Source organism: Onychostoma macrolepis, chromosome 15, assembly GCF_012432095.1.
Source record: "Onychostoma macrolepis isolate SWU-2019 chromosome 15, ASM1243209v1, whole genome shotgun sequence".
Lineage (NCBI taxonomy): Eukaryota > Metazoa > Chordata > Actinopteri > Cypriniformes > Cyprinidae > Onychostoma > Onychostoma macrolepis.
Window position 1 is genome coordinate 21,941,337 of NC_081169.1, and position 123,708 is coordinate 22,065,044.

The 123,708-nt window shown below is 36.2% G+C and overlaps 1 protein-coding gene, 1 long non-coding RNA gene and 1 pseudogene across 2 annotated transcripts; 2 read left to right on the forward strand and 1 right to left on the reverse strand.

Moving 5' to 3' along the window:
• The first annotated feature begins 16,755 nt into the window (after positions 1–16,755).
• Positions 16,756–18,963, forward strand: LOC131554181 (NXPE family member 3-like; annotated as a pseudogene).
• Positions 18,964–41,741: 22,778 nt separating this feature from the next.
• Positions 41,742–115,467, reverse strand: frem2b (FRAS1 related extracellular matrix 2b). The gene is made up of 24 exons (XM_058799377.1): positions 110,328–115,467; positions 106,887–106,976; positions 79,452–79,598; positions 70,322–70,552; positions 67,426–67,551; positions 66,967–67,218; positions 56,380–56,529; positions 55,091–55,300; positions 54,747–54,944; positions 54,431–54,595; positions 52,993–53,175; positions 51,892–52,022; positions 51,596–51,751; positions 51,125–51,428; positions 49,814–49,945; positions 49,330–49,661; positions 47,162–47,354; positions 46,800–46,904; positions 46,175–46,302; positions 45,963–46,097; positions 44,531–44,657; positions 44,258–44,445; positions 43,234–43,380; positions 41,742–43,156 (listed from the first exon to the last, which is right to left on the reverse strand). The coding sequence occupies exons 1-24, from the start codon at positions 115,342–115,344 to the stop codon at positions 42,665–42,667; spliced, it is 9,339 nt and encodes a 3,112-aa protein (XP_058655360.1). The 5' UTR covers positions 115,345–115,467; the 3' UTR covers positions 41,742–42,664.
• LOC131554182 (uncharacterized) lies at positions 47,221–52,222 on the forward strand. Its single transcript, XR_009274354.1, has 3 exons — positions 47,221–47,371; positions 51,587–51,802; positions 51,921–52,222. It is a non-coding gene; the product is annotated as an uncharacterized LOC131554182 (long non-coding RNA).
• Positions 115,468–123,708: the final 8,241 nt, after the last annotated feature.

Sequence of the window (123,708 nt, forward strand, 5' to 3'; positions counted from 1 at the left end):
AAACGTCGTGTCTCGCAGGACTACGGTGCTACATACAAGTTAAACACAAAATATGAACATACAACAATAGAAGTATAAGAAAAACAATTATAGACCTATAGTGTTAATCATCTGACTATACATATACATTAAACAGTTGACTATACATCAGGGGCGCCGCTATGGTTTCCGGGCTCTCTGAACATCATTGACTCGGCCATACACCCCCCACTCCCCCGCAATCGTAAAAAATGCGTCCCGGGCCCTTGGAATCGTAATGCGCAAACTAAACAAACCGCTTCACTGTTTGGAGATAAATGGTTTCTGTATCCTTCTGAAGCCAGGCTGAGGTCCTACTTTGCGGCATTGACTCCCATAAGTGCCCATCAAACTTTGAGACTATAGGATCTATCGGAGCCCCCGATCTGTCCCTCAGCAGACTGATTCAAAGCTGAATCCTTATGTTATGGTTCAGAAAGTTTCAGACAAGAATAGTCAGTGTCCCTCAGGAGAGGGGCAGCCTGATCTTCTGGCCACACCTGTTTGGCAAATAGGGATCTCTATTCAGGTGGTCACAGATTATCAGAAAATCAGGTGTCATCTCCATCTGAAGAGGAGGGGGAAGTGTCGGCATCATTACCAAAGAGACCTAAAGATTTTCCTTTTGTCTTTTTCTAATGAAGTCCAGTATTGTGAAATTATTCTGTATTCATATTCATTCATGGTAGGGGTTCAATATAGACTTAAACATATACAGACCAGGTGATCTGAGAGATTAAGTTTATGAATTTAAATAGCAGCATACTAGTGAATACTTTTAGAGTTTTGAACAAATATATGAATTCCATTGGGCATGAATGATGTAATTAAAGTAACAGATGCTTTAGAATTAACCCTCCTGTTCTGGTGAGATTGACTTTATTCTTTTATTTAGGGAAATATTTACCCCATAGTATTGGGGCTTTTATTTTTCTTACTTAACTTTTGCGAAGGCATTTGGAGGCTGAAATTCTTACACAATCTTTGAAATAATTAGATCTTAAATATTTTTCTTTAACAATAAGAAGCAGGGAGACAATTTTATTATGATCTTTGATACTTCTCTCCTAAATTAAAGTCCGAGTAGTGTAAACAACATGCAAGAAACCATTTTACTGACTCAAATGCATGATTTTTGTAAAATCTTTGACCTTGAAAAATATGAAAAAAGTCAAACATTTAAAAAAAGAACATGTATGAAACCAACATACAATCCTATGAACTTTGTCTAAGCACATTTCTTTTTGTTGTTTTTTTTTTGTCATCAACCCTTATATTAAACAGAAACTATATTGAACTCACAACTAGATCTAAAGCAAAATAATATAATAATAATAATATATAAAATTAGATAACATAAAGGAGGCATTCACTACAGGGCATTTACCACAGAATCTTATATTGTGACAATACGTTACATTTATTAGTGTCTTATGCCTTGGGTTTCTGTCTCACCAAACATTATTGAGGGTGTTTTGATTCACGTTCAAGTGGGCATTTTGTCATTTGACACACGTTGTTTATTTTTTCCTTTTCATTCGAAAAAATCCCACACGTGTTAACTAAATCTTGATTCTCTATCTCGATTCTCAAATATGTGTAAATAGATGCATTTTCCACCTTTATAGATTATGTTGATCTATAATGGGCGATGGTCAAAGTAGCCTAATAATGTAGTCTATTAACTATGTATAAAAACCTGTCTATTTACTTAAAGCTGCAGTCCATAACCTTTTCTGGTTAGAAATGATCCGAAATTAATATCTGAGCAAGTACATAACCAGCCAGTGTTCAAAACTATCGCCCTTCTTTAGCCCTACTCACAACGGTAAGTTTATAATAATGTTTTCTAATTCGAGTGGTACGGGTAGGTTTTCACAGGAAATTCAAGCATGCTGCTTCATTACGTCACGTCTGTAAACACAAAGATTGAGTCCCGGCTAATAAGCTATATCGCATGTGAGGATCCTGCAGGTGGTGGATCGTTAGCCTTTTCTCACAGCAGCTGGAATAATTACATTTATCATTTTGATGGGGATTGTAATCCAGAAAGGAATGTTTATGAAACGCATGTGACTGAAATTAAATTATTCCATTTTTAAATGTGCATCTGATTACAGATAGCCTGGGATTACAGGATTTGTATTTTAAAGAGAACCAGTTCGAAGTAAGAATAATTTGCTTTTTGGGTTAAAAGAATTTCTTAATATGAAATTCGAATGGTATGACAATTAGAGATTAGACTGTACTGAGATTAGCTTTACTTAAAGGTATACTCCACCCCAAAATGAAACTTTTGTCATTAATCACTTACCCTCATGTCGTTCCAAACCCATAAAAACTTCGTTCTTCTTCGGAACACAATTTAAGATATTTTAGATGAAAACCGGAAGGCTTATTGTGACTGTCCCATTGACTACCAAGTAAATTACACTGTCAATGTCCAGAAAAGTATGAAAGACATCGTCAGAATAGTCCAACCGTAACGTTATGAAGCGACAAGAATACATTTTGTATGGAACTAAAACAAAAATAGACTAATGACTTTATTCAACAATTAGGCACTGTCACCGTAGCAGGTAGCGCCATTTTTTTTTTAGTACGACTGACTTTGTATTTAATGTTTATTTATTAAAAAACATTGTAAGTTAGGCTAAAATCATAACACTTTCATTTTACAGAAAGAGAGCAAAGAACATTAACATTATCAAATAAACATTTTCACTGACTTCAGTCTAGAGTTCAAGCACTCTCAAAAACTCCCATTAAAATCACTCAAGCTGTTTACACTGTGAAAGGAGTATCTTACTTACAAATTCGTATCTGCACTTCGTTGTCTATGACCAGAGAATTCGCCAGAAAGAGGTATTCAGTCAGCAAGCCAGTAAAGAAAACATTTTAGCGATGACTCGTCTGAACGCCTCTGATTGGTAATTGCATTCATAAGCTCAACAGAATCGTGTGTGATTGGTTATAATGCAGCGCTGTACAAACGTGTCTGTCTCTGGCTCAGCGCCAGCCAGCGAACGCAGATTTGAATTTAGCAGCTGGTGATGTGATCAGCAGTGTTGGGCTAGTTACTCAAAGAATGTAATATATTACTCATTACTAGTTACTCCTTTCAAAAGTAATATTGTTACTTTAATTACTGTTGCCATAAAGTAATAAGTAGTTACACTGCTAGTTACCTTACTTTTTCTTCACGGCCCACAGAAGTTGTATGTGTATCTTCCACATAAAATTCTTATTAATTGTCATGTGTAGCTTGAAGTAATTTTTCCATTACCCATATGCAATTAAATTTCGTTTTATCAAATCACATGAGTTTAAGAAACTCTTTAATTTTCCTAAAATATTTTTAATTATATTAATATAATGTACCACATGCTGATCAGAGGAACGTAATGCCAGAGTAAAGTAAAACCACAACTTGCACAACAGATCTTTTTTCCTGACAAAATCAATATAATGCAATATTTCTATCTGCCGAATGTAAGCTTTTCCATATTCCAAGCTTGCCTGCTGCACTGGGGACATCACATGCATGTGCGATGAAAATAAATCTAGGAATTATTTGATAGTTAATTCTGATGCCTCAAACCCGCCGATTTAAAATCTAACAAAGTAACTAAGCTGTTTCATGGAAAGTAACTCTAATATTTTTGCTGAAATCTTATTAGTAATTAGTTACACTACTAGTTACTGCAAAAAATAATATTACTAGTAACTAGTTACTGCTCAACTCTGTGGGGGGCGTGTTTCCAATATAAAAAATAAAAAATCAAGACAAAGCTATGCAGTTTCTGTTTGAATGTTTGAAAACACTGATAATTGGTCGAGTGTTTCATTATAGTTGTCACATTCTAGCAAATATATAAGCTAAATACAAATGTACACTTGACACCAGCCAGAAAAAACGGTTAAGCACGCCAGGTTGGAATCTGAACACTGTGCCCAGTGTTGATTTATAAATTCAGCAAAAAAGCAACTACCTCTCACATTTAGGTCTTTTTATTTCCAGCAAATTTCACAGGCATTTGATAAACAGAAATGGAAAAATGAGTCTCTGAACAAAGCTTAATCACTGCACTTTATTGACCCCTCTATCTTATGTGTCCACCAGCTGCTTTACAGTAGCTACAGTTCATCTCATCTTCATGGACTGCACCGGATATGCAGGTTCTTGCTGTGAGATGTTTGATGTGAGTGTAGACTACATTAATTCATTATCTGCTTGTCTATATGATAACATTATACTTTTTCAGTTGATATTGCGTAGCCTATTTCCTATAGCTATTGTAAACGATATGCAGGTGGCACAGTTGTCTATACTTTAAGGCATTTACCCATACAATTAGAGGAAAGCCAGAGCTTCATGATATGAACATCGAATAAGCGTTGTTTGATGTCTGAGGGAAATTTAAGTGAAGGGAATGTGGTCTTTCACCTTGTTTAACGAGTTCGTTTGCCCATATAATTAGAAGAAAGCCAGAGCTTCATGAGCATTATAGGATGAACCATTCTCTTTCAGCAAATCACAGAAGTCATGCAACTAATTAATATTCATAAGCCAAGGCTTCATATATGAAGAGTAAAATCTTAGATCAGGACAGTGGTTAACCAGATAAACACGGACAGACTAAAACACGCAGACTTCATTAGAAACATTTAATGAAAAGGCTCTTGGAATATTACTTTTACAATTAGGTGTCTTCAAAAGTATGCCTTCAAAAAATAAAACGGAGCTTGAAACTCGGGAACAACACTGTAAGTTATTTATGAATACTTCATAAGTCATTTTGTTACGGACATAACATAATCTAATTATATAGAATAATAGTTTATATAAATATAATTTAGCCTAATACATTTGGCCTGCCACAATATTTATAAAATTATTTATAAAATGAAAACTGTCAATTTCAAACGACAGAACGCACATCTAATTATCAAATATCTACGAACAGTCTAGGTAATACACAACTATCACAGTGTAGGCTACCACGAAATATAAGGATATAAGGACACGATCGTAACACATTGCTGCTTTAACCTGTAATTGCCTCACAAAAAAAGAAGAAAAAAAGAAAAAAGGGGGGAAAAAGAAAATTATAAATGTAAATATAAATCTTTCTGTTTTGTTGTTCCTTTTGGCAACATTTTTCCCCAATCAGACTATTTTTTTTTTATTTTTTTTTTATGAAATACAGAAGTCTCCGTTTTGAGATTTAATGAGGTGATAACGTGTTTTTGTTTTGTGTTTTTCCAGTTCACAAGGAAAGATTGTGTTTACGGAAGTTTTTTAATGGGCTGTGTCTACTGGTAATCATTTGTTTTCTGGTAAGTTCTTTAAAATAGGTGTTCGTCACAGTTATCTTTTAATATGGCAGTACCCTATTTTATTTATTTATGTATGTAGGCTAAGTCTCCTTAACTCTACAAAATATCGGGTACCTGTTATTGTAAAACTGTCAATTATTTTTTTGTCAACAATAATATTCTCCATGATATAGCCTAGCGTCTGTTAAGTACATGCACTGACAGGTGTGTTATCATTGTACTCAGTGGCGTAGCAAGTCAGCCCCAAGCGCACATGCAAAAAATTAGTATGAGCCCCCCCCCCCAATGAAATGGGCTCCAACTCGGTTAACCTGTTGATTTTTCTGATGTAAATAACGTTACGTGACTATTCACAAGCTGTTTTAATAACGGTATAAATGCTTGGAAATGATATGTTTTCAAGTCCATTAATTTCACGCAAGCCACCCAATAATCGCAATAAGCTTTATGCGTCTCATCCTTCTGTAAATTTTAAGATCAGATACAAACAATGAATGTGTTTTGTTTTGGTGATGAGTGCACAAATAAAACGATTTGCAGCTTCGAATGATGTATACTCTTACCTTTATGAGGAAAAATTACGGCGTATTTAAATTTTCCACTTTTATTAAGAAAAAAAAAAAAATGCAAGTGTTCTCGCTATAGCTCCAACATGTCCTTCAAAGCGCGCTTCAGTTTCCACTTTTAGCACAAACGATTTGATATGCATCACACATTTATCTTAATTTTTGTAATTTATGTTGTGAAATGCATGAAATTTTATGTTTCTAAGCTGATCAAACATATGCTCAACTCACTGTCTGCGTGGCCTTGTTACAGTGATGGTGACTTGGTCTTGACACAGACAGTGTGAAAAGGAATCTGTTCTCTATAGTTAGGTGGAATGCTAGTCCACTACGGAACTCCCGTAAGAAGTGTGACTGGAGACAGATGATTATTTGTCCGTTTAATCTCTTCAGGCTGGGTCACTTTACCTCCTCCAGCATTGTACAGTCATTAAATTAACAGTAGTAGTAAATGTGGTTTAATCTGGAAGAAACAAATAAAATATCAGAATCCGTCTATATACAGTTACATAAACATGTGCCTTAATACAACTTCTCTACATATTAATATTAAGTACAACCCGATAAATGGCGCTAAACATATGCACGTAAATCACACGAGCATCACTACTGCATATTCTGCATAAACTTAACTACAGTATGAACCGGTGACCACAATCAGACATGCAGCGGTAACATCATCGCAATATGACCGGTAAAGAAAGATATTAACTTACATTCATGCACGCACATTTACCACTCAATGAGAATAGCGGCAGAGAACGAAACTGAACGTAAACTGGAACCGCGCCGGCGGAACTGCCGTCAGCGCTCTGTACGCTCACGTCACACGCACTTTGGTAAATGAATAAGGAATTTAGTACACAGTGAGTTGACCATATGTTTGATCAGCTTAGAAATATACATTTCATGCATTTCACAACATAAATTTAAAAAAATTAAGATAAATGTGTGATATTTAAAAATGCTTGGTAGCCTATTTAATAATAAAAATAAAAACTTGAATTTAACAAACATAAACTGTTCCAATCGTGTTTCTAAATTAACTTAATAAAGAAACAAAATGAAATATAACCACTTTTCCATTAAAAATCAAAACTGAACTTTTTTAATGGCTGCAACAGCAGCTGTGTAAAGGGGAAGAGAGAGAGAGAGAGAGAGAGAGAGAGAGAAGACACGGGAGTGCAGAGTTCTATATTCGTTCCCTTGTTTCAATGAAAAGTTCTCCCTCGGCTCGGCGGACCCCCAATCTGCCCGGGCCCATATGCACCGGCATACCCTGCATACCCAGACGATATGCCCCTGATTGTACTGTAGCTCATTCCGAACTTCTCAGTGTTGTCTATGATGTTTTTAGTTGCAGATATTAGAAAGGTCTGAGATCCTTCACAATATGCTTTTTTTAAAATCTCGTTACGCATGCAGTATTCTGCAGATTGTTTTTGTTTACATTTATTCTCCTGGCAGATAGCCTATTGTCAAAGTTTTTTTAATTTTTTTTTTTTATTATAATATAGACTAAAAGTAGGCTGTGTTAAAATAATTAGAAATTAATAACTTATAACAACTGTAAGCTATAGCAAATATAATTCAAATGCAGTATCGCGAGTAAAAACACACAAGTGCCTGTCTGTCAGTGTCATAGAATATGCTCTATAGTTGACTACATTCGAAACGAAATAGGCTAAGTCCTTTTTTTCCCATTTGTAAGGAAAACTAGAAATGTATGCAATGGGGCTAAAGGCACACCCTAAGAAAAAATGTGCTTTTCACTACGCCCAAAGTGTATGATTGCAGAAAAAAAACAAAAAAAACAAAAAAAAACCTTTGTATTGAACATTTATGGAGCAACAGATTTTGTGTGAAAACAAATCATAAAAGTCGTTTATTTTGTTTAAAAATCTCATAAATGTATGAAGTGGCAAAGCAATCACTTAATCAAAGTTTGTACTATTTTCTGCTTATTTTGATAAATAAAATATTTTTTGTTCAATGAATACTGTCATTAAAATATGTTAATATAAAACATATATTTTAAAATACAGAAACCGAATCATTTTAAAAAGTAAAGATTCTGAAAGCATTAAAGGAGATCCTATAATAATTTAATATAGATTTACAGTAGTAACAAGAAATTATATTTTATCATATGATAAGATTAATATCATGTTTTTAAATATGATGGTTTCATTCTAAACATGGTGATTATCTCTAAGATGGACAGATGTAAAGATTCTGAAAGCATTGAAGGAGATCCTACCCTGTAAAAAATCAAATTAACAATGTTAGAAGGGCAAAAATATTTAAGTTGAACTAATTTTATTGCTTGGGCTTAGCTGAGAACACATATTATATTAAGTCTGCACAAATATATTTTAAAAACATTAAAGGTTATTTTTCAAATCCAGTCAACATTCAGAATGCTAAATGTCGACTAAACTAATAAAAACAAATCCAGCCAATACTGAGATCATTCCGCACGTGCACGCGCCTGAGTGACTTCGCGGGAGAAACAGCGCCGCCATCTTGTCAAGTTCACGCATCAGGTAAGTTGCACTAAATAAATGTTATTTTTTTTTAGACTATATTTAACGAGAAAATCATGCAACATATTTGATTTGTTTTTAGTGGACATTTAGAAAGTGTTTTAATGAGTTGTATATCCGAAGAAAAGTGCATATAAAAGTGTATGTCAAGTTCAGGCATCAGGTAAAGTTAAGTCAAGTGGCACTGAAAAATGTTTTGTACTTAACGTTAGACTGAATTTATCAACGTTTATTTAAAACGTATATATTTATACACAAACGTACAACATATATAAAAACATCGAATAAGCGTTGTATGATGTCTGAGGTAAATTTAAGTGAAGGTAATGTGGTCTTTCACATTGTTTAATCCATAAAACACTTAATATCAAAAGCTGTGTTACTTTATGCCATGGTCTGTTTGAATACGATTCTGATTGGCTGGCAGATTTGAATGATTTGAATGCACTTCTGATTTGATCAGAGGAATGTAATGCCAGAGTAAAGTAAAACCACAACTTGCACAACAGATCTTTTTTTCCTGACAAAATCAATATAATGCAATATTTCTATCTGCTGAATGTAAGCTTTTCCATATTCCAAGCTTGCCTGCTGCACTGGGGACATCACATGCATGTGCGATGAAAATAAATCTAGGAATTATTTGATAGTTAATTTTGATGCCTCAAACCCGCCGATTTAAAATCTAACAAAGTAACTAAGCTGTTTCATGGAAAGTAACTCTAATATTATTACTGAAATCTTATTAGTAATTAGTTACACTACTAGTTACTGCAAAAAGTAATATTACAGTAACTAAATTACTAGTAACTAGTTACTGCTCAACTCTGTGGGGGGCGTGTTTCCAATATAAAAAATAAAAAATCAAGACAAAGCTATGCAGTTTCTGTTTGAAAACACTGATTGTTGGCGGAATTGGTGGAGTGTTTCATTATAGTTGTCACATTCTAGCAAATATATAAGCGAAATACAAATGTACACTTGACACCAGCCAGAAAAACCGGTTAAGCACGCCAGGTTGGAATCTGAACACTGTGCCCAGTGTTGATTTATAAACTCAGCAAAAAAGCAACTACCTCTCACATTTAGGTCTTTATTTCCAACTATTTTTTTAACATAGTGTGCAAAAAGATCAATAGCTGAGACATAAACTGAACAAATTTCACAGGCATTTGATAAACAGAAATGGAAAAATGAGTCTCTGAACAAAGCTTAATCACTGCACTTTATTGACCCCTCTATCTTATGTGTCCACCAGCTGCTTTACAGTAGCTACAGTTCATCTCATCTTCATGGACTGCACCGGATATGCAGGTTCTTGCTGTGAGATGTTTGATGTGAGTGTAGACTACATTAATTAATTATCTGCTTGTCTATATGATAACATACTTTTTCAGTTGATATTGTGTAGCCTATTTCCTATAGCTATTGTAAACGACATGCAGGTGGCACTGTTGTCTATACTTTAAGGCATTTACCCATACAATTAGAGGAAAGCCAGAGCTTCATGATATGAACATCGAATAAGCGTTGTTTGATGTCTGAGGGAAATTTAAGTGAAGGGAATGTGGTCTTTCACCTTGTTTAATGAGTTCGTTTGCCCATATAATCATTAGGAAATAGAGTAAACTTATTTGGCTTGTTGTCCACTGAGAGTGGCTCGATGAAGCAGCTTCAACTTGAGCTCTGATAAAACCCCCAGGGACATGATATGAGGTGATTACAAAGGGCAAGGTACCTAAGAAGAAGGTGGAGATTGGGGAGGTGGAGGGATGCTAGAGCAGCTGAGACCGGAGAGAGGTAACCAGCTGCTTATATACTCTGGCTGTTGATTGAAAGATTAGATGGGCTCGCTCCTCCCTAACTTACGTTTAGGAACTTCATTTAATCCATAAAACACTTAATATCAAAAGCTGTGTTACTTTATGCCATGGTCTGTCTGAACTCGATTCTGATTGGCTGGCAGGTGTTGATTAAATTAGCTTATGCCATGGTCTGTTTGAATACTCGATTCTGATTGACTGGCAGATTTGAATGATTTGAATGCGCTTCTGATTTGATCAGAGGAATGTAATGCCAGAGTAAAGTAAAACCACAACTTGCACAACAGATCTTTTTTCCTGACAAAATCAATATAATGCAATATTTCTATCTGCTGAATGTAAGCTTTTCCATATTCCAAGCTTGCCTGCTGCACTGGGGACATCACATGCATGTGCGATGAAAATAAATCTAGGAATTATTTGATAGTTAGATTTTAAATCAGCGGGTTTGAGGCATCAAAATTAACTAAGTAACTAAGCTGTTTTATGGAAAGTAACTGTAATATTATTACTGAAATCTTATTAGTAATTAGTTACACTACTAGTTACTGCAAAAAATAATATTACTAGTAACTAGTTACTGCTCAACTCTGTGGGGGGCGTGTTTCCAATATAAAAAATAAAAAATCAAGACAAAGCTATGCAGTTTCTGTTTGAAAACACTGATTATTGGTGGAGTGTTTCATTATAGTTGTCACATTCTAGCAAATATGTAAGCTAAATACAAATGTACACTTGACACCAGCCAGAAAAACCGGTTAAGCACGCCAGGTTGGAATCTGAACACTGTGCCCAGTGTTGATTTATAAATTCAGCAAAAAAGCAACTACCTCTCACATTTAGGTCTTTTTATTTCCAGCTAATTTTTTAACATAGTGTGCAAAAAGATCAATAGCTGAGACATAAACTGAACAATTTTCACAGGCATTTGATTAACAGAAATGGAAAAATTAGTCTCTGAACAAAGAGGGGTCAATAAAGTGCAGTGATTAAGCTATCTTATGTGTCCACCAGCTGCTTTACAGTAGCTACAGTTCATCTCATCTTCATGGACTGCACCGGATATGCAGGTTCTTGCTGTGAGATGTTTGATGTGAGTGTAGACTACATTAATTCATTATCTGCTTGTCTATATGATAACATTATACTTTTTCAGTTGATATTGCGTAGCCTATTTCCTATAGCTATTGTAAACGATATGCAGGTGGCACTGTTGTCTATACTTTAAGGCATTTACCCATACAATTAGAGGAAAGCCAGAGCTTCATGATATGAACATCGAATAAGCGTTGTATGGTGTCTGAGGGAAATTTAAGTGAAGGGAATGTGGTCTTTCACCTTGTTTAACGAGTTCGTTTGCCCATATAATCATTAGGAACTGAGATCCACTGAGTGGCTCGATGCGCGTAGGGTGGTTCTTCGCCTCCACGTCGTGCATTCAAATCGTTTAATGCACAGTTAGCCGTTGATTATACCTTACTTAACTGCACAGGTAGGTCAGTTTAATCACATTCTATATTAATGCGCTTCCTTATAAACATCGGTAACCATAGTAACATAGTTACAGTTGAATAGTAATACCAAAGACTATAGAATACCCTTTGATTTGAATGCACGACGTGGAGGCGATGAACCACCCGACACGCAGCAGAGGATTATCCCTTACATAATGAATTGTAGCTAATTTTGGCGTGTTGAATTTTTTTTTTTTTTTTTGTGCTTCCGTGACGTGAAAAGATAATGAAGAGATCGAGCAGTCTCCATTATGCTTAATACAACTAACGTTAACCGAAATCTATGAAACGTGTAACTTAATGTAAACCACAGTAATGCGCTCATTTGAAGTTAACATGGGCGTGTTGAATGATTTTTTATTTTATTTTTTATTTTTATTTTTTCCCCGTGTTTAAACTTTTGCAATTGTCCCGTGAAGTAAAAAGACGACAAACGTGACTAACAACAAGCCATGGGAAATGTCGCTCTTTTCAAACGGGGGGATTAACGTTACACGGCGTTTCTGGTCTCCTGAATGGCGCTTTGGAAGAGAAGTTCGTCATTCCGAACGAAAATGAACAACTGAATTGACCATATGCACAGAGCTCTATTTAGAACTTCCGGATAAAGATAAGCCAGCTCGTAATCTTCCGGTGAAGCTCATTTTATATGTGCTATATATATATATATATATGTAGAGACTCTCACAGAAACATCTCCTGCCTCATTCTTATCAGAAACTGAGAAACAAAATAATTGCAACATTGTAAATAATGATTGTGGAATTAACATACAGACAAATAAACACTATCATATCTGTTTAGGTAGTTAGGTTAATCTCTTAAACGACGTAATGGTATTCTCGATTAATCAAAGCCATGAACACATTTTTAAAATCTTATAAAATTTTAAGCCATTTATTGTTTCTCAACTCTGTGTGGTAAAATTCCCATTATTAAAGGTTCCGTTTTCATTCATGAAGACAACATGAAGAAATATGCTAAAAACAAGTCTCGGCGAATAGATTTTTTAAGATGAAAATGAAATTACCGTTATAACCAAGAGATGGCAGTATAGGATCACTCATTGGCTGCAGCTGCCATTTCAACTTAGTTTTTCACGTCTTTTGATTTATTATAAAATAAATATTATAACAAATGTAGTACTTTGTCGCACTGAAGTATAAAGTAGGCTATAGCAAGTGCAGGAAGTCACAAATTCACAGTCAAATACAAATGAAATAAGTTGGTATAACAAATAAATAATGCATTCGGTATTTTGAAATGTTTAGATTTAATTTAAATAACTAGGCTACATCGTTTAAGTTTTATCCAACACAGACCTGTAGTTTTGTTAGTCTGAATTTAGTCTGAATCACTTAATGCTCAGCTTTATTTTGACATCGGCTCGTCAGGTGATTCATTCCGTTGCCGCTGTCAAACATAACAATTACTCGCGGCATGATTTAACGGATTCCCTCGCGTAAGTTTAACATTCGCATTTTGTCATTCCTGAAACGGAATATGTGGAGTTTGGTCATCTTAGACAAACAAAACGTTTCTCCTAAATGTGAATGGATTATGTAGAGAAACCGAGTAAAGGACGCTGTTCTTACGGCACAGTACACTTGACCGGAAATGACTGAGCTGGCTTATCTACAACCAGGAAGTAACTGTGCATAAGGTCAATTGTTTCACAAGGCCGTTCAAAGCGTCTCAGTCAGTTCCCCAGTGAATCACTAGATCGTGCACACGAGTTCCTGCGCAGGGAAAGACCGTGGCTCAGTAAACACTGGGACAACTGATCAATCAATTTGTAAAACGCCACCACTGGTATCAACGACAGGCAGGGCCATTATATTTTGATATTATTTTTATGCTATTTGAGGTAACTTAGCCCTATAATATGAAATGTACATGTTCTGTTACAAATCCAGTCAGCATCAGTGCTCCCTGTTGTGCTATGGATTGCTGAATGGATTTGTGCCAAAAAAAAAGGGGTTGCAACTTCTGGTTCATCACAAATTTAATTAACTGATATTGATACATTGTAAATTATTTAAAAGGCATCATTTCATTTTTTTTTTTTACTTAAAATGTACTTTTCTTTCTCCATCAGGGTGTGGCCAAAGGTTTCATTGGTGCTTTGTCATCATTGCAAGATTTCAGATGCAACCCAGTCAGTTCTTCCAAGGCACCAAACACTCATGTGACCAGACCGCAGAGACCATGTCAGCTAGATGAGCCCCAGAGACAGATCCCCTCCGAAGACAACGTTGGTCATTTGGAGAAGACCACGAGAACCAGACAAGTCCTCTGCTCAGTCTGACCTGTTGCAGCCTAGAATTAAACCACACCATGGCTGGTTTCGTCTGTCCAGAGGAGAACTGCCCCCAGACTGTGCCTGGTTGCACCCAAGGTTCTGTCACCAATGGAGTTTTGGGTCCTTGCCGCTGTCACTTTTGACTTGCTTATTTGGGGACACTTGGCTGATTGCACAGATATTATTGGAAGAGAGCTGAACTGGATGATGTCAACACTGAATCACCAATTAACTGACTTTAACTGGAAAAATTACTGTCCTCTTGCATTATTGACAAACTATTTTCCTGTTTGACTCTGTAAAGCTGCTTTGACCCAATCAGTATTGTATAAAGCACTATGTAAATAAAGGTGAATTGATTTGATCTTATATACTGTAACACCTGGTTAATTTTTTTTTTCTTTTTACTTCTGCTTCATTTTAAAGATGTACTTGTGAACAGTAGTAATATTTGTAAATGTTTGTTTGCTAACATTTTGTTTAGCTTGTTTAGTTTTTCTTAGTTCATTAAACAAAGTTTAAACTGAATTTTGCAGTTGTATTACAGATGTAATGTTTGTCAAATGGAGCTTTAACCTCTTAACTGTCACCGTCCACCCTGTGGGACGCCTAATTTACTTCACTATTTTACAATTAAATCCTAATCTAATCATTGCAAATACAAACTATATATCGTTGGAAAGGTCTAAGACTCCTAAATAGGTATTTTACCACTTTTTTTGTTAAAAAATTATGTAGGAAAAGTAATAGATTAATTTATGACAAGAGTGCACCTGAAAAATCTACATCATAACAGGAGTTCTGACCTTTGTCACAGAAAGTCGTCTTAGTTGCCTTTTTCTCTATCACGCTTTAGAAATCATAAGAAATTATATATCAGTTGAAAACATAAAATCTCAAAATTCATCCTTTGAAACCCATTTTAAAATCAGACATTGCATTACCATGGAAATGGTACATCAAAATCACATTGGAAAATGTTTTCATTCATGAATTATAAAAAAAATAAGTTTGGATAGTGCACTATCATGTCTGTGTTCAAAACTGTCAGTGACAGTTAAGGGGTTAAAGGGGTAGTTCACCCACAAATAAAAATTTGCTAATAATTTACTGACCCTCAGGCCATCCAAGATGTAGGTGACTGTTTTCTTCATTCCCTAGTGATTGATAGACAGCAGTTAATCATTTTTAATAATTCTGTTAAACTATAAAAATGTTTATGTAGTTCCCCAGCAATTTCTTATGATGCCCAAATAATAAATCTTAGTTGAGGTAACATATAAAACACAGAGTAAACGGTTAAATTAAATCACATAACTTGCTGTAGTCTTCTAAATGTTTGACCAATTAAAACATTTTAGTTGAATGGACTATAAAACTAGCTCACTAAAGGTTGAGCCAACTAAAAAATAGCAATTCAGATAACACTTTGAAGTCAGAAATTGACTGAACGTAAAATATCTGTGGAACTAGTTACTAAATAATTAGTTGAAACCGCTTGAATTTTTTTACAGTGTGTAATAATTTAATATAGATTTAGTAAATTATATTTTATTATATGATATGATTAATATCATGTTTTTAAATATGATGGTTTCATTCTAAACATGGTGATTATCTCTTAAAGGAAAACACCACCGTTTTTCAATATTCCAATATTTTCTTCCCTCAACTTAGACGAGTTGATGCATACCTCTCCTGTCTCAGTGCATGCACTTTCCCATATTCAATTTGTATAAGATAACATAAAAATGTAATGTACTTTTTAAGTTGCAATAAAATTGTAAGGAGTAAAAAGTACTGTTTTTTTCTTCAGAAATGTAAAAAGTAAAAGTACAAGTAGTCAGTGTAAATTGTACTTGAATAAAGTAAAAATCCCCCAAAATAATACTTGAGTAATTGTACTTGATTACTGTACTTAAGTATTTTACACCTCTGCAACTGCTAGTAATTCACTTCAGCCTTTCCCAACTAGATCCTAGGTCTTTAACCCTGCTCATGAGGACAAACTGTCCTTTAGATACAACCCTAATCAAACACATCTGAATCAGCTAATGAAGCTCTTCAGGATCAGAACAGTGGTAGAAGACCTACAAAGGGTTTGTTTACATGACAGTGATTTTTACGAAAAATTGAAAAGTTTTTCCTACATTCAAATCTCCTCATATTTCAACTTAAAACTGAAGTTCAGTTCCTGCTTTCAATTTTTAAGTATAAATCAACTTGTTACAATTTCAACTCAAATTACATTAAACCGATTAAAAAAAAAAAGTTGAATTTAATGTAACTAAAAAAAAGTTGAATTGAATGTAACTCATGAAAAGTTGAAATTTTTTCAACTTATTTTGATGAAGTAATATAACATAAGTCGGCATGACTTACTGATCATATAATTGTTTTTTTCTTTTTTTACTGTGTATAGACTGAACATGTAATATGCATGCACATGACATCAAATTTGCGTTTCCATAGTTTACATGGAGACAATAATGGTATCATTTTCAAAAAGTTGCACTTTGAACCTGTTTTCAAAAGTTTGCAATTTCAGGCCTCCAAATACCGCTACCACTAGAATACCACTCCCATGGAGAACAGTTTGAACCAAGGGGGAACAAAGACAGAACTTTTGATTAATAACCATGTATTATGTATTTGTAGGTTGTATGGTCTTCTATGGGTAATGAAAGGAAGAACCATCCTCTACCAAGCTTTTTGTCTCAGCACTTTGCACGACTCTCTTACTCTCCAAACTCCACTTCTCCTTCAGGATTCAGTTCAGAAGAGTCACTTGTAAGCTCATTTTACTCTGAATTTAGAATCAGTTTAGATGCCTACTCCAGGTTACAGCAGGCTGTTTACTGGGCAGAGCCTGACGGATCAATCACAAGTGTGTCCATGAGTACTAGTCCAGCTCACACCACATTCATCATAGAGAACCTGAAAGAGAGCTACCAAATTGGAGAGGAGCTTTTTGTTACGGTGCATGCAAAGAATTTTGATAAAAAATCTAAGAGTTATGGAGGTGACTTTTTTCAAGCCAAGCTGTTCTGGTCTAAAACTAAGGTCAGTGATTGCACACATTGTTTTAATAGGATTGTTGAATTTAAACTCTGCACCTGGGTCAGAGAGAGAGAGTTATACTGAGAATGTTCTTCTGTCACAGGCCAGTGTGTTTGGGGAGGTGGTGGACCTGCTCAATGGCTCCTATTCTGTGCGTTTCCTTCTGCCGTGGGTCGGTGAGGCTCAGGTGGCTGTGCGTCTAATTCACTCCAGTGAAGCTGTGCAGGTCCTGAAGCGTCACAGAGATACTGACTCTGACAGAGTGTACTTTAATGGATATTATGAGGGACCAGGACCAAATATGACCAGGTTGAGTGAAACAGTGAAGTGTAATGTGAAGTGGGACAAGAATGGACTACAGCATATGGGAACTGGAGACTGTTGCTGTGACTACAACGATCCCCGTACCGGAGAAACATGGCGCTGCCAGAAACCCAAATCGCTGCCATGCAGTGCCCTTGTGTACCACTCTATGGGCGGTTATAGAAACCGCCTGACTAATAAAGAGAAGATGCTTATGTGAGATTAAAAGATTCTTGACTTTATACTTGATTGATTTAATGCAGTGATGGAAGGCAGTATGACAGACAAACATGTTCTCTTTGGCAGGAAACAAAGTAACAAAGGTATCAATGGAGATAAGAGCATCATCAAAATTCTTCGTTTCCATGGAAATGAAACTATTGGTATGTTGGTCAAGAGTTTAACCCAGAAGAATAGTACAGTACAGAGATACAGAAATGAAATGACGATGAATAAATAATTTCAAAATAAAAATAGTTTAGGCAAACTCATACCTTTCTTAAAGACCTTACAGTTTACTCATCTTTTACACTTTTACATCATTTACTCATCTTCCAGATGTAACAGAGAAGTGTCGTCCTGGTTTACACACTCCAGTTCCAGCCGGCTTTTACCTGAATGATATGTGGACGTCTTTTGTCTGTAACACCCGACATTTTACAACCCAAACGACAACAATGTGCATGAAAGACAAACACATCTACATGATGGGAGACTCTACTATGAGACAGTGGTTTGAGTTCTTTGTGAAAGAAGTACCAAGTGAGATAAATAGCTGCTTATTAGTTAATTATATGTTATATATACAGTGTATGCAGTAATTGTGGGATCAAATTTATTGGTGTCACTCACTGTTTTTCAGCCATGAAGCAGATGAACCTGCATGTCCAATATCAGTCAGGGCCGCTCATAGCAGTGGATGTTAAGAACAACATTGACTTACACTGGAGGTCTCATGGCGCTCCTCTGCGCAGTCGAAAATCAGCAGTTGCTGATCTGCACTACATCAGTAATGAGATCGATGACCTTGCTGGAGGACCCCACACGGTCATTATGTTCAATCTGGGGCCACATTTCACCACGTACCCTTTGGATTTCTTCACCCAGAGAGTGTTGAGGATCCGCAAAGCTGTTCTAGCATTGTTACAACGGGCGCCTGACACTACCGTTGTAATCAAGACTGTCAACACTGGATATAAGGTAAGCTTATATCATGTGTTCACATACAATGAGGCCACACTGTGATGGCGAGTTTAGGGTTGATGTTGGGTTTCTGTGTCTTTCTAACAGGATATTTTCGGCAGTGACTGGTATTCTCTACAGTTGGACAGAATTCTGCGTTGGGCTTTTCAGGATGTTGGTGTTTATATTCTGGATGTGTGGCAAATGACGGCCTGTCACTACAGCAAAGAGAACATTCATCCAGGCCCTGTCATCATCAAAAATGAGATTGACATTTTACTTTCTTTTATTTGTCCTGAATTAATTTAATTGATCTTGCCAAGTGAACATTCAGGTTATTATAAATATTAAATTATAATATTGGTCATAGTTGATTTACCAATGTTCACAGTAAAATCTCCAGTGTTGAAATCCCGGTGTTAAGGACTTTTAGAGTAAAGTGTTAAAGTTGCAGTGTTGAATTTTAGGGTGATTCTTAGACTATGGGCGCTTTTATGTTCTTTTATGGTCATATTTTTAAAAATACATATAATTTTGGACAAATTCCTCTTTCTTTGTCAAGTTAACAATAAAACCACCTTAAAAACTTTTTACTACCTTTCTATTATAATTTTTCAATACTTTTCAACCTCCTTATACTGTAGGTGTCAAAATCACTGTTTTCTCCTTGTCGCACACCCAGACTTTTAAACTTCAACAATGAAAATACAGTTTAAAAATATGACTTATCTGGTAATTATTAATGTACCTGAATTAAGCACTAGTAAAATAATTAAAATACATTATAGTATTTAATGTGAGACCACTATCAATGTTACTTTTTATACAAAATATAGCTGTTGCACAGTGGTGTCATTTCCACCACAACACTGTAATGTCCTTTTAAAAAGCTTGTGTGAAAAGATTGTTTAGGTGGTTTCTATGGAAATGTTCAGTGATATCAGAGCACATGTTGGACATGGAGGGAATTAAAATTTTCATCAACAACAAATGAAGAAAAATCAAGGTAAATATTGCTTGATCAGTTAATATATTTATTCTACTTAATTTCCAAACATGCCGTACCTTCAAGGGTGTTTTTAAAAACCTAAACAATTTAAGTTAAATAAGAGTATTTTGCATACATGTAATGCTTAGTATTAATTCAAAGCTAATCAGTGAAGCTATCTTCCATTTTTTTCACAAAAAACTACAGAAATGTCATTTCCACCACACTGCCCTCTGTGGTGGAAATGACAGCATGTGGTGGAAATGGCATTTATTACAAAGTACAATTGATATGGATTGCGAGAGTAGATTTGTGTAATACTTTTTATGTTATAATACATTATAAACATCGCGAGAGTTTTTTGGCACACGTCAGCATGACATCAGAGCAAGGCGGACGTAACTCGGACACTTTTCTAACCGGCATGCATCTCGCGGTGATCGGTTCTGCGCAGATTTAGCTCATCTCAAACAAGCCTATTGCTAACAAAATGGAGGCAGATCTGAATGCCTGTTTGCAGTTTGTTGTGGGGGGATTTCTCTCAATTGGATTCACTGCCAACACCCTAGCATGAAGAATTTTTTTATTATTATTAAGGATGACGGCGACGAGGATGTCACAAAACATGCCTCAAGGCTGATTCATACTCGACGCGTCCGCATGTTCGCTTAGGTGCGCGCGCCAAATATGACGTCATCGCGGTGTTGGCGGAAGTTCGCTTTGAGTGCGCGCGACGTCGTTTCACTTGGCGGTGTGCACAACATTTTTTGTAACTTTCCGCGCAGCTCCGCTTGCGAAGATGCACGAGTTCAAAGCGACTCTAGCCGAACAGGCACGTTTGTGCCGGCGTTTGTGTTAAACAGGAGCAATTTGATGTTAAGTTCAAACTCCACCAAGTGCAACTTTTAACGCTTTGAGGGAAATCAATGCAGAGTTTTTTTTTTGTTTTTTTTTTTGCATAGTTTGTCCAAGGCTTTTTAATTCAAGAACGTAAATAAAAAATCAAGACAAAGCTATGCAGCTTCTGTTACAAATGTACACTTGACACCAGCCAGAAAAACCGGTTAAGCACGCCAGGTTGGAATCTGCACACTGTGCCCAGTGTTGATTTATAAACTCAGCAAAAAAGCAACTACCTCTCACATTTAGGTCTTTTTATTTCCAGCAAATTTCTTAACATAGTGTGCAAAAAGATCAATAGCTGAGACATAAACTGAACAAATTTCACAGGTATTTGATAAACAGAAATCATCCACTGTTGCATACAAATAAGGAGACCAATATCCTTGCTTTTTAATTTTTCTTACCACTTCCCCCCTTGCGCAATGGTCAAAACCATGCGCATCTGCGATAAGAATATTTAAAAGTGAAATTGGCGCCACCATGTGTCCTTCATGTGTAGGCCAAATCTCTTGTGAGTCTTTTTTGGCCCCCCTCTGGTGCCACATTGACTCCTTTCACATGTTCGTAAGGGCCTGCTTGTTGCTGAATTCGAATTATGTCATCCAATTGAGGTTGAGGTTCTATAAGTACTACAGGTGTTAATACTGCTATTTGACATCCAGCAGCCTTTTTAGCCTGTAGATCTGCTGCATTGTTTCCCTTAATGACATAATCATTTCCTTTTTTATGTGCTTGACATTTGATTATTGCTAATCTTTTCGGTAGCATCATAGCAGAAATTAATTGCCCTATTTGATCACCGTGTTGGATGGGAGTCCCATCACTCTTTTTGAAACCTCTTTGTTTCCACACGGCACCAAATAGGTGACATACGCCGTGAGCATATGCTGAATCTGTGAAAATGTTAGCAGTTTGTCCCTCTGCTAACTGACATGCAGCTGTAAGAGCTTTCAATTCAGCTAATTGAGCAGAACAAGGTTGTACACATTGCTGTGATATTACTGGTACAAATTCTTTCTTGTCCTTCTTCATCACTGAATATCCTGTATGATTTCCTTCATGATCTCTAAAGCTAGAACCATCTACAAAGTAAGTGACTTCTGCTTCAAAAATGGGTGTCGACTCAAGATCTGGTCGTAATCTGGTAAATGCCAATGACTCATTCACACAATCATGAGGTTTTCCTTCAAAAGACAAAGGGATCAAGTCTGCTGGATTGACTGTATGACATCGCTTAATAGTTACGTCTGGATGCGTAAGTAATGAGGAATATGCCAAAATTCGAGCTTGTGTTAGAACAAATTTTGCCTGATCTAATAATTCCACAGTTTTGTGATGAGTGTAAATAGATACTGGGTACCCCTTAGTTATTGTGGATGCTTTTTCATAAGCATAATATACTGCCGCTAGGCCCTGTTGGTAGCATGGAGGGTATCCCTGTGCAACATTATCCAGCTTTGTGCTGTAATAAGCTATAGGCTGTTTTTTCCTCCCACTGCAAGTTTCCTGCATTAGTATAGCTGATGCATACCCATCAGCTCTGTTAGACACATAGAGGTGAAACATTTTATTATAATTGGTTGTTCCTAGGGCAGGTGCCTGTTGTAATTCTTTTTTTATTGTTTCAAATGCCAGTATTGCATCTGTGTTCCATATTAATGGATTACTTAGATGCTGAATCCCTGCCTGTTTCATAATTTCTCTCAATGGTCCTGTTTTTATTGCACAGTCTTCTATCCAGTCTGAACTAAAGCCAGTCATTCCTAAAAAAGTCATAATTTGTCCTACTGTTTGAGGCATCGGCGTTTTACTTATACCTTCTAATTGAGAGGGTGCTATAGCACGTGTGCCATAGGCAATCAATCTTCCTAAGTATTCAACTTGAGGTTGACAATACTGTATTTTATCTTTGGACACTTTGTGTCCTCCCTTAGCCAACTTTGTTAAGACTTTAATTGAGTCTCTGTGACATTGTTCTAACGAAGAACTACAAACGAGTAAATCATCTATGTACTGTATTAGCGTTCCATCTATTTCAAGATCTTCTAGATCGGCTTTTAGCACTTGATTGAATATATGTGCCAAATGCTTAAATTATTGAGGAATTATTGCATAACTATACTTTTTTCCTGCATAGGTAAATGCAAACAGGTATCTACTCTCCTCTGCTAATGGCACGCTGAAGTAGGCGGAGCAGAGATCAATTACGGTAAAGTATTTAGCATCAGGAGGGACGTTCGTTAGTAACGTGTGTGGGTTTGGCACATCAGCTGGCAAATCTTCAACTATTTCATTGATTGCTCGTAAATCATGAACAAGACGCCATCGGTTTTTGTCTGCTTTTAGTATAGGTATAATTGGAGTGTTACAGTAACTAGATGTTTCTGTTAAAACTCCTGCCTTCACTAAACCTTCAATATTGTCTTTTATGCCTGCCTCAGCCTCTGGTTTCAAAGGATATTGTGCTTTTCTGGGTAGACGTGCATTTGGTTTGAGTTGGACTCTTACTGGATTAGCTGATTTTATTAATCCTACATCAGTATCATGTTGTGACCACAATTCAGTTGGTACCTGTCTCTCCATTTCCCTAAACAATTCAGTCTTAGTTTTGTTTAGTAATTCAGATGTTGTGGTCATCTGTGTTAAATTCTTTTGACTGATCACTACTTCCTGTGGAATACCCAGCAAACTGGTTGCACACAAAATTTTGATGTAATTTTTGTCAGCTGAATGAAAAATCAACGGATGTTCTGTTGATTCCCATTTGCTCTTTCCTGCTTCTCTCATCATTGGTCCTAAATCTTTTGTTTCCCAGTTTTTTCCTACATATATCGCAATATGTGGGACAGAATCAGTTACATTGAACCATTTTTCTACAAATTCGCTGTTTGGAATATTTAAAGCTGCTCCTTGTTTACCTATTATGATATACTCAGAGACTGTTTCGACTTTTTGACCTTTAGTTTCTTCCTGCCATTTCTGTTCTATTTTTTCATCTCTGTCCTGATCATAGATCATTGTACAATGAAATTCTGATTTTGTTAACCGTGCTTCAGGAATCTGTGCTTCAATAAACTTTCCCCATTTGTTTACTGTCTGTCTCACATCTTGTTCTATCTGTGCTATCCAATAGACATTTGCTTTTGGCTCCGTAACTACCATTTGCATTTCTGTTCCTATTGCATCGATAAATATTCCTTCTGGAGAACACCAAATTTGTAACCCCAATCTGCATAATGCGTCTCTTCCTAACAAGTTGATAGGGGTTTGATTTGATACAAGAATGGGCATGGTTATACTTTTATTTTTTGTTTGTAGACACACTGGAGCTGTCATCGGAATTAATTGCATTTGTCCCGAGAATCCTACTGTCTTTGTGAATTTTCCAGACAAGGGGAGATGTGAAGCATATTTTGAATTTAAGCAAGTAAAAATTGCTCCTGTGTCTAACATCATGGGTGTGTCTTTACCCTCTATCTTAATTTGCATAATAGGCTCTTGATCTGCTTTAGTTGTTAACATTGGTAACTGGTTCTCCCCTGTAGGATTCTCTGGGCACCCCTAGTATCCCTGATTTGGTCCCCTCCATGGATTAACAGGGCCCTCTCCTGTACCTCGATTGGACTGCTGCCAGCCTTCTTCTCTGCCCCCTTGCGGGTATTGCTGGTATGACAAAGTGGGACAATTATATCGGATATGTCCTGGCTGATTGCAGATCCAGCATAAATCTGGAAGGCCAGTATAAGGTCTGCCTCTTCCTCTCTGGCCTCTCTGCATTGGTCTTTTTCTCCACCCCACTGGAGCTGGCTGTTGAGGGTAAACATTAATAATAGGTACAGGAAGCTGGTGTGTGTTTGGAGGGCCTGCAGTAGAAGGGCTTGGCTGAATAGTTGGTTGCGGAGCACTTACAGGAGACATAACTGTCGTTTGTTCCTCTCCTTTTATCATCGGTGCTTGAATCTTTCGTTTATTTTTCTTTGTCAGCTCTTCAAGCTGTAGTTGAGTTAGCTTGCGCTGTAGCTCTTTCTCTTGGGTCTTGAGTTTTAGTTCATTCTTTCTGTGTTGCTCCACTGCATGTGTCACATGATCACAAAATTCTTTATGAGTTTTTGAGTTCAAGCCAACAACATCTTCTAGCCTGCTCTTCACGGCTAGAGGCATGGCATCAATTACCGCTTGTCTGAATAACGTAGCCATCAGAGGATCCCCCTCGGGATTTATTTCAGTCTCTTGTTTCCAGTTTTTCAACTGTCTCTGGATATACACGGCTGGATTTTCAGTATCTCCCAGTGGAGTTCCTATAAGTGTCTTAGGATCCAGCCTATTCGGGTACTCCAGTCGCAATGCTTGCCATATTGCTGGACGAAATGCATCAAAAACAATTCCATCCATATTGTGAGAGTTCACTGCTCTATCTAGAGCGGCTGTTTGCAATATTTCATCCAGCTTTGCCCCTCCTATTATTTCTGCCAGCAATGCTTTAATGTCTTCCACAGCCAAAAGTTTGCCCATAGTTTCCTCCTCAAAAACTTTGATCCATCTGCCAGCCCCGTCGTTTATTTCCGGAAGGCGCGTCACCAGTCCCTCGAGGTCCTGAGAGGCCCAAGGGATGTATTGTCCCTGCGCACCTTTAATTAAAATCGGAAGTTGTGCAGCCAGTGGTCTAAGTGTTCCTTTTTCTCTGCCTTGCTCCCATTTTCTTGTATCAAATATTTCTCCTTCAACATTTATTTCCTCATTGCTGTCAAACAGCTTACTTCTCTGTCTCTCCAACTCATTTTCCTTTTGAATTTTTTTGCCTGATTCTCTGATTTTTTGACCCAACTCCTGTTCAATCATTTCTACTTGTGCTTTAATTTCACGATCTTTTCTCCTTAATCTTTCTAACACTTCCTCATATCTTGTTTTATCTTCCTGGTCTGATTTCATCTGGTTTAAAGCTAAACGTGCTTGCTCATAACAGTCCATGAGTAAATACCCCTCCTTCTCCTTTTTCTGTTCTCTGCTCCCTGCTTTTACATCTGGTTCAAATTCAACTTGACCTTCGACCTCTATTTCCCCCTTCACATCTACCTTCCCCTTGAGAAGCGGTAGTAGCCTTTCTCCTGACATATAAGGAGGAGGTTGAGAAAATAGCATCTCTTTTTTGCATGTTTCTTTATCTGCCTCCTTTAAAATTTTCCTGGCCTGCTTTATATTTTTTAAGGTGTTCTCACCTTCCTTTTTAAACATAGCCAACACTTCTTGTTCTTTCTCTCTCTTCCTCTCTCTTTTTTCACGCTTCTTATTGACACATTTTGGTTTGTAATTTTTTACCAGAGTTTCCATTTCCTCACACAACGCTACATCAAACGTCCCTTCCTTTGGCCATTTTGTCATTATATTTTTTGTTCTCTTTTGCCATTTGTCTGAAATTTTATTTATCATATCTTTACACAAAGGATATTTTAATCCTAATATCTCTACCGGAGTAGCGGCCATATTTTCTCTTTCAATCTATTTAGTTTTATTCGTTTTATTCTTTTTATTTTATATAAAAATTAGTGCTGGGCAACGATTAATCGCGATTAATCGCATCCAAAATAAAAGTTTTTGTTTATATAATATATCTGTGTGTACTGTGTATATTTATTATGTGTATATAAAGATACACACATACAGTATATATTTTGAAAAGATTTACATGTATTTACATGTATATATTTATTAATATAATTTATATGATATATAAATATATTTAATATATAATCATAACACATTTTTCTTAAATATATACATACATGGGTGTGTATTCATATATACATAATAAATACACACAATACACACACATATATTATGTACACAAAAACCTTTATTTTGGATGTGATTAATCGCGATTAATCGTTGCCCAGCACTAATAAAAATGTTGTCACTATTTTTCAATTAATCTTATCCTTTATTCAATGACTTGCTCTTTTTACTTCAGTCTTTTATTCTATCAGATGTATATACTCCTTCTTTATATTTTTCTTTTCATCTTTATTTTATGATCACACAGTATTCATAAAATTTTCAATAATTTTTTATTTATTTATTTTTTCCTATTATCTATTGCCTCTTCTGTTTACGATAGTGCGCACTTATTATTTTTAATGTTCTTTATTCAATATCCTATCTTAATATCTCTTCTCCACCAGCACTGTTCTCAGAAATTTCTCTCTCTCTCTCTCTTTACACAGACACCCACCATAAGATCTTATAACACATCTGGATCCAATCTTTATTGACCCTATTCCTATAAACACTCATACCACTAAGTCCCTTTATTTCTGTTAATTTATTTATTTATTAAGGGCTCATACTTTCACACTTTATCCCTTTATCTAAGGGCTTATCAATCATACTTTACCCCTTTAATTTTTTTAAAGGGTTTATTCTTTTAATCAAACCTCTTGGGCAGGACAAGAGCTGCGGCCCCCCTCCACTTGGGAAAAAGGCACACTTCTCTTCTCAAACCCAATCGGAATTTATTCGTTTTTCATTCACTCTCAGTTTTTCACACTCACACGCATTCGGACACGGACACAGTTTCAAACATTCTCCAAAACAAAACAACAAAACAAAGCTTTTTTCTCTCGAGTCTCCACCTGCTCCAAAATACTGGTTCTCTCACCGTAATCTCTTATTAATCTCTCTTCACAGTAAAAGAACAAGATCTTGTCAGGAATTTTACCTACCCAAGCTGTCCCCTGTGACCTTACAATTTTTTGTCTTTTTTAATTCAATCAGGGCGGTATCGTAGGTCTTGCGCGCTCTCTTCCTCAAATCTGTTTCGAATTTATTTCTGTCCCTTCAGGCCCAGACTAAATTAACACAGATCATTGCTAGCAATGTAAAATCTGCCTGCACATCCTAATTTCAGTTTAAGTTCTTTATCAAGGCCTCAAACAATAAACCAGATAATGCATGCAGTTATTTCCTCTGGAATAAAACTCCTTTTTACTCTTTTACACTTTTTTAAATTTGGTCATTTTTGGAAGAGCAAAATTTAAGTGACCTTACCACTAAGAACAGATTTTGCAAACAACACATAACTATATAAGCAAAAACGCTTACCTGATTAATTAGTGGCCACTTTTTATGTGTTGTTCGTCAGAATCTGCTCAGAGTGGCTGTCCTCTCCGTTGCTCTTTTCCAAGTCCCATCTGGGGTGCCAATTGAAGTGTCATCCGCCGCGGTTCAAAGAACAAGACACAGTGCCAGAGTTTGATTCCAGAGTAGGTTTTATTTTTTAATGGGATAAAACCGAAAACTCGTTTGCAAAGGAGTTCTCTCGAATGCTCTTTGTCTCTCGTATATATACTCAAAAATTACAAAGGGAGGGGGTTTCTATACATTGAACCCCACGTGTACCATCCTATATTTTACTAGTGTACGTAATTCTATCTGTCCCATAGGAGAGAAGACCATCCTGACTTTGTTATGTTAAAGGGGGAAAAAGCCCCCTCCTCATTTCTTCCAGATGTGCTTTGCCACGTACACATTTTGACACAAAGGCCTTCAGAATATATTGGCAGATTCAACAGATACATTTTTGGCAAAATTCACCTTGATTACGTCTAAGTAATTCTGATTAATATCAATAAAAATCTTCTACAATATTTCTAAGGCAAGTGCTCTTAATATTGCCCTTGTCTTATTAAAGTTGGAAAACATTTTGCATGTCCCAGCCACCGCGGTTGATGAATTACTTCAGGAACTACATTATTCGTTAACTTCAAATAAAAAAAATCAAATCAAGTGACTTGTAGCATCATTTCTGACATTCTTAGAAATCACAACTTAGAAATTGATGAGTCTGTCATTCAAGAGCTTTCTGAAGCAGTGGGCAGGTCAAATCCCTTGGTTGAAGCCATAGAAAAAGGTGGTCCCCTTGCCACAGCTTTCAAGCGGAAGCAATTCTACAAGGAACATGTAAGTGTTGTAGAGCCAATTGAGTATATCCTTGATCAAAAGAGTCGAAAGACCTATCAGTATATACTAATTGTGCCTTCTCTTCAGCTGTTGTTTAGTTGCAGTGATATTTTAAAGTGTGTTACTGGTGACCATGAGAGACAGGGGTAGAGAAAGAACAGCAGTATAGGTCTATCAGAGATGGTCTTTATTGCAAGGAAAACTCTTTTTTTTTGTGGAGAGGAATTGAAAATATCTTTGTCATTGTACATTGACGATTTTGAGCTCTGTAACCCCTTAGGCACCTCACGTAAAAAGCACAAACTTTGTGGGGTCTATTGGATTTTGAATAACTTGCCACCTGGGTGCAGTTCCACACTTTCATCTATCTGGCAGTTTTATGTAAGACTTACCTTATGAAAGGTACAGTCCAGTCTGTCATTGCAGATAATTTAGGGGCCCACAGTTTAGCAGGCTTCATAGAAAGCTTCTATGGTGAGTACTTTTGCAGGTTTTGCGTAGGGAAGAGATTGGAGATCCAGGCTGAATCTGTTCAGACCGGGGACTTTGCCCTTAGAACAAAGGCAATTCATGATGAACATGTCACATCTGCAAATGAAAACTCTGCTATATTTTGTGGAGTAAAAAGAGGTTGTGTGTTAACAAAGAATTTATCTCACTTTCATGTTACTAGAGGCTACCCACCTGATATTGTACACGACTTGTTTGAGGGCATTGTCCCATTTAAAGTTGCACTTTGCTTGAAAGAATTTGTTTCCAAAAAGTATCTGTCTCTTGATACTCTAAACACCTTGATCTTGAACTTCCCCTATAAGTGGGGTGACAAAACCAATAAACCTCACATTATTCCATGTACACATGCCTCCAAGAAGACCATTGGAAGTAATGCACATGAAAATTGGAATTTACTGAGATTGCTTCCATTCATCATTGGAGACTTGATACCAGAGACTGAGCCTTCCTGGCTTGTACTTCTTGATTTGAAAGAAATAGTTGAACTTGCTGTCGTCCCTATTCATAACGAAGAAACAATAGCCTACTTAAACTGCAAAATTGTAGAGCACAGACACAGATTTATTGAACTTTTTCCAGCACAACTGTTACCAAAACATCATTATGTGGAGCACTATCCACAAATGATTCAATGTTTTGGACCTCTAGTAGGGCAGTGGACTATGAGGTTGGAGGCGAAACATAGTTTCTTTAAGAAAGTTGCTTGCCACACAAATTGTTTTAAAAACATAATGCTCACACTGGCTGCCAAACACTAGCAAATGATTGCTTATCAGATCCATTCCTGTAGCCTTAAGAAGTCCACACTAGAAGTTACAAGTGTCTCCACACTTCCTGTAGATGTTTTAAACAAGGAACTGGTAGCAGGTTTAAGACAGAAATATCCAGGAATTAATGAAGTTCATCTTGCAAAAAATGTGACAAACAATGGGATAAATTATAGAACTGGTATGCTAATTTCATTTGGGTCAGCTGGTGGGCTCCCAGAATTTGCTGAAATTCTTCAAATCTGTATTGTCAAAAGCAGTTTGAATTTTGTTGTGAAGGTACTGTGTGCATGGTATCAAGAACATTTTAGAGCTTTTCAGTTGACTGTCTCTCCTGATAGAGAGGTTGCCCTGGTTGATCTAGATCAGCTAACTGATGCTTATCCACTGTATGATTATATGGTAGGAGGAAGACGAATGGTGACCCTCAAGAGGCACATCCTCATTTAAGGTAATATATTTATGAAGTGTTTTTATTTAAACTAAGTTACAGCGCAAAAATTGTATTACTGATTTATGTCATTTTCTGCTTCATTCCCTCTTTTAGAAAAGAAAAGAAAAATGTCGAGTCCGGTCATTCTGAGGATTGTTTTTGGTGGGATGACGATGCAAGAAATCTTACACTTAAGACAGGAATCCCAAAGTCTGTGGATGACCTTTTCCTTGAAATAATGACTGTTTTTGGGGTGAAGCAAAAGTTCAGGCTCCAGTACAAAGATAAGGACTTTGGAAATGAATACATGAATCTCATGTCAACCAGTCAAATTGAAGACAGGGATACCCTGAAAGTGATTTTTCTATCAACTGATGACTGTAACCCCTGCATGCAAGAGACTGCACCTGATGCACCTTCCTGCTCCAGCATTCTTGTTCCTTCACCCAGCTCAACTTGTAGCTCTGACACTCTCGACACAAGGGATGTTAGCCCTTGTGCCATTGACTCAGTCCAGGAAGTCAACTTGTCTGATTAATCGTTTTCCAGCAGCGCTGAAACTGTCTTAGTTACGTCTCCAGAGTCTAGAACGAGTTCTTGGCCTCAGGTTTTTGTAGTTCCTCGTTTTTCATGTTCTGCTGAAATTCAGCTTCAGAGAGCTGACACAGAGTTCAACAAAAGTGGAATGCTACTGATTCCACCACCCAAACTAAGATCTGACATTCTTGAAGGCATAGCTGAGGAGATCTTTAGGTATGCAGCATACCCCACTGATAGTAAACTTGATCAGGCAGCTGAAGCCTTGATAAATGCCCACCCTTGCTTGAGGGAAAAAGGAACTCGCACTGGCCATGAAGGATGGAAACACTACCTAAAGATTAAGATGGCTAATTTTCGCTCTAAACTCAGCAAGATTGGATACCCCGAAATCGCTGTGAACTCTCTTAGGAACAAGCGCAAAGGTCAGGGTAAAGCAGCATCAAACATCAAAAAGCCCAAAAAAAAGCTGAGGTGAATTTTCTTCCTTGCCTTCCAAAAGGAGAAACAGCAGAAAGCATGGAGAAGGAAAGAATAGCTCTCTAAACTGAAGTGAAAAAATAACGAGGCAGTCGTTAAGGAAAAAATGCACTTGACCTTCTCCTATAGGCGGCAAGAGTTGGTTGAGGACTTGCCAATGGTTTCTGATTTACAAAGCAGGTGGCCTGCGCTGTTTACAGTAAATTAAGTAAGTGTTATTGATATTTACACAAGAAATATTTTGTAAATTTCAATGAATTCCTCCACAATACGCCTATATTTCATTATCTTCATTTCCCTTTTTCCTCTCAGATAAATGCAGAATTCATGCGGATAACGACTGTGCCACTTCTGGACAGAAGATATTACGCATTATGGCAGCTGCAGACAAGGTGTGGTAAATTGCATTTCATTTCTTTAGACGTAATAACAAATATCAAACTATAATCAGTTTTTATTATTGTGCCATTTCTGATATTGTTTAATTTTGTGTCAAATTTTCAGTGTGGCGACATACACATTAAACGAGATTGTGTCATTCAGAGTCTGTGTGTGTACCTCAATGAGGACATGACAACAGTCATCAAAGAATTCCAGGTTTGTATACGTATGCCCTTTTTTTAAGGACCTAACGTATAATGCCAGCCTGTATGTTGCCAATATTTTAGTATTTTTATTTATTTATTATTAAATTATTTAATATTTATTTACTTATTTTGACCTTAGGACTGCAACCCAGAAGAAGCAGAAACAGGAATATCTGAGACCACTCTGGGGCTTTTTGTGATTCGCAAAGAAGGTGCTGGTGCTGAGGATGAGCCGGTTGATGTTGGAGTTGTGATAGAGGGTGTAAAGCTGCTACAACACTTAAAGAGTATTTCCTTTGGATTAGTAATGCTCTTCGGACTGATCTACGCTCTCAACTTAAGCTACCTTCAAAGTCTCAAGTTCACATTTGAATTCTTCCAGAAGGTACTGATGAATTTAGATGGCAGCAAGCTTTCCCCAAAGGTTCAAGCGCTTAAAATTAAAATGTGTCAGTGAATAGGACATTCACTGTTTGCCTACATGTTTCCAACAACTGGAGGGACATTGAAAACTTTTAAACTTTTAGACAAGAATGCTCTGAAAGATATATTTTTACAAACTGATGACACTAACTCCAGCATGCAAGAGACTGCACTTTCCTGCTTCCTGTAACTCTGAAACTTTTGATACAGGAGATGTTACCAATATTGCTATTGAGTCCAGGAAGTCAACTTATCTGATCACTCATTTTCCAGTAGCATTGAGACGGTCTTGGGTTACGTCACCAGTTCTTTACCTTGTTATAGTAGTTTCTCGTTTTTCATGTTCTGCTGAAATTCAGCTTCAGAGAGCTGACACAGAGTTCAACAAATGTGTAATACTACTTATTCCACCACCCAAACAAAGGTCTGACATTCTTGAAGGCATAGCTGAGGAGATCTTTAGGTATGCAGCATACCCCCTCTGCAGTGAGTAGGACATGTTTTGCTGGCCTAAATGCTGAAATGTGAACTGTTACATGTATTAAAAAAGTGTTGAAAACTTGATATATGTGAAGTAAAATAATTGCTTTTCTTATTTCACTTTTCTTTTTATTTATTTATTTTATTGTATTGTATTTTTCTCTAAGGGTCCTGGTTGTTTAATTGATTTAACAAATATTTAGGAAGAGAAGGGACCGTTTACATTTGTGTTATAGATCAGGAGAAAGCACATTGTTTATCATACTATGCAATGATATGACAGTGTTACCTTGAAAATGTGAAATTCATGTTTGATGTTGAAGTATGGTTCCTTGTTGATCCCTGTTACTTGTTGGTACACAAAACTAAAGTCAAACATGAGTCATATCCACTGGAAGGTTCAGTTTAGAAGGATTCATGGAACTGCAGAAAACAGTTGCCTTTATTTGTTAAGTACTGCATTACAGTATGTCTTGCTTTCATGCTGTTTTTTTTTTTTGGATTGGATGTTACTTTTGACTCATGGAGTAATTACAACACAATAAATGTTTGAAAATGTAACGTTTTGACTATTTATTTAATAGAATTAAGAAAATGTAAGGTGACTATATAAATCAAGTAACAATAAGTTATTGGAAATGAGTAAAGTTTATGTATTATACAAGCATAAATCACAGTTCATCAGTTATAATAAGATTTATTTAATTCATTCACTTTAACTGAACATGAAGGGGTGAAGCTTAAAAAAATGTTAACTTTTGCATTGGATCTATGTGATTAAATTGGATGGAAAATTGACATCTAATTGAATTACATAAGTTTTAACTTTTGGGGTTAAATATTTTTTTGAGTGATGCTGACGCGATAGTGGGAATTTTATCGTCATAATTAAATTATATGTTGGGTAACAACATTGCCATTATTGCGTATATGTTGGGGTGTGATTTTTCAATGTAAACAGCCACAACAGTTTTATTTATATTACATTACACATTTATGAGCACATAACCCAACCCCTGCCCCTAAACCTACCATTTGTCAATAAAACAAGATATAACAGACAGACACAACTACCATCATAATTTATTCAAAAAGTATTCATGTTCCAAGTCTTCCGAGGCAAAAGGATTGATTTGTGAGAGGAATAGACGCGATTGCCATCTCCATCCGCCGTAAAGCTCTTCCTATGTGCTGCAGTCTCTGTGCGTAAATTCAAAAAATGCCACCAGAAGCCTTACGTCAGCTTTGGTTGTGAAATGCCATTGGCTCTTGCGTGTCACGTGATCGATTGTGTCATGCTACGGGACGGGATTATCTTTTTGAATGAGATGAGAGCGCGTTAACACAGCGGGATCATTTTCAGCAATTAAAACCTTGTGTTTTACTCTCTTCTTCGCATAAAGACTTCGTATGGCTTCAGAAGACTTGGAATGCAACATGACTTGTTTGTAATGCTTTTATACTGCTTGTTTATGGTCAGTTTTTGCAATAAATACCTGTGACTGCACCTATATTTGCCTGAGTGTGTTTTATATTGTTCAGAAGTGGGTAGGTTTAGGGTAGGGGTGGGTTAGGTGCTCCAGTGAAAGTATAAATTTATATACAAATATAACTGCATCGGAGTCATTCTTTTTACGTGGTCCACACACGTCAATTCAGGAAGCGCTGGTGTTGAACCAGTGGATCCGTGCGTGGACCACGGCTGATGCCCGTCACTGACTTACATTTGTATCACTTCTGTGAGCCCATCACGGAATTTTCGGCGATTCCGTGATGCCACCACAGATTCGGAGTTAAGGGTCCGTGGTCATTACACGGAATTCTGTGAGACCAGATTGCCGAGAACATAGGTCTGATTGAGCAACAAAAAATGGTGATGATACGTGACCAGTCCACCTCAACGCAAGACATGTCCCCAAAAGGCCCACATAGACAAAAATTATTGTAATTAAACCTAATCTCCATTAGACCCCTCCAAAAAAAGGGTGTTAGTCTTACCAGTAAAGAGACAGCTGTGCTATATAGGATAAATAGGAACAATATCTCAGGAGGAGAGAGAGAGAGAGAGAGAGAGAAAGAAAAGAGAGAAAAAAAAAAAGAGATTTAACAAGTGTCCATGTCCACTTTGTTATTATCCTTTCATGGGCAGATGGAATCGCCTCCATCCTGGTCATTAAGTTCTTCTTAATTAACATCATCTGCTCACCTTTGTGCCGTAGTTTAATTACCGCCGGATAGGTGAGAAAGGGCTGGAGACCAAGTGCTGTCATCTTCTTCAAGACTGGATTAAATCTCTTTCTCTTGGTAGTTGTGGCTGGACTAAAGTCGGGAAAAATAGTAGCGTGACATTGTCCTGTGTGTATTTCACCGGATATGCCTGCCGAGCACCCTTCAGGATCACCAATCTGTCATGCCATCTTAGTACACGGAAGATGAGAGTACGCGGCTGATCGTTTTTCCTTCCGTCATACATGCGATGGGCCCGGTCAATCTTGATGTCAAGGCCTTTCAGGGAAGGGATCCACTTGGAAATATTAGCTCTGAGGAAGCCAACTGCATCGGAGCCCTCCTCCCCCTCCGGAAACCCCACCAGTCGTACGTTATTTCTCCTGCTCCTATCCTCAATGTCCGTCATCTTCTCAGTGAGTTGCTCTAGCTGATTTCTTAAGTTTGTGACTGGTCGCTTGTATGTCTGCACGCAGGTCACGCAATGCTGGGGTCAGTACAGAGTCTACCTCATCTCTTACTGTCGAGGCCACAACAGAATCCAAAGTACTTTGCTGCTCTTTAAGTGCTAGCTTGATACCGTTAGTGATAGCACTGTCGAGATCCTCTCTGGAGATGGTGGAATCTTTGAATTTTTTCTTTATTGGCGATTGCTCAATCTCTCTTTTCGAATTTTATGAATGATTATTTTAGGTTTAAGTGTGTGTAAGGATTTGGAAACAAACAGAGTACGGGTGTTTCTAAGGCATGCAGTGCCATCTGCTGTTAAAATCTAAGCTCAGAATCGATTCCAGAGGAATTGCGATGCATTTGGAAAATATCAGAATCGATCCAGTAATCGATTCTGCAACAATTTATTGTCCCAGCCCTACTGTTCAGGATGTGTAAAAGTCTCTAGGGTGCTCATACAATGTTCTTGTATTCTGACGAGGTGACAGGAGTATCTGGGCGGTAACCCGATGGTGGCTGAGCTCTTCTCTGATAAGGAGTGGAACTGGTTTCCTCAGGATGCCGCAAAGGAGAGAGACTTGTATATTGCACTCACCCCACTGGGCTGGATTCATCTGTGGTCTAATAGGTGTGGCAGCCAGAATCTGATCTTTCATGATTTGGAGTTCACCCATCATCTTTCCTAAAATGTCTAGCATGTTAGAGTGCTGTACTTCCCATGGCCGGTGATATGGAGAAGGCTGAGGATGGTGAATAGGCTGCACTGGGGCGTAACTGGGACAAGGTAGCTGCAATTCAGTGTCATCCACATTCTGAAAGAAATGTTTCTTCTCGTAGGCAACAGGCCATTCATCCAAGGTGTCCCATGGACCTTGATTATAGGACTCGATACTCTTGAAAAATGCGAAGGGATGTTCTCTGCTGCATCTCCAAGCCCTTGTGTACGCTGTGTTGTGTGAGGGAATACTGGCTGACTGACTTGTCTTTGACATACAGTCATGAGGTCATAGTCTTTAAGGTAGGCAGGAGGATGGACCTGACGTTTGGGTCTTACAACCTGTGCAGATGCTTCTTCTGGTTGCATGTTGCTACTGATCAATTGTTTGTCCATGAGAAATGCCAGATCCGGCTCGAAGGACCATTGTTCTGGAGCATGACTGAAAGGACTGTATTAGGTGAGGTCTGATTTCTAGCCTTCCTCAAGTGGTGTCAGTCAAAACACAGGGTCTGATTAGTTTCACTCAAAGAGTTTAATTTCTCTTAGCGCAGGAGTCGTTTGCAACCAAGATACACACAACACAGCTGTTCATGGGCATTACAGATGATCAATTAGGTATTTGTTTGTGAGAGTGTGTGGTCTACAACAGGAAAAGAATAAGAGGTAGATTAAGTTACATGTTTCAAAATATTATTCCAAAGACATTCACATAAAATGCTTAATTTCTTATTAAATTCACAGGTTAAATATTATCAAAGAACCAAACTATATAAACAACAATGAACTTTATAACAACACTTCCAGCTAGTGGTTAGAAATGGCAACCGTTTTCATACTTAAACTGAGGTAATTTACATAAACTTCAAATAAACCGCGATTCGGTTACTAATATGGCAGTAACATACAGTGTAATATGAAATCTGACATTTGTTTACGTTATTACACCATAGTTCGTGAGAACTCAAGTCATTATGATCATGACGGCAAGACATATCCAAACGTGCTTGAGAGTGCGCGATATGCAGTTAACACTGATAAATGCTTAAATCACTTAACAGAATAATACGATATACACATTAATAACAAACTGTTTATTTGGCAATTATTACTAACTTAATAATCAGATAACTTACTTTTGTTCATTGACGCACACTTCAAAACACGCACAGTCTTTTCACTTTCCTGCTGAGTCACTCTCCTGCTTTCTGCCCATGCTGACAGATCAAAGGTAACGCATGCGCACAGACCTGGCCTTTCTAACAGTATTTGTCATCCAATTTTACTTTAATACAAATGTGTATTTTTAATTTTTTTTTAAATATAATATTAATCATATCTCACAGAGATCACACTGCCATCGTGTTTGTTAATATTCATGCATAATTAAACACATCACATGATATCAGATATAAAATTCAAACATTTTAGAAGAGAACGCAGCACCACGCGGTTGTTTGAAACTAAAAAATTAAGCTGTGGCGTCAGCAAATCATTTTCCATCCTGCTTTTGGTCATTGCAGCTGGGGTAGAGCAACTGCGCTCGACTGTCGCAAGAGATTTTTGCCTTGCAAAACGAGATTCCTGCCTCGCAAGAACAAAGCCATTTGTCAAGAAGAAGCAAAGAAGAGCCAGGCTGAGGTTTGCAAAATACCATAAGGATTGGACCTTAGAGGACTGGAGTAAGAGTTCAGTTTTCAGCTTTGCCCAACACCTCGTCGTCTAATGGTAATGTGAGGCCTACACTGTGAAATTTGATGGAGGATCAGTGATGATCTGGGTGTGCTTCAGAAAAGCTGGAATCGGGCACATACGTTTTTGTGCATGGTGCATGAATCAAGCCATGTACATGGTTGTCCTAGAAGAAAACTTGCTTCCTTCCATAGGCGTAAATCCAGGGGGACAGGACCCCCCCATCTGAGGGTTGTCCCCCCTAAAAATCATTACAAGCGACTCTGTGTATTAAAAATAATATAATGGGCATATACTCAAAATAATTGTGTGAGTAGTAAAACAAAATAAACGCAAAAAACGTTTTAAGTTCAGAAATGTTTTGATTCCCCCCTCCTCACAGTGGTTTGGTCCACTGCCTGCTTTCCTCTTTTACTGATACACACACACGAGTCCGGTGGGAGAGAGCAAGTTCCTCAGTAACAGTAAGTTATGTGTAAGTAACTTAGGCTGTCAAGGCTATTTTATTCTCTTTAAACATCGGGTGAAATGATTTTTTCTCTTTAATACAGATGATGCTGGATCATTAATAAATTAGTCATGACAAAAAAATTATGATATCCTATGTTTTTTCTGTGAGCCATTATAAGGTTAACAAGCTTAATACTGTAGCTCACCCACTACAACTAACACGGCGATAAGCCTGTGTGTGAACTGATATTAGGCTAATATTGTAGACCTACCTATGTGTTGGGTTTTGCTCAATATGATGTTAAGTGGCAGATCAGTGGGCTTAATGCGGTTGAATATTTAAAGAGACGTACTCGGTTTCAGACGAAACCTAAAATACTATGGATGACCCAAAATAATAATTATAATATGACCATATATATATAATATTAGTGGTGAACCATATGAACCCAACTCATATTTAAACACGGCCCATGCTATGTACACATGCTGTGTATGCATAGCTATCCTTATAAGTTCAATTTTGGCTGTATTATTTGTGTCATTACAAGCGACTCTGTGTATCAAAAATAATATAATGGACATATACTTAAAATAACTGTGAGTAGTAAAACAAAATAAATGCAAAAAACCATTTTCAATTCTGAAATGTTTTGATTCCCCCCTCCCTTGCCTCACAGTGGTTTGGTCCACTGCCTGCTTTCCTCTTTTACCGATACACACACACACGAGTCCGGTGGGAGATAGTGATGGGAAGTTCGGCTCATTTTACTGACTCTGACCTTTGAGTCTCGTTCAGCAAAATGAACGAATCTTTTTTCGAGTCATTTCGTTCATTTTAGCAAAATATCATTAAAATGTTACGTGCTACTTCCCTAACACATCTACTACTTATGCAAACGCTGATCACACTACAAACAATACAAAACTAAAAAAGATTAATTCATTGTTTACCTGGGTCTTCTATTGTTAGCTCACCTCACCTCTTATCTGACAAGTCTTCGGGTCTTCGGACGTTCGTTCATTACATGACAGCCCCATAAGCTAAACCTATGCAGTCAGAGCCGGAAAGAGAATCGATTAGTTTGTATCCCGAGTCTTCGGGTTTGAGTCGTTCGTTCATTACGTGACAGCCCCATAAGCTAAACCTATGCAGTCAGAGCCGGAAAGAGAATTGATTAGTTCGTCTCTCGAGTCTTTCGAGTCATTCGTTCTTTTGTCACGTGACGTGACAGCATTGGACAGATAAATTAGTTAATTTATAAGCTTCCTTTCAAACGGGTGCATAGTTATTATTATTATTATTATTTACTCTTACAGTTACGTGATGCGTTTCTGGTCTCAAATTGTAGCTTTTTAATTACAGTTTATAAATGTGAATTTCTGTCATGATTTTTTTCCATAACACTGAATGTGTTAACAAAGGTAATAAACTAAAGAGTTGGTTATTATTATTATTATTAAGTATTTTTCCCTCAGACTGAATAGGTTTAGCTTATGAGGCTGTCACGTGATGAACGAACGACTCAAATCCGAAGACTCGAAACAGGTGAACTAATTCAGTGCAGAACCTATAGGATGTTGCGCATGCGCGACTGAACGAATCAATCTCAGAGACGACTCGTTCTTCCCGAGTTACATTAAAGATTCGTTCAAAAAGAACGAATCGTTCAAGAACGACCCATCACTAGTGGGAGAGAGCAAGTTCCTCAGTAACAGTTAGTTATGTGTAAGGGTGAATCCCATTTCTCTGTCTTACCCCTTTCCCTTCCCCTACCCCTTGGTCTTACCCCTAGCCCTTGTCCCTCGAAACCGAGTGGTAAGCGCTAGGGGTGAAAACATACCCCTATGAAATGAGACACCACTTGGTTACGGTTACGTCATCATACACCGTCGCTAGCTGGCTGCTACGTCACCAGAGCCGACAATTGTTGATCACAAACTTTGGATCGTTTTACAAACTTGTTAAAACTGTAGACATGCATGGAGTCCATTCAAGGCTAGTCTGCGGGACTGTTGTGCAAATCAGTAATGTAACGTTAGCGTAGCAAACTAGCGATTTTTTAAAAACGTTTCAATTAAGAACATGGTTGCAAATATATATGTGCAAGACTGTCTAGAGCACAAAACAAGACTGTCGTAATTTTTAAATAAATTATTTAAGCCGAAAATACTTGAATACTTGATGATCTGGCCGCCATTGTTGCCGGTTGCGCAGTGTGTTCTGGGTACCCCTTGGTTTCAAGTAAGCTCGCGAAAATGCTTGGTTTTAAGGGGTATCTACCACTTCCCCTTAGCCCTACCCCTCGATCAAAACGAGAATTGGGATAGCCCTTACTCTCACGTGAATGCGCAAAACTAAGGGGAAGGGGTAAGACAGAGAAATGAGATTCACCCTAAGTAACTTAGGCTGTCAAGGCTATTTTATTCTCTTTAAACATCGGGTGAAATGATTCTTTCTCTTTAATACAGATGATGCTGGATCATTAATAAATTAGTCATGACAAAAAAATTATGATATCCAATGTTTTTTCTATGAGCGATTAAGGTTAACAATACCGTAGCTTGTCATTCACTACAACTAACACGGCGATAAGCCTGTGTGTGAACTGATATTAGGCTAATAATTGTAGACCTACCTATGTGTTGGGTTTTGCTCAATATGATGTTAAGTGGCAGATCAGTGGGCTTAATGCGGTTGAATATCTAAAGAGAAGTAGGGCCAACTCGGTTTCAGATGAAACCTAAAATACTATGGATGACACAAAATAATAATTATAATATGACCGCGTGGTGAACCATGAACCGAACTCGTATTTAAACACGGTCCATGCTATGTACACATGCTGTGTATGCATAGCTATCTTTACAAGTACAATTTTGGCTGTATTATTTGTGTCCCCTTCAAAAATTGCTCTTGAGAAATTTTATGTTTATTGTCCCCCCCTACTGTTAAATGAAATTTACGCCCCTGGCCAGGAGTGGCAAAAAGTCACCTAACAGCAATGTGAAAGACTGGAGGAGAGCATGCCAAGTCACATGAAAGCTGTGCTTGAAAATCAGGGTTACTCCACCAAATACTGATTTCTGAACTCTTCCTAAGTTAAAACATGCATATTGTATTGTTTGAAATTAATGTTAAATTGTTTTCTTTGCATTATTTGAGGTCTGAAAACACTGTATCTTTTTTATTTTGACCAGTTGCCAATATGTTTATGTCTCTAAATGTGTCTCTAAATGACAATATGTTTATTTGGAATTTGGGAGAAAATGTTGATAATTGATAAAACCAGAGAAACTGATAATTTTTTTAGTGGTCCCTTTTTTTCTTTACAGAGCTGTATATATTCTATATACTGTATTATACTATATTCTTGGACAGAATTACATTTTTAAAAACTGTCACATTGTTTGACCAATAAATCAGTAGGGTTTTGTGTTTGTGTGTGTGCATGCGTGTGGGTTGAGGCATCTCAAAGAAAAGCTCACTTTTATCTCATTAATGTTCATTTGATACCATGCTAATTAGCATCACATTCAGGTACAAAAGTCATGACAATGATCTCAATGATCTCCAAAAAAAAAAAAATTGCTGACTGAAACGTCAAAGAAATATTACATGGCAAAAATCACTGATCATTTTCCCAAACATTTTATCTGGCTTATTATACACGATATAATACATTTTTACACAGTAAATGTAGATAAAAATAAAACGAAAACCATGAAAACTTGATAGTGACCATAAATATGTAAAATACAGAAAAAAATACTAATGTGCTTTTGTTGTGCCAAAACTGAAACCATTTCACTCTTATGGAAACTTGATTAAAGCAAAAACATTAGTTTGATGTTACTGAAGTTATTGTATTACAGTACATTTCATTTGTAAAGTAGAAACAATAGCAGTGAGAAAAAAAAACCCCACATAAATGTAAATAAAATTAAAAATAAAATTTATTTATTGATCATGGATGGATCGCCCATCTAGTATAGACTAAAATTTGATTCGTTCAACCTTATAATACTAACAAGCCATTAAAAAATGATCAGTGACTTAAAACAACCTGTATTTATACAATATCATCTTTCCCATAATACCGTTCTTTCATCTAGCACCTTTGGATATAAAGTAAAACTTTCATTTGGATGAATATCAATGCCATCAAGCAGTAGTAACAGTAGTTTACAACCCATTATCTCAGCAAAAGATTCAGACATCAAACAATTATTAAAGCAGTGACAACAGAAGTGCTTTTGAAATTCAAGTACACATTCGGACCGACAAAATCCCGAGGAGAGGTAGAGTGTAACCACTCCAAGTCACTATGTGTCCTTGTGTGCCCAAGCAAATGAACAAGAGGCACTTGCAAACAAAAAGTGATTTGAATAAAAGGGCCCACTGTTGGGAAATCAAACCTCTGAGCTGTTGTTGCTATAGAGGCTTTGCGTCATCATGGGCTCTGTGCTGCTGGAGCTTCTCGGGGACTCAGTCATGTTCTTGTCCCGTCTAGATCGCACCACCAGAATGATGAGAATGACGAGGAGGATGGTGAAGAGTAGACCTACCAAGATTCCTATGATCAAGACAAATCGGTCGTCACTAGAGTCTCTTTGATTAAATTCTCTAGGAACGATACCCTCCGCCTGGGATTCCTCATGAAGGTTGGCATGTTTTTGAGCGCTGCGTTCCAGCGCTATGTGTAAGATGTTTGTGCCACGGCTATTTTCTGTGCCAATATCCTGAGCCAAATCTGGAATGCGGTTGGCTGACCTTTTGGAAATCGAGTGGCTGTGTGTCACAGAATGATAGTCAAGGCTTCTTTTCCCGATACCTCGGTTAGCGTTGTCTCTGGACCGGACGGTGTAGATGGTGTGAATGTACCACTCCCTGCCTGCCGACACCTGGACAGTGTTATAGTGTTAGTATCACAACATTATCGCAATGTTTCTCAATTTGGCAGCTGTTGTGTCCCTCTTACCTGAAACAAAGCATTCGAATCCAACCTGAAGCCGTCAGAGCCCGGCTGCCTCACCAGCGGCAGCGCCTGAGGATCGTCTACAGCGAGGAAAGCATTGAAACTAATGCTGCCAAATGTTCTCGCCTGAGTTTCTGGCTGAGCTTTGTCCTGCAAAGCAGAATGAGTTAAAAATTGCACATTATTCTGCCTAATGATCCTTAGTGCTGGGCAAAAACAAGAACGTTCTCCATGCTAATGGAACATTAGACCTTCTTGAAATGAAAAATATTTAACATTAAATTTAGAGTTTTATTTGTGACCCTGATGAACAATTATTAGTACTGAACAATGTTATAATTAACTAAAAGTATTAAAATTAATACAACTATTCTAAATATAAAATATTTATGTTAACTGAAAGGAAATAAACAATAGCTGAAATAAAATATAATCTAAAAAAACCTTTTTTCATTCATCAAAAATGTATTTTATTCCTTTCAGTAACTTGCCAAAGCAACAGTAAAAAAAAATTGTTTAGTTTAATTTGAAATACTAAAATTACTTAAAAGAACTAAATTAAAACTGCAATAAAAATGAATAAAAAAACAAACAAACAAACATATTTATATAACTAATACAAATGACAAAAACACAACAAAATTGCTAAAACTTAAACCTAAAATGAAAATAGAAAATATATTGAAAAACTCTAATAATAAATTATAGATACTAAAATAACACTAAATCAGCTAGATCTAGATTGCAGCTTTTATGTTTAATTTCAGTGTATGTCTGCAAAAGTTTCCTAAATATGATTAATTGTAACTGTTTGTATGTATTTCTTTGATGCTACTGCAGGTAGGTGGTTTTTCGAGTCTAAGAAAACTTAGAGATTTATATTAATTAACTTTTTTTTAACAAGAAGTTCATACTTTATAATTAAATTTTACTATTTTTATTTATTTTTTATTTTTGGACATCTAATCTAGATTGTCCAACTTTTTATGCAAGGTTTGGGCTTTATTAAAACAGTGTTCATACTTACAATGATCTTAAATCGGTACAAAAGAGACGGTGAATCAGCTAGGCAGCCGTACTCAAAGTTGTCAGGGTTGTATTTTGGGATGTATCCATCCGCCCCTGTGCACAGGAACACCTTTTCAATGTTACAGATGAACGAGTCTCCAAGATTCTGAACGGGATCCACCATTACACGGCCGTAGATGACATCTCCTAAAGAATGCAACAGCCAAAAATTACCGACAGGTGTCATTTCAAATACTCAAACAGAAATAAAGAGTTGTTTGTAGCATTTTACCCTCTGAGAAAGCCGTATCACTCTCCTGAGCAAAGCCCATGGAGCCGTCTGACAACCAGAGAGTCTTCTTTGAAAGCAGCAGCATTTGTGTGTTAAGACTGAACTCTGCGGACACTGGATCACTCACCTAAAGTCAACAACACAAACATTACATTTCATTAGGAAAATTGGGAATATGTCTCATCTGCCTTAAAGCTAATACTTAATTTAAGTAGTGGCTTTGGAAGGGATTGTGTTTTGCAAATTATAGTTATTATTAATATATATTGTATAATTTTAGAATTTTCTTAGATTTTGAAATATAAATTTTTTTTTGAAGGTAATATATCTTTATTGATCAAAATAAATAAAATTTAGTTGAACAATGTAGCAGTAGAAATATAGTTAGACAACATAAAAGTAAAAAAAAAAAAAAAAAAAAAATATATATATATATATATATATATATATATATATATTAGTGCTGGGCAACGATTAATCTAGATTAATCTCATCCAAAATAAAAGTTTTTGTTTATATAATATATCTGTGTGTACTGTGAATATTTATTATGTGTATATAAAGACACACACGTGTATTTACATGTATATATTTATATTAATATAATGTATATGATATATAAATATAACACATTTTTCTTAAATATATACATACATGGGTGTGTATTCATATATACATAATAAATATACACAATACACACATATATTATGTACACAAAACTTTTATTTTGATGAGATTAATCTAGATTAATCGTTGCCCAGCACTAATATATATATATAATTATTTATTTCAAATAAATGCTTTTTATTCATCAAAAATTCCTGACAATTTTCTTTTTCCATGCTTTCCAAAACAATTTTAAGTTAAATTCATATTCATATTATATTATTTATAGTTTAATAATTCACAGTAGTATTGTATTAGTGTATTTTTTATCAAATAAAATCAAAATCATAAAAAAAAAATGGCTCCAAACTTTTGAACAGTCCTGTACATGTGCAGGAGCTTGATATTTTATATACTCCACTTAAATACTTTAATAATTTAATATTCAGAAATATGAACTGAAGAAGAATTATCTGAAGAAGAAGGAGATACCATTAAAGCAGTTGGTATTTGCAGTATTTAACTCTATGAATAAAACATTATGCTGTTCCTGGCAGTGGACTATTTTCAACAAAGTAACCGATCAAGCCAAACTGACCTGTTTGTCCAGGACATTTCAGAGCTGATTGTTTTGTTGATTATCACTGTAACACAGGCGTTGTCATGAGGTATGTAAGAAATGCATCCTGTAAGCTGTAACTCACAGTGCACTATATACATACACACACACACACACACACACACACACACACACACAGAGGAAACCTCTGAGCTTGGCTATACAGCCTTTGCCGTGACCCCTTTGATGAGTGCTTGTGTTAATGACCTGTTGGAAGCGTATGTCCAGATCAAAGGTAATTGGCTCTCTGGGGTGGCACACAGGGCGGAAGCTGTACTCAACACCAGGAGGAGCTGTGCAGGGAACCAGTTTCACCGTGTACGTTCCTGAGTAATCCCTCACCTGCAGGAAAGTATTTCAACACTTACTGTATCAGAAGAGAAAGAAAAATGCCACAATCAGACACCCTAAAGACTTACAGCAAAGTCAGAGTTGAAGGTCCACTGCTGCATCGGCTGGTTGTATGTCGGCTCACTTCTCACCAAGCTAAGGTTAAAGGTCAGTCCAGGATGGTCCGCACACATAACCATGGAAGTCATGGGGGAGGCTGTGTTGACACAAATGTTATTATTCGTTATGAATGCAAGACACTGTCTCTTCAAAACTGGTTTCAGAAAATTTACTTAATACTAAAAATGAAAATTTTGAAAACAATATATTTAGCATTAATAATGTTTTAAGGGGGGAAAAAAACGTTTTTTTAACACACTTTCAGCATAAATTAAATTCATGACATATACTGTATGTATTGTACATTTAAATATGAATGTTTAAATAACTGCCATTTTAATTAAATTCTAGTAATAAAAATGTCAAAAACAATTTCTGGTTCCAAAAATAAGTTTAATTTTCTATATTCAAAATATAATTTCTTGTTTATTTTATTTCGATTTTTGAGTGAAATACGAGCAGTAAACTTCTTGACAGTTTTGTGAGTTTCATCCAATTACATAATGAAGATATGAGCTAAAAAGCTAATTAAAAATAATTATTAGAACCAGATGAATTCATTTATAGGTACTTGCAGTATATTTAATAACACACCTGAATGTGCAGTGACAAACAGTCCCCGAAAACGTGCTTCTGTACGGAAGTTGACGACCAAACGGCCTTGTTCATTGATGCGCATGCTTGTAGGATAGAGGGCACCTAAAAATAAATAAATTACATTTTAATATATATTTAAATAGAAAGCAGCAAAAATATTTTCTAATATGTTTTTTTACTGTATTTCTGATAAAAAAAAGCTCACTACAAAAACATAAAAAAAATACAAAAAAATACCCTCAAAGTTGTAAACAGTGCTGTAAGTACCATGCAATAATAATCTAAAATAGTCCAAAAATATTGCTAGATTTATTACACTGTGTTTTTCATTCCGATAAAGGAAAATCATGCTGTCTTGCCTTGTAATTCAGCTTCCGGTGGACTACCAATGCCATCTCTCCACAAGATGGCAGTATCGTAAACAAAAGTGAGACGCAGCTCAGACTGCAGGTCAAAGTGCTGCCAACCACCAGCGCCGACGGGCGAATGGAAGACGTATGACACATGCAGGGGCACACGCAGGGTCACGTAAGACTGCACCAGGTTCAGCACCTACACAGGACAGAAAGGTCAATACTTCAGCATATAATAACTACCTAGCTAACAATGCGGAGAGTTTATATAATTTTAGGAAGGTTAGTTAGTGGGTTAGTATAAAAATAGATCCTAAAAATAACTATTACACTGTAAAAAGTGAAAGTTGACTTAACTTAAGAAAATTGAGGAAACTCGTTGCCTTAATATTATTAAGTACATAATAATTAAAAAAAAAAAAAAAAAGTTAAGTGAACTTGACAATTCAATTAACTTATTTTTTTAATTATCATTTACTTACATTTTAGAACCTACATAGAATGTGATTTTTTGGTTCCCAAAAAAATGGATCTAGACTTTTAACTTCATGATTATTACACATATGTGACCCTGGACCACAAAACCAGTCATAAGGGTCCATTTTTTTTAAATTGAAATTTATACATCATCTGAAAGATGAATAAATAAGCTTTCCATTGATGCATGTTTAGGATAGAACAATATTTTGCCAAGATACAACTACTTGAATATCTGGAATCTGAGGGTGCAGAAAAAATCTAAATGTTGAGAAAAAAATTGCCTTTAAAGTTGTCCAAATAAAGTCTTTAGCAATGTATATTACTAATCAAAAATGAAGTTTTCATATATTTACAGTAGGAAATATTATGACTGGTTTTGTGGTCCAGGGTCACATATACTTTAATATACATATACATAAAATCTTAATTAGGTAAAAAAAATAAAATAAAAGGCAAAAGCCCATACTGTGTGTATCTGGAATATGTGTCACCAGAAGGCGATGTTGCTCTTGTTTTAAGCAAACTCTGCATACACTCAGTTTATCCTAAAAAGTGATTAATGGATTGAATCAAAAACTTTAAACTCTTAAAATTATAGTCAGAATCACAAACTTTTAATAGTAAAGTTTCCTAAAAATCCTAAAATCTTTGTAGTAAACACTGAATTTACTTGCTAACTGATGTGCTAAAAATGGCAGTTAACTTTGACTTTAACTGCTATCGCCTAACTGCTAACTATCCTGAAAAATGTTTTTGATAACTTCACCGATCAACTTCAATGATCAACTGAACTTGAATGTGGCCTGTACACCCATCCATCTCTGTTTAATGACACTCGTCCACTTTAGTTAACTGCAGAGTAAACCAAGCATAGCATGTGTCCATGGTGAAGACAAATGACTGGCTCAAACAGGCATGTAAACAGTTGTCTAAAGCTTGTTTAAAGGGCTACACTCTTTTAGCTAGCTGTTTAAAGGGGAGGACAGAAAAAACAAGACGCTTTTTATGATCTAAAGGTCAGTTTTGACTCATTGTGGGCGAAAGACAAATAGTGAGCGGCTTAAAGGAGGACTAGAGGTACATAAAGCAAATGCCTTTGCCAATAAGCTAACACGGTCAGCCACAGTATAATGGATTGATGTGATCTCACAACTGTGAAAAATGTATTTCCTTTAATATGTTTGGCAAAGACTGGGAATCCATATATCAAATGCAGGAGGCTAAACCTTAAAACGACTGAATAAATTCCTAAACTGACACTGAAACAAAACAAAAGAGAGACAAGGACATGTTAACCCCTTTTAAGGGCACAAAACATTTTAAACTTCCGTTCAAAAGTTGGAGTCAGTAAGATTTTTCAAATGTTTTAATGAAGTCTCTTATACTTATACACATCAAGGCTGCATTTATTTGATTAAAAGTACAGTAAAAACAGTAATATTGTGAAATATTATTACAATTTAAAATAACTGTAATCTATTTTAATATATTTTAGAGTGTAATTTATGCCTTTACTCCAGTCTACAGTGTCCTTGTCCAATAAAAGTAATAATTTCATTCAAAAAGGTAAAAAAAAAATTAAAAGAAATCCTTTGAATGGTAATGTATATACTATAATTTCTTATTTGGCTGATGCTAAAGGCATGGCATAATGTAAATAGAAAAAAAAAAACAGATTCCTTCTCTTTCCTCACCTGTCCATCAGTCCCGATGGTCCCTCCGCAATCATTGAGCAGTTCAGACATGTCATAGTAGCTGGCAAACTCCCACAAGCAGGCCTCCAGGTGCAGGTTTCGGTAGAATCGTAGGGTGTTTTGGCTCCTGAGAGTTGTGCTGTACTGGTAGGGCGCAGTCCCGCCGATGGCATCTGGATTGCGCGTGGCATCTGTGATGAAGCCGTAGCGTGTCCGCACCTCTGTGTAGTCCAGCAGGTTAGAGCAGCGATGGTTTCCTACACGAGTGCCGTCTGGACTCAGGGTTAGCTCAAAGTTGGAGAGCGGCCGAGTGGAGACTACAGGTAACATTCCTATCAAAGGGAATGAGGAGAATTATGTAACATGTATGTATCTGATCTGACACAGAAAGTGAAAAGCATTTTTTAATCCTTTCTAATTTTATAATTAATCTGCATGCAGCCAAATGTGCCTTTCACTATGGTAAATGTGCACGTGCACTGACCATCAATATGGGGCATGGTAACAGTCAGTTTAATGAGGTTTGGGTGGTCTGGATCCTCTGCTCCAGTGTAGCGCAGCCTGGCAGAAAAAGGCTCAGCTCCAACTGTGCCAACAACCCGAGGCTGGCACATACCTGATGACGTAAGGAAAACAAAAAATTAAACAGCAGCAGTTTAAAGGAGCTGTATCGATTCATTAGGAAAAACACTGTTAAGTTGACAACCCAATTTGAAATAGTGACCCAAGTGAAAAATTTTCAATCAGAAACAATTTAAGGCAGTATTAATTTCAATCCATTGGGAACTTGATCAGATTATTATGTGTGAATTACACACAGTAAACATTTTAAATAAATTCTGAACATGACTAACATAAGTGGACTTTGGGTAAAAAGACAAGAAAAAAAACTTTTAAATATTATCATACAGATTACTATCAAAAAAGTAGCTGTGAAAATGATAACAGTCTTGAAAAACAGCATAGCAAGAGGAAAATTTGAATTTTGAATTTGAATGGTGTAGAGCTCTAAAAAAAAGTCAGACACTTTTCTTTTTATCTTATTTATGTGCCTAGAAATTGTCTAATATTGGCAACCTGATCGCATGACGAAAATGTACTTGTGGGAACTTTTTCGCAAAACACAAAATATGTACCAATAAGTACATTTCACTTTAGTTTCCAACAGAAATTAAGACTAGAGGCGGTAAAACAGCGAGCCCTTTTAATCGTTTTCATACATAGTTATGATTACAGCTTCATATGTTTTGCTTTCCGGACGTATAAATCTTGCTCCGTAGCTCAGCCGGCATGGAATTGGACTTAGGATGCGGAATCCTTGGGTACGAATCCTGTGAAAAACATGTCTCACGATGAAAGAGCTGAAAGATGAGAGATCGAAAAACAAGCTAAAATGGCATGATTGTGATTGCGTTTTTATGTCACATTCTCTTTTGTTCATACTATCAGGTAGGATTAGGTGTAGTGCAGATGGTATGCTATTTTAAAAAGCGCAGCATTAGACTTATAGAGCCACTCAACGACCATTTCAAGTCAGAACTATGGTGACACGTACAAAACCAACGTCACATATAGTAAAACATACCATATGTACGTTCATCTGTTCCGGGGGGAAAAAAACACAAAAAAACGAACACTCTTTTAGTGCCACTCAGTGGACATTTCACATCGAAAACATCACGAAACGTACATGGCGCTACATATTTTGCCTCTTGCAAAAAAGCTCCCACAGGTACATTTTCGTCATGAGATTAGGTGCAATATTGGTGTTAATTTTGTAATGCAATAAACTCACCATCTTCCTGGCTGATGGAAACTATGGGGCTGGTGAGCTCCAGGCCTTCATCCCCATTGGAGTTGACAGCCCGGGCTGCACACTGCACACGCGAGCCTGCCTGGAAATACACTGAGTCTAATGTGATCGTTTTGGAGGAGGTGAAGAATGTGTCAAAATCCACTTCCTTCATGGGGCTGGTCACACCGTCAGGTCCTGTCGGGGCACTGACCAGCCAGCGGTACCGGGTCAGGGTGTTATTGATGTGCTCAGCAACACAGATGGAGCCCGTCCGGTCAAAGTCAGGATACTTGGGGTTGCACGACTAAAATAAATATATGAATAAATATATATATAATAAATAAATACAAATCATACAGGGTTTATACAGAGTTTTTTGTTTATTTTGTATTTAGTTTATTTTTGTTAAGCAAGTTTACACTTTTACTGTCTAAATTTTTCACTCATTCTTTGCCTATGTAGTGAACCTACCGTGACGCAGACTACAGGATATCCTGCAACTGGCTGAGCATCTCTAGTGCTGCTTGTATCATCGTACTGCAACAGAGACACTACTATTGGCACCGCGGGGAAGGTCACATCGGCCATACTGTTTGTCTCTTCAATGTAGATGATGGCTTTGGTGACCTGAAGATTTGGAAAAGAAGATAGAATGAACACAGTGTGGATCCTTCATTGGTAATTAAACCGGTATAATACTACTGATTATACAAAGACATTTTTTGGCATATACTTTTCTTTCTGTATTTTGGCATATTTTGGAGTACCTGAATCTCTGCTACCATGTTCTCATCAGGTTTGAGGTGGACAGTGAAGGCCTCTCTCATCTCTCGTACACCATCATACAGAATTTCCACCTCCACGATGTGCTCAGTCTCTCCTTCTTTAAACTCCAAATCTGCAATTGGGAAATTGTCATTTTCATGTTTGATTTTGAACGTGTTCTATATGCACAGTACATTACAATGGCTTTTTTAAAGTGTGATAAATAACCAGTGTGGGACAACATATCTGTACAAGAAACATGAAGAAACATGTCCAGCTCATTATTCACTCCCAAATTAAAAAGAAAAAAAGGAAATTATATTTTATGACTATCAGAATTACTTACATTGTAACATTATTTGTATAAAAATTAAAGACATTTTCTTCACAAATTCTCATTACTCATTATGTTCAGATATTGTAGTTTTGTATTTTTTGTAAAAAAAAAATAACAGTTAGTCTCCGTGATGATTCTCATTAATTCTCAATATTGTAATGCAATCATTTTTAACAGCACTAGAGTAAAAAATACAAAGACATTTTTTTATTTAAATCAGCACAAATTAGGCAAATAATAATTATACAATTATACATACATGTTTTTATTTAAATTATTTAAATTTGCATAAAGTAAATGGAAAATAACTATATAGTAGTATTAACAGTAGTACTTGTTATATTTAAATTAGCATAAATTAGGTAATTATAACAAATACTATTATGATGCATAATACTTGAGCTTTTTTACAGTATTGAAAACTATATTTTTAATCTATCTTATTCTTTTGTATATATTCTTGTCTGTCTTCTTACTTTTATTCTTTTATATAACAATATTGTGAATGTGGTAGGGAAATGTTTTTACAGTATAATAAATAATGCAAAAAAGACTTAAAAATTCAAATATTAAAATTAAAAAGTAAAAATATTAATAATAAATGGTCCTAAAATAAGCTTATTTTTCTTTGAGCAATAGATTTTTTTTAGTTAAAAATAATGATTATGGGGTAAAATATGGACTAGACATGTCCTTGGGAGGTTTTGTGAGATTCCCCAGTGAGCTGTCTTAGAAAACTATGCTATGATGTTGTGTTTGAACCCACCTTCAGAGATGGGATGGTAATCTTCTCCAGAGGAAGCCGAACCATCCTTTGTGTGGACCCGAACCACAGACACTTTGGATGTATCTCCTGTCCTCTGGACCGGGATCCTCACCACTGAGATTTGCCCTGATTCACTGGGTTCACTCACACTAAACTTGGTTGCTCCAAACCTGATAATGGCCTCTGGGAAAAGAAGATCATGGGAAAGGAGAGATGTATGTCAGCACCAAAATGTCACTTCACTCGGGGTTGATATGGACCAATCACCTTAGACAGAAAGATGATTAAAGATCACATGATATCAAAATGAGAGTTTTGTAACTTCAAGTCCAGATCTATAAGATTTTAATCCATATATTTTCCACAGTCAACATGAAGACAAGACATGTTTCAAAGGTCATAGATGTTTTTCAAAGAACTTGTTCATGTCTATTAGACACATGAAAAAAAAATACCAGGTTCCCATTCCTTCTCTTTCTTTGCACTGAGCAATTTACTTACACAAACCTGTTTACATTTTCGCAGGACAGGGCAGCTCACTTCTTCTGAACATGCAAAATGTACATTTATTATTAGATTTGTTTGCCTCTCTGTGCCCACATACTGTATTTTGATGCAGCTAAATTCTCAATAAAACAGTTTTCATTTATATATTTTACTGTTTCTGTTGTCAGACAACGGAATGAATATGAAATAGTGACTAAAACGCGACCCATTAAGACTGCATAACCAGCTCTCCCTTCCAAGATGTTAATCTGCACAAAATTCCTGATAATCGAGCCGTCGTCTGATGAAATCAAATACACTTAGCTGTGTATTTGTGCTGTGCTGTGATTTCGGCTTTACTTGCATGTAAAATTAGAGAAACAACATAATATCTGTGTTTAACTGAAAGCGCTGCTCCTCTCAGCCGCTCGCTGAACAATGCAGACACACAGAGAGAGAAAGGTGTGTGCGCACGCTGGGAAAGAGAGACCTCGCGCTTGCGCGGCAGTACCAGCAAGTCTCAGAAACTAAATAAGGTTTGGGCAAACCCTAAAGATATGTTGCTAGCCGCTTTTTTGAGGGGGGATTGGGGGGGGGGGGGGGGTTGCTAAAGGGGTCTGAAAAGTCGCTAAGTTGGCAACACTGTGCATCTCCATTTCTCCAACTACGGGCTAGGCCACGGGTCAAACAGAAAATGTGCGCTTAATCGCGCGTTAATAAAATTAGTGCCGTTAAAATGAATTTGCGTTAACACGTTAACTTTGATAGCCCTAATTTATTGTGAAATGCATTCTTTTTTGTAAGTTTTTCATACACCTTTAATATCTGCATTTTTTTCTGAATAAAAAAACACTGCCTTACAGTTCAATACAGTACTTTCTAGGACTCTGACAGATAACAGCAATTGCAAGTGGGCACAGAAATGTGAGAAAGTGGGAGATAAAAGTCTTACTGTCAGCATCGTCCTTTATCTTGATGAGTGACTCATTCTGAGCCCCTATGGAGGCCCCAAATGGAGACTCGCTCTTGGGGCTTCCCAGCACCAATCTCAGTTCCTCATCTTCCTCATGTTCGGTGTCATCCACGAGGATGAGGACACAAGGCTTCTCCACCTCTCCTACACAAGCAATCAATAGGGAGTTGTTTAGTATGCATAAAAATGTCAACACTTCAAATTGGGAAAGAATTACTGGATTTCCTTCCAAATAAAACTTCTTTTATAGTGCTTTTATAGAGACAAACACTCTTAATAAGTCCAAAAATAATACCTGGTAAAAAGACAATGGTGGAAACGTCTGTGTTTGGCCTCTCGTTGAAGTCCATCATGACTTGGGCCGAACCTTGACGGCTGTAGCACCGCACACTGGACTTGTAGCTCAAATCTCCACTCCGGTACACAATAGCAGATATCTGTCCATCATTCTCATTACCCGTGTACGTAGGATCTCGGAACTGCACCTTGGGCACTAAAAAACAAAACAAATGTGTTATATTCAAACCCAAATCTTATTTACCAAAATGTATCTATCTTGTTTTTTTCTTGTCTAAGATAATATGAATGAAACTATATACTATATTTTGCCTTTTTATGCTTTAATGTAAGATCACTCACAATCTGAGATGGAGTCATTGATGTAGATTGTAGCTTTTCCTGGTTCACCCAATATGCCGTTCATTGGCATACGGAGAACCAGCTCAAACTTCTCTGGCCCCTCCAGCACCGGCTGTCCCAGGTCATCCAGGATTGTAACCTTGAACGTCTGCATGTTGACGCCCGGGGAAAAGTCTAGGTTCTTACTAATCCCAACGTAGTCCATACCAGCTGTGTTAAGGTTTACAGAATGTTAGTAAGGCAATGGAGAAAATATTCCAGAAATATCAATGGCACAAAAATTAATTCTCACAGGTAAATTAACAGTGAGAAAATAAACCTCTCTCAAGTGCTAAACTGACCAACCTTTTTTTTTCTCCACAAAAAGAAGAAAAAAATGTATACATAAACTAGACTTCTGACAGAATACCTTTGTGGTGACACTTTATATTTCTGACTTGCTGTGCAAATAATTATTTTACTGATAAATATCACGTACAGTAGGTAAGTTTACTGCTATGTACTCATTCCTTAAATACATTGACCTTTGTAGCAGAAATGTGATAATGTATTATTGCATTTTCAAAGAAATTATCTTATAGAAATTAATAAATAACATTATTAATAGTGAAATAATAATAAAAACTGATTTTTTTCATGTTTTAATAAAATTTTATTTGATTTATTTTAATCAAATTTGTTTTAACCTTCACTAATTGTTTATATATTTATGTTTTATTGAATAAGCTGAAATTATTTTCCACTGTGTGCCATTGTTTGAATGAGCTGCCACTTAGTTACATGCTGGCCTATTATTGTGGTGACACTGATTTCAAATTCACTGAATCGTTGAATGAAACGAACTGTGATTAAACACGACTGGACTGTTCCTGGCCAGAATGAGCTACAACGTGCACCAGACAGTCAATAGTCTGAGTTTACGAGTAAACTGTGTGAAGACAACCCATAAATAGAGGCTTTCAACATTCTGGAGAGTGTTCAAAAGACTGTACATGTGGATGTTTGTACAACATTAGTATTTCTAGATCGTGTTAGATAGAGGCACTGAAGACCTAGCCGTGTTTACATCTTGTCAGTAAATCATAGGATGGGCTCTTGTCGTCTGGCGCTGTCTATTGTTGAAGCCTGAGGGGCCTGTAGCAACATATTATTGTCTCATGGTGTAGATTTCTAGAAATACAAGCTAGATAATGTATTCGATCAACTGAGCATGTTTACAGTAATTATATATGAAAGCGTCTACACATGTAATACTGGGAACTGACATACGCAATCTGTCTGATACATACCTTCGGCTGAAACAGGCTCAGTTTTTCGAGACCGTACTGTGACAGTTCCAGTTTTGGAAAGGTCACTTCCTGTTCTCCAAACACGGACTTCGACATAACCATCACTCTCATCCACATGGTACTCAGTTTCTCCAAAGTAAAACACTGGCGCTGTTGGACGACAAAGAGAGATGTTTTATTGAGGGAACAATCTACAAGATGCAAGTTTGATCACCAAATCATCATTAATTTAAGCAAGCTATAGTTAACTCAAACTAACATAAAAAAAAAGCCATACAAATTCTGTTATTTGAAATAAAAGTAAAAAAATTCATTTGAGCTAGTTGCCAAATGTAACATTTGTACATCAAAAACTGATGAAAAAAAAAACTACAAAAACTGATTTAAAAAAACAAAAACACAACAAACTTACTAAAACTAAAATTTTAATTAATATATAAAATATAGAAATAAACCATATAAAATACTATAATAGCATATCAATTAATATTAAAATAACATATCAATATTAAAATAACACTAGTCATAACACTACAGGAAAAACAGTTTTGAATCACTGTTTTTGTCCATAATGAAAGTCAGTGGGGTCCAAAACATCACTGACTTTATATTTATATGGATTATTTATTATTCTTTTCTCTTTTTTTCAAAATAGCTTTTGTGTTTCACATACAAAAGAAATTCATACAAGCTTGTAACGAAATGAGGTTTAGTAAAATATTTTTCATTTTTGGGTGAACTATCCCTTTAAGACAGACATTTTTCAAACTATCTTTTGTGTTCCAGAGAAGAAATAAAGTCATACAAGTCTGGTATGACATTTAGTGAGTAAATAATGACAGAATTTTAATTTCAGTTGAGTGAACTGTCTTTTTAAGGGTGAGGAGCTGTCTGAGGTGGCTTTAACAGAAGGTACGGGGGATGTGGAGATAGACGGGCTAGCATGGACCTGTCTGTCTGCAATTAACACTTTACCCGACTTAGAATCCACTGACAAATCCTTGTTCATAGCTCGCTAACACCCTATCTGCTGCTGAAAGGTCCATGTCACACTCAGCTTCCAAATGTGTTTACTTGGAAGACACTGTGTCATGTACTGAATCTGATTGAGGGTAAGACACTGAGGGTGTTGAGGGAGTTTCAGCTGCTATGCGTCCATGGTAGGAATGGCATCTAAGCCTAAGGAAAACAAACAATGTGTGAGATGAGACTCTTTTTCACTCGTTTTATTCTTGTGTGGCTTGGAGACCTCACAGGCGACGTGATAAAAAACAGAAAGTTCATTTTTACCCCTAAACCAACACTGAACTTTTGACGCATTAGGATGTAATGTAACGATGAGGTCATGCGAGATGTTTGCTGATGGGTTTGTTATCATTGCACTTTTTTCCATTAAAAAAGCTTAAAATAGAACCACTTCAACATTTGAGCTTTTGTTAGGCCCCATTATTGAATGATTTTACCTGCCACTGAAGGGTTATTCAAGATCCAACCCTTACATTATGAACTCAGCAATCATGAAAAGTGAAACAGGAAAATATTGATGGGGACAGAGAAGAGTGTTTGACTGACAGAAAGAGTTCACTGAAAAATGAAAAATTCTGACAAACATCTCATGCCACATTATGGCAGGTTTGACAGCTGAAGGCATGTCTTGGGACTGATCGATAAGTGACACGTTTGAATGTTTAGAAGTGAATATGAGTGTGAATAAACAGAGCAGCTTGGACATTCTGCAATAACCAAATAAATAATAAATAAAAAAGAAACAAGTTTGTTATAACATGGTATGCAAGGTAAGCAAGTATAACAGAATTTCATTTTTGGTTTAAAACGTATCCTGAAAAATGAATAAACCCTCAGTTTTATAACCATACAGTATATAGTTTGTAATGTCACATTAAGGTATTTTTAAAATAAAATAAAATAAAAAAAGTGTACACCATTGTTTGGGGTCAGTAAGATTTTCTAATAATATTATTAAATATTTTATTACATATTTTTAGAGAAATTAATACTAAAACTAATCAAAGGTAAAGGACAGTAAAGTAATTTATAAGGTAACAAAAGATTTCTATTTTTAATAAATGCTGTTCTTTTAAACTTTCTATTCATCAAAGAACCCTGAAAAAAAAAAAAAAGTTTAAATATTAAGCAACATTGATAATAACAGGAAATGTTTCTTGAGCACCAAATCAGCATATCAGAATGATTTCCGAATTTCAGCTTTGCCAACACAGGAATAAATTAATTTCTTAAAATATGTGACCCTGTCTGTGAAATCCAGGCTAAAATCTCAAAATGTAATTATGAGATAACAAGCATCAAAGTTTGATTCAAGGCTACATTTTCACAGAATGATACTTTATACCTTCTTTACCTTATGAAGGATGATTTTATGTAGATCACAAAAACAGATCACATAACAGTAAATCACAAAAAATAACTTTCACTGGGTTTTCACAGCCAGAGTCACATATATAGAAATAGAAAAAATATATAACCCAAACTTGCTTTTCTATTCCAAACTTGCCGTCCCAATGCAGCTGATTACTACTACTTAAGTAAGAGCAAAAGTAATTATATTGTGTTTTATGTTTCCTGTTTAATTCGCTGAAACTACTGAATTACCAACTTTCATTAATGATCAAAGGCTAAACTTAAACTCACAAAAAAGTCGACGTGTTTTACCTGCAATAAAACGCACGTTACGTTCGTGTGAAGTTGTGTTAAAGCTCTCGAGGGGCAAATACATCTTTAGGCACTGCCTTGAGGTTTGAGTCCAAGGGCGAAAATAAGACTAAATTGTTCATGTGGTGAAAATCCCATTATAAAGTGCACACTTCAGAAAAACAGAGAGGCTGTTATCCCTAGCTTTATCTAGGTCTTGGAGACACATTAAATATAATTGCATGATGTGCCTTGGCACTGCCAGTGCCTGTCCCTGCAGAGACATGAAGTACTGTGGGCGATCGGAAGGTGATATGAAATGAGTGCTTTGGTTTGGCTTGTTGTGTGGGTGCGCTTTGGTGTGTATCTCTCTGCTCCCACAATCAGATAAGGATCATTTGTAAAAGGGACAAACAGTGAGCTTCAAAGCACCACAGTCCATTAACTGAAAAGCAAACCATTGGCTCCTACACGACCCAAACTCAGACGCTTCACCTAGTGGATTAGGTTACCCATGTGGCAGGCTGCCATGGTGCTAGTGGGCTAAATTTGAACTACTGAGGGTTTTCTTTCCTTTATAGGAACTGCAGACTGGTACACTAATGCATTATCTTTCCAAAACTTGAATGATCTGGCCTGAACAATGTAGTATGCTCTGACACTCACTCTTAACTGTATTCTACTTTACTGCACGGTTGACAACTTTGGTCAAAAGCTGCTCTTCGAAGTAACTCTAGCCAGCAAAGCTTTCACCCAGGGGACGTTAATGCACAGCTTTCTCTCACCTCATTTCAACTCACTGTATTTAAACCTCCTGGTGGAAAAAGCCAAAGTAAATGTAATCAAAAGCCAGGGAAATGTAATCAAAGAAGAGTATGATTTTTGAACCAAGAAATATTTATCATTTTTAATTATTGTTTAGTGTATAACGCCCACCCATGGCAGTTTGATTTTTTTTGTCAATGTTTTCTCTCCAACGAATTTCTCATAATAACTGCACATCAAAATTTTGCTTCGGAGTTCTGTTTGCTGATTCTTCTCACGCACAATGCAGATTGTAAATGTTTCATCAGCAGAGGGAGATTCGGTTAAAAATGTTTTGTCTTAAAGGATTGTCCATAATAAAAAAGTAACATTTTTCCTTTACTTATTTTAAAATGTTTAAATAAAAAATGCAGTTATCAAACAAACAAACAAACAACATCTAAATGCAGTTGCAAACAATTTCGTTTTTAATAGATTCTTTTTCAAGAATTTTCTTCTTTTATTGAGGCTTTTCCTTCATTATGATAGTAGAACAATTGTGTCACCCTGATATTTTTTGTAATACTATTTTTTTATTATTGTATATTTTTTATAATATAATTTTAATTATAATTATAAAAAAAGAGCCTGTCCTCCAACAAAAAACGACCCTATAGGTCGTTTGTGCAAGCCCTTATTACGACCTATATTTACGTTTTAAAGTTAAGCGCCCTCTAGCGCGCGTAAAAATAATGACAGTCTCCTGTTGCGTCTGTCATCATGAAATGACTTATGACTGTCATTACCAATCAAAATGCGTGTTTATTTAAATGCAATGTGTGGACTTTTTACACCGATCTCACAGTATTCGTACATATTTTACTAGGTGGCTAATTAAATGCGAATGACCACACCTAACCCTACCCCTAAACCTACCCCTTACAGAAATCATGCAAAATCATGATTTTTAGTGCACATTTTATGAGCGCGTGCGTTCTTTGGGATCGAACCCATGATCGCATGATCACGTAATTACACATCGTCGTATAATGCAATGCTCTACTAACCGAGCTACACGAAACCCGAACTATACTGCAGATAAAAGAGTACAAAACATAAATATGAAAATGTCCTGTTGCCGATAGGGGCGCAATTGTAGTATACGCTCTGATGGGTCGTATTTCAGGGCAGAGTCCTGCACGGGTCCTGTTTGATAAGCCCGCACCCGCCCCGCACCCGCAGTAGTTAACCGAATACCCAACCCGTTATCCGACAGCAACACTAATTTAATTCCGGACCCGACCCGACCCGTTTGACATAAAAACCGCGACCCGAACCGCACCCGCATTAAATCTACATAAGGCAGACAAAACACCTTTATTTTATTTTTAATGTAACAAGCAATTAACAAGTCATTCTGAGTTAATGCGTTAATATTTTAATCATAAATAATAATAAATTTAATAATAACATTTAACACACGCAGCCCAACAAGTTAACAGAGAGAGAGAAAGCACCATTCAAGGTGTAAACAATATAAAACTATTGCGGACTAAAGCTTTTATTCCGCGTGCAGGACTCTGTTTCAGGGATTTGGACAAACGACCTATACGGGCGTATTGGTTGGAGGACAGGTTGGAGCATATATATATATATATATATATATAGTATGTATGCATATAATTATTATATATACACACACAAATATACATATATATATCGCATTATAATTTTATATGATTATTATAAATCATATAACATTATAATATTATATAAAATTATGTATGTGCACACACAGTGAAAGAGGCAGAATGTACCCTGGCAGTCTGGTGTACGCTTCACACGTCTACATGCAGACACGTGCGCTTGAACTTTCCCTAGCATTCCCACAGAGAGACAGCATTTATAAAAAGCAAAGACCTCTGGGTAGAAGAAAATGGCAGAGCACATTAACACAGCGCTAAGTGTTTCTCAGCGAGAACACACTGTACACATTTCCACCGGAGTGGAATTGATTTGCTGTAATTTTCTTTTAAAAAGCACTAGGTAATTCTCTTGCAAAAAAGCATCCGGACATGTGTATTTCAATTGCAAAAAAGTCGACTCGCCAGGGTACTTTCTGTGATTGACAATGCAAAATCTGCGATTGCCGGCTAATGCCATATTACGTTTCCATTACTTATGACTGTTTACAAAATGAGCTGCATGTACTGTGGAGACCAAATGATAGATTTCAGCTGCAAGTTTTTATATGCTCAAAGTGCATATAAAAATGAATGTTGGGTAACACTTTAGAATAGGGAACGCTTATTCACTATTAACTACGACTTTTCCCTCAATAAATTCCTAATTTGCTGCTTATTAATAGTTAGTAAGGTAGTTGTTAAGTTTAGGTATTGGGTAGGATTAGGGATGTAGAATAAGGTCATGTAGAATAAGGCATTAATATGTGCTTAATTACTACTAATAAATGGCTAATATTCTAGTAATATGCATGCTAATAAGCAACTAGTTAAGAGACCCTAAAATAAAGTGTCACAGAAAGTTGCATTTTTATCGCATCAAATTTATGTATTCATTTAAAATGATTTAAAGAAATAGTTCACCCAAAAATTAATTCTTTCATCATTTAGTCGCCCTCATGTTGTTCTGAGTTTCTTTCCTCTGTTGAACACAAAAAATATATTTTGAAGAATGCTAGGAACCAAACTGTTGATTGTAAGCCATTATATTTTTATCCAGACTATGGAACTCAGTGGCTACCGTCAACTGTTTGAATTTTTGGGTGAACTATCCATTTAAATTTTACCTTGAAGCATAATTTTTGTTATTGTTGACAAAATATTTCTTCAATTAATGTACAGCCAGGAATCAACAAACAGACGACGAAAGAAATGTGACCTAACAATTCCCTTCAATCACCAACTTCTCCACAGGACATCTGCCTCGTCTCCTCCAGGCTGACCCAGAATCGGAAGACTGGATCTTAATAATAGGATCCAGAAAGACAGCCTCCTACGCTCATTTTTCTCTCTCCGGATCTTCCCTTCACATCTCTCCCTCCAAGTGGTCCATAATCATAGCTTTATTAGCCCAGCACATATTCACAGCCTGACATCAATCAGTATATTAGTGAGCCTGATCTTGAGGTACAAGTATCCTCTTGTTTTACAGTTACAATAACTCAAATGTGGTTCTTCGATGCATGCAAGGGTGATTTTTGCTTTATCCAGCGGCAGTTACCACAGCGTGCAAGAACACGTCCCACCGCACTCATTATCAGCTCACAGATTTCCTAAATATGACCTTACCAGCTGAAAAGGTTTGTATGAGAGTTAGGTTTAGGAGTAAAAGCAGAGAACAGAACATGCCCTTTTCTCTGCATAAAAACAATAGAAATCAATAGAAAGTCTCAACCTGGATAGAAAAACAAACGTGTGTGAGAAACTCAGTACAGACAGAATAGAGTAGTAGTACTCTATCTATCCATCTATCTATCTATCTATCTATCTATCTATCTATCTATCTATCTATCTATCTATCTATCTATCTATCTATCTATCTATCTATCTATCTATCTATCTATCTATCTATCTGTTGTCTGTCTATCTATCAGTTGTCTGACTATCTCTCTATCCATCCATCCATCCATCCATCCATCCATCCATCCATGGATGGATATCTATCTATCTATCTATCTATCTATCTATCTATCTATCTATCTATCTATCTATCTATCTATCTATCTATCTATCTATCTATCTATCTATCTATCTATCTATCTATCAGTTGTCTGACTATCTCTCTATCCATCCATCCATCCATCCATGGATGGATATCTATCTATCTATCTATCTATCTATCTATCTATCTATCTATCTATCTATCTATCTATCTATCTATCTATCTATCTATCTATCTATCTATCAGTTGTCTGACTATCTCTCTATCCATCCATCCATCCATCCATGGATGGATATCTATCTATCTATCTATCTATCTATCTATCTATCTATCTATCTATCTATCTATCTATCTATCTATCTATCTATCTATCTATCTATCTATCTATCTGTCTGTCTATTTGTCTGTCTGTCTATGTGTCTGTCTGACTGTCTGTCTACATTTCCATCCATCCATATAAATACAACAGAAAGAAAAAGAAAAGAAAAAACTTGCTAAATTGTTACAACAAACTTTTGTTTTGATGAAAATCTTTAACCCACTGCAGTAAAGTCCAGTCTAAGCAGACTATTTTTACCAGGTGTTGTTGCTGTCTGTGAGTGCTCTGAGTACTCTAAGTAGGTGGCACTCAATAAGCTGACACGGTGCTGTCTTTTCTAAAAACAGTCGATCAGGTTTCAGGTGTATGCGTCATTTGCAAAAGTGAACAGGCACTGCTGTCAGACAGTAGCTCCAGGCAATGTTTTCTCTCTTTCTCTCCTTTTTTTTTTATTCATCCTTGCTGAAATTCTTGACATCAGCCAAGAATCTGGACTGGAAAACAAGATAACAATGAAGATGCAAACAAAGCCAGTTTCAACACGGCAGTGCTGTCCTCCAACCTGTGTGTTTATACTTGACAAATCACCCGTAAGAAATAGGATCAACCTGCGAACTGATATGCGTAAGAGGCTTCCAATTGTCATTTACTTCACCTTGAAAATCAAGAGCTGAGGTAAAACCAAAAAAGGTGCTAAACAAAAAATATTTTGTCCTATTTCGGTAAGCTCAAACATTACCAGAATACCACACTTATGAAACTGAAAATCTGACCTGTCTTATAAATGAATAAATAAGTATCTATCTATCTATCAGCAGACATAGCGAATTATCACCTAAAATCAGTAAATGGAACCATGAATGAAACCATCACTTTTCCAGCCACTTTTTTTTTTTTTTCCACCAGTATTTCACTTTCCTGACATTTGGAATGGCTTCGGTGACATTCTGGACAGGGTTACAGAAAAATATTCCGTGAAGTCCACCCTCATGAAAAACTTGACAGAGACATCAATGTGGCACCACAGTTGTGCTGACGCCTCTAGAGCTGACCCTGGAGACTCAAACACGGCGTTTCGACACGCAACGTTTTAAATTACATCGCAGCGACCAACTGTTGGGAATTTCAGGCATGTAACCCCTGTCCTCTAAAAAGAAGGACACTTTCACCACCATAAAACCCTGCCATAAATAGTAATAAACGCAATCTATCTATGATTCAATTGCCCAGAGATAGGAGAGCTTCAATCTATAAGCTGTCCATCATCTGATTTCCCCAACGTTTTGTTTTCCATGAGATTTTTAATGAAAGATTTGCTTGTATAAAACCAAATTACTTCAAACGCTGTTACACATCAAAAGCAAACTGAATAAATTGAATTCGCCAAAGATTTTTCTTCTGGCTTATGTGTGTGTGCGTAAATGCAAATAGATTTCAGACCTCCCACAAACTCGAAGGCTACTTCTTCCCAGCAGAATCTGAGTTTCATGTTAGTAGAAATGAAAAAATCAGTGGTTTTGTTGGATCTTTTACTTCCAGTCTACCCTGTCTGTGCAGGATAAGCATCAGTCTCAGGAGATAGCCGGGCAGCTGTGAGAGGAGGGGAGGCCCGGAGGTGTTGCTGAACAAAAAGGCACCGTGGGGAGATATGACAGAGAACAGCACCTGTAACTATGCCTGGAGATGAGCGATAAGGTGCTTTCTGGGGCACAGATGCACATGTGTACCCATAGACATGTACACGCCTGAGGACAGCTTTCAGCTTCCTGAAAGCCCTGTTCCATAGCCCTGTTTTTGATGCACATTTAAAGTCATATTTAAAGTCATAGATAAAACCGAACCTTAAAAAGGCTTAAGGACAAAATATACACGACCCGATCTGTTATGTTTTGTTTATCATTAAAAACTACTCATTTCTGTAAAGATTAATTCAGAAAAGGACTAAGGTCATTAATAACTGTATTTTCTTAAAGGGACAGTTCACCTATAAAACAAAATCATATGATCATCTAATCTTTATCGTGTTGCTTGAACCCCATGTTAATTTATGTTTGCACATAATACCCCATTTTCATTTTATGTTCACACATACTGTAGCTATTTTATGGATTTAGTATTATTATAAATGTCAGTCAATTTTATTATATTTGATCAATTCCATTGTATGAAAAAGAAAATACATATATTGAGCAACATCCAGGTGAGTCGATTATTAATTTTAGAATTCTTTGTGCATAAAATTAAATTAATTTTTACTAGGCCTAAAAATGGTTTAAGCCTCATTTAATTATATATATATATATATATATAAACATAAGTCTATTTAATTTTTCAGAACCCATTGATTGTTTCCCATCAGAATTAAATTACATTTTCAAATATTGATAATTAAATCACAATTTTCCCACAAATATTTTTTTTTTCAAGCTAAATTTCACTCTGAAAGGTTTAGACAGGTGGCTCTTTCAGGCACAAAAAGAAAGAAAGAAATCCACAGCACCATATTGGAATAATACTATCTCTCTACAGACGAAATAATCCATTCTCTCCACTTTAAGGTGAGACTCCACCATTCTTTGCTTTCATACTTCATGAATTATGGCTGGAAAATCATTTCAAGGTTTGCTGTGGTGTTCAATAAATTCTATGAATTTAGATTAAACATTCAGTGTGATCTTTCCTTCAAAATTCTGAGCTAGATCACTACGGGACTGTGTTAAAACAAAGCCTCCAACAGCTTCCCAAGCTGCAGCCTCGAATGGAAGCGCCTATCAAGAAAATGTTTTCAAGCATCTCTTAGCCTGCAAGTGCCCCAAAGATTTAAAATAATAGTTTGTTTTATATGATTACCTGCCTGTAAAACTTCAGAAAGCTCATAAATATTTCAAGATTAAGAATATTCCAGTCTTCGGTGTGCATTATTTTAACAGTCCTAAATACTACTGATTAAGTTAAATCCCACTCAGAAAGTCCTGCAACTGTTACAAACTCTTGCAATTATATTTTCTCCTATGCACAGCAGAACTGAATCCCACTGGATAATTTGCCTCACTTTTTAAATCCTCTGATCATCAAACTCAAACTATACTTTCTCTCTTGGTGAAACACTACAAAACTTATATATAAATACCAAACAAGTCGAACACATCCAGCACAGTGAAGCATCTTACCGTCATCCGCATCAGGCAGGATGATGACCATGGTGGTGGGGAACTCCTGACCCAGACGGCCGCCCATGGGCATGCTGAGGGTGACATTAAAGCTTTCCTCTGGCTCGTAGAGTGAGTCATCGATGACGACCACACGGCAGTGCTTCTCCGTCTCACCCTTATCGAAACGCAGCACGCTGTGGTGTTCCTCGGGTCGAGAAATGTAGTCAGAATAGGAAAGCACCATGGTGGGAACCGTGCCCTTGGCTGTACCTGCATGGATGAGAATAAAGGGAAGATTAGAGGAAGTTGTGAGCATTCAAATTGAATCTCACAGGTTTAGTCCGGGATAAACGCCACTTAAAAGTTTAAAAATGTAGTTGAAGAAATCTGCTGAGCTTTAAAGTTTAAATTCATGAAGTTTGATTTGGTTTGTAAGAAATGGGAATACCTTTAAGTTAATTTTCTATTATAACTCACCTTGTTGTGTGAAGCAGACAACCATGAACTCTTGACTGACATCTCCAGATCTTCGCACAGGAATCAGAAGTTCACCAATATCTTCCTCAATCGAGTATGTAGCCAATGGGATGAACACTGTGGATTCTAGAGCAAAAAGCAACCATCAAATTTAGCATAAATACATGTAAAATAGTTAGTGAAATCATCGTTTGTGTGAGGAGTCCAGGTGGATTCAGTTGCATTTCAGATCTGAAGTTCTTTCAGCGCTTGACATTTTAGTCCTCAAAGTTTCTAACCTTTTAAAAATGTATGTTTAACTTAGATTCTGTTACAGTGTTTTAAAGTGGGATTGATCTCGCTCTGTTGCTGTCAAAAGGTTCAGAACTGTATAATAATTTGACAGACCCAAGTTTCATGATAAGAAATTCTCAACCATTGATGTTTTGTAGTGGGAGAGTTATGAAAACCCTTATCAGATGGGTTGGGAATGGCTAAAACAATCACATGAATCCTAGTTGAAAACCCAGAAGACAGTATGAAAGTTAATACTATTTGTGAGCATCTATGGGTTCAAAACTTTTGCCAACTTCACAGTCACCACTTCAAATAAATTAATCCCCTTTATGTGTATAAAACTTGATTTTCAGGCACTATTGAGTCGATAAATGGCCGAGCAGCTCTCTAAGGACACACAGCTATCTGGGTTTTCTTTCAAAAAAGACTCAATTATATGCCTTGTTCAAATCTGCATGAAGCTTTCTTTGCACTTAGAGGCTGAAGATAATTAAATGAGATTTAACCTTTCAGACTGTGGTATTAAATTGTTTTTATGTCCTTGTGCAAAGGAACAACACAGACTTATCTCTGTAACTGATAAATGTCATATGAGGCCACAGTGTTATGTGCCTCTCCATCGATCTCTGTACTTCAGCTCAAATGGACTATGTAATGTTATCCTCTTAAGTAAGCACTGCAAAAAAAAAAAAAAAAGATTGTGAAGATCGAAACTGATCTTTGATGAATGTGGCTTAAAAAGGAGCGTTTGCTGAGGCAAAGTTATATATAAGTTACATATAAGTTATGCTTTACACACACACACACACAAACACACACACACACATATATATATATATATATATATAGCACACGGGATTTTAGGGAAATCAATTGTGAGTTTTGCCATCTTAAGCAATGTAAGATCTACGGAGAAAGCACTCATTCAGTCAGATCAGAGAACAAAGGGACTGCTCCTGCTAAATCAGCCGTAGATCCTGCCACAACTTCAGAGGCTTCGCTGCTGTGTTTTGATGAGGAGGCACCAGGATGTTATTCAGATGTTCTGGAGATATTATGCTATGATTACAATGTACAGACAGTTGACAGCTGTGAATTCTGCCCCCACGACACTCCTTTTCCACATTTTCTGGCTAACCTTCGCTTGGTCGGATTATTTGTCTCATACACTAATTATTACATTGCCTACAAGGAACACTCGCTCAGCAAATGAAATTTAAAATGCAAAACTTCTAATTTTATTAATCTACTAGAGTAAAAATTAAATAAACACTGACCTAATTTACTGTCTAAATACATGTTATCTAAGTTTCATCATTGCAAATAATCCCCAAGAAAAAACAGCTTTCCTTTTCGGCTGACATAGCCAATCACTATTATTTTTCAAGCCATCCCCTCCAGCCACTTTTTTCGAAATCCAATTAATTCCTAATTGATAACATCAAGTCCCGTCCTACATTTTCTCATCTGTTTCAGTTAGAAATATCTCAGCTCACAGAAGTAAAATAGGTTGCAAATGACATTTCATGTTGGCTTTAATATTTGATATTTGAGTTGTCAGTTCAGATATTTGACTGATATCGTCTACAAAATGGAAGCCTGTTTCCGCTACTGAATAAAAAATAAAAAAGATAATTGTTTTTATCTCACAGTTCTGACTTTTTTCTCAGAATTCTGAGATATAAACTCGCAATTACAAGTTATAAATTCAGAATTGTGATATATAACTCACAATTCTGACCTTTTTTCTTAGAATTGCGCTATAAACTCACAATTGCGAGTTATAAAGTCAGAAAAGTGGGATATAAACTCACAATTGCGAGAAATAAAGTCAGAATTGCGAGATAAAAACTCACAATTCTCTTTTTTTTCTTGCAGTTGAGAATTTATATCATGTAATGCTGACTTATATCTTACATCTGACTTGTATCACACAATTCTGTGAAAAAAAAAGTCAGAATTGCAAGTTTGTATCACGCGATTGTCAGATAAATGTCAGAATTGCGAGATGTTAACTCGCAATTGTAAGAAAAAAAAAGTCAGAAAAATGAAGTCAAAGGTAATAAGTCGCAACTACCTTTTTTATTTAGTGGCAGAAATGGGCTTCCATACTACAAATATTTACACTACTGTGTAAGCTTTTTTTTTTTTTTTTAAAGAAATAAGTTTTTTTTTCATTTTAAAATATTTTACGATAAAATAATTATTTTTTTTATTGTAATATTTCACAAAATTACTGTTTTTACTGTAATTGAATCATATAATTGCAGCCTTGGTAGCTTCTTTAAAAAACATGTAAAAATCTTGCCAATCTCAAACTTTTGAACAATATCAGCATCCTTAGATTGACTGAGACTAGATTAAGTAATATACAAAACACAAAACCTGGGAGTAGTCGTGGCGTAATGGATAGAGAGTCTCAAGTCCGGCAGGAATTGGTGGTGGGGGGAGTGAATGACCTGCGCTTTCTTCCACCATCAATACCATGACATGACTGTTTGCTTAAAGCTGAAGTTCGTCTGAATAAGGCTGCCTTTTGAATGCACATACTGATCTTTGTTGCTCCCCTAACCCATTCCCAGCACCTGGAACCCATGTTTAGATTTTTTTGTGAGCTCACCATCTCCAGGGTCAACAATTTCCACGGTTGCAGCCTCTGGGAACTCCAGTGCTCCCATGACAGGCTCTGACAGGACAATCTGGAAGGTCTCGGCCTGCTCGTATAGGCTGTCTGACAAGATGCGCACTTTCCAGGTAGCAGTGGTCTGACCCGGGTTAAACTGGACTTGTTTCTGGGCTTTCCCTCTGAAATCTTTGTCCTTTTCAGCTGTACCATCTTTGGTACCAATACCTTAAGAATGAAATAGTAAATAAATGTTAAATAAAGCACAGAAATGTAAGCAAATTAAAGACTTGTATAACAGTGGTTAAGCACTAGATTACAAAAAGGCAGAGCTGTATATATATGTTAACAGAGTAATTATGTGTAGTTATATTTATGACATTTGTTTATGAATTAAATGTTTACAATCCATGAAAATTTCCTGAGATGTCTATTAGCCATGATTGTTTTCATACTGGAACTATAAAATATATCTAAAAAATATATATAATAAAAAATTTAATTAAATAAAATATTTTGTATTGGAACTATACAAATAAACAAACAGCTGGAAATGCCAGCAAATGAATACCTCTAAACTAAGATTGTTTTACACTAGAATTATACACATAAACACAAATAAATAAATAAGTATAATCAATGAATAAATAAATAAATATATCTGTTCTAGTGCATTGGAGTGAAAAGAACATATGTTATACAGATGTACACTGACAAAAACATTGTTATTGTCTTTTCACTGCTATATACAAGTAAGTGTTCTAGCAAATGAAGACCACTGTCAAGGGATTGAGAAAACTCCTGTTTATATCACCTCGTCTGTGTTTCTATAAATCACAGAAGAGCTTTGTTAACAGCCAATGTAGAGATATTGCAGTGTGCGTGACGCAACCATTCTGTAATAAAAGCTTCAAAGAGTGTGGTGTGCAGTTCTTTGGAAAGAGAATAAAGTCAAGACTATAAAGTCTAGCCCTTCCACATCCCTCAGAAGATCTGGGCCCGTATTCATAAAACATTTTATCTTACCACTAAGAGTTCTCCTAAATAGCAGTAAAAGATTTTAGCTAAGAGTTTTCTCTTAAAACCTATTCACAAAGCTGCTGAGACAAACTTTTACTAAGGAATAGAGAGAAGTCTTAAGCTAAGAGTAAGGGCGGGGTTGACCTCATTGCTATGGAGGATGTCAGCATGCTTACTAACTATGCACACAGTGATTGGCTGATAGGAGAGGGGAGGGGTCTCTGTCAGAGATTTATTCATCGAAATATTGTAGAGTGCAATATGTTGCCGTATTCAAATAAAGGTTTCAAAATAAAATGTCAATTGCCACATTCAAACAAATATTTTAAAATGCAGGATAAATGTCACTAATTAAACAAGTATATATGTTCAGCTAATTGTCAGCTTCTTACATGTGTGCTTCTCAAAAACAATTAGTGTAAATGCATATAAACAGCCTTTTAATTAACAGAGTAGAATAATCATGGCTGATAATACATGCAAATGTAAAAAAAAATAAAAAACTGGACGCAAGAACAGCTGTTATTTCTTGCCCAACTGGTTAATGAAAACAAGGATATAATCAAACGAAAATCTAGAGTTGGAATAACCTCCAAAACCAGAGCTGATACCTTTTTAAAATGTCATTATCATCAAATGTTTCTAAAATGTTTACGTTCCGTGGCAGACTGCCGTCAACAGCTATTTTAGGATCGTTTGTGGCTTGGTCTTAGTGATTTAGGAGTCCTCTTCACTACTCCTAACATTTCACAGATTTAGGAGCTAGTTTTAGCGCTAAAACGCTTTGTGAAATACACAGAGCAAAAATGTAGGAGTCCTAAATTTAGGATTGACACGCCCATTATTTTTAAGATTTTCTCCTAAATCGGTGAGTTAGGAGCTACTTTTAGCCTTAAGATGTTTTGTGAATACGGGCCCAGATGCTCATCCTAGTCTGGCAGTCCCACTGGTGGATCTCTGTCCACCTGGGTCGATTATACGGTGCCAACAGCTTCATGGCAGGTGTGCCAGGTGGGCATTATTAGCTAGTGGACAACACTATCTTCCCACCACAGAAATCCCAAAGGTCACCAACATATAATGAGATATTTATATATCCCACAAAAAATAAATAACTCAGAGGGAAGAATCATTTTGGGGGAGAACTGCCAGAGGAAAGACCAGATTGGGAGGAAAGAGAGTGAAGAGTTTTGGCAAAGGAGGAGAAATTGGATTGCCAAAGAAAAAAAAAAAATGGCTTCTTTGAAGCAAATTTAGAAAGCAGCGCTTTGATATTAAGGCACATCACAAAAAAGTAGGGGTGCTGTCATGTCAGATCACGTGCCTGTATAAAAAGCAATTATTCGGAGAACATCAGTCCTTGAAGAGAAACTGAGGGAGAGAGTGAAAAATCAAAATAATAATTGAGTAAAAATCATCATTTCAAAGACTTCCTCATCTCCCCACTTCAATACAGGAAGGTCTCTGATCCAGACCCAGCGAGTGGCAGATGAACAGCAGGCCAGCAGCTCGTCTTATCGAGAGGCCCTGGACCGGAACCGAGGTGAGATGTGGAATGGTGGTCAAGCTCAGCATGTGGATGGAATATTCATCTGTTTCATCAGAGCTTGTGGAGGGCTGTCAGTGTGATCCTGACAGTTCAACCCTCATTTTTACAGTGTTTTCCACGCTAGGTTGTAGCTCATGCAAATGGAAAACTCCCTCTTGGGGATGTTTGAACTGCTGATGCTCTCTGGGAGTCAAACCCATGACTTTGGTGTTGCTATAGTGTCATGCTCTACCTGTTGGGCTACTGGATCTGATTTAGATTAAAATCTGATAAACATTCATTCCAGAAGCTGAAATTTTCTATTAAAGGGGTCATCGGAAACTCACTTTTACATGTTGTTTGAACATAAAGGTGTGTTGGCAGTGTATGTACACAACCACCCTATAATGATAAAAATCCACCCAGTGGTATTTTTTTAATAGCTATAAATAATATCCCCTTTTTCAAATCAGGCCATTCTCAGCCTCTTGGCTATGTGACATCACACAGACCAAGGCTGCTCCCACGATAGTTGATTGACAATGCCATCTTACCTGCCCTGAGTGAGCCTCAGTTTGGCTGCCATTGTTTCGACGCCGGAGCAGGGACGTAGACAAGAATGCCTTCTAAGCGATTGAGGTGTTTTGTTGTTGGATGTAATAATGAACATTGCAGTCGTCATTTACTCCTGACATCTAATGAATCGTTGCAAATCGCCTTTCCTAATAATGTGCTATAGTTAGCCAGTTTCACGGCTAAATGCAGCTAAATGTGGCTAAAGTAAACAGGACAGCTCGTCACCCCACAGAAGAGCTCATTAGCATTTAAAGGAAAATGCAACAAAACGGGTTGCTGTGAAAAGAGCTTTTTTTTTTTTACATTACCACTGAGAAATTTTAACCAAAGTATGTTATAGACCAGTGTTTCTCAACTGTTCTGAGTTGGTCGCGGAGTGTACGGCCAAAGAAACAACATAAACAACAAAAAACGTAATTCTAAATGTTTTTCTGATGCGAGACTTTTATTTTAAACGACGTGCATGAAAGCTGTTGACACTTCTGTCATATGCAGTTTAAGTAAAGATCGAGTGCCTGCCCCCAAGGGGGAAATGTGATTTCTACCAAGGGAAACGCTAGAGCCCTGCATTCCAGCCCGGGCCTGACGGCCCTGACTTTGTTACGCCATAGGGCCGGGCTTCGATCGGGCCAATTTTCACGTCATAGTTCAGACGTGGGCCGGTGTCCTCACATTTTATCCTACCCGTCAGATTTTCCTACCACTTACTGCGCATGCGCAAATCAATATTGCGTCTTTTTTCTCATGCTGAACAACAATATTTAATGTATCTGCATTACTGTATGGGTAGGTTTAGGGTTGGGGTAGGTGTAGACATTAATAAAACACAATCTAATAGGTAGAAAAAAATCTTTATTGTTGGTTTCCGGTAGCTGTATCCCTTCTAGTCACAACCGCGAATATAACACATAATTACTGTATTTGCATTACTGTAAGGGTACGTTTAGGGTTGTGGTAGGTGTAGACATTAATAAATCATAATTTGACAGGTAGCATTTTTCATTGTCGAATTGTACTACCTACTGTTTTAATGGGAGGTAGCAAAATCTGACAGGGTAGCACAAATCGACAGAACACCGGGCCTCGGGCCTGTTTTAGGCTTCTCCTTATTTTTTTTATTTTAGACATCCATCAATTAGTGATTGAAAAAAAAATGCCGCGCTGATGGAAACAACACGAGACCGTGCCGCGAATGAGAAGAGCGGCTAGACGGTGTTTAGAGTCCCGCAGCAGCAGAGAGCGCTCTGTCAGCGCAGCTGAAGAGTTCTGCTTTAAATACACGCAATAAGCTGAAGCTTGCCGCAAAGCCCCAGCAAAAGTAATCACCATGAATGTGTCCGGGGGAAATAGTAAGGAGATATTTGAATTATTTACTAATAAACTAGTGTTTTCTGTGTCAGTGTTGCAAAGATGAAGATGATGATCCTGACTCACCATCTCCTCATTAGACGCGCCTTTGAAGAGAAGTGCATCTTCACGGATTATGATGAAAGAGATTTTGTTATCGATTTGATTTATTTCGTTAAGTAGTAATTTAAAGCTTTCTATAGATATATTTATCATGTCTGTGAGGCATGTATTCGCTGACTTTCGGTTCATTTTTGTGAAGCGCTCCTTCAAGATGAGACGGCAGAATGCGCATCATTGTTTTCTTAAAAGCACAACGTTTTGTTGATATTGTGAGTGCACACAAATAAGAGTAGACCCTTTACAGTTCCGAATTATGTATTACTCTTACCTTTATGAGCAAAAGTTATGGCGACTTTTAAGGTGATTTTATTGAAAAAAATGCATGTCCTCCATGTCCTGCGCTTTAGCTTCCACTCTCCGCACAAACTATTGGATGCAGCGCACATTTATAGGTTTAACGTTTAAACATTGGGTAACACTTTATTTTGATGGTCCCTTTTGAACATTCTGTTGACACTAAGTAATGTTGCAACTACATGTCAGCAAACTCTCATAAGAGTATTAGTAGACTGTCTACTTCATATCTACTAACTCCTTATTGTATTGGTCTCCCAACAGATATTCTACTGACTATAAGTAACTTTGCAAGAACGTGTCAACTTAATCAAACCCTAACCCTATCTGTCAACTAATACACTACTAACACTCTAATGAGAGTTAAATGTAGGTGCAACATTACTTATAGTCAATAGAATGTGTTAAAAGGACCATCAAAATAAAGTGAAACCAAATATTGTTATATGCTTGAACTGTTTCAGTAGGCTATATCTATAGATTTTATTTTAGGCAAGTCGTGATGATTGGAGAAGGCTAAATTGATCAAACATAGGCTATGATCAGCCTGCCGGTCTGCCCCTGGCCGCTTGGTCGTTACTTTAAGAAAGAAAAAAACTTATTTAACGAACAAAAAAATGCTCCAAGCATTTTCTAAATTAACATAATAAAAAAAAACGAAACGAAATATAATCACTTTGCCATTACATACAAAACTGAACTATTTTAATAGCTGAAACAGTATTATAATCTGATTTGGAAGAAGAGGGCTCGACTGGGGCTGGTAATTCTGTTAAACTGTTGGACACGTGCCGGGCTAGGGCCTGAGCGTCTCGGCTAGGGCCTAAATTTGAGGCCTGTGCAGGGCTATACCGGGAGCGTGATTTCTACTGAGGGGGATTCTACCGGAACGTGATCTGTACGGAGGGGGAAACCAACAACCCCCCCAGACTGCGATCTGTACGGATGGGGCCCAATTCGAACACAACACCCATTTGTTTGGGACTGCTATTTAATAGCTCATAGCTAATAACCTCATAGGCTGTTTATTCAGTATTAGTCATATTCTTCACTGTCTTAACTTTTCACATTTTTGTGAAATAAATTTGCTTTGTTTTTAACAAATTACATATATATATATATATATATATATATATATATATATATATATATATATATATTAAAAGTGGGTCGCGGCTTGATGACCATGGGAAAACGTGGGTCCCAAGGCCAAACCAGTTGAGAACCACTGTTATAGACTTTTCATTAAGACCCTAAAGAATCATATAAACTTGTGGAAAATGGGCATCCGATGACCCCTTTAAGGTGTAACATTTCACATTGGATTTGACTTTCAGGGGTGCTTTTACCTTGATGAGAGCAATTTTGCAGAGAGCAAATAAAAATACATAGAACGTTGTCCATATATACCAGTACTAAACTTAGATCCTAAAGTATTCCAGGTTTACAAAAATTTTTAAAGATGACATCTTTTCTTTCTTTTCTTTTTTTTTTTTCTTTTTTGCTGTTACTGTATATTTTAAATATTTGAGGCATTTTTGAGACACAATCTCAAACTTTCTCAAATTCATAAAATGTTGCATCTTGAATTTGAGATACATATATCTGTCAACCAATGTTTATTTTTTTTGTTTGTTTGTTTGTTTGTTTAATGGTAATACAGGTAATACAGTGTCAACCACATATCTGTCAAGCATGGTAATATCTGTACCATTCAAAAACTACTGGGGTCAGTAAGATTTTTATTTATTTATTTATTTATTTATTACATTTTTTGAAAAGACTTGAATTGATTTTAAAAAACACAATTAAAACAGTACAGATTTTGAACAGTGAAATATTATTAAATATTAAAGTTGTACTGCTTAATATTTTTGTGGTAAATGTGATACTTTTTTGTGATTCTTTGATGAATAGTTCAAATAAAGATCATTTATTTGAAATATATATTTTTTGTAACAATATAAAAATCATTACTGTCACTTTTGATCAATTTAATGCATCCTCGCTGAATAAAAATACTAATTTGCTCCTCAAAAAAAAAAAAAAAAAACCTTGGTAATTGTATACCATATGAAATAAGTGATTATTTACTGTACAACAGGTTGACTCTTCTTACAACAGAAAAACTCTGATTATGAAGTTGTCTGAAGGGTAGGGGTGGGCGATATAGCCTAAAAAATTATATCACGATATTTCAAGAATATTTGCGATAATGATATTTATGACGATATACAAAAAAATATGGAACGTTTTATTGGTGATTGCAGCTGGCAGGCAGCAGCATTTATTAGTGCAAACACAATGAAGGGCATTTTCCATCCTTTTCCAAAGATTGTTATTGATGACAGACTACCTAATTCGAATTCATGAGGTGGCAGAAGCAGCATTATAGTGCAATTGTAGTGACCAGTGTTGGGCAAGTTACTTTAAAGTAGTTAGTTATAGTTACTAGTTACTTCTCACAAATAGTAACTGAGTTAGTAACTGAGTTACATCATTATAAAAGTAACCAATTACCAGGGAAATTAACTATTGTGTTACTTTTTTAAAAGAATGTTCAAATGTGTCAAATAACTTGGATGCCTCCAATATTAAATGTTAAATAAATGAAATGGACACTACATGGAATAAATTATTTTTAAACATTGTACACTACTTCAAAACAACAATTTAAAAATACTTATTTAACATTGAAAATTTTTTTACATTCTAGCAGACATTATACCAAACAAAGCACAACTTGAAATTAATAAGTTAGTAAAATAATATTTTGTGGCCATTTTTTAAAAACCCCCTTCTTGAATAAGGCTTGCAAATAAATGCAGCCTTGCTGAACAGAAGGGAATTCTTTTAAAACATTAGAAAATATTCCCAATTTGAACACTATGTGTGAACGTTATAATAAATGTATTAATAGAGCTGTTGTAATTATTATCAATATTATTGTCTTACTTATTAATTTTATTTAACAGAACAACAGTAATATTAAAATACTAACATTTATGAATGTTGGTGGAGCTTTTATTTTGACGGAAACCCGCAGGAAGTCCTCAGTGCTTCTTTTTGTTGACAGCAGCAGATTTATAAATTATTCTCATAACTAATTTGGGAAGATGCACGTATCGCACTGTCACATGCCTTGTAAAAATTCATAAAAGTGTTACTGAGCAACTGACGAGTAACACAGTTTCATCGCAGATTTCCCTCGCGGTTTGGACTTTGAACCCTGGCTAACGAGACAGCGTCGCGAGCTCCTGCAGCGCTGTTTGAAAACATGCAATTCATGCGTGTATTAGAAAACATAACGTTGTATTTAATTGTTTAAGGCCATTTTGAGATTTTAATCATCATACAGAAACCAGCAACAACCACCCCTTCCTCTTCTTCTCATCGAAGACATGAGATGCAGTACTAAACGGTTTCTCGATTTTTGCATCTTTCTCAGACAGTTTTAAATGCTTCGACACTGCCGTCATGTTTGCTTCATTAGTGCGCGCTTCTATTTGATCACGTCACGTCATTGTTCGGTACAATTTATTCGGTCTTTTTGCTTATTTCGGTGCATCCCTAGTAAATACGTCATTGCATCGCTATATCATTGATATCGGGATATGGCACTTTTTTTATCAAGTAAAAATTTATACCGGTATTATCGTGGACAATATGATATGGCACACCCCTACTGAAGGGTACTACTTACTGTAAAAAGTAATATAAAGCTATATAAAATATAAATATAAAGTCCATATGCTGCATAAAAGAGTAAAGGTTATTATAAAATGAGCATATCTCATGAACACAACAGAAATTCATCATAATAAAGTTGCCTTGCATTAATTATGTGCGTATGGTAATGTAATATCTTAACTTGAATCTATGACCTTTCTCATATGAGGTTCTTGTCCCTTTTTTTTGCTGACTGTGGAAACTCAACTGGCAATTGAGTGATATGTGGGTTGCTGATTCTTATTTCCACTGTTATGAGTCATAAAAGCAAGTATTATCATTGTGGATGTAGGCGGAAGCATAGCAAAGTCTTGATGCAAATCAAGCAACCAAATCTGATGACATGAGGAGCAACATCAATAGAAGTTCAAAGAGCCTAAAATAGCGATGCTATAAAGAGACTCCAATCAGCAAATTAGAGGTCACAGTGATTTACCACTACAGAGAGGCTTGTTAAATCTTATCAGTAGTGAATGATGGAAAATGAAGTACTCTCTTAACAACACTTACTAACAAATGAAGTCTCGCCAAGGTAACCTCTGCGTCTCAAGACCACCTCCAGAAACTTGCTCTCCTCATCTACCTGGTAGTACTCTTTGTCCAGGGAGATCCAAGCCCAGTTTAGTCGGAAATTTTGGTTTTTCAGCTTGTTGCCCCCTACAGAGCAAACAGAAGAAACATATTGAACATAGAATCGGGTAAAGATTAATATCAAAGGTGCAGTGATGATTTGGATAGAATTGTTTGCTGTGTACTGATTGTATCAATCCAGGTACGCACAAGCAAAAGTTAAGACTTAACTCAATCCATTTTTGTTAGAAGTGTGCAAAGGCTTTCTCTTTGAAGTAAAAGCTTTAATATGGCCCACTGAGGTTTAATGGAGCTGACTCCTCCAATTCATACGGGGTACCTTATTCATCTCAACAAGAACAGTGTGATATCAGTCAAAATCTCTGATGCAGCGGCGAGGGGAAGCGCAGGTCTAATTGCTTCTTTTCTAATTAAAATAAAAAAGGATTGTCTGCTTTCTATCGGTGTTCGTCTGTTTTATCATCAGCGTTTGATGTGGGATTCAAAGTGAGGGCTCGCTCCTGGAGGGCATCCCTACCAGTTACAATCTGCACACACAGACAGCACACACACAGACATCAAACACACACACAAACATGGCTTTCTTTCCCATGTAGGGTTGCAAATACTGGAAAAATGCAATATGTCTAGTCTATCTATGCTAAATTAAATATTCAGAACTCAGATACAATTATGTAAATACAGGATGGGGTTTAACAAAATCAAAATTGGAATTTTGTGGCTTTTTGACCTTGCTGGTAAGCTTTGGAAACCATTTTAAGCACAGAACTTGGGACACAACTATTATACAAAATAACAACCTATAATATAAAATGCAATATGTCTACACAATATATGTTAACTTAAATATTCATAATTTAGGTATAAATATGCAAATACAAGATATGGTTTAATAAAATAAAAATTGGAATTTTGTGGCATTTTGACCTTATCTTTAAGCTTTGGTAACCGTTTTATGCACAGAATGCGGGACACAACTATTTTACAAAATAAAGACCAATAATATAAATACATATAATACATATTAAAAATGCAATATTTATTGTCAATCTATTATAAATGAAATATGAATAATTCAGATAAAATAAAGTAAATAGGTAATATGGTCTAATATAATCAAAATTGAAATTGTGAGGTTTTTTTTCTTTGTAAGCTTTTGTAACCATTTTGTGCACACATTATATAATAACAATAATCATTATTATTACTATTGTTATAATTATTATATATTATATATTATTAATAACTATACACACACATATATACATAAATTCATTGCTTTATTTAATACACACACACACACATATATTCATTGTTTTATTTAACATGGTTTATTATATTATAAAATTAAAATTATAATGCCTATATATATATATATATATATATATATATATATTTAATAGTGATTAAATACTGTTTCAATAGTTTCAATTAAAAATTAATATACTAAATAACAACTAAAAAATAATTCATGTATTTAACATTAATTCAACAGATTATGCAAAAAAATATGACATTGCTATTGAATGAGTTTAATTGCAGAATACAACTGAGAAAATTACTATTTTAAAGAGGGGAATAAAGCGATATGATACATTTAAAACTAGCTACTTTTCATAGTTAATTTTATGCTAGATAACAGTTTATCTATTGATATATGTCATGTCCAGCATCCTTCCTGTTTCAACAGAAAATGGCAAGTTTTGCAGACATACATAAACACACACACACACACACACAAAAAAACTTTGTATAACAAAGAGAAAGCTTGATCTGTATGACGGACTCGTCTAATCAGCATTTGGCATGTATCGTTTGTCCGGTCCAGTCCAGCTGGCATGTTAAGAGAGAGTAAGAGATAGAGAGGAAGTGGGCAAGAGAAAGAGAGAGACTTCAATCTATAGGTCTGTTCTGTTCTGGCTTCTTTGTACTGAGCTATCAGTGGACTGCGGTTTGTTTGCTTTTGGCAGCACTACACAGGCCGTACCCACCCCGCACTCCTCCTCTCCTTCCTCCACTGTCCACTTGTCACGCTCTGCAAACCCGTCACGTTCAACGATCCCCATTTCCCTTTCATGCAAAGGGGCGAGACGCACACGTCCAGGTGTTTTATAGTTCACATGAATGTGCGTGTGTGTAAAGCTGTTTTAAGTATTTTTACACCTATAATACTAAAAAAAAAAAAACATAATTCCAAACATCTAGCACGGTCAATGAGGAAGATTCACAAAAGAAAAGTAAAATAACTCAACAAATACCCTTTGAAAATGTGTCGTCTCAAATGTTGCACATTCTAACCTTGACCAAGATGCATCAAGAAAACAACAAGAAATTTTCCAATGATAGAGTTTCATTTGAAGCATTTGTGAGAGCTGCTTTTATGAACCATAACAAGCACCGGCAAAGAAAACATCTCCAAACTGCAAGAAAAAAAAAAAGAGTTCGATAGAACCCTGTCGGATCGAAGAAATTAACCGAGAATGACAGAAGATTCAGATCTGAGCTGAAGTACCTGGCTCATCTTCAAAGTCCGACATTTTGCAGAATAATTGGCTGCGTCAACGCGCTTTTGATGAAAGAGAATTCGAGATTCTGAGAATACAATTTGGACTTCACCGAAGCCTGTGACACGGCGAATAAACAGGATTCACTTCACCTTCACAGGAAAGAAGTGAGGTGAAATGTCGTTCTGTCTCTAGAGGCTCTCCTCTGACTGACAAAATACAATAACTATGTCGAAGTAGCAACTCAAAACTGATCACATTCTCCTCGGTGCAAATTGAAAAGACCTTTGGTTGCACAAAATGAACTCAATAGTTTCCTTAGCGGTCTGTATAGAAGCTCTTTTGCATGTGGGAGAGATTAGGTGGCAAGTTCGTATGCTATAGAAAGTTTATTCAGTTAAACATTCAATAGTGTGTCTGTCAGTTTGAAAAAACAAAGAAAATCCAACATGTTCATTCACTCGGCCTTATCTGCAAGGAACCTTCAAAGAGCATTTTTAGAGGCAATCTCATGCACAGAAAAAACACCTCAAGCTTTGACTTGTATGCACATACACACATTTTAAATGCAATATGATAAGTCATGTTCAACCAACATACGGTAGGCCTACCATTGTTCTAGATCCGGCCCACAGTTCAGGTATTGGAGGCGAGATTGCGTTTCAGCTGAATAAACCCACTTCAAAGAGTTCAAGGAAAACCTCCCAGTTAATCTACAACTGAAGGTTAAGATTGCTGAGCAGGGGTTTCGTTAACACCAGTTTTTTCTCAAGGTCCTCCTTTCTAGGTCATGGTCTAATGCTTTTTCCCGAACCCCCTTTTGTAAAGAGCAGGCACTACCCACTGCTTTGAAAAACAGCTTAAAATTATATTTCCCCCCCATTTTTCTTTGATGATATGCTGGTTGCTGAAAGCAATATGTTAAGAAAACTAAACTACTAATTTCATTATACTGTAGAACACAATTTTTAAAACAGCCACACTTTATAATCACCTCATTAAGAAAAAGTATAAATGCTGACACTGTATCCTTTTACCTCTTATTCAGCATATTCTGGGAAATAAAAATAATAAAAATAAAATAAAATAAAATAAAATAAAATAAAATAAAATAAAATAAAATAAAATAAAATAAAATAAAATAAAATAAAATAAAATAAAATAAAATAAAATAAAATAAAATAAAATAAAATAAAATAAAATTTAGAGCAATCACACTTTATATCACCAAGTTAAAAAAAAAAAAAAAAAACCACTCACGGACAATACATACTGACACTATCTTTTTACCATATGCTTCATATTTTGGGTGAATAAAATAAAATAAAATAATTACCCGTATTCATGTAATTTTTTTTTTTTTAAGTCAAAAATCAAAATCACAATCTAAGTCAAAACCTAACGGAAGTAGCAACAGATCTTGTCTTTTGTATTGTAACGTACAACAGAGTGAAACAGACTGTCAAAATAGAAATAAATGGACTTGGCTCATTTAATCTGTTTTTGATTGGATGGAGGCAGATCTGAATGTGCGCCAGCGATTGATTGCAAGAAAGTTTGGGGGTTTAAGCAGACTAAATGATTAGAGAAGTCTGGCATACTTAACTCTGTTGTTTCACCAGAAGATTGATTTATGATATTTTGATTAAAAACTACAAACTTTAATAAAAAAAGCAATATTGTAATTATATATGCGATAATGAAATGCATATGCAAGATCAATAAGATGCACAGGGTGAGCTTCCATTTCATGAACAATTGCTCATCACTTTATGCATTACAGAAATGTCACTAACAATGTATGCCTTTAAGCTCCTCTGTGCACAGCTAATATAGATTTAGTAGTCACTACAGTCCTAACATAGCATGTCTGTCTCTCACCAGAACATAATAAGCATGACATCGGCTTCTGATGGACAGATTTGTTATGAATGAGACCGGAGGCTCTGCTAAGCCTGAGCTGTGCCAACTCTGTGCCCCCTGTCTCCTCCATAAGCACTGAGTCTGCAGACTGCCCTTATTTGGTTACCGAGGAGAGCGAGGGGCCCATGGTGCCCACCATCATTCTCCCTCCATCAGACAAACCTGCCTGTTAGGTATCACTGCTGAACACTGAGCTGTCTGTGCCTAAATTAAGGACCAACATGGTGCAAAATGGAAAGTCTGGCCACTGTTATTGGATAGAAAAAAAATAAGACCCAATTTTCCTGTTTTTTCATTATTTTCACTGATTTTGTTTTCTATATTCTTTAAGAAAATTACAAAATTCTTAAATTATACAGTACACTATCATTCAGTAGTTTGGGATCCATAAGATTTTTTGTGTCTTTTGCTCGTGTTATTATAGTAAAAACAATTTTGTGAAATAGTATTACAATTTAAAATACATTTTATTTAAAATATAATACTCAATACCTTTACTCAAGACCTCAGTGTCACATGATCATTAATAAATCATTCTAATATGTTAAATGGTGCTCAAGAATCTTGTATTATTATTATTATCAATGTTAAAAACAGTAGTGCTGGTTAATATTTGTGTGTAACCTCTGGTACATTTTGTGTTCAGGAATTTTTTATGAGGTTATTTTTTATTAAGGATTGTTTATGAGATTATTTTTATGAACAGTATTTATTTGAAATACATTTTTTGAAAAAAAAAAATAATAAAATTTTATATATATATATATATATATATATGTTTGTGTGTGTGTGTGTGTGTGTGTGTGTCACCCTGGACCACAAAACCAAGTGTCAATTTTTTTTCAAATTTGAGATTTATACATCATCTGAAAGCTGAATAAATAAGCTTTCCATTGATGCATGGTTGTTAGGATCGGACAATATTTGGCCGAGATACAACTATTTGAAAATCTGCAATCTGAGGGTGCAAAAAAAATCTAAATATTGAGAAAATCACCTTTAAAGTTGTCTAAATGAAGTCCTTAGCAATGCATATTACCGATCAAAAATTAAGTTTTGATATATTTCCGGTAGGAAATTTACAAAATATCTTCATGGAACATGATCTTTGCTTAATATCCTAATGATTTTTGGCATAAAAGAAAAATCTATAATTTTGACCCATACAATGTATTTTTTGCTATTGCTACAAATATACCCATGCTACTTAAGACACTGTATATATATAGTGTTCAATTGAATTATGAAACGCAATAATTATTAACATATAAAAAGGGTATGTTGCTCTGGATAAAAACACGGAGACCCATTCCTGTGAAGGAAAAACAAATGAGATATTAAATAGATCTAATTTGTAATTTTTCAAAAATGTGTCACTCTTTCTCTCTCGTTCCTTTTAATTTCTTTTTTTAATTCCACATTGCAAAGCAGGGTTGTTGTGGAAACCATTCTGATGCTCACTTCCTGGGTCACAAAAGCAGGATTCCCATGCACTCTTGTGAGTAGGAGCTGCCTAGAATTCACTGAAGTCAGCACAGCTCATTTACGTGTATCTCAAGGAGACAGGGAGTGAGAAATCAGGAGTGTTTGTGGCTAAAGGTCAGCTATAGCCTTGGGAGTTGCACCATGCTCTAGTGACTGCATTTGCAATCACCGCTGAGGTCAGTTCTCTTACACACCGGCTTACGTCCCCTGCCGTCCCAACCCCCCATACACACAGACCGACGGAGGAAGTGCCTAAAAATACCTTGCTTGTCTTTTCATTGCAAAATACCTTTCACTATGCACTTTTCCAAATGGAAAAGGAACACGCTAAGAGGCTGTAGAAGCTTCTAAAAGCACTAAATCCTGTGCAAGTCTAGAACGACGGGAACTTTTCTTTTCAAGTTGTCAATAAACGAGATGGCCTTCCATCAAAGCTGTCAGTAAAAGCTTCTCACCCATAAAGCCTGTCTGCAGCTGTTCCTCACCTCTCAGCCCCCGGAGATGTCAGTTGTGCAAGGTGTTTTAACATTCTTTAAACATTTTAAAGGACAATTTGCAGTGCACTTCCTTCATTTAGTGCATTGCATTTGTGGGCACCGCTGTGCATGCACTCTGCTATCACACCGGGCAGGGGGATTTATGAAGGTCAGTGTTCGCTATATGCCTGGAAAACACTGGCACACAAAAACTAAATCCTGCAATTTGGAGTCTAATCCTATTAGCACTATTTCATTCACACAAGTTCATGCTAGACTCTGAACCAAACCCATAAACCAGTCCCTTTCTCAGGTATATGAAATTTGCATGATTTATAGGCAAAACTGATAAAGAAAGCAAAAGTGGTACTAGAGCATAGAAACTCACTTTGTGCATGATTGTTAAACCAATTACAAATATAACAATTATTTTAATAATGTAATAATTATTTACATTTACAAAATTATTTTATTACTACAAATTAATATTAAACTAAATTACTATTGAATGGATGGAGAACACATTTCTTCAGTTTTCAGTGCCACAATATTCTTCAGAAATCATTCAAATACCAAATCAGCAATATTTTAATGATTTCTGAAGAATATTGTGGCACTGAAAACTGAAGTAATGGGATCTGAAAATTCAGCTTTGCCATCACAGGATTTAATTACATATAGGATTTAATTACAATATTATATTACAATTTATTAAAATAGAAAACATTTAAAAATCACAATAATATTTCACATATCTATCTATCTATCTATTTATATTTTTAAGGTTCAAGTTTTTGAAAGAGGTCACTTATGCTCTTATGCTGCATTTATTTGATAAAAATACAGTAATAACAGTAATGTTATGAAATATTACAATTTTAAACTGTTTTCGGTTTTTATCTATTTTAAAGTTCAAAAGAACAGCATTTATTTGAAATAGAAATCTTTTGTAGCATAAATGAGTTTACTGTTACTTCTGATAAATGTAACGTGTCCTTGCTGAATAAATCTACCTATCAAATAAAAATTATAATCACATTGTCATCTATAAAACCAAAGCTTATTCAAAACATTAAAAGCTGTGAGAGTTGAATATTATACACCATTTTCAAATGTCACAAAATGAAAAGCTATTAAAAGCTTCTCCGCACATAAAACCATAGACTAAGTGGAAGAAACGTTCTCTCTCCCTTCCCTGTGATCTCCTTTAAAGGCAGAGAAAGGCGGAATGTCATTCCAAAGCACCAAGGTCGGGTCTTATCCCTGACCGCTGCTCATTAAAAAAAGAGGATTAGAGCACAGACTTGGATGGACACAAGATTATTTAACAGTGCTTTCTTTCACTGCTTTTTGATTGAATGGCCCGCTCCGAAACAGTTTCTCGAGGATCAAGCAAGTGTTTGAATACAAGTAAGCGATAGTAGGTGTAATCCACATTATTGAGCCTGTTCTAATGTAAACTCTCCTCCCCCTAAAAAAGGCCCAAATTCAACTATGGAGCAAGTCAACGTGAGAGCCTCTCCTTTTCTTCAGTTTCAGGATAGATAACATAACCTCTCCAGGATAATCCAACCCTTTTCTATATCTATAGCAAGAAATAGTTTAGCAATTAATAGCATAAATACATTCCCAATCCCTTCGTCCTTTGAACGTAGACATCATTGTATTCATAACTCGCTGTAATGTCACTGCGGATCCACTGATTGGTTAATGGAAAACTGCAGCAGAAATAGAACAAAGGAATTATTCGGCAGTCAGTATAACCGGTTCATGATGAGAGACTTCAAAAACGTTCGTTTACGTCCTCGTGCAGCTATTATATCTGTAGGAAAGTCCTCTCCACCCACTGAGTGGTTTAATTACCACTTTTGTTGTGATGTTGAGATCAGGAATTCATGGTGGCACTGGAAACGACAACAAAGTGTAGTCTTTTAGCATGGCAGAACCTCCAGTGTGCACACATAAAGGTCACTGACGATTAAATATTGAAAGTAGCAATTATGCACAGCCTCTGCACACTCAAAAAGGACATCTCTACTGAGGTGACATTAATCAAACGTTTCAGAAATACTGGGAGCTGATACTGGTGTGTCAAATGCACTTCAAAAACACTTTTATTTACCCAAAGCATGACATGGACATTTTAGCAGGTTGCTGTTATCAACTAGTCCACTAATAAAAATGCCTGACCCAGTAGAGGTCACAGTTTCTTTTGTTGTTGTTTTGTTTTATAAATTAATAATAATAATAATAGCAATAACAATTAAATTGGTCACAACTCAAAACATAAAAATAGAATTTACGTGGGAATAACAGGAAGAGTAATTTACTAAATTATAATTCAAAGAAATTCAACACAGGTAATGCATTCTGGCAAATAAATTGTTCTTCCATTTTGATCCACAAAAGTTCATTTATTTAAAAAAAATTGTGCTGTCAAACGATTAATCGCGATTAATCGCATCCAAAATAAAAGTTTTTGTTTACATAATATATGTGTGTGTGTACTGTGTATATTTATCATGTATATATAAATACACACACATGCATGTATATATTTAAGAAAAATATGTAATATTTGTATATTAAATATATTTATATATAATATAAATTATATCAATATAAATATATAGATACTGTATGAGTGCGTATTTATATATACACATAATAAATATATACAGTACACACATATATTATGTAAACAAAAACATTTATTTTGGATGCATGCGATTAATCTCGATTAATCGTTTGACAGCACTAAAAATATGATTACTATTATTATTAATAATTATTATATTATTTTATAAACATGATTATTATGATTAAATATTATTAAAATATTTTTTATTTACAAAATTATTTTTTTATTTATTATAACTTTTCGTAAAGAAATTAATACTTTTATTCAGCAAGGACACATTAAATGTATTAAAAGTAGCAGTAAAGATATTTGCAATGTTAACAAAAGATTTTTATTTCAAATAAAGCTGCTCTTTTTGAACTACTGAAAATAACAGGAGATGGTTATTTTAAATTATAACATTTCACAATATTACTGTTTTTACTGTACTTTGGATCAAATAAATGCAGCATAAGAAGACCACAAGGGACCTCTTTCAAAAATGTCAAACTGTTTTGCCAAAAATCAATCAATCTTTAAAAATGGATGGATGGATGGAGATTTTGATTTTCTTCTTAAAAATAGCTACATGATTTTTTGTATTTTTTTTTTTTTTACCTCCATTTCCTTGCATTCAAATTCAAACTGCAATTTAGCATCTTGTTTTCGACCTCAAATTAAATGGCTACACTGCCAATGTTTTAATTTCCATCAATATGCCCCCAAAGTAAAATATTTGTTATTACTGAAGTCACGCATGGTAGCATGTCATTTCAAGTTTGGCAAAGTCTACACTAACATGTCAACTGGTTGAAATAACCATTATATACTAAACTTAGAAAAGCAGTAGTGCGTTTCTCCTTATTGTCAGACCACTGCAAATCTTAACAGGACTTGAAGAGGAGGCGGCAAAGGGGCCAGAGTGAGAACACTAGAAGCAGAAAGGAAAAAACAACACAGGCATATAACGATTCAGGATGAGAGGGACGTGACAATGAGAGCAGGACTGTGGTTTTTCTTGACCCCTCAATGCCCAGTGTTTGCTGGCTCATCAGGCGGAATAATGACAGCTTGTTTGCTGAATGGCTTCAGCACAAGGACACGGCGAGTAAAAGCTGGGCCCCCTGACTGTCGAGCTTCATGCTAATAGCTCTCAGGTTGTTTGTGGCGAGCCTATTCTCCCCTCTGGGAGAGTTCCAACTGAGCCGCCTCTTTTGGAAAGACATGTTTGAACAGCATTAGTCACTTGTTACTTTTTTGAGTGGCTTGCCACAAACCTTTTCTCGAAAAGAGGGATCTCTCCTGCAAATTCATGCAGAGAGAGAATGCCAATTTGTGCCGCCTGAAACGACTGCTTTCGACCTGTCAAAAAGGTGTAATGGGGAGTTACTGGACTGCCTATGGTGATGTTTCTCAACTTAAACTAGCTACTGGAAAGAAGCTAGGATTTTAAAGTTGTTCTATAGGAAACTGGGCAGCATGTGAAATAAGATTACATTTTGGGAAGATAAAAACAGAAAATGCTTCAAAAGCACAAGATTTAAAGGCAGTTTCTGTGTTGTTGGAGTGATTAAAAGGAGAAACATTGGAATAGTTGATGCAAGATTCAATAGCATAACATGCAAAAGATGAAAAAAAAGATGCTATATTCACTGTACATTACCATCCAAAAGTCACAGTAAAGACATTTATAATGTTACAAAAGACTTCTCTTTCCAAAATATGCTGTTTTTAACTTTCTATTTGTAAAAGAATCCTGAAAATGGAGCAACTGTTTTCAACATTGATAATAATACGAAATGTTCTTTAAGCACCAAATCAGCATATTAGAATGGTTTTGAAGGATTATGTGACACTGACGACAAGAGTTATGATGCTAAAAATTCAGCTTTGTCATCACATAAATAAATTACATTTTAAAATACATTAAAATAGAAAACAGCTCTTTTAAATTGATCATAATATTACTGTTTTTAATGCATTTTTATCAAATAAAAGCAACTTGAAACGTCAAAAATCTTGCAGAAAATCTATGAATTTATGTCAAATATAAATGTAAAGAAATATTTATGTACATGCATTTATTTTATTTGTACGTATAAACAATGCTGCTAATGTTCCTGTGGTCAACACTGCTTTGTCAACTGACATGCAAATAAATGGTTCTTATTAGAGTTATCAGCTAACACTTATCTGTTAATGCAATCTGCAATCAAAATACATATTTATGCTTTTAAACACTGTTCTTTCATCAAAGCTAATTAAATGCAACCATTTCCCTGCTTATCAGCAAAGACGTGAATTTTCAAAGTACTGAGCGGCCAACAGAGGCTTTACTTTAAATGGCCCTATTTGGTTTTAAAGCACACCACAAAAACCTCCAAACAAAGCGCTCTAAACAAAGTTTCCAAATGCCCATCATGTCCCTTTCAGTCTTCTCCAGAGGCTAAAAAAACTTTTTAATGGGACTGACAAAGTCTGAGTTAATTCAATATAAGCCTAGTTTATTCCCTGTCTGCCATGAAACTCTCTCCCATTCATCTCCCTCATCCAAAGACTTTCGCTTGAGAGCAAGCTGAAGTCTAAAACCCTAGTGGCAGTGCACAGAATTAAAAAATAAATTACAAGATAACATCTCTGGATGTGTGATACTGTGTGGTTCCTACATACTGAAAAGAAGCAAATAAAGCTATAGAAGACAAGGAAGTCTGTGAAAATTATTATCATAAAGAAGAACACTGGATTGATATAACATAATATTACACAGTGAGCATCACAGCTGAGTAGTCTGACAGATAAAGTGTACACAGGCCTCAAGAGTGCCTAAAAATGAACATTGCCCTTAACTTTCTCAGTGCACAAGCGTGAAAGGCCACTACCATGTTCTGAAGTGGCATGCTGATGCATTCTGGACAGCCGGTGACCTTTTCACTGAAAAGTGGTATTCAGGATGCCATTTCTAACTCCACTTAGAAGGCTGTGCAAAGCAGAAGAGAAACACAGCTGGGTGGAAGAACTGACAATCAAAAAACGCTGTGAATAAGAGTAAGATTAACCTGATACAAGACAATGTAGATTTTCAGTGATAAACAAGCAATGAAATTTGATCTGATCTTCAAATAAGTCACAAATAAAGATGCCCAATATATGTTGATATTAGAGGTTTTTTTTACTAAGTACAGTTCAAATCTATTAACGTATTTACTGACATATCGCTTGAGAACTACTGAAAAAAAAAAATTATTTGGAGTTCTGCTTGTGCACAATGCACATTTCTTAATATGAAGCATAAAATGTGTTTTAATGTCACTTTTGGGGAGGATTGTATGATCATTTAATAATATCGGTCTTTAAATGCGAAATTTAAAGTGTACATAAAGTATACCTGCAACAGTTCCACTTTAGTACATTCAAATATAGTGCATTATCTTTAGTTGGACTTCAGAATTACTTCTGCACAATTAAATTTACTGACAATATGCACATTAAAGAACACAGAAGAGCAGCACAAATTACCTCCAGCTGTAAGACATGCTTTTTTTTGGGCGTTAAATAATTCCCCAACTACCAGTGAATTGACGAGCGTAAATCTTTAGTAAATCGCGTTGCATGAATTTACTGATCGAAAGGGAAACTCCTACAAATGCATATTCAATAAGATAAGTCGCAAAAATAACTGTGTCCACACATTTTCAGCGCTCATTTCCCACTGCGTGTTTTTAGCAAACAGTAGTTTTTAATGCCAAATGAGGGCTTGCACTAGCGCAAGATGATAGTAAATCTGGCCCTAAGTATACCAGTTTAGTATACTAAAAGTACAATTGCAGGGTATTTTTATTAAGTACAGAAATATGTCAATATATTTGTAGTATACTTATCATGAAGTAAATGTATTTCAAATACATTTTAGTATATTTATTTTTCACTAGTGGTACTTATTTTTAACAGACAAAAATGTTGTGCTACAAATAATTTCACTGTGTAAACATTCACAGTACAGGGTGGAAAAAGTATATAAATCCCTAAACCAATGACTTTAAAAGGTAACTAAGCTCAAGGGTCAGTTAACCTGGAGTTCAAACACTGCAACAAGATGGAAGGTGTTGATTAGATCTGTTCTGACCTACAGTATAAAAACACTGCTATTCACATGAAACAAGTACAAAGGGTTCACAAACATTTCCTGAAGCTGTAATTGCAGCTCAATACTCTAGAGTAAAAAAGTCCAGGTGAAGTAATGACCCTGGAATCTAAAAATCTAAATATCAATGAATCTTAGTGCTATGTAAATACATATTGTTAAACACAGGCCATACATGTTCCCAAACAGACTAAAGCCTCAACGACACATAAAAACACATAAATCAAGTGATTTACTTGATTTAGTAGGGCAAAAAAGGCATGCTGAAGCTTGCACATATATACAGCACTATGATGAAGAGCAGCGAATAGGAAAGGCAGTGCAGTTTTTACAGACTAAGGTGCTCACGCTGCTGTCCTGGGGCTTGAAGAGGCGGTCAGTGTGCGTGTCATTGATTTACAGGACGAAGGTTACACTCACAGCCAGGACAGATTGACTTTCATCCCCTGGGATTGGGCTGCACTTGCTGATGGCTCTTTCACAGTCTGCAACATGCGCTAAATCCCCTTTAGTTCCTTGTAAAACTCAAGGTTATGAGGACAGCGGCGAAAAGTGCTACAGCTTGGGCAAAGGCGTTGACTGATGATTAGACAAGTGCTAAAGACATGCAGTGTTAATGACATCTATTGACTAATCATGAATAAATGAATAAATAAACTGATTGAATGAAGGAAAAAGGGAGCTTCACTTTACTGCTGCAAAGCCTGTCCTTTCATTAGCGTTATCCCTCATGGTCCTTAAAGCCGTTCAGTCACAGTGCTCATCACTCATGTTAATGAGTACTGGTGTCATCCAGAACACTAGAAAATTATGCCTTTAAAAACTCAATTTTAAGGCATTTTCAGCTGTGGTTGTGTAACAAGTCTGGTCGTGTTTTATGTCATATATTAGTTAGTTTTGTTAGTATAAAAACTGTTTCCCGAATTTGAATGCGCAACAAAATACAACACCTTGAAAATGGGAGGCAACAGTCTGGTTCTCAGTTAGCATGAAAGCAATCTTGTCTGATATGCACATGTGAAACAATATTTACAGTAAGTTTACATGACAACTTTTGAGGTTTTTCACGTACAGAAGACACTGTTAAAATGATCCGCAAAAACAACTTAAATACTGCATTACGAATGCCAGGCCAGAAGCTGGAAATGTCATTTGGTAGAGCAACACTTTGTGAACACATAATATGCATGTGGATGACGTCACCATTTTCAAAAATTTGCTTTTTGTAGACAATAACGGTATCGTTTTTAAAACTCGCATTTTAAAAACCTGTTTTTAAAAATTTGCATTTTCAGGCCCCCCAAAACACATAGGCCAAAACACATACAAAGTATTTTGTTTTTACGTTTAAATGTTGTTCTTGAACGTTACTTAAAAGTAGCAAAATTTTGTTACTCATTGCACTACATTGTTACTTTGAATTTCTGTATCTTTAAAATTAAAAATTAAAACTTAAAACGTTTTATTGAAAGTAACTGATTGTGTTACACTCCCATTTCCACAAAAAGTTTTTATATTTAAGATTTTAACTCTTTGCCCGCCAAACACAGAATTTTCCGTTATTCATGAGCCAACGCTTCCCTGCCAAACATGGAATTTTCTTGGTGTTTTCACTGTTATACGCTAGGGGACGCTATTACGCATCTCCTGAATGAGTCTGGAAAGTGCTGATCAAAAACACAGACCAGGAAGATGCAGAAACCAGCGATGTATGCATATGTATGCATGCATATGAAAAATAATTAGGGTGACCATACGTGCCATTTTTCCCGGACGCGTCCTGGCCAGGATTTCTATATTGCCTAAAATATCTAGGTTTTGGCTTTGTTTGCGTGTGCAGACCGATCAGTGTATGACATCAAAGTACCATACAGACAGTTCCTTATGCTTTCAAAACGCTCTCGAGGAACTTTGACGTCAAACACTGATCGGTCTGAGCCGCACTGCTGTTAAGTCGAACACACCTAATATGTGCGCGTAATTGCATCGCTTTGACCATAGATCCCACCTTCTCACACACACCATGAGATTGGTCCATTATGTACAATGCCTGCATGTTATTGGTCAAACTACTTTTCCATCATTACCTTCAGCAAGCATGAAAACAGGAAAACAAAGCCAAAACAAATCCTGGCAAGGACGTGTCAGGGAAAAATGGCAAGTATGGTCACCCTAAAATAATGTGATCATCAACACTAACCGCATATTAATGAAAACTGCCTAATGTTACAGAGTGAAATGTCAATCCAGAAAGTGGTAAAGGCCTGTGTAAGCTTTGGGAGTACTGATGAAAGCCATCTGATGCATCTTTGCTTTGATAATATTCCTGAATATGATCCAGATGTAGTATTTGACAAAAATGCGATTCTCAGCTTTTTGCTCAAAATGTTGCTTTTTTATGAAACCTACCTACATTCAAGTGTTGATAAAAAAAAAAAAAAAACAATGCTTGAAGCTAGAATAAAACTGATTGTTTTTGTTTGAAAGTAGAGGGTCTGATCTTTATTTTGATGTAGGCTATTACTTGTTGAGAAATTCATACAACAAAATAATCTGGGGGCCATGAAATCTTGGTGGTGGCTGGCAACTTTTTTCAAAAACGCTGTCCGGGAAAGAGTTCCCAAGAGAAGAACAAACCCAAATTTAAAACTTTATTTCACCAGTAATCTTTCAGTGAACTTTTAACCTCTGAAAACTGATTACAGAGTCAATCACTGAACTTGAGAAGTCTGAACAAATCGTTCAAACCTGACATTGAGGACTAGATTGCCTGATTCACTGAAAAGATCCTATTCAAAAGAATGATTTGTTCACAAATCAGACACCTCTACTTCTCTTATAAACACATCAATGAATGCTAAGGTGAATAACAAAATTTTTTGATAACTTAGATTTCGGTCTGTTTCTCACACAAAAGTACAGCATGGTTTCATAAGACTTTGAATATAGAGCATGAGTCATATGAACTATTTTTAAGATTCTTTTGCATCCACTTCGAATCATGAAAGCCTCAGTCAACAACATTCAATGTAATTTTATGTCAAAAACAAACAGTACAAGTCTTTATAATGACTTCTTTTATGTTCCACAGGAAAAAATAAACCGTACAGGTCTGAAACGACATGAGGGTAAGTAAATGATGACAGAATTTTCATTCTGGGGCGAACTAATCCTTTAAGAAAATCCAGAACGAAACTAAACTGTGCTTTTCTTTTCAACTGAGCACTTTTTCAGAAGAGCCACATAACAGTAAATAGCCAGAAGTCAGAAATTAGAATTTATTTGAGGCAACAGTATGAAAGAATGGCGTGACATGGCTCAGGGCTTCAGGAAGTTGCTCATAACCACTACAAGGGATTGAGCCACTTCTCTATCTTTCATCTCCCCCTACACTTCCTTCCAGTCATTACACAGCTCTAAAAATTCCCTTATCCCGAGGGGAGGTGGAGGCGGGGGCAGGTGGGTAGTGCTTCACAGGTCGGCTCCCAGGAGAAGATGCTCAACAGCACCGGCTGCTCACACCTCCTTCCCCTGAGATACCACTGAACAATGCCAGAACATACAGGGCAGCTTGAAAGCATTAGAGTGGGTAGAGTGGGATAAAAAAGTCTTGGACCATTAGAAATAAAATAAAATAAAATAAAATAAAATAAAATAAAATAAAATAAAATAAAATAAAATAAAATAAAATAAAATAAAATAAAATAAAATAAAATAAAATAAAATAAAATAAAATAAAATAAAATAAAATAAAATAAAATAAAATAAAATAAAATAAAATAAAATAAAATAAAATAAAATAAAACATATTTGTATAATTATATTATATATAAAAAATAATAAAACAAAAATATAATATTTTTGTTTGTTTTAATTGTTTTTAATTCCGCAGTTTTTTCAAGAAAATGTGTTTTAAGATTTTTACACCACTGTCAAAGATCCTGCAATCCAAAACTAACAATTCAAACACTTTTTCATACAAGACCATACAAAAATAATCGAAATCTTTATAACAGGAATTCGGAAGGAATATCCCACTGGTATAATTTAATATAATTAATTAAATACAGTTTTTACTGTATAACTTTTATTTATTTATTTTTAATAAAAAAATAAAAATAAAAAAAAATCACTTAAAATTTTTGTTATGCTACTGCCATCCAAAACCAACATAAAATAAATAAAATAAAATAAAATATAAAAAAATAAAATAAAATAAAACCTTTATTTATTTTATTATTTTTATTTGATTTGATTAAAATGTATTTTTTCATTTATTATAATTTTTTTTTTTATTATAAAAATTTGCAGGAAAAAGTCAAATCTCCAATTTTTGTTACGCCGCTGTCAAAGATCCTGCAGACCAAGACCAACATTTCAAACACTTGATTCCATACTGGACAGCACCACACAACACCTACATCTTTATACGAGGAATTCAGACAGGATCTCATTTCTCTCCAAACTCTCAAGATGGTACAGTGTTCTGACGGAGCTGTACGCTGAGGTGAGCTATTACTTTCAGCCCGTGTCAGTAAGTAGGAGGGTAAGAGAGAGCGAGAGACAAAGATAGAGGGAGAGATGTGGGGGGGGGGGGCTTGTCAGATTCAAGTCAAGACACCCAGGCCCTGCGGGAAGGGACTGCGAGGCTGCTGCTTGGCCCAGGCTGTCAGCAGCTCCTCAAAGACAGAAGCAGGAAGGAGTCAGTTAGAAACCGAAGGCCAGAGAAGAATTATGCTGCCTGATGCATTGAGTGATAGTGCAAGGCTTACAGATGCAGAGTGACAGCGTGTCTGCAGCACTGGGGCATCGGAAAGAACAGCAAACAAGGTCTTTTTGTTTGCGGGATATTACCTTTGAAAACCATGACTGAGGCCCACAGAAATAAGATGAAAGATTGGCTTTACCATACAGAGGTATTCATGCTTACAGTGCCAACAAGAAAACTGTATCACTGGCTTGACAGTGTATCATACATTGTGTCACAGTTGTCATGCTGTCATTGTTACAGTCTATTTTGGTGCTTCTAGCCTATATGTGGGAAATGTCACACTCACATTGGATATTTAACTAGTGTTGGGCAATATATTTGATATTTACAATATAACTGCAATTATTTTGCAGGCAATATAAAACTACATAAAATCTTGAATATGCTTTGATAAGTTTGATAAGAAGCATCATGTGACACTGATGACGAAGGTAATGGATGCTGACAATTCAGTTTTGTCATAACAGGAATAAATAACATTTCAAAATATATTTCAAATAAAAAAACAGTTATTTTAATTTGTAATAATATTTCATACCATTGTTGTTTTTACTGTATTTTTGATCAAATAAATGCAGCCATGGTGAGCATAAGAAACTTTTTCCAAAATAAGAAGTCTTACTGAACGCAAATGTTTTAATGGTAGATTGTGTGCATGAATATACATTAAATAAAACAAAAATGTATTTTTCATCCTTTTTATCATATTACATGATAAAGCATATATATGTACATTTCAAAGCCCTACTCCATATTTAAATAACCAGAACAGGTCTTGAGGTGCACTGGCATGAAAAACTGACCCAGTTTAATAGCTGGTTTTCTGTAAACTTTGATTTTGGAATGGAATGTGCAGCCTGGTAAAAACCTGTCTTCAAACTCTTCAATGGAAGAGCAACATCCTGAGGGAGGGAATGACGACACACTGAATGATCTGGCGGGGCAAGTCTGGACAGAATGGGGATAATGTGTGTCAGGCACGCGAACCCCGGCAGAGACCCTAAAACACTATTTCAGTACAAAGATAATATACAGAGAAAGGATGAGGGTTAACATCTTGTTGACTTCACAGCTAGAATTTGACCAGGAAGACCATAGCAATTTAGTTACCATATCAAGTTCATTTAAATTCCTTTGTGTCAACTGCCAGTTTTAGTTATTTGGATTTGAAGTGATTTACAATCCATTCCAGTCTCCAGAAAGTCTCACCCTAGAGAATCCTAAGGTTAAATGCTTGCTCTAGGGCACAAAATGACAAAGCGATCTCAGTAACACCCCGAATCTCAACCGCCAAACCTGCAAATCTTGTGTTAGCAGCCAAAAATAAATAGATGATATTATACGAACATTATACACTGTTGTAAATACAAAATACTCTTTTTCAGCAGTAAGAAAAATGAATTGGTTGTCAAAACTAAATAACCATATGTGTAGCTGCAATTAAATAAATATACCATTAAGCTGATGCTGAATTCCTATACTATTTTGTCCAACCAAAACAGCAAATAAAACAGAAGCTAAAATTAAAAACAAATCAGTTTAATGCTTCACTCTCAGAAAAAAAAAAGGTACAAAACTGGTACTGGAGTGGTACTGTTTCAAAATGTACTAATATGTGACCCTGGACTACAAAACCATGAGGGTCAATTTTTAATAAATATATAATAAATAATAATTGAATAAATAAGCTTTCCATTGATGTATGGGTTGTTAGGATCGGACAATATTTGGCTGAGATACAACTATTTGAAAATCTGGAATCTGAGGGTGCAAAAAAAAATCGAAATATTGAGAAAATCAAGTTCTTAGCACTGCATATTACCAATGAAAAATAAAGTTTTGATATATTTACGGTAGGAAATGTACAAAATATTTTCATGGAACATGATCTTTACTCAATGTCCTAATGATTTTTGGCATAAAAGAAAAATCAATCATTTTGACCCCCTACAATGTATTTTTGGCTATTGCTACAAATATACCCCAGCGACTTAAGACTGGTTTTGTGGTCCAGGGTCACATATGTACTTTTAAAATACTAATATGTACTTTAAAGTACTAATATGTACTTTAAAGTACTAATATGTACCTTTAAGGTACTAATATGTGCTATTTAGGGATAAATAAGGTACAAATATGTACCTTTTAGCTTTTGTACCTTAGGATACCGCCCCAGGGACAGCTTTGTACCTATTTTCTGAGAGTGTTTAAGTTAAATTAGGTATCACAGCATTATTGTATACTGTACATTATAAACATATAATATTAATTTTAAAGATTAAAGATTAACTGCAGTGTTAAATAAGGCAAAGGTAATCCAGTTAATCCAATAAGCATGAATAATCACATAATCAACCTCAACCAATACTGCCAAATTAAACAAAATCTCTAATATCTTGCAAATACCTGATATGGTACCAATTTATTGTGCATTAACATAACCAGGGTTGCCAGCTATAGAACCGCTAACAATCAACAGTACAGTGACAGCTACACTATTTTTAAGGTTCCTACTTGAGATGCGCTATACAAACTCCAGTGTTAAAGCATTCAATTCACGGACAGGCAAAAGAACAGATACAGATGGCAATGGAGTTCAGGCTCTGCTCTCATGACCCGCTAACCTCATGTATTTGTAAGCAAGCTATGCTGCTGAGAAACATAACTCCCACTCAAGAGTACTGAAGGTACTGCTGTGCAGAACAAGTGTGCAGAAGAGGACGAGGAAGCGCTTGTTATGGCAACAAGTATACAGTAACTCCTATATTTCCAGAGCCGTCTGTATGTTTCCAGATAGGAAACAGAAGAGATATTAAAATCAAACCACTTCACATTTTATTTTCCTGTGAAACAACAATGTGTTGATCCAGGAAAATAATAATGACACCCTTGTGGGCAGCAGATGTTACCTGTATGGTCTATAATCCGAGACCAGATGGTTTATGTGAATCCGTGTCTATAATGTCAAAACCACTACTTACACAGCCTGCCGTCAATGAAATGTGCCTAAGAGCATGCTTTTGTCTACGGCCTAAAATAGGTTGCAGCGATTTATGATTGTGCTTAACCTGTAATTATGAATGACTTTGCTCTAATCGCTGGAGGATCTGTACCACCGCTAAAGCACCATTCTGCAAAGCCAAAGGTGGTATTTTCATTAATAATGGAATGTGAACAGATGAGAGAGTGGAAAGAAATATGCTGATCTATGCACATCCGCTGTGAAGATGAAGGATAAAGGCTGTAAGAGACTCTCTGACCTGACCGGTGCATGTATGAGCTTGTTGTCTTCGTAGCACCTCATGGCATGTGGTGAAACATAATCCTCCCGCTAACCTGAGATTGGAGTGAGGTGGTGCTTCAGAGATGAGCTGGAAAGAGACCCTCCACTGTCAATGGTTATGAATGAACACAAAAGTTTTTACGGTGATAAATGCAAACTAAAGATGCATTCAAATTTCATTGGCAAAAAATGTCTGTTGTCAATAGTGTAGCGATAAACAAAGCAGAAGTCTCTTTCAAACCAAGCAGATTTTTGTTGGTCAAGCTGATGAATTTGTGAGACAAATCTGAACATGAGCAAAATATTCGTAGGGAATTTTTTTGCTCCCACACGTGAAACTTCAACTTCAAATGACTGGATTTCACCAACATAATGTTGTCTAGCAACAGTAAATATGACTGAACTAACGCAGGAGTGGGGGACATTTTTCTTATTAAGGGCCTTTGAAGGTTTTACTAAATTTTTTGATACAGATAAAAATGTTAATTAAAAAAATTAAATGTCTCTTGAAAATCTCTACATTTCCCATCTACTTTTTTTTTCTCTTTTATAAAAGATTTTATAATTTAAAATATTTATATTATATTATATTTAAGCTTTCATTTAATTATTGTAAATTAATTTCTCATTATTATATTTTGAAATCAAAGATATTTGTATACTTACAAAATTATGTTCTCAACTGTCTTTGTGGGCCATATATTTTCTCACTATAAAAGTTTAACAAAATTATTTGAGGAAACACCCATGCAAACTTGTTGTATTGTTGGATTCTTTGTCTTGAAAAATATATATATCCTGCCATGTAAAGAAAACAGTTAATGATAACACTGCACAGATTGAATTTAGAGAGTGGATAGATAGAACTTCATAAAGAACAAAAAGGCAAAAATAAATAAATGCAAAAAAAAAAAAAAACATCAATCCACCGCAAGTCCTATAATCAAATAAACATGTAAAAGTGCAGCCTTAATTTATACTTGATGTGTGTTTTTCTCTTACACAAATTGAGAAAACAAGCCTCCCTGGACACAAGAGGATCAAGAACAGAGACAAAAAAGAAGGTAAAGTGAGAGTGAGAAAGAGAGAGAGAGAAAGAGAGAAAGAAAAGGCAGGAATTGAAAACAAAGAGCAAGGTGCAGGCGGGAATCTGTCAGTGGGGACGTCTCCTCCGCTGACTGACTGAGTGGATTAGAGGTTGGAGGCAGACAGCTCTTCTAAAGCTCCACAAACAACCCACAGGCAGTGCTAGAACTTGTGTGTGCTCAGGTAAGCTCAATTTACCGGGAAGGAGGAGAAGAATCAGAGGGGAAAATTGAAGGGAGGGGTTAAGGTGGCTGCACAGAACAATTAAGTGAACAAACATGCCAAAAAATGGCCCCTGGGCCTCCATGTCCATTTACAAAACAAAAACCAGACAAAGTATCTTTATCCACACAGTCTCCATAGCTTGACCAACGGTGAGGGGAATCTTTACAGACAAGGGTGAGAGAGTTTTCTGAAGCACAAGTTACCACTCTCAGTTAATCTCCATTCAGCAACCTGGCAGGTCTCACAAATAACAATTATGGCCACTTTCGTCTCCAACTCCATGGCTTAATACCATCTTTTTTAAGCTTAGCAGCTTCCTTTATTCAAACAAATGCAAAAATGTGGTAAAGAATGCTGTACCTGATAGAGAGAGAGTATTATTTCTCAAAAATGAGAAGGTCAGAACAAAACCAAGACTTTGTTGTCTACCTCAAATACATTAAATGAGCCGCTAGACTATATTTGTGAGTCCGGACAAACATTTCACAAAACTTCACTGAGGATTTCATGAGGTGCCTTCAGGTAACTGTGCTATTTTCCAAGTGTATTTGGCAACATGACAAGTAATATTCATCTGTTCTTCGTTGAGCAGTGTTCGTCTGAAACTGTATTGAACAACCCAGAGGGAATTGAAAAAGGCAGAACAGTGCTTCTCAAACTATTTTTTTTCTCAGCACTTTTGATCAAATCAGAACCACCTAGTCACAACAATGTTCCCTCTATTCTTGTTGAAGCTGTGAGCATTTTTGTAGCTAAAATAAATCACGGCGCTACAAGACCGTCATCAGTCCCTTGACAGATCTGTGCAAGGACTCAGCAATTCATCACACCAGCAAGCAACTAAAATACAAATATCACAATGAAAACATTTAGAAAAGAATTGCATGTTAATATGGAAATCTTGCGACCCAATTCAAACACATCTATACTTTAAAATCCTTCCACAAATCACCTCAAGTTTTTGCTGTTCTATTTTTAGGTCACAAACTACACGTTTTGTTCACGGATCAGTGCCGAGAACATTCACAACCCACTTTGCCAAAGAACATGGACTTTGCATTAGTCTCATATGCACAAAGCTTTATTAAACTTAGATAATAAAAATATAAATAATATAAAACTTATTAAATAGACCAGAATTAAAATAAATTTAAATTAAATTAAATTAAATAAATTGTGCATTACCAATGTGTCATGTACCGTACCACTGGTGATAAGGACAGAATTATACAAGAAAAAGTCTAAATCATAATTTTATAATCCAATATTATTTTCATTATCTCTCATTACTTGTTCAACAGCATTGTATCTACTGGCATTCTCATCTTCTAGCATTCATCATCTGGCATGCTTTTGGCAATGTAACCACTTCCCCAAATAATAAGAAATTGGAATCATCCAAAAACCATCATCAACTTTGAATGCTTCATTAACCACCTGCTGATATCTGTGTCAAAGTTTGCAAACTTAATAATCCTCTGGGAGACCAATTATATTACTAGTTGGGAATCTGAGCCAAATGGTCATTTACTCTGCTTTTAGGACAACTCTGCTGCCAACTAACAGCATTAATTTGAAGGGCAATTTCAACTCCTTTCATAAAATGATGTTGATTAATTACTGCACTAGTTGTATTTTGGCCTCCATTAGAGTAGAAGAAGGACAAAGGTTATTGGCAACAAATTCATTTTGACATTTTCAACCACTTTACCAGAAATTCTTTTGCAATTAAAATCAAATCATACTTAAATCAAATGCTAGTACTAATAATACTGCATGCATCTAAATATGTATCATTCAGTTCACTCAATGAACGACAGACTTGGCTATATGCGTCTGTTGTATAATGCATTTATACACCCCATATATGTATTGTATACATATGTAATGTTATATCGTGAGTACTGGATATGGCATGTTTTCTTTGTCGCCAAATTCCCTGTATTTGTAACTTACTTGGCTAACAGACATGCAATCTGATTATGATTCTGAAAGCAAGCCCTCAAGTGAATTGACTGGGAAAACTGATGTTTTTTTTTTCCAGTACGACCGGATAAATTTCCAAACAGCTCACGCCTGAGATTATAACATAGCACAGCAAGGCACAGCAATGCCTTATAAAACAAACTGCTTAATCTGACCACACAACTAGAAGCATTTTCTCGACTTTATTGGGCTTAGTCTGAATAAACATTATATAAACCAAAGCTTAATCTTTACAAGCAACAAAAATGCCCTATTTTACAACCTGTATAAGCTGTACTGCAGAGTTGCATTAAGATAAAGCCTAAACAGCCCCTTGGATTCATCTCCATTTTCTTTCTTACTATATGAGTAACTATACTACTACCTGCAGAGTGGTTTTGGCTGCTGGAACATGACATGGTACAGCTGTGTCTGAACACTCACAATCCAGCACGGCTGCCTGATACACAGCCTCTGAAACAGCCGCAGGGAGTACCTGGGGAATTAGTGTGGCTGCCACAGTGGCTCTCATGCCTACAAATAACATCAGCAGCCTGGCAGCCTCGCTATCAATGATCCAGTATTAGGGTTTCATAAGCACACAATTCACAAATTAAATTCTGAACACTGACTCTAGGTCAGGTTGAATATCTAATAACACTCCCTGCATCCAAATGTGTGTACTTTCAAGGCTTCACAGTATGAAAAAGCCCCAAAATTAATCAAATGAGTAGGGAATTGGGATGGCGCTAAGACTAATGAATGGTTAATGAAAACGTCCAATACGATTAAGGTAACAACTTCCACTATAGGTGAGAAAAAGCAACCACATCGAAGGAAAGTCCTGGGCTGGTTTTCAGCTTTCCTTCAACATGTCTTTTTGCTCATTGGTTCACCTGGAGGGCACAATTTTAAACATGTAAGGAACATGAGCACTCACCAGTAAGCAAATGTTAAGGCATACTCCAGGTCCAGGGGGGCCTCTAGATCTTATCAAGTCCATTTCATGGATGTTTCATGAGGGTGAGGACAAATTCTGTCTATTTAAGGAGGTGCAAACCTGCACAGGGACCTGCACACTGAATAAATACAGCAGTTCTTGGCATTTGGAAATCAAGCTCCTTTTTCCAACCCACATCCCTCAGTTGAGGCATCATTTCTAACAAACTAACAATTTTGCCATTAATAAAATTCTATTAAAAAACATGTTATATGTGAAAAAATAAACATCAAGGTAACTTACAGTACCTACTTACAGTAGACACATAAATTAACACAACAAACTTTAATGTATGTACGCTACTGTTCAAATGTTTGGGGTTAGTACTCTTTTTTTAAAGAAATTAATTATTTTATTCAACAAGGATGTATTAAATTGATTTCAAATAAAAGCTGTTCTCTTAAACCTCCTATTAATCAAAAAAAATGCTGAAAATGTACCATGGTTTCCACGAAACATAATTTTACAATACAACTGTTTTTACTGTATTTTTGGTCAAATAAACGCCGCCTTGATGAGCATAAGAGACTTAATTAATGAAGAAGCACAAAATTCCTAATCATCTGACAAGCAGTAAAATGAAAAAGAAAACTTTATTTAGAAAACAAACAAGTGCCACAAGACACAATGAGGGCATCTTGAGCCCTTTCTGAAAGGAGCGTATGACAACATTCTGCAGAATCCCATTGTATAATTGCCAAACTTCAGAAGACACACACACCTCGTGCCAACTTCTGTTAGACACAGGCTCTTTGTGCCAGTCAATTGACTTAGCGAATGAATAATCTAATTAGCATGCACCTAGAACAACAGCACTGAATGCCAAATCCATAAAAAATCAAATGCAAAACACTCCGATTTAGTCTCGTCCCATCCTCTTTAAAAATGTTCTATCTAAAGTACATTTTCCTTACAGAACCGCGTAAAATGACACTGGTTTTCACCAGATGATTCCACTGTGGTTACAGAAGATTGGGAGTGGGAGGTGAGAGCATTTTTTCATATTCATGGGAAAAGAGAAACGGTGCCATCACAAAACAGCGTGTTTCTTTATAGCCATGGAGTAGGAGAACAATGAACAGGCTGTCAGGAGGGTCTCCGAAACGTAAAACATCCTCAAAGCCCACTAAAACAAGAGATTGGCATTTGCATACGTAAAAGCGGACGCCTTTAATGTTTTCAAGTGGGCTGTGTATACAAAAATAAAGAACGAAAGACAAGTAGGATGAAAGATTTACAAGAAAATCAAATAATGAGGGAAAGGAGTTGATTTTTGTAAAAATGTATCTAATCTATCAGAATTTCAAACAAAACTATCATAAAACGTATTTAGCATTACCTAATTAGCCTGACAATAGTGGTCATTAAGACAGACAATCACCCTTCTCAAATGATATTAAGGTGGCTAAATATAGATTTCATCACGCAAGTCATCTTGAAAGTGGAGCACTTGTTTCTAACATATCGGCTTAAATTTTTGGCAGTCAAGCAATAAGTCCTTAATAATGCTTTCTGAGACCTCGCTGAGCACTAAGTGCACTTGGCAGGTTTATAATTGGACAGTTTCATTCAACCCATCAGAGAAAGTTTGAGATTGAAAAATGTTTTTCAATGAAATGATTAAAAACCAACCACAGCTCTATTAAAGTTTTCCAGTTCAATATGCCAACATGTCAATCAAAAGACATCCCAGACGGAACTAACGCGCACAGATTCTAGTTATTGCTCTCGCACAGTCACACCTTCACAAGCACTGGGTGAGCACACAAAGAAATGAAGGATGATGCAGATAGGAATGCATACGTCTGTAATCCAACCAGTCATATTTGAAACATCCTGAGGCCAAAACAATAAAAAGAGGTTGAAATATCTTACCACTGTCTTCGATGGAAAAGTGGAATGTGTCGCTTGTGGCATTGTCTCCGTCTCGAAGCACATAGCATATATGCATGTCATTGATGTCAGCTGGAGGAGGAAATATTCAAAAGGATTATTTACTTTCAAAACTATATTAGATTCTAAGTTAAGTTGGGATGCACTTCATAAAAATACTACATCAAGATCCATTTTATTACACATTTCAATTTTTTTTTCAGAATGACACAACAGACCAACCAAAATCAAGTACTCCGGAGAGATTTGTTAATACATTTTTAGAATATTCACATACTCAAATCCAAACATTTCTATATTATATTTTGAAATTATAGTTTATATGAAATTATATATATATAGTTTTCAAACTTTTTGCTGCCAGGGATGTCCAAATATTACCCCAATCAGAAGGATCCAAAAATATAAAGGCAGATTTACAGTATATTTTAAGACTAATTAGGACTGGTAAGAAAAAAACAGTAATGTGTGTGGTACTAAAAATTCAGTAATTGGCAGTTGTGTTATCATTGTACTAAAGCAATAAATAAATAATACGATTTTATTGTGGGCCGCTGCTGGACTCCAATTACTCTTAAAGGGTTAGTTCACCCAAAAATGAAAATTATGTCATCATATACTCACCCTCAAGTAGTTCCAAACCTGTATGAATTTCTTTGTTTTGCCGAACACAAAGGAAGATATTTTGAAGAAAGTTTGTAACCAGGCTGTTTTGGGGCACTATTGACTTCCATAGTAGGAAAAAAAAATACTATGGAAGTCAATGGTGCCCCAGAACTACTCTGTTTCCCACATTCTTCAGAATATCTTCCTTTGTGTTCAGCAGAACAAAGACATTCATACAGGTTTGGAACTACTTGAGGGTGAGTAAATGATGACAGAATTTTCATTTTTGGGTGAACTATCCCTTTAAGCAGTGTTGGGGGTAACACATTACAAGTAACGCCAGTTATGTAATCAGATTACTTTTAACTTTTAAGTAACTAGTAAAGGAACGCATTACTTTTAAATTTACAAGATAATATCTGAGTTACATTTTCACCTGTCCTGTCCCATGATGAGAGAAATTGGGAGTGAGGTGCAGACCAGAGGCACTTCCTTCAGCCTGATGCTTATTAATTTCACTTTTGGAGCGAAAGGGCTTTTACAGTTGCCCTTGTTTGTTATAAAAAATAAATAAGCAAGCCCAGCCCAGGTGGCAAAAAGTAATGCAAAAGTAACGTAATGCATTACTTTTCATAAACAGTAAATAAGTAACATAATTAGTTACTTTTTTATGGAGTACTCTCTTAAAAATAAAGGTGCTTAAAAGGTTCTTCACAGCGATGCCATAGAAGAACCATTTTTGGTTCGACAAAGAACTATTCAGTCAAAGGTTCTTTAAAGAACCATCTTTCTTACCTTTTTAGAATCTGAAGAACCTTTAAAAGGTGAAACAGAAAGGGTCTTCAGATGTTAAAGGTTCTTCATGGAACCATTTAGACAAAAAGGTTCTTCTATGGCATCGTGAAGCACCTTTATTTTTAAAAGTGTAACCCAATATTGTAATCCATTACTTTTAAAAGTAACTTTCCCCAGCACTGCTCTCAAGGTATTAATGCGCACCATGGGGTAGAGAAGGTACAAAGGCACACCCCTAAATGTACAACTTTTGCTATTTTGTCCTACAAGTGTAGCCCCGACCCAAATGGCCCACTTGAACTCCACAGGAACCACTACCAATAGCCCATGTGTCAAAGTGTCAAACTCTGAAGAGGAGGGTGCCATTTGGGACAGGTTCTAAGTGAACCAGGTTGAAAAGCACTTTCAAATAAGGGCATTTTGCCCATCTGCTCCTGCACAGAGAGCTGCAGGCACCAAACTGCATTATGTCTGAGATTTATCAGCTGGGCAGTGTTTAATTTAGACTGAAAGAAATATGAAGCACTGAAGCTGTGGCACCTCACTTCCCTTCTGACTGAAAGGAGCCATAAAGAGCAGCAGGTCTCCAACTGGCACCCATCTATTAATTTCTCCACCACCCTCTCTTGTGCTCAGTCTTTGGAGTGCATTTCATGTACGTGGCTTTTCTGAGAGTGTGTTACATCCACAGTGCCAGCCTATCTTCAATATTTGATGTCAAAACATTTCTCTTCAAAGCGGCCAGCTCATAAAAATGTAAACCCATCATTTTCAAATGCCCACAAGGGAGCAGCAACTTTATTTACTGTCAGTAGCCCCCACCCCCCAACTGTGCTAAATTCCCTTGAAATATTCAAAGAGAATCCTAAAAAAGGAGTTTATTTAGAAGGGGGAAGCACAGTGGCAAGTTGAGCATGTCCCCTGCTAGTTTTGACATTTACAAGTTTTTACAACTAAACTAAGGCTTTTCTGATATGTCTGAGAGCTTGGGCCTTTACTGTAATTTTATGATAATAACAAGTGTTTGCTTTATACTCTCTGTTGGTGAAAAATACTTATTTTACCCATGAATACTATGTCTTATTTGAAGGCAAAAAAATTTTGTGTGCATTGTGTCACAATGTGTGCACTTTCCCAGATTACCTTTCAATATTTCAGGAGAAATCTTCCTTTATAAGACTATTTAGAATATTGTTAGACTTATTATTTAGGATCATAAAACAGTTCACACAAAAATGTAAATTGCTTTTAATTTATTCACCCTCCTATCCAGGCTACTCTTCTCCATATAATAAAAATTAAAGGTGCTGTCAAGCTCCAAAATTAGAAAAAATGCAGTATGCTTTAAATGCAGTATATGCTTCTGAAACATATGTTAGCTCTGTGATGAACAGACTGACTTTTTTACTAAAAAAAAATTCCATCTGCACTAGCTCTCAAATCATTGTCAAAACTGTTGTCATCTATGTCATTTGGTCATGAGACACACTAAACCTAATAGTGCCTTTTTTCTATTTTGTAACTGTCCTGCTGAACAAAATAAAAATATATATATATAATAATAATAATAAAACCTAAGCTTGTTTGTCAGTCTCCTAGTCCGTTTCAGAAGGGTTTTGGGCACTTTTCCTCTGGTCAGGCTGGGAGATCGGATGGTAAATAACTTTAAGCATATTTTTATTGATTTATTTATTTATTTTCAAGCAGGCGTTAACAGACTCACTCCAGATTCACTTTTATTATATGGAAATGAGAAGCCAAGATATTCTTCAAAAAGATCACCTTCTGTGCACGAAAGAAAGAAAGTCATTTGGGTCTGGAATGAAATAGGGGTGAATAAATGATCACAGTATGTTTATTTTTGCATGAGCTATCCCTTTAATACAGTATTCTCACATTTATGTTAAACCAGTATTTTCTCACATACTATTCCAATACACTAAACATTAATCTACCAGTACCATTAATTCATTTAAACATTTTTTTTATTTTTTTTAAATGAACTGACATAATACAACTTACCTTGGGTGAATGTGGTGATAGTGGCATTGCCTTTCCCCAAGTCAATGAGGTAGCCATGCTCAGCGGCCACAGTTATTTTAAAAGTCACTGCTCCATGAAGGCTGTCTCTGTCCTCTGCCTTTAGTGTTTTACTAGTGATCAGGAACCCAAGGTGACCAGTAGGGAGAATCCTTAATGTTGTACCACCCTTATTAGTCACAACCTGTGGAACTCCATTGTCCACTGGGTAAATTGTTATTTTCATCATCTGGGGTTTGCGAGTCGTATAAACCGTGTCAGGGAACACATAAAAGTCTGTGTGAGTTCCATCAGTAACAGTAAATGAGAAGCTGTCGGAGGCAGACTCAGTTCCATCGTGTTTATAACGTATCATGTTTTCATTCAGGTCCTGCTTGGTGAAGGAAGTGACAGGACGGGTGTTGTTAAACAGCAACTTGCCATGTACAGGAACCTGGGTGATTGTAAACTTTAAAAGGTGATCGACTGTATCACGGTCCTCCACTGTCAACTCAAAAGGAGTGATTAACTTATTTTCACCTTCATTAACGACCAGTCCGTGAATGGTGACCACAGGCTTTTTGTTGTCCACATCCGTAATGGACACACGGAAGGTGCGGAACACAGGATTGTAACCATCGGTCACTTCAAACTCAAAGCTGTCCATCTTTACCTCATCATCAGCAGTGTGGATGTAGTAGATTTTATTCCCCGCTAGTTGAAGCTGAGTGAACAAACTAATGGGCATGCCTGGCGCATCAGTGCACTCTAAGTGTCCTCGTATAGGGGCACGTGTGATGGTGAACACCAAATGTTCATCAGGACTGTTATGATCACTAGTGCTGAGCAGGTCTGTGGTTAGAGTGACCCTTCCTCCTTCTTTCAGTGAAACACCTTTGCTAATCACATCAGGGAACACCATGTCTATTCCACCCACAGTTACATAGAAGTATCTGTCAATCAAAGGGTTAATGCCATCAGTGACATCAAATTTGATAAGGTCACGAACTCCCTCTTGTCCATTGTGAATGTACATGATCATATCTTGGTCGATTTCATTTTGTGTGAAGTTCATTCCAACAGTTATGTTTTCAAATGTTCCAAATGGTGTTCGCTTTTGTAAAAACCCTTGATTTGGACCATAACGGATGATGTAGGTCAGAATGCTGTCTTCTGTATCCAGATCGGTGGCTTTTAAAACTTTATTGTTGATTATTTTCACCTCTCCTACTTCTATTTCAAGGCCATCATTAATCGCCATCCTTGGTGTTTCATCGTCAACCAAAATGACCATAATCATGACGGTTTTCTCCACTGTGAATTTGCCATCAGTAAGTAGAACATCAAACCTATCCTCTGTGGTTTCTGAATCATCATGCTCGTAGACAATACTTGAAGCCTCTCGTATCTGATCAAGAGTGAAGTTTGTGACTGGAATAGTGCCTGAGGTTAACTGATTGAGGATATATCCATATTTCGGAGGTTTTGAAATGATAAACGTGAGCTCATCCGATGGAACATCAGCATCAGCGCCGTTTAATATTGGAGTGTCAATCACAATGTTCATGCCTTCCATCACAACAAACTCTCTCATATGGATCTCTGGCTTTTCGTCATTGGATGGGATTATCACGACTGGGAAAAAGTGCCTCTCGGAAAAGTTTATCCCATCTGAACACCTGAAAGTAAACCTGTCCTCAACTGGCTCGACACCTTTATGAATACTTTGCACGTAATAAATGTGGTTTTCCCGAATGTCTTTAATCGTGAAAGCACTAATGGCAATCCCAGATCTGGATTTTTCAGAGCCTGGTGCAGGGGAGATATTTTCTACGTAGCCTGAGGTGGGCTGCACAATAATTGTGCAAAGTAGGTCATCATTAGGGGTGTCAATGTCATTAGCACTAATATGCGAAATGTCAATAACATTTTTTTCACCCTCTATGACAATGAATTGGGGACCAACAAAGACCTCAGGGGCCTGACTGTCCAACGGCAAAATGGTGACCTGCACACGAACCCCTTTGATTTTATTTCCCCCAACTGTCCATTCATCAGACATATCGGTAAGCGTAAGATTAAAGAAGTCGTGTTTTGTTGTCAAGCCAATCTCTCCGCTATTATGTGCATATACTACCAAGCCACTAATGATGTTTGCTTGAGTGAACCTATTGGAGGGCACACCATTCACTAATATTTCACCAAACACTGGGGGATCGTCTACAATAAAGGTCAGCCTGAGGTCATCAGTGTCCTCGTCTCGACCCTGAATGACGTTGGTGGTGATCTCAGTCACTCCATTCTCCAGAACATCTATGTAAGAACCGATAGTGCCCTCTGGAAGGCTGATGGTTGGTGCTTCATCGTCAATAGGCTTCACGTTGATCCTGACTGTGATTGTGACAACGTGGATGCCGTCACTGACATCCAGCTGGAAGAAATCGCTGGTTGACTCATCACCATTATGAATGTAAGATATTCTGCCATTAGATATATCATCCAAATTGAATGAATTCCCTTTAGTCATATCAGTGAATGTGTACTTAACCTGACCGTGCTTTGGAGGCTGGGTGATTGTAAACAGAATCTGTGAGCTGTCCGTGTCGGCATCTGTGGTGTCCAGCTCGGCGCGTGTGATGACGTGCGCCCCTCGTTCTTGAATGGTAAAGCCTGTGTTGGTGATCTGGGGAGGCTTGTTGTCGACAGGCTGTAAAAATATGGTGAAAACTCCATTGGCGCTGTTTCCCGCCGTGTCCTCAACTTTGTAATGGAACTGCACCACATGCGGGGTTATTCCGAGCTCGAGATCAGGAGGTTTGTAGGCTATCTTGTGATGATTTATCTGTGCCTGAGTGAACTCTATGACTTCTGAGTTTGGACTCTCAGTTAAAACGATGCTTCCTAGAATGCCAGGGCTGTTCTCATCTGTGTCAGTGGGTGGCTGGGTAATTGTGTATTTCAAGTCCCTGTCTTCTGAGTCTAAGTCTGTGTAGCGCAAGAACTTCTTTCGGAAATAGGTGAGTTGGTACTCATGAACGGTCACTTGAAGAGTGGTCCCAGGATAGAGCCCTGGGGGGATATCATCAATGGGGAGAATTTTGATGATGAAAGAGTTCTCACCTGATTGGTTGGGTGGGTCGTTGTCATCTTGCACACGGAAAACAAACTGATCCATGATGGTCTTTGTATTGTGTGGTCCGATATGCCTGTAAAACAGCTTGCCTTCTGTGATGTCCTGCTGGAACCATTCTGTCACTACTTTCTCATACATCTCATCCTCGGAATTGAACCTCCATGTGGATGGATCCTCCGGTGCATCTGATTGACGAAGTATGACTTCTCCAATAGTAGAGTAGGGAGGCAACAAGATGAACTTAATAGTTGAATCCTCAGAGTCTATGTCTGCTGCACTCAGCATTAAAGGGGAAATCGGCATCATTTGGTTTTTAAACAAAACTAAGCCTGTGTTGGCATTGATTATGGGAGGTTCATCATCAGTTGGCACCACTGTAATGGGAAATAAAAACTCAACTTCATTTTTTCCATCTGTCATTCTGAAAATGATATTATCGCTGTATGTATCGCTGCCATCATGCTGGTAGATGACACTCCCTACATCAAGATCTGCTGGGGTGAAGAATTTTTGCCTGGACCCCAAAACTGTGAGCTCTCCATGGCGAAGTCCATTAATAACTGTGATTTGGACATTGTCTAAATTGTCCTCGTCACTAATTTGTAGGTTTTGCGAGCTGGACAGTGGCCGGGACTGACCCTCGTAAAGCAGTTGGCCAGTGTTACGGGTCACAACCGGTGCTAGAGTGTTCATAGGCTTAACCACTATCATAAACGCAAAGGGATCTGATATAGCCCCCTCAGTGTCTACAACTTCAAACTCAATTTGGAAAATTCTCTCCACATCCGAATCCACAGAAGGAGGCTTATAGGCTATTTTAAGATCTTTCAGGTCGGTTTGATAAAAAGACGTAATGGGCAAATTCCTGTCATCCGTGCTCACAATGTAGCCCTCCTCAAAGGACAGCGGGGATGTGATGTTGAAGATTAAATCATCAGGATTAGATTCCACATCCTCAGCGGCAAGCATATCGTGGGTTATAGCAGTCATTACAAACTGGTCAACTTCCATCATCATCATTGCCACAAAACTCGGTTTAGGAGCTGTGTTTTCCTCACCCTCTTTTATAAGCACCACAATTTGGAAAAACTCTTGCTTCAGTACATTTGCTTCTTTGTCTTGTAACTCTAAATACATGGGAATATAATCTCGGTTTGGAGAACGATGTGCAAAAGTGTGCTGATAGCGAATGTCCATCCTGACAAATTCATCACAGTCCACAGGTTTCCCCAATTTCCCATTATCAATCACCTTTCCATACCTGGGTAATGAGCTGCCACTGGCCAAAGATGTAACTTTACATAAATGAGCATTTCTATCATAAGTAAACTCCAGGATTTTCTTATCAATAGGATTACTCATTCCAAGCAGTTTCTCTACAACTACAGGCATGTGTTTGGTGAGAATCTCAAGCTGAGTGAAAATCACCTCAACTTCCATCATAAAGGGAATGATGACTGTATCAGTCTGAGTATCATATCTGAGCTGAAGTCTTACTCTGTCTTTTGAAGGGCTCCTGGATCCGAAATGCGAGTATTTTACATCATTGGGACCAAATTCACAAGGAAACTTTTTCGGGGACAGCTGTCCCGGTCTCTGTGACAGCGGGTCATTATCCAGAACTGTTATGGTGCACTTGTCTCCGGGCTGAACTTGGGTAACCAGGTCATTGATTGGATCAATATAAACAGATCTTCCGAAAGGAACCCGTATTCCATTATTGGCAACAAGAATAGCATCCTCTGAAAGTTCAGATCTTAAACCGTACGTTAATCCCAAACTCTCAAAGCCCTGTGCAGATGCATCGCGAAACAAAGTCAGTATAAAGAGAAACAAGTGCACATGAAACGCTCTACGTTGCCGCTGCTCTGTTATACTCCGAGCCATTTGTGATGCGAGCCAGAATTACTATTACACGTTCGGCACAATCCGTGGCAAAATGAGAGAGTGGAGAAAGTTAAAGCGCGCAACAGAAAAATCTCCCATTTGCATCCGCGCAAAGGTGCATCATTCTCCCTGAGCAGCTCGCACTCTGAATAAACTTCATGCCTCGCGGAGCAGTGCGAGGGAAATCACGCCCCGCTCTCACGCTATTGGCTGACGTTTACGATGGAATGCGTTCGGAGTACTCTGATTGGTCGCATGCAGTGTCACACAAAGGCAAGCGGGGACAGATCTACATGAATTCAGAAGGAATGACTTGTTGGGGTATACATTATGGCAAGCCGTTTTAGCATTCCTTCCTTTAAACTAACTAGTATCTATTTATTTAATTATGTGGTTGCATGTATTTTTTTTTCTTCTATAAAAGCTAAAAGAATAAAAGCGACTGATACAGTCACACATCTCACCTCAGTGTATCCTTCTTGATTGACTCTGGCGCAGTCATCACAGTCTGCACTGGACAGGAGAATGTTTCACTTCATAAGAGCAAAGGCAATCAAACTGACTTGGTCAGAAAAAGGTGCATTAAAATGCATAAACTTTTTTTGTCCTTCACTTTCATGAAATAATCAAATAATCATGATAGATAAATAAATAAATGAAATAAAAATTACCTGGTGCTTTTCATGTTGAGGCAATGCTGTTGGCTTGAAAAGTGAAAGTGAAAAACTGTCAGAAAGCAGAAACCAAATACGATATGGGGAGATAATGTAAAGACATTTTCCTTTCTATAATGGTCTGACATGCATTATTGTGCCAGCTCTCTCTGGTGGTGAAAAAGAAAATCATGAACTTGATTTAAAAAAAAAAAAAAGATTGATTTTCTACAAAAAACAAAACAAAACAAAAAACTAAGATTTTAATCTAACATTGCTGTAATATTGGAAAGAAAGCCACCCTGTTGATTTAATACAAAATAAATATTTTCCACATATTATTTAAATCTATTTTGTCCAAACAAGAGCCAATTATTCTGTAATTTTGTAAACAACATGCTGTCTTTGTAAAAGAATGCATGATGTTTTGCACAGTACAAATGCCTCTGAACACGTGAAAACATTCAGCTGCCTTTATATTTTTTTACATTTGGGGTCTTCTGCATTAAAAAAAAAAAAAAACTTAAAATCCCCATAGTGATATAATCTATGTCATTCAAATAAAACTGTATTGTGCTATTCCAGTTAAGGTTATTAGAATGAGACTCTAAATCAGGCATGTCAGTTATTTAGGTCAAATGTTTCTTGGGACTATAGCTGCATTTCACACATGTGATGGGGTTTTATTGACTGATAAGACGTGCACATCTTTTCGTGCAGCTGCCAAAGGATGTGAGAGAAGAGAGCAGGTGCTGGAGAGAAAAAGAGTGAGAAAGATGAGTGAAGATAATACACTCAACAGCGGTCTTTACAAACCACATCTTTATATTTTATTTGATCAATGCATTTAAACTGATGTGAAATACAATAATGCTTGCATGGTAAATTATAAAGGCAAGCGGGTTATTAAATATTGTGGAGACAAACAGTTATTGCCTTATATATATATATATATATATATATATCTGTTTATGCTTTTTAATTTCAATCAACATGTGCCAGTGTAAAATCATATGAAAAATTCTGCGTAAATGATAACGTGAGACCAATTTCAGTCAATGGTGTTTTGAATAACCCTGAGAGTTAAACGTTCTTACTGAGAAATACTATAAATGCACAAATAAAGCTCCATCCACACACACAGTCACACAAACTCAGACAGCCAACTATTCTGGCATCCTGCTGTTTGGCTGATGTTTCCAGTAAGGCTTAAAATTATGCACATCACAGAGGAATTCAGCCCTGTCAACACCCCCAGTGTGAATCAGACACATCAGATTAGAGGTGCCTAGTGCTGATTTATAGATCTATTGTCCATTCTTGAGATTTGCAATTTTCTATTTGTAATGCACAATCAGAAGAGCTTAAATGGTCGTAATTGTTTATTACACAGTTAATGAGGTACAGTGCTTTCTCACTTTTGACTTGCATGAAGAATAAAAAAAAAAAGGTTTTCCAACACTGACTTCAGGGAAATGGGCAAAGTAAAAAAGCTCTAGGAGTGTTTCTCATCATCCAGCTGCTGCCCTGTGTTTAACATAATGGTTATTTTGGTTTTATTGGATGTGTAGGATGTTCTCAAAAGATGAAAAGCAGCAGTGAAACAGTCAGTAGTTCTACCGTTAGCTTGTCTGCATTATCATGTGTATTTGAAACAGATATTGCTATAATTTTCATGAAATGCACTCTTATAGATCACAATCTTTTATATTTCCTTTGCTGGTACATGGTGATAAAGTCATGTAACAGTAAAGAGACTGTAATACTTCCTACATCCCCAGATTATTGTCATTACCTCAGTCTGATCCTACTCGTCAATTAACGCATGAGCTCTCTACATCTCTGTAGTGTATAAACCCAGCATTACCTGGGCTCATTCAAACTTTCTTAAGCGCTTCCTCCAGGGGACTTTCCACTCAGGATTTGATGTTCTCTTCCTGGCTTGATTTAAGAATACACCTTCCTTGCTATTATGATAAACGTACTTTGCCACGAGACATTATATCTTCTTTTAGTGTTTCCAGAACATCACTTGTGGTTGTGTGCCCAGACTTGACGTGTTGGATGATTGTTATTCAGGACATTTGGTCGCTGAGGGGGTACATACACCTGGTCACTTCAAGCGTTTAGATTGATCAGACTTGGCCACATACAACACCACTCAAAAGTTTGGGGTGTTATTTATTTATTTATTTGAAATACAGAAATTAATACTTTTATTTGGAAAGGATGCATTAAAAGACAGTAAAAACATTCTACAAACACAATTCTACAAAAGATTTGCAATTCAAATAAATGCTGTTCTTTTGAACTTTCATAAAACATTTCTGGATATTAAGCAGCACAATTGTTTTCAACATTGATAATAACAATAAATGTTTCTTGAGCTTTACATAAAATACTGGAGTGATGGCTGCTGAAAAATCAGCTTTGCTATCAAAAGAAATAAATTACATTTTAAAATACATGAAAATGAAAAAAACAGGTACACTGTAAAAGTGATAAGTTGACTTAACTTAAAAAAATTGAGGAAACCCGTTACCTTAAAATTATTAAGTAAATAATAATTAAAAAAAAAAATAATAATAATAATTAAGTGAACTTGACAATTCACTTAACTTATTTTTTAAATTATCATTTACTTAAAGATTTAAGGTAACGGGTTTCCTCAATTTTTTTAAGTTAAGTCAACTTATCACGTTTTACAGTGTATTAGAAATTATAATATTACACAATACTACATTTTACTGTATTTTTGGTCAAATAATTGCATTTGTGAAAATATAAATCTCATCTACTCTTTGGTTTAATTAATAAGATCATTATTCATCTTAAATGCATCTTCACTGACTTTTGACCAAATCAAAATACCATCTGAGGCTATTTAACATTATATTGTTCTAATGTTAAACAATGAAACTAATTTACATATTTCAGGTTCATGTTTGACAGTTTTTAGCAATTTTAAAACAGATGCAGCAGCATGTTTTCTATGACTTCATAAAATATTAAAGCATGCAAACAGACAAAACAAGGCAACTCAGGTACTGTAACTCTCAAACCAATGCCTTTCATACATTTGTGAATTATTGAGTTTCCTCAAGCAAAAAAAAAAAATTATAATAATAAGAGGTTTACAGACAATTTTCAACTATGAAATCACCTGTATCAGATCAGAAATTTTCCTTTGCATCATTCAAGACTAGGTTGTGGAATCAAATACACTGAAGAAATAAAGCAGAATTTGTCTTACATTTGAAATCATTAGTCTACACTCTCAGAAATAAAGGTACAAAAGCTGTCACTGGGGCGGTACCTTTTCAAAAGGTACATATTTGTACCTAAAGGGTCCATTTTGGTACCTTAAAGGTACATATTAGTACTTAATGTGTACATATTTGAACCTAATAGGTACAAAAGTGTACCCTTTCAAAAGGTACCGCCCCAGTGACAGCTTTTGTACCTTTATTTCTGAGAGTGTATAAATTAAGATTAAAATGGCTTAACAGGACAAATGAATAGCTTTGACATCATCATATGGATAAAGAAAACATGCAGCACTTTCATAGCTGCCAAGAATTGCAGTTGTCATTCAGTCTTTCCACTGCAACAATCACTGAGCTTATCGGGTCTATTTTTTGCCTGAAATGCACTCGGTTGTGACAATGCAGCCCACATATCTCATTAGTTCTATTTTAGTTCACTACTGCACCGGCTATGGCCTGTGTTTGATTGGACATGCTCTCCTGCCGGACGAGGGAAGCTTGTTGTTAAAACATGTCAACACAATTTTTATGACAGATGTGTTCAGGTCAGCAAACAGAGGTCACAACAAAATATGTCAGAGGTGCAGATGTCTGGGCTTGTCTTTGAGACTAAGGAAATGGTTGAGAAAACGATTGGGAGTGAAAACATCAAAGAAAGTATCCTCTATAATTATGAAGATGTTATATGCTGAAAAATGCTATCAAGATGTATTGTTCAAAAGCATTTGCATAAAATGCTTTTAAAATTGCTTTAATGAGATGTTCTCAGAATTGCTTTACAGATACTGCATTTTTCTAGGCTTAGCTGGATATAAATTATCCTATTCTCGCCTACATCTACATCTCATCTAAACTAGCATTACATCTATTTACAAAAGATACAGTATACTACTGTTGCAAACCTTTGGTTTGGTAAGATTTTTGAAAGAAGTCTCTTATCTTCAGCAAGGCTGCATTTGTCTAATAAAATGTGTTTGTTTGTGTGTGTGTGTGTGTGTGTGTGTGTGTATTTTAAATTGCAATAATATTTTACAATATTACTGTCTTTACTGTCACTTTTGATCAATTTAACTGCATCCTTGCCAAGTAAAAAGTATATATACATATTTTAAAATAAATAAAAAATCTTATTGCTTTTTAATGGAACTGTATAACACAAATTTCATACCTAAATTGATTTTTTTTTTTTTAACTGTCTCTAATAACATTTATTTTAATTAAAGTGGTTTACTTAAATTATATTACACCCAATGTGATTTATCTACATGATTTCTAGATTTGAAATGTTCAAATATGGCCTAAAACCATATTTGTATGAGATGAGTGCTATAAGTGATGCTGAAATAGTAATGAGCAGAAAGATAAATTCGTATTATAGTTGTGCCGGAGGAGGCCCTTAGAAATAAATTAGTCATAGATAATTAACATCAGAAGTTACTCGGTTATAAAACAAGCTCACTCAGGAGAAACCCCTCACACCCTAAACTTTTAAACAGTCGTTAATAAGTCTCAAGGCCTCCAGCTGTTCGGTGGTCAGTAAGGCGCATTAGGGGTCACCTGTTCTAATCCTGCTTTGGGCCAAATCTACATCCACACCCAGCACGATACAATTTCTGCCCGATGGACCCTCAACCCTGCTGACACATGCTGTATATTCACCCTATACTGCAGTACACTGTGGAAAGAAAACGCTTTAGCAAAAATATGTTTCATATTATAGACTTCTGAAAGCCTACAAGGTCTTTAACACATAAATATCTCATTTCAAGTTGTTTATTTCACATTATATAATAGTGTACACAGTTTGTTTTAGATGTTTTGGTTTCTTGTGGCTCCTTGTAAAAAGGTTTTTTTCTTGTTGGATGAAAAAAGTGGAAATTACATTTTGTAAATGCCATCATCGCTTTCATCTACCAACATGGAATCACTTAACGAGTTTGTTTAAAGTGTAACCAAGGTCTGTAAGTGCTTTTTTAATGAATAGTAAAAAAATATTCAGCATACCACTGCATAACACATCCTTATAAAAACAGTTTCTGATGTATGTTTTATCAAAGTGTATCATCTATTCAATATATCATATATATTGTATTTGACATTCATAAGATTGTTCACATGTCAATACTGCACAAAGAACAATTTAAGTATTTCAGAGAGCTGTCAAACTGTCTTTTAAAGGTTAACATCAATGGTGGCTAATGCTGCTTTGTTTTGGGGTTGACAAAAGTATTTTCACTGTTCCCTGCTTGGCATTAATTATGCAACATTAATCTTTCATTGAGCTGCTCAAAAGTTCCAAAAGTTAAGCTTTTTCCACTCGACTTAGCAGCAGGTATGACACCATACAGTCCAAAATATCTACCTTGAGGAATTTAGTTTTTTTTTTTTTTTAATGTTGAGTGGATGAACCTGTATTTTACAGGTAGGCCTACTTGTACCATCTTATAAGATACAGAATTATTCAGAATTTTAATTCTAATTTACCTAAACAAGTTACACCCGCTCAACCGACTTTCAGTGTTCAGAACCAACATAACTAATTTAAAGCACCTGCAATATTTTTTTTAACCAGGGCTAATCATGTCAGATTATTTTAAGTCTAGTTAACATATCAAAGGTAGCCTGACAAAAAAAATAAAAAAAAATAAAAAATCAATCCTGTTTTATCACCTCTGTGCGCTTGAGAAGTCACCTAAAACTGTCATTCTGATACTTCTAAAGCCTACTAAATGGTAAAAATGCTATAATCACTATAATCAAAGTTGCTTTACTTTTTATGCTGTAAGTTTTTAAGAAAAAGACATGGGTAATGCAAACAACCTTAAAATATATAAATGCATTAATACAATTTCCCTCTCAGTTGTGAATGTGAAGTTAGATTATAAGTAGCTCTGAACTGCCCCCTTGTGCCCACTTTACAGACTTGCAACCATTTAAATGTCATTATTTATAGAAAACTAAGATTGCATGGCCAAATGCATACGTCTGTTTTAAAAACATGCCACAAATGCAATCTTATAAACCCATAAAGCACACATATCAGGTTCACCCAGAACTGCTCTCTTTTATTCATTTTATTCATTTAGAAGAAAAATTGATGCGTCAATAGATGGTGCTGTAAGAAAAACTGTCACATTCCCCACTGCATTACTGTATTACAATAAATTATATTTTTAGCTGTACTTTTCAAAAACACATTTAAAACAGGAACTCAGCTTGTTGTGAATATTACACACACACACACACACACACACACACACACGTTTGTTTCTGTGAATTGTGGGGACTTTTCATAGACTTCTATTACTTTTATACTGACCAAATTATAGTTTTTATCCCTTAACCCAACCCTAACCCTAACCCTAACAGAAAACATGTTTGCATTGTTACACTTTCAGATAAACATCATTTACTATTTTTAATCATTTTTATTAAAAAATAATAGAGGCCGGTCCCCACAATGTCACAATTTCAGGTTTTACTATCCTTGTCGGGACATTTGGTCCCCACAATGTAGCCTAAACAAGTACACACACACATACACACTTTTATACAGGCCTCAGTTGTAGCCTCATTTTACTTTAAAGATCATTGTAATCCAATCTCTCCAGTTTCCATCTGCTGGTTTTAAGCTGCTGTTCTGGAGAACAATGGCAATGAAAGTGTTAAATGTCCAATTTCTAAAGCAACCACAGCCTGAATTAATTTAACTGCGATTCTGTATAAGCACTCAGGCAAACTAAACAATTTGACCACAAGCGAACTGCCCAAACAGCAGCGTAATAAGCAGCAGATGAATCAGATTGTCGTTCATTATGAGACACTCCCATCCTGTCCGCTTACATATCCAGAAATTACTGAAGTACTTATGTTATCTTATAGTTTTACACCAAAGTACCATATTTAGTTACTAAGGACTAACTCTCTATAATTTATACTGGATTATCTGATCAACGTTTTCATCACTAATTCAATTCAAAATGGTTGAAAAAGTATAATGAACTTTGGTGTAGTTAGTGCAGGTTGTGAATTTGGCACCACGTTGTATTTTCATAAAAAGTCATTTTAATGAGTTTTTCACGTGTAGAAAGTCTGTCATTAGAAAACAACGGCATACAGTGCAAAACATTACCAATAATGCATGATGCTTCCAATATTATACCGTAGCGGCATTTACGTCAACAGAATTCACAACAACGTTCACTACATCACATGAAACCAAATGTTTACTTGGTTTGAAAGGTCACTGGCCTAAGTTATGCATGGCCATCCTTCAAACTGCGTCCTATTTTGCCATGTAACTTTAAGGAGCACCTTCTGTTTTAAACATGTGTAATGAAATCACTGAATGAATTCTGTCCTGATCTGTGAGGGAACAGCAGTATTAAAACGCAAGCAAAACAGCCCTCATTGAAACTGATTTGGTTAACTGCTTAACATTTTTA

Bases quoted from the DNA above. Each gene is read 5' to 3' on its own strand.
- frem2b (XM_058799377.1), bottom strand. From the start codon at position 115,344: ATGGCTCGGAGTATAACAGAGCAGCGGCAACGTAGAGCGTTTCATGTG. The intron at 46,098-46,174 runs GTAAGTCTTTAG...ACTTTCCTGCAG, and splicing joins CCTTCAACTCTGACTTTGCT to GTGAGGGATTACTCAGGAAC. The intron at 43,381-44,257 runs GTAAGTATGAAC...TCTGCTTTGCAG, and splicing joins TGTACCGATTTAAGATCATT to GACAAAGCTCAGCCAGAAAC.